Source organism: Equus przewalskii, chromosome 15 (assembly GCF_037783145.1).
Source record: "Equus przewalskii isolate Varuska chromosome 15, EquPr2, whole genome shotgun sequence".
In the NCBI taxonomy this organism is placed as follows: Eukaryota; Metazoa; Chordata; class Mammalia; order Perissodactyla; family Equidae; genus Equus; species Equus przewalskii.
This window is the reverse complement of record NC_091845.1, coordinates 82,913,398-83,057,576: the sequence shown is the minus strand read 5'-3', so window position 1 is coordinate 83,057,576 and position 144,179 is coordinate 82,913,398. Positions and strand designations below refer to the sequence as shown.

The window sequence follows — 144,179 nt, the reverse complement described above, 5'->3', positions numbered from 1 at the left end:
GGAAAAATTATCAAAAGATCTGGCAGAGAGGCTGGGAAATTTGAAATCAGTTGGGACAATATTGGCTGTATTTGCTTTCACAGCACAGAGACAACAAGCCAGTTATGTTCTCTGCTATTTCTGGTCCCCATCACTTTAGATAAAGCAGCAGTCAAATTTCAATAAGATTGTTGAGTGGCTTCAGGCAAGCAATTTTCATTAAAATATTCTATATCAGTGTGTTTGTGTGTGGGAGGTGGGTGAGTGGGCAGTGGTCGAGTCTGCTAAAACCCAAACCAAAAAGAATAAAGAAACATACCCTTCCAAAGCAATAAAACCCCTAAGTACTGACATTTCCCTGTGAGCAATGTGGAACATTTTCCCTGAACAAGAAAGGCAGACATTTTTACTTTACACCAGAGAATTGCATCTTCTCTAACATTCAGAATTACTGATCTGGGACCTTGAAGCAATTACTGAACATTTACAAATACATATGGTTAGCCCAGCCTTCTTTCCTTCACTCCTGAGGCACATTTCCGACTTTCCTGGGAGTCCTTACCCTGGATGTCCCACAAGCATTTCAACTCCGTCTGTCACAATGGAGCCACTTTTTTATGCCTCCAATCAGATTCTCCTATTTTATTTCCTCCTTCAATTATAGTTCTACCCGTAACCCAAGCCGGAGTGCTTAGCATCTTGGTTCATACTTTCATATCACTCTACATCCAGCTGATCCCACGTTCTGTAGAGGCTTACGTCTACTGTCTCTAAAACCTGTCCATTCCTCTGCACTGTCCTTATTTGTCTGTTCCCAGTGTCCTCTTGTTGACAGGTATTTTTTGTGTACCTTCTATGTGGCAGGCAGAGTGGAGGGCACTGGGATACAAAGTGAAGAAAAGTCTGGATTCACCCATCGGAGCAAAAAAAATTTTAATTTTTCTCCTTTTCAAGTAGTCCTCCTCATTGTTACCGTGGTGACCCTCTAAAATATGGATACATTACTGTCTGGCTTGAAATGGGCTCTTCGTCATCTATAAGATAAAATCCAATGTCTGCCCCAAACTCTGTAAGACCAGGGTCCTGCCCATGTTTCTAGCCTTGCCTCCCCTCATTGCCTTCTCCTCCTTTTGTACAATTATGTCCCAACCATACTGAAATGACTTCAGGCTTTTCACACACTCACGCCTTTTTTACAATGCTGCCCATGTCTGGAATATCCTCTTTATACCTTCATTTAAAACTCCAATCGTGCTGCCTTGGACCTACTGCACAAGGGGAATAAAAGGAGCGACAATGGAGTGTCTATTCCTTTTCCTAACTTTAAAGAGAATGCTCCCAATATTTTATCATCAAGCATAAATTTTGCTATAGATTTTTGGGTGGTTATCTTTGTAATCCTTGCTTGCTAATTATTAAACGCTATGTATAAGTGCCAAATTTTATTAAGTATTTTTTCTGAATCTATTGAAATTTTCATTTTTTCCTTTTAAAATCTATTACTGTAAGGATTCTATTAATCATTTTTTTAATGATAAAACCATCTTTCTATTCCCGGGATGAACCCAATTGGGTTATGGTGGATTACTTTTTATATCTATGGCTGGATTTAGTTTGCTACCATTGGATTTAGTATACTGGCATCCTTGTTAATTAGTAAGATTAGTCTATTTTCTTTTCATTCTATAGTTATCTAATTTGGTATCAAGAGTATAGCAACTTCATAAAGATTGAGGGAGATTTCTCTATATTTAAATTAACTGGAATTGATTGATAAAATTGAGATGATCTATTCCTTCAATATTTGGCAGAACTCACCTCTAAGTCTGTGTAAGCATAGCACTTTCTTTTGAGGGGAAGTGTTTAACTACTTATTTAGTTTCTAAATTGCTTCATCTGGAGTATAAATACCAATCACATTTTTCTAGAAAATTGTCCATTCATCTAAGGTTTTTTTTATTGAGATATAATTGACATATTAGTTTCAGGTGTACAATATAATGATTCATGTATATGTATGAATATATGTATATATTGCAAAATGATCACCACCATAAGTTACTTAACATCCGTCACCATACAGCTACACGTTTTTTTTCTTGCGATGAGAACTTTTATGATCTACTCTCTCAGCAACTTTCAAATACACCATACAATATTATTAATTATAGTCACCAGGCTACACATTGCATCCCAGGACTTTTTTATTTTATAGCTGGACGTTTGTACCTTTTGGCTCCCTTCACCCATTTCACCCTGAGGCAACGGTCAATCCGCGCTATCTACGAGCTTGGCTTTCATTCGTCTAAGTTTTGCAATATATTGACAAAAAGTTTTCAGATGATTCTTTTTTCCACTTTATCTGTAATTATACCCTCTTCCATTTTTCAAGTATTACTTATTTTTCCCTTATAACTATTTTTTCCTTTAAAGACCTTGCCTCACCTGAATTTTTTCTAATTAGAGTTTTCAGTGAACTAGCTTTGGGTTGTAATAATTTTCTTTACTGTCTCTTTTTCTTTCTTCCTTTCTTTTTTGAGATTTGATCTCTAATTTATCTATTTACTTTTACTCTGTTTTTTCTTTTCTTTTTTGCATTATGCATCACTGTTACTCTTTCATGCTTTTAAAAATTGTTTATATTAACTACTGAGTTCATATTACCACATACCTATAAGGTATGAAGTGTAATGTTATAAGAAACACTGATGTGACCACCCCCAGTTTGAGAAAGAACATTGTCATTACCTCTTAAACTTCCTGTTCTCCCTCACATACCTAGTATTCTCTTCCTACTCAGAGCTAAGTGGGGTCCTGAAGTTTTTCATCTGATTAACTTCCTTTACAGGGTCCATATGCCTTCTTCATTTTTATATAAATTAAACCGTACCATGTATCCTCTGGCAAGGAGGAGGTGCAACTTACTGCTGTTTACAATGATCAGGGTTGATAGAGAGAGCTGTATGCTATTGCACTGTAGATTATGCTGCAGTTAACTGTCAGCTGCTAATGGATGTGTTGATTCCTGACAACAGTGCTGCTACGAACTTGTGTTGTGTGTCTCCTTGCACAAATGGGCAAGTTTCTCTTGACCTATAGTCTGGAGTTCATACCATCTGTAAAATTGCTGAATCATAACAGATGCACATTTCACATTTGTTAGATAATGCTAAATTGTTTCCCAAATTTCTTTCCTCAATTTACATTCCTTCAAGTATATAATTTTTCAAGTTGCTCCTCATCTTACTAAGACTTGATGTTGTTAACCTTCAAATTATTACCAGTCTCCTTGTGGGAAAAGGGTTTTTATTTTTGTTTGAGTTTGCATTTCTTTGATGATTCCTGAAGTAGAGAGATTTTCAGATGTTTATGGAAATTATTTTTTTTTTGTTTTCCATGAAATGTCTGTTCAAGTCTTTTATCCACTTTTATCAATTTCTTTCTTGTCTGATTTGTTCTGATGTCATGCATATATTCTGGATACTAAAATTTCGTAAGTTATAAGTTTTGCAAACTGATTTTCCTATTTTGTAGCTTCTTTTTACCCTCTTTATAGTGTCTTTTGAATAGCGTAAATTCTTAATTTGAAGGCTATCAGATTTATCAATCATTTCCTCTATGGTTTGCACATTTTGCATCCCCATCCAGAGGTCATACTAATACCATTCTATGTTATTTCCTACACATATTATAATTTTAATTTTCAGATTTATGTTTCCTGCCTCATGCAAACATTTTCTAACTTGATGTTTTCTCTTAAAATTAGTAAGCATAGTAAATTTATAATTTTTATCTGGTGATTCCAAGAGCTTCAGTCTCTGTTGCCTACTATTTCTGCTTTTTTATCACTCACTGTGCTCTGCTTCCTTGTATCTTTGTCATCCTCGGCTCAGAACTACTCGTTTCTCTTGGACATTTTGTTGCGGGAGTTGTGGAAGATGTAGGCACAGCCCTTGTTCAGACTGGCTGGTTTGCGGTTGTAAACTCGAAGGATGTCTTCCTCCTTTATCTTGTTGTCTCAGTGCCAAAACTACTTTATTTGATGTCTCCTGTAGGTTGGGGTTTATTCTGGATAATTCTCACCCATATTGAGAATTTAGTTGTTTAGAGCCTCAAGTCTATGAGAGAGGCTGCCCATGTCTGAGACACAGCCCCATTGTCTGCTGACTGTGCCATGGTTTCCTCATCTGCAAGGTGGCAGTAATATTAATAGCACTGAACTCATTGGGTTTTGGTGAAGATTATAAAAGTTAACATATGTAAGTGCTCAGAGCTATGCCTCATACTTAGGAAGTGCTGTGTATTTAATATTATTTTTATTTATTATTACTAGGTGGGCCCTGGGTTTTGTGTTACATCTCCTGCCCCAACAAGCCACAATATGTGGCTTGATGATGCCTGAGTGACAAATGTCATCGGGGAAAAAGTGAGTTAGGCTGGCTTCCCTCTACAGGTTTTGGCCTGGTGATTCCTTGTTAGAATTTGATGATTTTAAGAAAGAAAATTCTCTATCTGTTTATCCAGCCCTCATTTATCTAACTATGATCTTCTATCTGTGTGTGTAGTCCCTTTTTAGTTATTTTCAACAAGTGTTAGGTTTGCCATATAACCAGAAACAATTCTGTTTTTATTTTTATTTTTCTATCCCCTTCCTCCTACTGTCTTTGACTCAATTATTTTTTCTGACTTTTGAAAATAGCACCTTTCAAGCTTTTCATCTTTTCTAATATCAAATATTAAATCTATAAATGCTTCACTACATACCACTGTAGTAGTATTTTAGAAACAATGTTTTCATTATTGTTACTCATAATTTTTCCTAATTTATTATGATTTATTCTTGACCCCTCTGTTATCTACCTTTATATCTAAAATGTATTATTATTTGTTATATTTTTGTGACATATTTCTGTCTTAATTGAATTTATCTGGAGAATGTAGTCTATATTCTTTGATACTTATTGATGCCTGATATATTTTCTTTTCCAATTCTTTATAACTTTTTAATGCCTTCATATCTTTATATTTAAACATTATTTATGTCTATTTTATAAGTTACGTATAGCTTAGTATATTTAATCTAACCAATAATCTCTTTTAATTAGTCAGTTTTGTCTATTAACAGTCATTGGGATTACTTATTTATGGATTTATTTCTGCTAACTTTTAGGAGTTTTCTATTTAACTTGGTTTTGCTATGCTTTTTTCTCTTCATTTCCTGCCTTTTATTGAATTTTTTCTTTATTTCTCTTTCCATTGTAATAGTTATACCTAGAATTTAACCTAAATATTTAAAATATAAAGTTAATATCACTATCTTCCTTCTAAAAAAAATTAAAGTTTTCAGAAATCCTGAACTCAGAGTCTCTCTCTTTTATCATACATGTTTTTCAACATTTTATCTCTACTTTGTTCCTAATCGCCAGTTAGAGCTTATTACTGTGGTTTGATCGGTCAATGCTTGCCCAGCTTTCTCTACAACTGTGTCAATTCCTTTATCTCAACCTGAATCGGACAGGCCTACGCTTGTGAACTCTTAGGAGAGCCTTTTTAAGACCCTGGAGCCCAGGCTGAGAGAACCCAATTCCTTCTCCTCTCCTGTGCTGGTAGACTTCGTATCTGTGTTTTTACTTATTTATTGTTACTTTTCATTGAGTCAGTAGCTGTTGGAGGATCCTAGTTTTAGGGACAGTTTTGCTCCAATTCCCTCCTTGCTCAGACTTGAGGCTTTGTCCCCCTCTAAGTCCTTGCTTCTGAGGTCAGCCCCTCTCCCAGGATGCCCAGAATCGTTTTGTTCTCATCTTTCTGCAGTTTACTTTCCCCCTTGATATCAGCTCCTGGGGTTCCCCTTACTTTCTTATAGATCAACTATTCCTTTAACAGGAATTGCTTGATACTCTTCCAGGATTTCTAAATGTTTCATTGTTTGAGGTTCTCAGGTTATTTAGTCTACCACATTGCCGTAAACAGAAGTTATAATCTTCTTTTCTTTCTTTTTTTTATAACCACAGCTTGGTCCTCTGAATAGGCTAGTGGTGATTTGAAGATGCAGAAGTACTTGGCAAGTATGTATAGACCTGGGCTTTTGATTTGCTGTTTAGTCAAAGGAATTTATAGAGGCAGTTGACTTTACTGTTATTATGAAATTGTCCTTGACTAACAGGCATGTGCCACCAGCTCCCTATATCCATTAAAGCTGTATGATCTAACGTGCAATGACAATGCATCTCAAATTAGTTTTGGCCTGTTTTTCCCATTGCTCCTTCCTCTTTATTTTTCCAGTGCCTAGCACAGTTTCTGGTAAGTAATTGGTGCTAACTTTGCTGAAGTAGTGCATGAATAAACAGACGACCAATATAAATACATAAACTCACATATACTGTACTGTGGAAATAAGGGGATGCAGTTTTTTTTTTCATTTTCTGTCTCAATATTGAAGTGGTAAATTGAAGTTGTAGCTGTAGTATAATAACGCGTAGAGCATTGCATTTAATATGAACCAAACCTCAAGTTTGTAATATCAAAGCATCTCAAACCTCAGAATTTTATTTCTTTTATTAACTCATCTTTAAACTTCAGACACACATACTAATTTTAACTAGCTTAGCTCTGATTAAAATGGTGAACTAGAAATAATTCATTGTGAGCTGAACCAATTTACTTTTTGTTAACTCACACCCTTTAACAGAATATTATATATTTCGAATCATTAAAAAATATATCATGGGCCAGTGATGGTTGCCTAGCAGTTAAATTCAGCATGCTCCACTTTGGAGGCCAGGGTTTGGCTCCTGGGCACGAACCTACACCACTCTGTTAGCTGCCATGCTGTGCTGGGGGCCCACATGCTAAAAAGTAGAGAAAGATTGCCACAGATGTTAGCTCAGGGCCAATCTTCCTCAGCAAAACCATATATATATATATATATATATATGTATGTATTATATATATATCAGAAACTGCCTTGGACAGGTGTGTAATCAATGAATATTTGTTGAGTTTGATCAGTCAAAGCCATAAATGTGAGAAAATAATTACTCTGGTTATAATCAAAGAGGGACATATGTTATAAAAACACATTTTAGAGAAACTAGGCTAAAATTAAAACTGACCATTCGCAAAGGGAGCATTTTAAGAACATTTAAATTTAATTCCTACTCCTCATGCTTGAAATTAAAAATGGAAATATCTCAGAAAATCAAATGTAATTTTTTCGACAGCAGTATTCATTTAAACAATTATTACTCATTATAAGAACTCTTTATAAAACAAAAGATTCTGAAACGTATTAATACTTAAAATGGAACAAGAAGCAAATGTAGTAACAAGATATGTGTATCAAATGTGATGAGAATAAATGTAATTTAAATCAAAATCCCAATGTGAAACATATTTCAAAAGCTCTAAACCTTGTCCCTCTTTAAAAATTCCTTCATGGTAACTAATGTGGACAGTCCTTGTCAATTGCTATAACCTCAGTTTTTTGTACATCGCTGTTTATTTACTAAGAGCCTTTGATAAGACATTAAACCAGATGTTTTCAAGACGAAAAAACCTAACCGCATTAAGTACTTCAACACACAACTTTGCCGTCTGCAAAGCTCTTTCCTACAGAGAAGACATTCTGCATCTGATTCCTCATTAAAATCACACAAGGAACTTAAAAATACCAATTTTTAAAATGTAATTTAAAAATATCCCACCCTGGTCCAATTAAATTGACTTTTATTCTTATAAGCTTTCTGTTGATAATGCACACTGAGCTGGCAAGATTTTTTATAACAATAAATATCTGAAAGAGTATGAAATTAAACATTTAACCTGAGTCAGACGTGTCTACTGTAACTGTGCTGGCTCTCAGCACGATGTCTGGTGCAGGTGGGGGCAACTCCAGTGCATAGAAAGCATAAAGGAGGGGATAATGAGGCCCTGGTTTACAATTTGAGTGGGAATTTGGGAACAGGTAGTGCATGGGTCAGTGTGTGTCTTGGTATTTTTAAAACAGCAATTCTTTATCAAAGTAGTTCGATTTACTTAATTTTTCTCATCCTCCTCTCCCTTTGATTAAAAGGAAAAGATTGATGTATAGGTTTTCCAAACTGAGGCAGCCAGTGGACCATAAGTGGATTTGTTGGAAGGTTTAGAGTTTGTTTGTTTGTTTTCCTTTTTATGGGGAGAGGAAAATTTTTTGATCAAAAATAGAAAAGCACAAGAAGATATTCTAAATAAGGTACTGTCAGGTCCGGGATAGATAAGAGAGACGAAGAGAAAATATTGCAATGCAGTGAACAATTTAGATGCAGGAAGACATTAATATTTAAGATGAAATATATAATGAAAGAATAAGATTTTATAAAAATAAAGTAGAGAGGGGAAATTGCTCAGCACTTCACGTTTTGTTCTTTCTCCATTTAAAAGTGTATTGCTCACATTATTGGGTTGCTCCTGGATACGACCATTCAAGTTCTGAGAAATAATAGGCATGTTAGAGTGTGTTTATTCAGTGTATTTGCTTTCTGGAATGTTTCCTAACTCTTTTTCCTGAGAAAATCCTCATACTATTATAATATTTATGAGGGACCTGGGACGTAAACTTATGAGAACTTCTATGTTTTTCCATTTTCCCCTGAGGTTAATGTGATGAAAACAACATAAAACATGGATTCCCTCTCCTTCAACTATGGACCAGTAAGGCAATTCCTCGGTAATAACTCAACACACACTTTACCAAAAGTGATTTTCCATCTGAGACCTTGCAGAAAGGTGCTCATTTATGTTCTTGGCTACCCTTTACCTCAATGAGAATGAAAAAATATGAACTGTGACCATATATGTAAGGTCAGTATGATGCTATTGTTATCGATTATTCAAAAATGGATTGTTATATTGTTAAGGAGTTTGATCTTTTTAAATGTAAATTTTAATTGAAACCTCATTTGGGAAATTACAGTTGGATTAGAAAAGTCCATTACCATCTTACTGTGCATTACTATCTAGTGGCTGCTTCTTCATATTACAGACATAGTCCCAAATCCAGATGGCTTGCTTCACTAACTCCACTGTGATGGCAAAAGTTAACAGTCTTCATGGTCTGGAGCAAGACCTGTTGGCAGTCATTTTCTCCTTCTTGGTAACAGGTAACTAGCTCCAAAGGTCAAAGTATGAGTTATCTATGTGTTTATTTTCATACTGGAATGGATTTTTGAGGGTGAGGAGTCAGGAAATTTTCCTTTCCAGCAAGCACTGTGCTAGATACCCAGACGCTAAGGCACAGTTCCCTTCCATAAGGAGCTTATGGTCTAGAAGTTAGTACTGATAAGTCAATGCACTACGATGTGAGCGGAGGGGAAGCAGCCTCTGCCTGGGACTGTGAGGAAGTGAGGAAGTTTAAATATCCCGAAGGAGGTGGTATTTAAACTCTGTCTTGAGGTCTGAGTTTTTCAGGTAGTTATGGGAGTCATCACCATTCTGTGCAAAAATGAGAGTCTGGGGTGCAGCTTGTATTGGGATCATAGAGCCAAGGGTGTGGTGTAGCCAAAAGTAGGGCACAACAGGAGTTTGGGTTATTTTTTTTTCATGGAAATAATGGGGAGGGTAATACCATCACATTTTGCCATTAAACAATTGGCTCTGCTTGATGGTAAAGTATGGATTGATGATGTGAAAGAATGGTTAGGCAGCCACTGCTGTAAACCTATGTAAAGTTTCTAAGGATGTAATCTAAAGCAGGTGCCATGAAACGCAGAGGTGACGGGACCCAGGAGCCCCTGGTGAGCCACGTTGTGTTGGCAGTAGCATAAGAGAAGGAAACTGGGTATGCTGTTTGGTTTGGGTAAACATGAGGGGTGGTTTCCTGGTTAAAATAGAGAATATGTGAGCAGAAGTGGATTCGGATCAGGCAGCGAGGTTTTTTTGGACTTGACGGAGGCAACTTCTTCTCATCTTCCCCAGTGAAAGAGAAGGTGCTCTAAGGTCAGGGCCTCTTCAAGCAAGAGCTTGTTTCCGAGCAAATTTCTTTACTTGATTAGCGTGAGACAAGAAATAAAAGTGACGTTTGAAAAGACACAAAAAAACATAAAGAAGAGAAGACATGTTGCTCAGTTTGGTTAAGTCCTACTCTAAGGGTTCAGTGGTTTGGTAGACAAGGGCAGCACAGATAATGTTGTCTCACCATGAACAAAGTTTTCATTGAAAGTCCACAAGTATGAGGAAGACTGTTGCAGACACTTGTTTGTTGAAAGAAGCCTTTTCAAGCATTCTTCTCTGGGATCCTGTATTACTTTACAAATCTCTACCGCAGGATTAATCACATTGTTATAGTTACTTACATTGAGAGCAGGGACTGGGTTTCATAAATCTTTGTCTTTCTAGGACCTAATTATATAGTTATACACCTACTATATAATCACAACATCGTAAGGACCCCAAAATATTTTGCGAACTGAAGTACCCATTAAGTAATTGATGGACTAATTACAAATTATTTTATCAGTTTCTTTAAAGGAGATCTTCATTTCCTTTAAAAATATTTAAATTTTAAATTAAATTTTAAAGATATTACATCGTCACTTTGTGGAATAAATATCAAATAAAATAAATTTTGAAATAAAACACTTGAAATAAAATAGCACATGTATTACGAACACTTTTAAACTGTTCAGATGCAATTTGCAAACAGGTAACTGCTCTGCATCACTGAGTTACTCTGTCAAATCACGCTATTTCGTTTATAATGCTTTTCGTAATCTGTAATTATTCTGATTATTTCTTTATTTTATATGTGTTTCCTCACTAAAATGTAAGCTCTACCAGAAAAGGGAGCCCACCTGTCTAATTTTCCTCCATATCCTTGGTGTGTAGGATAGTACCTGGCTCATAATTTAGTGCTTGGTATATTTACCTTGAGTGAAAGAGCTAATTGGACTTTACAAATCAAATCATGGAGGCCTGCTGGGAAGAAGTAGGTGAGGCCTTAGATGTCATAATAATAGGTACAGTGGACACTTGGTAGAATTCTATGGACAAGGCCTTATGTATTTATTGCCTATAACAAAAGTAGTTGTATTTGGAATATCACAGTTCCCAGGCACTATATTACATCTTTCAGTCCCATTTAATTCTTGCAATTATGCAAATCATTTCTCAAGATAGCATGATTTTACAGATGAAGAACATGAGGCTCAATGTTCACATACTTGCCAAATGTCACACAGTTTGAGTCAGGATCTGAATCCAAGTCTGTAAAATGCCAAACCTGTGGCCTTCCCGCTAAACCACAAAACGATATTCTTCATTGCAATTAAATTTAGTTTTTTCAAAGATCCAAAGCATGACAGAATTTAAAAGCAGTTTGCAAAATAAATACATGTAATCTTAGTGAAAACTAGAAAGTGAAGACATTCTTGCTTGCTCTCAAAACAGACGTGTCGAACGATAGGATTGTCTTTGTGTATCCTGGCTGAGCATCACTGCGCCTTACAGTGAGCTCTGCTGGACCACGGCAAGAAAGGATGGAAAATAATATACGTGTCAATGATGAAAATAAGGAAAAGTACAATATTTTCTTCAACTGTATCCCCATTATTGACCCCAAAACATTGTGAAAGATTGTTCTCTTGAGACAAAAGGAGAGTAATAAAACTAAATGTTTTTCTTTTTGTTTTCTATGGAAACTTAACCTTCTGTTTTTCACATGTACACAGAGGAATAAATGTCACGTTGCCAGAATTATTCCAGAGATTTATATTCTACTTTATACTTCAAATAAAGACATTTCCCTGTAGGCCAGTTTGTATGATTTTTTTCCAGTGAGCATAAGAAAAAGAAAACTCAAACTAAGGTCAAAATTACCTTTCTGAAAAATGTGTGTAATAAAAATGCTCTTTCTCTATAAATCTTATAGAAACATCAAGAAGGCTTTTTTCATAAATGAATAAAATGATCTTGAATTTCATATAGAATAATAAAGTCATCAATAGCCACGAAGCTTGTAAAAACAATGAAGAATAAGGGGAGGCTTTCTTTATAGATCCGGAGCATATTATTAAACCATTGTAATCAAATCAATGGTAGTCCTGAGAATAAGCAAATAGATCAGTGGAATGAAATAGAGAATCCAGAAATAGGTCTAGGCATAAATGAGAATTCAAATATCACAAAGGTAGGCTTTCCATTGAGTGCGATGGCAAAGGCACAAATGATGTGGCAAAGTGGCTTCCATATAAGAACAATATGTAAAATTGTTTCCATTTCATACCACTGTCAAAAGCACGTTCCAGATGGGTTCATATTTAAATATGAATATTAAACAATGAATATCTTAGAAGAAATCTAGGAGGTTATAGGTAAAATATTGAAGTTAGAGAGATCTTCTTAACCAACACTAGAAATTCAGAGCTATTTTAAAAGTAAAGACATGGTTGACAATATTACAAAACCCCCAAAACTTGAAATTTGAAACATTAGCAAAATCAATAGATAAATGGTAGATCTGGAAACAAAGTTTGCGAAGCAGATGGCAATCAAAGGATTAAAATTTATACAACATTGTTTTAAGAATTCTCTCTCCAAAAAAAAAAGATACTAGCCAATGGGAAAATTATCAAAGAAGATGAAGAAGCAATTCAGAGAAGAGCAAATCCAAATGGCCATCAAACACGAGAAGATGGTTGTCTTCACTACCAGTTAAGGAAATGCAAATTAAATTGGTAATGAGATATTCTTGAATGCTTATCAGACTGGAAAACATATTAGGCTGTAATACTCATTGCTCACAATAACACTGAAAAAAGGTCAAAATGTGAAAAATTCCTGGTTTTGGGGGGAAAAGCAATTTAGCAATGTATATAAAAATGAAAAATACACATAACTCTTTGACCAAGCAGCCTTAATCCTGAGAATCTATTCCTCAGAAATAGGAGATGCAAATGTAAGAACATATACATCCACAGATGGGTACTTCAGCATTGTTAATAGTGGCAAGATCTGGAAAAAGAAATCAATTCCTGGAAGAAAGCAAGAAGCAAAATTCTGTACAAAAATGGGGACAAATGCATGTGTATATCTATATCTGTGTGAAGGGATATGTGTATTCAAATATATGCAAATTTGTATATACATATGCATGCATGTTTATATGAACATGAAAAAAGTAAAAAAGAAACATGTACATGATATTGGCATGTATTATCTTGGATGAGACAGGTCATGTTTGAGGAAAGGGGAATTTGAAGAGGAGGAGAGAGGCAAAACCAAAACAATATATGTAAATTTTTCCGTTAAAATACCTTAGTCTGTTTGATGTGATCCAATTTAGGTAAAATAACATATGTAGAAAGAGTCATTTTTGTCCCTCAGAATGCGCAAAACAAAACAAAACAAAACTCTGTCCTAGTTCAGATATACAGAAGTTTGTTGGAGCTACTGTTTGTAACCGTGAAATGTAAACCATGTGGACTCACGCTACCTGCCCAAATCTCTCTTCTGGAATTACAGTGGTTATTCACTCTATTCTCATTGCAGAGAAATTTGGCCTTCTTGGTCAAACTGAAAAAATAGGTACATGGACTTCTGCAGGCAGCACTGAAAACGTGTTGGGCCATTTGTCTGGCAGTAACGTGTTGAATAGAGTATTAAGCTGTTATTACCAGCTTCGTATAAGCTTGAGATAATTTTAATGTGTGATGCTCTGTGTCTTTAGCTCCTGGCAAATCCTGGTGGTAACATGCCTTCTGACTGTCAAGCTGGGGATTTCCTTTCTGATCGTTCCATGTGGAGGAACATTTTATACACTTACAAAGTTCTTCCTGCGCACATGGTGGGCTATTCATTGTGTCTGATTAAATTAAACTTAAAATGTCTTTGTAGAGCACTGTTTCCGATTAATAGTATAATCAGAATGGACCAATTTTTACAAAAACACATGACCATCTGTGTCTAACACTTTAGCCATTCAGAACTTACTGTCTAGCACTTCATATTGCATTCATCTTCATGGAGATCCTAGGGTCCATGCCATACAATTTGTACGTGTCGTTCTCAATCTTCACCCCTTACTTCATGCATATTTGGCACATAATTTTGTCCCATTTCCTCATTTTTGTTTTAAACCCACAGAAAACTGTAAGGAGGGCAGCGGGTGGACAGGGGCTGCTATAGTTAGCAGTGTGACATAGGGTTCGAGAGCTCCTATTCCTCTGTGCTCCAGTTTCTTCACCTGTGAGATGGTGCCCAGGTCATGGGTTGGTTTTGAACATTATATAAAGTCATATCGTGAGGTGCTTAGGTAATGTTGGCAAACAGTAAGCACTCAATAATTGTTAGTTATTATTGTTAGAGGTAGACACGCTGCAACAGTTAACATTTGAAAAATATAATCTCGTAGAAAGGTGGGGGTCAGGAAATCTAGTGAAAAAGTAGACATAAAAATTTAAAAGGTATGAAAATCTTGGGTTTATTTTGTGTAGGAGCAGAAAGTGCCTACGAAACTTCTAGATCCTGAGAGTGTAACAAGATTATAGCTGAGTGTAATAATGGGAACGCATTATGACAACCCTAGGTCACCAAAACATTTTATTTACATTTGGTGTACTCTATGTAAGAACGTTGAAATATGTATGATACAATTCAAAATGCCTTATAAAACATTTACAATTAAAAAGAGTGTTGATGCTTAATTCTCAGTTATCAAAAAACCATGTTCTCTAAAAGGATTCATTATTTGAGGGTGGTAGAAAGCTCAGTGGGCTTAATTTTTGGCAAATGTTATATTATGTATAATCCTTTCATAGGATGTTTCTTCAAATATATGAACTGTAAAATATTTTGACTATGATATATTAAAATTAAAATCTAAATTGTAACTTTGCCAGTACTGAGTTTTTACCTTAGAAATTCCACGTAACATATTCACAGGTTTTAAAGATTAGAATGTGGACGTCTTTGAGGAAGAATATTTTTCTACCTACCATAACATCACTTCCTCAAAGTCAAACAGCAAATAGGTCAAAGATTTTTTTCTCAAAAATCTAGTAGTACGTATTTTGGGTAATGAAAATATACTAAAATTAGATTATTAGAGCCACATTAGATTATGTACAACTCTGAATATAGTAAAAATTACTCTAAACATGTAAATGTTATTGTGTATGAATTATATCTCAATAGAGTTGTTAAAAAATCTAGTAGTGTGATAATGTAATAACAATAAGTATTTTTTTAGCATCTTGCGTGTAAAAAGCATAGTGGTAATTATCAAATACTGCTGACCACATTGCTATATCTGTCCACTGCAGTAACTCTCTCCTGGAAAAATATTCCTTTACAATCATGTCATAAAGTTGATGGGAACAACTCCTCTCCCCTAAACACAGGTTGGACTCTGCAGCTGAGCCACCAAATCATCTGGTCCATAGGGCTCCATCTGCAGAGAATGTCATCCAATTGGGCAAGAAGTCTTCTGTCCTAGGACTTCTCTGATTGGAGCTTGAGGTAAGATCTCTTTTATCTCTGGTGAATTGCTAAATAAAACCTAAGTGGGTAACTATCCATGGCTATTTTTCATACCCACAGTTCCCTGCCCCTCCCAGCTATTTGGGGCAGAAAAGAGTTAAAGCCACTTTAAAGGAGACAACAGTTGGAAGGGGGGAACCTTGGTGTCTTCCAGATACCAGCTTCCAATGTCCATTGGGCCAAGTCCACCTGATCTTCCCTGTTGCTCTGGTGTTGCTTCAACTGATTGGAGTTGGGTCTGAGACTTGGAACAAAAGTTCTATCCCTGACTACCTTAGAGACTACTTGGGGAAAAAACATACAAAGGTTTGGAAGATTAAAGAGAAATATAAGCCTGAAAGCAAAACATGAAAACAAGAAAGCCTGGGCTGAAAGTAAACATGAAAATGAGAAATTGTTATTAGTTTCCAAATGAACGATGTGGACAACCAGTTTCTTGAATTCAGAGGACAGAGACAACACTATGACTTAGGTGATCTGAAAAGAGTTCTTGAAGGGAAAGGATCAAAACGAGGGTTACACCTTCAAAAGTAGATACTTGGAATTTTTCTCTTAGGGTCATCCATGCCCCGTTGTTTAAATAAATTTCCTTTGGACAGAGATAGAGAGAGCTAAGAAAGATCCTTCAGAAGCTGGTAAGACGTTTCTAGAACAGGAAAGGGAGGAGAGGCAACTCGTCTATGACTATAGCAAGATTCTGTTCAGATGCTGATATTGATGGGAATTTAGCAGAATTTTATTATAGGAATAATGTCCTATTTACCCTTTTTCCTTGGTTATGTAATAAAAATGATAAATTCTGATAAATGATAAATTTTAGCAAAATCAGTAAAACTTTTAAGCTGATGGGAGACTAATGAAATATTACCAGAATCAAGTGAGGTTGGGTTCTGGTCTGTTGCAGAAGCATCTTAGTTTTTTAAAATAATCAGCCCAAGTTCCACTAACCCTAAGAAGCCATGCAACTTTCAGTTACACTTACATGGCTTTGATGCCTCATTTTATTTTGAACCCTGATCTGGACTCATGAAACTCTGTTGCATAACATGGAAAGAATTGACAAAATGGCCCTCAAAGCTGCTTAGTTTTCCATAATTCATTTCTTCTGAATTCCTTTTTTAATGCATATCCCCGAGATAGTAATTTTTGTAAATTGTGAAATCCCCTGGGTCAGGCCATAATCTCGGTCACTTCAACAATGAACTTAAATAGTCCTTAAAAGCCTTTCATCAAGATATTATTTTCTCATAAAGAAAGAGGAAAAAATAAATTTAAGTTTCTAACACTGGGAATTATCTTCATCAGGCTTCCCCAAAGGAAATGCCACCAGTATTTTGAGAAATGTATTTCCTTTGGTTCCTTCTGACTGATGAACATATAACTGAGCAAAACAGGACAACTGTAGAAAGTCAGAACAGAAGGAAACGTCTCTGATGTTGTGTAACTCAATATACCTCTTTAGCAGTGCCTATCCTGAGGTCAAGAGAAACGGAGCTTTGCCAAGGCAGAGACTGAGCCACACCTAGAACAGACTCCTTAATTCCCAGGGAAAGGATTGTCAGGTGATACCAGGTTTCCTGCCATGAAAATATTGCTTAACTCAAAGTATTTCTGAGCACTTTGCTCCTGATCGTTTTGTCTCAGCTAGTGCAAATATCTATAATTTTTTGGAAGTTGGAAGCATCTTATGTTTTTGTTTTTGACTTTAGTATGTTCTACATACAAAATTTACTTCCACAATGTTCTTACTCAATGAGAATAATGTTAACGTTTTATCATGCGTGATTTGCAAAAATCTTAGATGACAATCTTTAAAAACTACAGCAAAATTCAGTTGTGGAGGGGAATTTCTTAAAAGACATGAAATCTAGAAGCCAAAACAAAAAACATAAAAATTTTAGACAATATAAAGAATAGATGGGTAAAGATTAAATCAATATTTAAATAACAAATTTGGAAACTTTTTATAATATCAATTATATCTGGTCCAGTTGGGACCATCTCCAGTAAGATGATGATCCTCTTAGGCTTCCTTTCAGCAGGGAGGGAGCTAGAATCCCCAGGTTGGTCCAGTGCAGTCACTGGCAGCCTCATAGTCTGTTTACCCCATGATGACACACAAACATAATTTTCTGAGTGTCATGAAGTGAAAAGCATTTGGAATCCCTAATCTATAATATACAAAGAGCTCTCATGAACTAGCATGAAAAAGGCAAATAGCCCAATAGAAAAATGGGTATGAAAGATAATTCACAGATTTGCATATCCAAATTGCAGTGTAAAAAGACTCCATATTTCTGTAGAAACCATGGAGACACAAACTGAAGCAAAAGCTAGGTATCTCTTTATACCCATAAGGTTGGCAAAAATGAAAAAGTACAGCGAAATATGTACTGGTGGTGTGGATGCAGAAAGAAGAATATTCTCATTCATTGCTAGTGGTTAGGTAAAAAATTTCAGTCCTTTTTGGAAAATGATCTGGCAATGTCTATTAAGCTTTAAAATATACATATCTTTGGGGCTGCCACTGTGGCATAGTGGTTAAGTTCATATGCTCTGCTTCAGCAGCCTGGGGTTCATGGATTTGGATCCCAGGCTGGGACCTAGATACCACTCATCAAGCCATGCTGTGGTGGCATCCCACAAACAAAATAGAGGAAGATTGGCAGATGTTACTCAGGGCCAACCTTCCTCACCAAGAAAAAAAAAGTATATATACATATCTTTGACACAACAATTCCACCCTTGGAAATACAATCCATAAATTAAAATCACCTGCATTGATTTGCACACACACACACATACACACTCTCAAGGATGCTTACTGCATTATTATGTTTTATGTAAATATATTATGTATATAATATTATGTATTTTCATAGTAGTAAAAATTAAAAACCAACATGAACAGATAAACAAATATTAATAGAGAAATGCTATATTTAGTATAACAATAACCTGAAATATGATAAACCTTTTTCTAAGAGATAAGCATCTAAGAAAAGACTCTTTTAGAATGAGAAATTTTATAAAATGCCAGCAATAAATCTACAATAACATTGTTTTCTGTGTCTAATATTGATTTTCATATATTTATAGGAATGGCTTTTAGATGTAATATTTAATTTTGAGTCATAACATTTCCACCTAGATAATTATATTTTGAAAGATGACATAACTCGTCTTCTTCTTCTTCTAAAGATAAGGATATTTTTATCTTTGTCCAGGTCACCTGGCTGAAGCTGGTACCATGATGGACCTGCCTGGTGGCAGCTGGAGCCAGGAAGGGGATGTAACTGCTATGGGACATGCCACTCGAGACAGAGAGGTGAAGGAGAAATTTCCTGGACTTTCCTTTCATCTGGGGAGCTCCAGGCTCCTTTTAATATCTTTAATATGCTCACGCCAGCCAGAAACGCAGTCTGTAGGAATCCCTCCCAGCCGTACGGGGCAGACCAAGGTAACTGCAAGCAATGGATCTGAGGACAAATTGGCCCAGGACTGGCACACCTTCCCTTTGGATAAAATGATAAATCTGATGGTTTTCTTTGTCTCCTTTCTCATCATCTCCAAGAGTTTTTTTTGGATGATCTCCAGAATTAGATTTGTTATTTTGTAAGTCTTTTTTCTTTATAGAATTGTTTTGGAAACTTTTGTTTTATAACTCTTCTAAGAGGAATTTTAAACCCAACGTAAAGTTTCATTAATTGTATTACTCACCACCAATGTTCATACCACTTCCTTGCTATTCTCAAGCACTTTTATTACAGTTCTGATCTTTTTCTTTTCTCACTTACAAATGATCCCTTAAGTAGGTGTCACATTCTTAAGACAGTGCTTTATTCTTTCCTAGCATTTTGTTTTTTTTGTAAGGAAGAGAAATCCAATGACAAACAGATTCTTTTCTTTTAAGGGCCACTTTTTCCGCTTGGAAGTGTGTAGATTTTTATCTTTATATTTGGTATTGAAATTCAAAACAAGCAAAAGGAAAACTTTAACCCGTCACTTGAAGAACTTTTTTGATATGAGGCTTCAATTCTGTCTTCAGTTTAGGGATTTTTTTTCTGTTTTGATTACTGCTTCTCCTTGATCTGCACTCCTTTTGTACCTATATTAGATATCCTGTTCATTCGCATATTCCCAATCACAGAGGAATTAACAATTACCTTCATCTGGACTTGCATGAAACATTTTTAACAGAAAGTTCCCAAAATTTCTGGTGTGTATATGGCTTCATTTGCTTGTTTCCAGGATTTATACAGACTTTTTCTAAATATTTCTGTGTTTGTCATTTCCGTGGGAACCTGGAAGAGGAGAGAATTAACCATTAGCACTCAAATCACCGTTAGAAACAAGAAGCGTGTCTTAATAAAATTTAGACATTACTAAACATACCATTCTCTCCAAATACTACAAGAGCACATGGCTATTTGAGCAAATGAGGCACTGTCCTCTCCCTAAGGAGTTTCTAAGTGGTAGAAGATGAGGAAGAGACCTTCCTTCAGAAATTGAGGAAACTGAGGATTGTAAGTCATCTCTAGGGCTCTTTGGTATCACAGGTTTTACAGGCTATAATATTGGCGTGAACCGTCATAATCAATCTACTCATCTGATTGCAATGTCCTGTTGGTGTGCCATGATGTCAAGGTGAGAGAGAACAAGGCACCATGGAGCAGCCTTGGAGACCTACCGCCGACTCCTGCCTCTTTGAGCAACTACTTCAATTCCTAGTTTCCTCAACTGTAAAATGAGCATAACCTTACTGATGTGCATTATTAACTTAATACACTTTTATTGAGTGGTTACAATGTCTGTAGACCATGAATTAAGATTCTGGGGGATCGAAGATGAATGCTATCCAGTCTCTGCCTTAAAGGATTATATAGCTATATAAAAAGGATTATATAAGGATCATTTGAGAGTAATGCATTCATGTATTTAATAAATATTTATAGAGAATATAATTGTTATTAGGAACTCTCCTAGGCACTGAGATATTGAGATGAACAAAACAGTCTTGTTAGCCTATGGTATTACATTTTAGTAGGGGACAAAGAGAGCTGATTAAAAATTATAATGTTGGGGCAGCCCCGTGGCCGAGTGGTTAAGTTCGCGCGCTTTGCTGCGGCTTCGGCTGCCCAGGGTTTCACCGGTTTGGATCCTGTGCGCTGACATGGCACCACTCATTAGGCCACGGGGAGGTGGCGTCCCACATGCCACAACTAGAAGGACCCACAACTTAAATATACAACTATGTACTGGGGGGCTTTGGGGAGAAGAAAGAAAAATAAAATCTTTGAAAAACAATTATAATGTCAAAAGTAACGTCAGGTATTGATACACTCTGTGAAGGCAAATAAGGCAAGATTGGGGAAAGAGAATCTATGAGTTTGAAGAGGAAGAAAGGGAGCTACTCCAGATAGGTTAGTCTGGCGTCCTTTCTGGGAAATGTCTGGGAGACGGGCATTGCTGAAGGAGGAACGTATTTGGAGTGTTTGAGAAACAGCAACAAGGCAAGAGGGGCCAGGCTTTGGGGATTTAGGGGGAGAGGGGCAGAGCTGAGAATGGAGAGGGATTTCCTCAGCCCTGTTGCCACAGTAGGGAGTTGAGATTTTATTCTAAGTGTAATAATGGGAAACCACTGGAGGAATTTACACAGAGGAGGACACGGTTTGATTTGTGCTTTGCAAAGACTAGTCTTGCTATTGAGTGGGGAGGCAGGGATGGGAGCAGGAGAAGAGGAGGTGGGGTGGGATTGGGGGGAGGCTAACATAGGGGTGCAGGAGACAAAGCTGTGACTTTGACTTGGGAGTGGTGAGAGAGTGGATGAGCTATCATCAATAATGTAGTACTTGGTAGGGGCAGGGTTTTAATAAATAATTCCGTTATTCTCATCGAGTCTGTATTAAGCAGCAAAAAGAAGCCATATGTTCAGTCATGAGGCAAAAAGGATAGAAACTAGAAACAATTTTCTCCTTAACCCTGTAAGACAAAATTAGCAAGTATTAAAAATAGTCACGTAAGGGTCTTCATGAGGAGACCATAGAAAAACTTCTATATATTGGCAAGAAAAAGAAAAAGCCAATGGAAAAATGGAGAAAAGGAACTAAGAGGAAGAATATACAGCTAATAAACACTTGAAAATACCCAACTCTATTGTGTAATCAGGGAAATTAAAATTAAAACTACCAGGAGATAGCATCACACTCCCCTGTTAGAAACTAAAAAGTTTAACACCAACAGGTGTTGGCAAAGACATGGAGAAATGAAAACGTTTATACACACTGCTGGTAGAAGTCTATATTGGTATAAACATGTTGGAAAACAACATGACATTATATGAAACATTTGAAATTGCTGTTTCCCTGTGACCCAGCAATTCTACTCCTAGCTACGTACTCTAGAGCAGTTGTTCTCAAAGTTGGTCCCTGGACCTGCAGCATCTGAGTCACCTTGGAACTTGTTAGGAATGCAATAAATAAATCATTATTTCTGAGGGTGTTCCCAAGAGATTAGCATTTGAATCAGTAGATTGAGTAAGAAGGTCAGCCCTCACAAATGTGCAGGGCATCATCCAATCCACTGAGGGCCCGAATAGAACAAAGAAACAGAGGAAGAGCAAATTCCTTCTCTCCTCTTGAGCTGGGACATCCATCTTCTCCTGCTGTTGGATATCAGATGTTGGAGCTCCCAGTTCTGGGGCCTTCGGACTCTGGGATTTACCCCAGTGTGTCCCTTCCTCGCCTTCTCAGGCCTCTGGCCTTGGATCGAATTACGCCACTAGCTCTAGCTTGAGACGGCAGGTCGCAGGCCTTCTCCGCCTCCATGACTGCATGGGCCCATTCCTATAATGAATCTCCTCTTCTAACTACTCATCTCTCTATGCGTATATTATTGATTCTGTTTCTCTGGAGAACCTTAATACAGGCCCCATCCCAGACTAAACACTGGTGTTTTAACAAGCCTTCTAGGAGACTGATATGGCTAAAACGTGAGAACCACTGCACCGGAGAAAGATCTGCTCACGAGTACCAAGGACGTGTACAAATAGGTTTACAGCGTCTTTTTATAACAGCAAAGTACTGAAAACAATCCATGTGCTTATGAATAACTGATGGCCTAAATGAATACCGTGCAACAGTGAAATGAATGAACTGTAGCCAAACACGACATGCACAAATCTAGGAAATAGGATTAGTCAGAAAACTGCACAATAGTTAAACATATTACTAAAAACTAAAGTGTGTTTTATTGAAGGAAATAAATATATGTGACAAAAGTGGTAAAGTGATATGGAAGAAATAAGGGAGTAATAAAATGAGCATTCAGGGAAGCGGTTATATGTGAGGGAGCAGGCAACTGGGTAGGAACAGGGAGGTGCCCTTAGGAGTCTTCCAAATAATGGCAAAATTCATTTCCTAAACTGGGGAAGATGTGGGTATTCATGGTTTTTGGTGTTTCATAGCCACACCTATTTTCTAAGTATTTGTTTGCATTTGCTCAATATTTGGTAATAATAATTATAAACATAAACTGTTAATAGAAATAAAGCAAATGAACAAAAAGAGGCCATGGAGGAAAGGTGGAGCACTTTCCCTGAGGTGGCCGCCCTGTAGGGAGGCATATACAAATGTTCAAGAATAAAGCAATATTTGTACTCACATCGCTGCTCCTTTTCTCCTGATCTTTTCAGTCATGAACATTAGTACTTATTTTAAGTGCAAAGCCAAACTGGCTTTTAAAAAATGGATAAGACAGAAAAATGCACAAATAACTAAGAAAAATAAGCATGGAAATACAGAAAATAAATCTTAAAAATTTTAAGTCCAAGTACTCTGATTCACTTAAAAATGATAAGCTCCAGTGAGTGACTGAAAATTACATCAGCATGTTCCCTGAGTTTTAATGAGGCAAGGAAGAGCTACGATTCCTGCAAGAAGGGTAAGTGACAGAGGATATTATGTGAACAACATGCTCTGTCCTTGGTAACACTACAGAAATATTGCCTCCTTGTCTTAGACTCTGAATCGCTGTTTATACAGGAAATAGGATTAAAATGCATGCTGGCCACACTGCACACATAAATTCATTTCAATTCCAGATGACTAATTATTACAATAAAATATTATTCTGTATACAGGCAGAGGAAATTTCCTTTCTTCCATAATTACATTTAGGCACTTAAGGATGGCAAGTTTCAATTATAAAAGGAAGAGTTAAACCATTTCTGTCTCATTTGGAAGTATGCTATCATTGGAGCAGTATTTTATTTTGGCAACTGAACAAGTGAAGACAGGTGTGTGTGTACCACATGGAGACTAGCGGAGTCTATGTGTAATATTTCAAAGAGTACGTTTGAGACATGAGTTGTTGTGCTAACTGCATAATGTGCTGTTTTGTCACAGAATAAAATAGTTATCTTCCCTACAGGATGACAGTTAGGGACAATAGAAACTTTAAATTGCTTTGAATTACGTGTTGAAATTTTTTTTTTAATGATAAGTAGGTATAGCCCAAACGAATAAAAAACTGCTGTAAATAAGCATATAAATAATGGTGTTTCAATTTCAACGCTGCTGGAGTACATGTTCCTGATATAATTCTGTTGGCTTTTGCAGTTGGAAACATAGATCATGAGTATTTTTCTTTAAACTGCTTAAATTTTTTGATGAGTTTATTTGAACAGCTGAAATGCAAAGGGAGTTTAAGGATCTGGACTCTTGGGGATGTCTAACTGAGGGCAGTCGGTGAACTTTTGAGTGAATTCTAGAAAGACCATTGAACCTATGTCTTATAGAAGTTTGTTATCAAAATGATTAGGCTTTTGTCAATGCTTTACTTGAATATGAAGTAGTTTCTCAAGCCAAGTAAAGAATAGCACTGATATCTAACTGTATTTCATTACCAAATTAGCAAATAGTAAATATAAACCTGAAGATTTTAAAGACAATTGTCTAACAAAGCCATCACCTGTTAGTGAAACACAAAAACAAAACACTGACACCTAACTATATTTCAGTGCCAAATTAGCATTTATTAAAATTAATTTAGGGGGGAGATGATCAAAAGTGGTACTCTCATTTGTTCCTGGTAATTGCATAGACTGACACAAACTTTATCAAAATCAATTTGGTAACAAAAAATAAAAGTCCTAGGAATATTTGTACCCTTTGATTTATTTATTGTACTTCTAAAAATCTACCCAAAGGAAAAAGTATAAATATTTAAAAAAAAAAACTTTAAATCATAAAAAGAGCAGTAGAAACAAATTAAGAATTTAAGCATAGGGAAATGCTTAAGCAAACTGTTGCATAGCTAATTTGTGATGAAATAGGAAGCCATATAAACGAAGTTTAGGAAAAACTTTACCAACATGAAAAAATCTACGATATAAACAGCATGAAAAACTGATATAAATAGCATAAAAAGATTTAAACAATGCAATCATAACCATGCAATAAACCCCCCAAAGTACTCAAAATAATAATAAACAGGAAGGACTATCAATAAAAATTAACATAATAAGAATTGTTTCTAGATGATGGAAGTATGTATGATTAGTTTTTCAAGCTTTCTGTATTTTCCAAATTGTCTATAATGGGAATGTGCTACTTTTATAATAGAACAAATCTATTAAACTTTATTTTAGAAAGAAAAAATCCAAATAAACACTATGCTAAAAGGGTATAGAGAGTTTCCCAAGTTTTTGATGTTGTATTGGGCATATTATGATTTTAAAGTGATGAACCACTGGGTATATTCAAGATACAATATTTATTTTCTATATTTAGACGATGACTTTTTTCCCTATTAGATGCTAAACCAGTTGTTCTCTGACACCAGTTAGTATGCATTTGCCAGAAATGCAGAAATGGTTACTAGTGGTCCTGTGTGTAAACCATCCCTAACCCAGAGTGTGCTAGAAACTCAAGAACCCCATGACGTGAGAACTTGTCTGTCAACTTACTAATGACTGGTCTTTTAAGCTGTGGTTATATTTTATAAAATGGATTTTTGCTATCATGTTCACAAAATGTTCTGGGGTAGGGTTTAGATATTAGATTTCCCTCACAGCTATGAATGGCAACTCAAATTCAAAGTTAAGAAGTTGTTCTCTTTCATGTTCCAAATGCCTCTAAACATCATTCTGAGTCAACATGGTGATCCACTTGTACCTATAGTTCTGAAAGCTATGCTCCTTTGTTCTTATTGTAATATTTCCTGTGTAAGCAGGCAAGTGCTACCAGATTGATGAACTGGCTTTAAACTTCTTGATGGAGAAAGAGGAAGAGCAAGAAATAGTTGTTTATGGAGGAGGGAGGAAGAAGAAAGTATCTTGGTAAGTGCATTGCAGTAAAAGATAAAATTAAAAGATCACATTCAAATTATATGTAATTTTGAGACATTTCTTCTTAACTTGCTGGAAGGGAGGGGAGGTAAACTAAATTTTAGATTAAATAATAGCTCAAGTGTCAATGCATTTGAAGAAGGACCAACGAGATTCATTTGGACCAGATTAGATTTGACTCTGCAATGGACTAAGAAAGTATATATTGTTTTCAATAAACAAATAGTTTCGTGAGTTAACTATGTGTATGGCGCCACAATTACAAATAGTAATATTTAACTAAGGTTAATATTGAGATGAACTTCAAATCAAATTATTTGACTCTATCAAATAACCAGTGGTGGAAAGAGGCAGGATAGGAATTACAGAGAATTATATTCTCTGTGGAATTATAGAGAAATAAACTGGAAGGCAACTGAGAATTGAAGGAGATTTCTCCCAAGCATTATCCTAGAAATAGTGCAGTTGACACCAGTAAAGAGCGCCCTAGGTTTCTACTTACCTTGTTTAAGTCTGAACCAAGAAAATATATTGGGATGTTATTTTTCCTACTCTTCTCTTTCTTCTATTATTCATTAACATCTTACTTTCTAAGCACTATGTCATCCAAGTGTATCCCTAAAATGCAAGTTTTGCATAACCTCCTGCTGAATGGGTTGGCCTAAGGTCCATTTGAAAGGCTTCTAAGCTCTCCTACATTGACCATCTGAAATTTTCCAGTTTGTAATGGCATTTTGCTTGAAAGTGTGAATGTAAAAAATCATTTTAGTTAGACAAATCTTTCTTAAAATGTTGATATAGTTGAATGTTATCATTCATTTGTATTTTAAAGTAAATTCATTAAGTCAAATGATTTCTAGTTTTCTAAACTTTTAAAATTGAAACAATAAATATACAGTAAAGTGCAGAGATCTTAAGTGTACAGTTTGATGATCTTTTTCAATGTGAATATATGTGTTGAAGGCTATATATTTCCCTCTAAGTGCTGCTTTGGCTGCTTTCCACACATTTTTGATTTATTGTGTTTTCATTATTCATTTCAAAGTATTTTCTAATTCCCACTGCAATTTATTTTTTGATCCAGATTATATGTGTGTTATTTAATTTTCAAACAATTTTTGGAACATTTTAGTTAACTTTTTCTTGTTGATTTCTAGCTTAATTCTACTGTAGCCAGAGAATATGCTCTGTATGGTTTCAATCCTTTGAAATTTCTTGAAAGTCTCAAAAAAATTGCTTTCTGGCCCAGAAAATTGTTTTGTTTAGTGAATGTTCCATGTGCATTGAAAAGAATGTATTTTTTCCAGTTTTGTTAATCTTGTTATTAAAAGGTATATTCCTACTGACTTCCCATTCCCTCCTTGTGACAATGATTTTGTAACATCATTTTCCATTGAAATAAAGGTAATTTAATATTTTATCGAACATGATTGATTTATAAAACTTCTTCATTCAGTGGTACAGAGATTTAAAATGCTTATGTTTGAAAAACAAAGCAAAACACGCCTGACCAGGGATAAACAGATCCATATGTAATTGCATCCATATCTGCATTTTTAAGCATGTTTTTTAGACTATTTTGAATGCATACCTCTGGTGTATGCAAAAATGTTTTCTTATTAAATACAAAACAAGTAGAATATGCTGTTGGAGCCCTGTCCTTACCCCCTTAGCATCTTACCACTGTAGTACATTATACTCTGGTGGCTTTCCTCAGCTTCTGGAGCCTCCTCTGCTCACTTGCAAATCAGGCTGGAAGTCCTGGGAATTAGTGACTCCCAGAAACACCCTTAACTGATGACTGATGAGACTTGTTGTGTAAACACCCTCATTTTCTTGCCCACTGGGTGGAGTAACTTAGAGCCCCCTATGGTTTCCTGGTGTGATTAAGCTCCGGTGGCTCCATTAGTGGTAACTGACTTAGTAACAGACATTTTATTTGTTGTCCTTCCTTCCCCGTCTTAGTTCCCCTGTCCCTACTAGTGTTTCCTGGGGTTAATTCCAAAATATACTACTTGCACTAGAATTCTTGCTACGGAATCTGCTTTTGGCAATATACAAACTAAGATATTTTGTTGCAGAAGGGGCCCAAGAAAGCAGATTCTTAGAATGGGAATTTGGAATTAAATACTTGCAAGTCACATGGCAAAAAGGAACCCATTGTTGGTGATAAAGGATGGTGCTAAATCTTGTGTTATTAAAACATCACAACTACTAAGTAATTGTGACAATTACGAAATCTCTCACCTGATAGTGAGTTAAAATAAGGTACAGAAGAAAGAAAAAACATTGGCTTTTACAGTATCTTTAGCATTTGAGTGACATGGGGCAATATGGTTAAGGACTGTGGAGTTGATGAATTGTTGCTAAGTGCCATCAATGTCTTGAAGGAAGAAAATGACAAGCTTTGATCGGTGAACTAATTCAGGGCATGGCATCTCCTACAACTGATGAGTAGACTGTGCTTAAGATTAGTGATTGTGACAGTGGTAGATTTACCATGAAAGGTGAATTCTCACTCCTGCCAGCTGCCTATGTAAAGTCGGAGAGCATACAAGTGGGACTGGGCCCCGTGACCTGAGATGGTGTCATTGCTAGATGAACTTGATGTGGATCCTGTAACTTGGCAAAGAAAGTTCTGGCAGCCAGAGAAACTCCTCTTGCTAGAGGACAACAGCTTTTCGTTGCCTCGAAACCATGAAAAAGCCATACCTGAGGTGGATACATTGGAAAGTGATGCTGTGAATAGCCAATGAGAACAGAGGGCTGTCAAGAACCACATGAGTGAGATTGGAAGTGGATCCTTTGCTCCCAGTTGGGCCCCCATATTTCTGAATATCTGGCCTATGTCTTACCTGCAACATCATGAGACACCCTGAGCCAGAGCTACCCATCTAAGCTGCTCCTGGATTCCTGACCCACAGTAACTGTGACACAATAAATGTTTGTGGTTTTAAGCCACCGGTTTGTGGATAATTTGTTACACAGCAATAGATAACTAATGTAGTGGGTGGCCAAAAAACTGCAATGGAAATATCATGCTCTATTGCCCCATTTCTAGACCTGAGCCAGTTCTCTAACCGGGAGGCCATCATTTGAAGGGAAGGTCAGTTCTCCATGTAAGGACACAGCAAGGATCCTCAATTCTTCTGTAAAGATATTTATGGACACTTGTCAGAGCAACTGTCTGCTGGGAAAAGGGAATTATCTAGGTTTTTAAAAAGCTGTTGAATACAGGATCTGAAGCTGACACCAGTGGATCCAAAATGCCATCGTGGCAGCCTTGTTAGAATGAGGAAGTAGGAAGGCCCAGAGATAAAGACCCAAGTCTGTTTCATAATGCACCCAATATGGGTTTATGGCCTCATGCTATGGTCATTTCCTCATTACTTGAGTTTCTAATGAAGATGGACATGCTTAGCAGCTGGAAAAATCTCTTGAATTGTTTGCCTGGCCAGTGGAGTAAGAATTATAATTATAGGAAAGGCCAATTGGAAGCCCCTGAAGTGTCCTCCTCCAAACCACGGTGGTGTATTGTAAGTAATCCTCAGTGCATGCTGAGTGGAACGGCAGAGATTAGTACCAGCCTCAGTGACTTCAAGGATGTGGAGATGGTGATCCTGTATAGTCCCTGAAAAACCCACATCCAGATAGTTTATGGAAGGTGATCATGGACTACTGCAAATTTCACCCAGTGGTAGCCCCAATGGTAGCTGCTGTGTAGGGTGCAGTTCTTTACTAGACAAATCAACATAGACTCTGCCATTGGGTATGAACCTATTTATTCTCTAAACACATGCTTTCCATCCCCATAAGAAACTCCTGTTTCAGAAGCAATTCACATTCATAGTCAATGGATAGCAGCATGCAGTCATGATCTTGCCTCAGGGCTGTGTTAATTCTCCTACTTTCTATCTCAATATAGTATGAAGGGATCTTGATCATCTGGACATTCCACAGAATATCTTACTGGTCCAATATATTGATGACATCGTATTAATCAGATCTGGTGACCAGGAATTGTAAGTAATCTGAATGTGAGTCAGGACATAGGAGGAAGCCCAGCAAAGATTCAAGGGTCTGCCCCTTTGAGTAAGATTTTAGGGATCAGATGATCTGGGTCATGCTGAGACATATTTTCCAAGGTAAGGGATAAGTTACACTTAGTGCCTCCTATCAATAAGAAAGAAAGAGTATTTGGTAGGTCACTTTGGATTTTAAAGAGAGCACATACCATTTCCCTTATACTGCTCCAACCTATTTATTGAGTGACTAAGAAGATTGCTAGTTGTTTTTTTTTAAAAGATTGGCACCTGAGCTAACAACTGTTGCCAATCTTTTCTTTTTTTTTTTTCTGTTTTTTCTCCCCAAATCCCCCCAGTACATAGTTGCATATTTTAGCTGTGGATCCTTCTAGTTGTGGCATGGGGGACGCCGCCTCAATGTGGCCTGACAAGTGGTGCCATGTCTGCACCCAGGATCTGAACCAGTGAAACCCTGGGCTGCCGAAGCGGAGCATGTGAACTTAACTACTCGGCCATGGGGCCGGCCCCAAGATTGCTAGTTTTGAGTGAGATCCAGAACAAGAGAGGGTTTTGCAGTAGGTTTAGGCTACCTTGTTGCATGATCATATGACCTGGCAGATACCATGGTGGATAGTAGTTAAGGATGTTACATGGAGTCTCTCTAAGCCCCAACACAAGACATAGCATCCTTCTTCCAGACTTTTGACAGCCATCCAAGCCATTCATCAGTGCCATGAGTCCATGGATTTCTTTAACTCAACTACTTTTCCCTTTGCACGATGACCAAGTATACTGCCAGTATCCGTAGTATATAATGATGCTATTGGAATCTCCTTCAGCTCCAATAGGAAAGTCATAGCACTCAGCTCTTGGGTTCTGGAGCAACACCTTGCCATCTGAAGCACAGAAATATTACCAGCTGAAAAATAGCTTCTAGAATGTCACTGTTCCCTGGCCATAGGACAGGAAACTCCTTAGAAAGAAGTATCAAGTAGCTATGCAACCAGAAGTACTCATCACAAAATGAATATATTCATATCCACCCAGTCATAAGATCAGGTAGCAGCAGCAATTCACTGTATGATGGAAGTGGTACATTCAGAATTTTGGCTCATGAAGTTCTGGAGGGCATAAATAGTGACACAAATGGGACCAGATTCCTATGTCACATGTCTCTGTTGAAACAACATTTTCCTTTCACCCACAGCTACGACCTTGTGAGAGGATACTTGAGACTAGATGATAGAAGAGGGAAAAAACAAATCCAATGCTAGTTCTCAGATGGGTTGACTGAGTATGTTGATGAAAGACAAACGGGGACTGCTGCCACCACACTCTAGCTCTACTCAAGAGTGGCCCTTAAAGGCAGTTCAGGGGAATACATTCCCCAAAAGGGCAGATATTGAAGCAGCACTTGGTAATTAACTTCATACAAAAGGAGAAGTAGTTAGGTTAAGGATATACATGGGACTCTTGGGCAGTGATGAATAGCTAGGCTGATGGCCAAAGATCTGAAAGAAACCATATAGGGAAGATGAGTAACAATCTAGAGAAAAAGCATGTGGATGAACCTGTAGGAGTGTATCTCTGATCGATACCTATTGGGTATCAACCACAGAATAACCACGTGAATAAAATGAATCAGCTGATGGGTGTCAGCCACCTCCAGTCCTTAGTTACCCAAGTGATAGCAAAATGGACCAATAAATGGAGTAGCAGATGTAGAGACTGTGCATGAGCTCAACAGCACGGGCTGCCTCTCACCAAAGCTGATTTAGCCTCTGTCACCACTGAGAAAGAGTCCAACCTGTCAGCAGCTGAGACCAGCTCTATGCACTCAATTTAGTCTCCTCTGAGGAGTCCAACCAGACTCTTGGCTTCAAGTTGATAGTATTAGACTCCTTCCATCCTAGAAGGGTCAGTAATTGTCCTCAGTGCAATTGATATTCTAAGTAGGCTTGCCTTCCATGCCATAGTGCCTTGTCCAGAACTACTATCTGAGGTCTCATAGTATATCTGATTTATTGTGACAGGATCATACATGTCATACATATCATCTTAGATCAAATGATCTGCTTTACAGCAAATGCAGTATAATAATGGCATATGTTCAAGAGATCCATTGGTCCTACCATTTACCACATCACCTAAAGGTTGCCAGCCTAATAGAACACTGCTTAGAACCAATAGGCATTGTATGATGCTCTTTCCATGAAAGGTGAAACGTACAAATCTGAGAACCAGAGGTGAAGTAGGAGTGCCTTCTTTGTCATCACCCGCCATGACCCACCTTGGTGAATTTGTGTTAGACTCGAGGTCCTATTTTCCAAGGCAGTGACGCTTCTAGGGCTCCTCTAAACCTGAAACTGTAACCACTGTGCAGTCATTTTAATGTTGTCATGCCAGTAGACAAGTAGCAAGAAAAAGTGACTATACTATTACAATCGTATAATAATTGGTGTATGCATACCATGAATATGATGAGGAGATCCTGAGGCTGTATGCTACACAATGTGGGCAGGGAGGAGTATGTCTAAAACCTAGAGAGGCACTTGGTCACATTTTAGTGAGTCAACCTTAGAAACAAAATAACTAGCTATTTTACCAGCAAAATGAGTTTATTCAGGAATAGCAGAGAAATTGCAATTTGAGACAAGCAAACCATGGCAAACCATAGGCAAGTCCAAAGAGACAAAGGGAAGGTCAGCGTTTACTAGGTTTTAGGAGAAAATTGGGGTGGGTTGTTTTAAATAAAAGTTCATCGGAAAAGAACAAAAGTTCGAAGACGTGGTGGTTGCTTACTGACTGTAAGCGGTGGTTAGTGTTTTGTTGGTGGGGTAGGCAGGGATCTTCCTTCCCTTTCTTAAAAGCAGGAGATGAAGTTCCCATGTAAAAAATGCCCTCCCTTGTGCCAGAAGAAAAGTAACGTTCCTGTTGTCATGGATAAGAAGTTGAGACCGAGAGAATTTTATAGAAAGAATTCTGTACAAACAGACCTTGTTAAAATAATTCTTATCTTGCTTCTTCCTGCTGGTTATGCAGGCTGTGAGCGGTCGGTGTGTGAGGGCTCCCCCTTCAGGGCTACCTGACTGTTTTAAGAGAGGTTTTCTTTTATTTTCACAGTTGCTTCCAAGCTCATTGATAACTGAGTGAACAGTTACAGCTGCCTCAACCTGACGCAGGATACCTGCAGCTCAGACTCTTCTGTCTGGATTATCCCAATGGACAAGCAACTTTGACTGGCAGAAGTGTTGGTTGAGAGTGATAGGAAACTAGAATGGGTAATAAAGTAGGAATAGGATGAGTATTAATTGTGGTCTCAAGACCAACTACAGCAGTTGATACTAGAGCTTGTCCCATTAAACTCCTCTATTTATTGTAAGACTTTTTTAAAAAAAATTAGATCTTGTTACCGTTTTGGAGGAGCTTTACCAGGATGGAGTGAACTTGACGTGGGTCATAGGTAGATCTGAACAAGAAGTTGACTGTAACGGGTGCTGTCTGTGCTCCTTGCATGACCCTCAAGGCCCTACTATTGCAGTGGAAGACAGCCTGGGACTTCCGACTGTGTGAGGACTTTCTCTTACACTGGAACCTGCTCTGCTCAGCAGGCTGGAATGCTGGAGAATTAAAGTCCTCTGAGGGATAGATCCCTCAGCTAAGGGTGATGGGAGCTGATGCATAAACACCTCAGCCCCATCTCCCTCAGGTGGGCTGCCTCTGCCAGAACCCTTGTTCTGCCCTCTTCCCCAGCGAGGCCGAGCTCCCACTGCTCAGGGTGGTGAACTGGCTTGATAACAACCCCTTTGTTGGCTGTTCTCGCTTCCCTGTCTCAGTCCCCCATAACCCTACTGGCATTTCTGTAGCTCATCTCCCCAGTAAGTAGATTTCTTCCAGTGGAATCCTCAACTCTGCCTCTGGGAAACACAAATTAAAATACCATAGATTGCCCCTCTTGACTTTGAGCTTTATTTCACCAGAGCAGACACAATCAGAAATCAGATCTAAAGGTTCTGGGACTAATTACCAATGTGAGTGTTTTTTTCCACACCACCAAGCAATTCTCAAACACCAGCTGGGTGTCCTACAGTTTAACTCAATTCTGACACTATCTCTGGGTAGATAGTGTCAGATTCCACAGGGTTAAAGGCTCTGTCCCACAAGACTGCCTCCCCCTCACACACACACTTCAGACACCAATGGTAAATCCAGGTTGTTACCTGTGCTTCTGACAGTTGCCTGAAAACAGAGCTTCCCACAACCTCCTGCTTGGGTTCCATTAATTTACTAGAGTAGCTCACAGAACTAAGAGGAACATTTTCCTTACTAGATTACTGGTTTATTATAAAAGAATGTTAACTCAGGAACAGCCAGATGGGAGAGGTGTATAGGGCAAGGCATGGGGAAACGGTGCGAAGTTTCCATGCCCTCTCCAGTCTTGCCACTCTCGCCAATCTTCATGTGATTACCAACCCAGAAGCTCTCCTAACCCCATCCTTTTGGGTTTTTATGGAGGCTTCATTTCATAGGCGTGATTGATTAAGTCATTGGCCATTGGCGATTGATTCAACCTTCATTCCCTCTCCCCTCCCCAGAGGTCAGAGGGGAGGGACTGAACGTTTCAACCCTCTAACCATACAACTGGCTTTCCTGACAACCAGACCCCACCTTTAGGTTGGGTCTAAAAGTCACCTATTAACATTACAAAAGACATATTTATTGCTCTTGACACAGGAAATTCCGAGGGTTTTAGGAGTTCTGTGCCAGAAATGGGGACAAAGACCAAATATGTATTGCTTATTATAAATTACAATATCACACAGTCTCTTCTCATTCTTTCTTTTGCAAGAGTTTTGCAAGTTTCAAAAGCCACAATAGCACGGAGTGATCACATGAAATGATGGAAAGATCGGCATTCCATTCCTGAGGATGGCAGATGCCCCTTGGATTACCGGGATGAACAGAGCCGTTTTCCTTTCTAATTCGAGTCTGAGTCTCAGGCATTTTCTAACTAATGCTTATTGAGTACTCAGTATGCTCCGGGCACCGTTCCAAGTGCTTTACATATGTTAGTCCATTTCATCTTCAGCAATCCTATGAGGTAATATGAGGTATCTATGGGGTGAAATGAGAACACCGAGGCCCAGAGAGATAAGTACATTGGCCAAAGTCCCAGAGTTCAGAAGGGGCAAATCTTTCTGAATTCTTCCTTTCAGTTTCTGTTTCCTTCCTCAACGGTAAGCTTATTGTTACCCCTTCTTGATGCTAAACCCATGCTCTACTCTCATCTTCTCTTTCTCTACTCTTTTATGTTTATCTCCTTTGATATACTGAGTCTGCTGGACCAGGTGACTAAGATTATTAGGACTTTGTATAACACAAGAGTAATTTTGTGATCAGCAAGTGGTTGTTCAACTTTGTAACATCTATTTAAGGTCTTCAGACACTGTCCCAGATGTGTTCTTACAGTGGAGGTTGCTGGATAAGTGACTCATGGAAAAACGAAGTTGAGTATGTTTTTAGAATGAAGTTTCATTTGAATCACAACCCCTATTGAATGAAGTTGTCTCTTCCTGTTGTCATATTTTTGGTCCACATTAAAGCTAGTTCAATTCTTTGAAATTTGTGAGAGTTATATTATCAATTTGAATCAAATGCTTTGAGAATAAGTAGAGAAATCCATATTCAAATTTATTTAAAATTTATTATTGCTTTGCACTTCAAAAATTAGGGTAATTGGAATGTATGTCTATTTAGTGAAAGAGCGGAATTTGAAACTGTAAACCGAATGGCTGTTAATAGTGATCTAGTTGTTTAAAACAGTGAATGTTTTAGAAGCATACATTTGAAGCTATTAAATAGACTTTTAAATGCTTTATTGTATTTTAAATAGAAAACATTACTTTGAAATGTGGTTTTGCAAAAAAAAAAAAGGAAAGAAAGAAGAAAAAACATAAATAATTGCACTCTTAGAACCAGATCTTTTCTCATTGAATAAAAAATGGCTTCTAGACGTACTTAATTGAATTCTATAGAATTATGGGAATATATTTCCTTCCTGTAGCCACAGCTTTTCCACTTTTTTCTTTATTAGTCAAAATGCCGACATATTTCACATAATATATTATCTCTTTGATGTATAGTGCTACGAAAATTAGTCAGCTGACTAAAATGTTTAGGTGTGATGGAATTAAGACGATTCATTAAGAAAGACACTATTTAGAAAGGATTATGGTGAACATTTAATGCATTTAGCTGGATAACCGCGTCATCAACTTCATATTCATGCGCATTCTTCTGTATTCCTCCTGAAGAGAGTCAGTAGCTTGGGAATTGGCCAACAGCTACTAACAAGCAAGTTTTCTGCAGGATAAGAGCTTTGGAAATTGCTACAAATAAAGCATCTTGTTTTCCATTAAGTTACATTCAAATATCCATGTACTGTACCCTGTAATTAAGTCAAATATCAATTTTAATCACTGCATCCTTAGCACATAATTTCTGTAATGCAATTGCAGCAGCATAATATTGAGCAGCTAAAATGCCCTAGTTAAATGGAATTTTAACTACTGGAAATTGAGACACAGAGAAAATCACCACACCTGCAGTTAAGGCGAGAAATTTATGTTTGAGAATGTAAGGGAAGAGAGACTGGTTTAATCCACATATTTAACAAATACGTTGTAAGGCCAATTTACAAAGTTCCTACTAGTCCATGCCTATGGTTTTGAAATAAGGCTACTGATTGTGACTTGATGTAGATAGTTGATGAAGAAACTCCTTAAAAACAGAATTCCCACTTATTAGATAAAAAACTGAGACTAAAATTAAGTTTGGATGCTATTATCCCAGAAGATAGCACAGGTTAATTTTGGAGAAAGAAGCATCTTCACTTTGCTACTTCTCAAGAAGGGAGTTTGTGCATGGAAAAACTGTATTATTGAAACTACAACTTGCAGCTATTCAATTAGAAGCAATTTCAAATGTCAGATTTAAAGTCGATACAACATCTCTCATAAATGTAGCAACCGCCTTGTACGTCACTTGGTAACAGCTTCACTCTGTTTAAGTCTAGAGGAAAATATTTTGAGTAGAAATGGAAACTGCAAAATAACCATTAGTGTCACCATGTTTTCTTTATGTTGACACATCAGCATATTAGATAAAATGTCTGGTCATATTTTGGGTGTTGCTAGGCTAGAAGACTCTTCCTCCTTTCTTCAGTGAGCTGGCTCAACACTCACCCCGGCATTGTTCCAAGAAATGGAAATCGTCTATGAGATGTCATGTAGCCAATGGTTCTAGAGTCTTGATGGAAAATTTACAATTAAAAAAAAAGACAAAGTTTGAAAATCCATGAATAATTCATCTGACAATTTAGCACAAAATGTTCAGCTGAAATATCCCAGCATGTGGTATAAAAGTGCATCCTAAAGCTACTCCTTTTTCTTTATGAGGGATGGGAAATAGTTTGCTGGGCACACCTTTCTTATTAATGGTACGAGTCCTTTCAAACTCTAACTTTGAAACTCCCGTTTGGATTAGGTTCATGTTCATAGTTGTTGAATTATTGATTACCCGAAGGCCAAGCCATCCCAATCTGTGTCATAGATGCATAATTTATCATGATATTTAAAAGCATGTGTATCTGAAAGGCTTCTGGAACTTTAATCCGATGCCTAATGACAACACGTTTTGAGCGTTTTTGTGTTTTCAAAGTCTTGGCAAAAAGACAGGGTTTCCTGGTGTGGTGGCCTCACGTGAGAGCTCAGTATCTTTAATGTTCCTTTTCTCTCTTTGAATTTTTATACTTTTCCTTTCTGATTTTGTTTTTCCAGAGTCCTTCACGACACTGATTCTTTCTTTGGTCGTCTTTGTATTTTTTTTAAGACTCTGTTTCACGGGCCCCTCCATGGTGCCGCTCATGTTCTCTTTGTATCTCTCTTCTTTATGTTCTTCTTTTGTGCATTCTGCCTTCTTGGATTTCTGCTGCTTGAGAAAACCCTTTCAGCCATTTATTTCCTATTTATTGTCTTATTTTTCTTTGTAGTGAGACCCTAGTTAATTTATTACTGGCCTGAATTTTGTCTCAGATGCTTTTAATATTTGCTGCACCACAGTGAAGAAAAGGGGTAGATAATGACAAACTTCCTTTAACTGCTGTTGTTGGAATGATCAAGTTGAGTGGGGCGATTTCAAAGCCCTCCTTGTCCCCAGAGGTCAAGTCAGCCAACACCACAATGAGACCGCCACCTTCCCACTTCCTTGCTCCTAAGCCTGACAAAGGCAACTGCACACTCAGTTGCAAGTTGACAGAAAATTCCAACTCAGCAGAGGGTCAGAAAAGAAAGAGAGGCTGAGGATTGCTTGGGAGACGGAAGGCAATATGTAAGCTCCTTCAAGGCCTGAAGGGCAGACTCATGCTTAAAGGAAAACTGTTGGGAAAAAAACACCCCACGTTTCCATTTTAAATAGCTTTTTAGTTTTTGCCTCAATTGTTCAGAACCTTCTTCTAAAGCAAGGCCTGAGTGATCTTTCTCCGAATGTGATCTTTCTTAGCTTCTTGGTCCTTTCATTATGTACACTTATCATGAAGAGTTATTGTTTTATGGGTGTGCTACAAATCCACATCCACACTTAACTTTCCCCACTGTTCTCCAGGAACATGACTGATGGCCAGAATAAGATTCTCATAAAAGGACAGTATTCACAGAGATACACGTGACGGCAAATTTAGGACTTTATGCATGATTTCTTTTAGATGGAATTAAATATATTTATTGAGAGGAAGCCTTAGGGGATACATTTAGAAATAAAATTGACAGTTAGAGTCAGCATTCCTGCGTGGTTTATGTAACCTGCCTGTGAGGGGACCCTAGGGTTGGTGACAATAACTTGATATACTAGCAGTGTTACGCCTTTTATTAAAATTTCTATATGTAGTTGTTTCATTTCAGAAGATGGAATTTGACCCTTGGTGTATAAAACTCCATCTAATGCAGGTCTTCACATCTCGTAACAGAGAAAGGTTATCTATGGGCTGGAGATTCCATTTCATTACCCTATCAAGGGCTTCCAGGCTTCCCGAGTTTGTCGCCCTTACGTCATCTGACATTGCCTTCTTATGTTGCTCTTCATGTGCTAAGCCAAGGCATAGAGCTTTTTCTCTATATTAATGTGAACGTTCTTTACGATCCATGCACCCAGGCCACGTTTCCCACCTTTGAACTAAGGTCCCTGGGATGCCCTCCAATCCCCAGCACAGAAAACCAGCTGAGCTCTCTACTCCTCTAGTGAGGGGCTCAAACATGAGCTTTTTCTATTAAGCCTTTCTCAGCAAACTCCTAACCAGGCAAAATGGGCCGCTGGTTTACTTGATTCTCTTTGTATCCTGCACATTTTTCAATCACAGCCCCTAGAACATGTTAGAACACCAGAGGCTGTGCTTGATACAAACGAGGCACTCAGTATTTGTTGACTGACTGACGGGCAGGTGGTCTGGATGGGTATCTCGTCACGGGCAGTTTCCTCATCAGGCCTGCAGTCTGGGTTAGCTTGTAACAAGCTCTGTGATTTCCTTCTGAATGGCAGTGCTCTGACTAGCTGCATACAGTTAGAAGACGAGGAAGAGGAAAGGAAGAAGAAAGACCAGCATTTATCAAGGGCCAGCTGAACCAGGCACTGTGCTCAGCACTTTACATGCCTTCTTTAGCTAACCTCACAGTTACCCTAGGAGCAAGTACTGTTATCATCCCCGTTTGACAATACACGAAACTAAGGCTCTGAGAGATGGATGCACTTTCCCATGGTCATACAACTAGTGTGGAAACTGATTCAGCCCTTTGACTGGAGATCTCAAGCTTATAACCTTCTACCATCCTGTCTTATCTAACTAGTGAATGCTAACTTTTGTTCAAAATCTGTATGGTGTTAAAAGATAAACTGAGGCACAGGAAAAATTTTGAGTGTATTTGAGCAAAAATTGATTTGAATCTGGCAGCACCAAACCAGAAGTGTTTAGGAGCGCTCCGCCCACAGGAACCAGGGGAAAGTTTTGTGTAGAGAAAGCACGGAAGCAAAGCAAAGGAATTATTGGGTTGGCTATAGCTGAAAGTCTAGCTGGCTGGCTGTGGTTGGTTGTCCCCCTTAGGCTTCAGTTTCGTAACCTTGAGGCAGTTACAGGCTTAGATTTTGGTTTGTTTATGTGGGTGCCATGGCATTAGAGCCACCTCAGTCTAGTGGCCTCCTTGTTTAATTAATTTAGCAATTGCTGACTATCCTCCGTGGAACCTGCTACTATAGGCAATTCAATTTGCTCCCTTTGTGTAGAGTGAGATGAAATGATCACATTGTATTTTATGTGACTGTTTAGACATGTGTTTCTCCTGTTCCTTGAAGGCCTAGATGACATCAGCTTATCTCTAGAGGCTAGACATCTCCCAAGTCAGAGCTGATAAATGAATGGATGTCCTGACTGTACAAATTTTTATCACACTTATCGTATGTTTTGCAGTTATTTATTTTATAGTCTCTTTCCTAGCTTGGTCTCTAAAGATGCTCAACGTCGTCAGTTGAACAAGTAGAAGAACAAGGAAGTGAAGCTGAGAACATGCACGGGTGACTGTGATGTGAAAGCTTTGCTCCCAGATCTCGCTTGTCAAGCTCTCCAAAATGTACTTGTCCTCGCCCTGCCTAATTCCAACGGGAATTTTAAGCCTCAGGATATTCATCTTCTCCTCAGGAAAACCCCCTTCCCCAAATATTTACATACAGGTGCCCTCCCCACAACCCCTCCCTAGTCTGGCAGAGGGATGAGCCTCATTGCTTAGCTCCGGTGGCCTGACCATGGCCCCATGGTGGCACTTGCCGCATCGTAAAGCCATTGTTTCTTCAGAGGTCTGGTTCTCCCCTAGACTAAGACCCGGACAACAGTATCTTATTTAATGTGTGTTCTTAACGTGTAGCCTATTTCTTAACATGCAGTCAAAGGTCAATGGCTAGTTTTTGAATGAATGGATTATTCTGTATATCAATAAATAAGAGGAGGAGGGGGCATCCAGAAAGTTAATTGAGAGAGGGAGAAGTTAAAGCTATTCTTTTACTTTTCCCTCAGTTTGCATGACTTGAGTGGGGAGATTGCAACTGTAAGTAAACTCCTCCACTTTGGAAATGGTTCTTTAGTGCTGTTTAAAAATATACAATAAAAGCCCCTTTAGGCCAATAGTTGTAAAAATGCAACCCAGGGCTTCCAAAGCTTTCAGCAATGATATTCATAAATTCCAGCAGATGGTGGGGTTGTTATGAAAAGCTGGAATCCTCAGTTAAGTAAAATAAAACTCTTCTTACTTATCATAAAAACTGTTTTGTTCTTCTCTCCTTGGACAAAAGAAGAGGAAAGAGGGTGTCCAATAACTCTTCTTTCTGGAAGATTTAGGTAAGAATTAAAACACTTTTTTTAAAAAAAATTGGTCAATGTTGGTCCATGGTAGAAGGGTTATAAGGGTTTTTACTTTTTCATAGTGGGTGATTAGATGGATAGGTAAATAGAAATAGAGAGATAGAGATGTAATTTTTTTCTCTGTTTGCTGTTCAGGATTGATGAAGGAGCAATGGTCCCCCTCCCCAGGTCCACAGCTATCAACATTCCAATATGTGGTTAACAAGGACTCTATTTTTAAACAAATTAACATGTGTTTCTGGGAGTGGGGTGTCCATGTTTGCCTGTATTACCTTGAGATCAAATTCTGACAGAGGCTATGGGAACATTTCCCCCTTTCACTTCGTCTGACCTCATATTTCCTACTTCTAAGTTAAAATGTGTTGTATCTCCTGACTCAGCAGTGGAATGGGTACAAGTCAAAGACTTTAGAGCATTTCAAGAAAGACTTCAGAATGTCGAGCACCATGCAAGCAAGCAAGTTTTCAGTTTAGATCATTTATTAATGCTTCCTAAAGTTATGCAGTTTCTTATAAAACTATTGAATAGTTTCTGGAAATGATACATATATTTCTGTTGTCGTAGGAAAGGAGGATAATTCATCTTCTCCTTAAATGTCTTCCTTCTTTTCATGCTTGTTTCCAGTAAGTATGCAAATACAGAGGGACACAAATTCATGCATAAGCAGGATTGTAGGGATAGAAGGAATTTAGTATGGGATAAGAAAAAAAGAAGAGTTCACTTAAATAATTCATGTGTTTTAGTACTAGTTTTTGTTAAGGAAAAAAGATCCAAAAAAGTTGACCACATTTTCCAAATTTAGTGTTTCCTGTTGTTAAAGAATACCCACTGTACACAGGTCACATGAATATTAGGCTTTCATATGTGTGACTTTTAACATATTCTGGGGGCATAATTCCATGTATGTAAACGTATGTGTTTAGAATCTACATTGCTCTAAAATTAGTTTTGAAACATGTGGGAAAACGGGATGTGTTGTATGTCCTATTTCTAAAGGCACTGTACAGCTATGTAAAATACATTTTATTGTGGGAAAGGATAGGATGTTATTATGCAGAATTATTTTCTAGCTGGTAACACGAGGGATAATTTTTTTCAAAGAATTCCTTTACTATTTCAGAGTGTCTCTTTAAACAATGATAATTTTAATAACAACAATTTTAATATAAAATTCATATCCAAAGACTTTCAAGAACACAGCAAGTATTAGAAAAATAGTTTCTTAAAACTGATTTACAATATATTGACCAGAATAAAATTTATTCTTATTAATTTAGGTCATAAGTGCTTTTTGAAACATGAAACATATGAATGACTTTATTCCAAGGGAAAAATCATTCAGGAGAGTCAAACTCGAGAGCTTTCCAAAGGAATTTCCTTTTAATGGCCTGCAGATGTTGTTGTGTTCAATGCCAGTGAAGAAATGAATTCAGCTTTAAAACATAAAACTTTACAAGAAATTAATCCCCTGAGTGGATTAAGTGTTTTCACTATCATGAAAAAACAAACATTTGGAAAAGAGTAAAAACAAATATTAAAAAAATTTATTGCTTAAAATGTTTGCTAAATATTTCAATGATATTCCTAAAGCTATCCCTTGACTTGAAAGGCGAAAAAATAATCGATTTGCTTTCAGAGAGAGTTTTTAGCATAAAGAGAGAAAATCCTAACATATCAAAATCCTGCATTTGTATTTTCAATTGGCATTTTAAAATTTCAAATAAAATATATGAAAAAACAATTAAAATTTCTAAAAAATAAACATTCCTTTTAAAGGCATAAACTGTCTGTGACCTGCTTCAAATGTGTAAGTCTGTGCGTTACAACTTGGTCCTCCAGCAAGAGCATCGCAATCACCTGGGGATGCTTGTTGAAATGAGCTGGGTGGAACGCCAGGTATATGGTCAGGGTATCTTGTCAGGGGAACTTTAGGGACCACAGTCGCTGAAAGATCAGCAAGGAACTCATTCCCACCTTCCTGGGGTCCACTCACCAAGGCCCAGGCAGCAGTGCGGTGATGGCAAAGGCAGCTAACCTGAGACGCCAGTGAGTGACGGGTTTTAAACCTTTAAGAATTTCATGGCATGAAGGGGGCCTTTTAAGAACAGATTCTCAATTCTTTTAAGTGTAAGAATTGACTTTAGAAAATATAGATGCCTAGATTCCGTCACAGCTCCGTGAGTAGAAACTGACTTGGTCCTCCCGATTCTGGAGCCTCCCCTCCCATAACTCCCCAAACTGTTTGGTGCTCTGAGTTCCAGGAAGGCTGAAGTTTCGGTTCTTCCCGGGTATCATTCGCCCTCCTGCTTCTAGAGCTCCACGCACAGTGTCCCTTCTGCCTGAAATACTCAGCTGCCACCTCCCGCAGCCCTGGGCCTCCTTCAAGTCATGTCATGCCCTTAGCTAACCGGGACTCTCTGCAGACAAGGTGCTGGGCTGTGAGCTCCCACGGAACTTTGCCTGTCCTCTCTCATAACAGTTGCAATCGGCTCCTTACTCGTCGACCTTCCCTGCTGGACTGTAATCTTCCGAAGGACAGGCAGCCTGACTGTTCAGCTCACCGCTCTATTTCAGTGCCCAGTGCAACGCTGCGCCCTATAGAAGTATTTCCTAAGTAAAAGGTCCATTCTTTTATTTTTCATTTCCTAAGGGTTCGAGAATTCTGATAAATCACTCAGAAGTAATAGTATCCCAACATTAGCATCTCTTTAGTCGTCTATCAGATCTTTTCTCCCCACTAAAATTAGGGCATATCAATGAAGTCCTGGGGTCTGAAAGAATTTTGTTTTCCTTTCAGAGGGGCTGGGCACACTCAAGCTACCAAGTTGCCCCTTGGCATTTCAAAAGTCCTATTAGCTTTAGAACGCAGACATGATCTAAAAGAAGTGCTAGAAACTGGTCTAAAACTCAAAGAAGAAGAAAAGGCAGGAGCCAAGGGTAAAATCAACAGTTTTCTCCTGCCCGGGAATCTTGTCTGTTCCAGGTGCCTTCTCCTCACCCCCTGCCCATCCCTGGGGTCGGTGCTGCTCTAGGATCTGGGACCACTTCTAACTTCAATGCAGGGCAGTTTAAACACGTGTAACTGAGTTCTCAGAGAGACTGACCGACATAGTCCATTTTCCTCTGGTTTTGCTCTGACCTTTTGTTTCATTTCTAGGAAATGCAGTGCCTGCCTTGTTATGAGCTCTGTTCCTCCACTTAGACTGCACTGGTGGAAACTGGCTGAGGGCAGTGTGTCAGCCCTTCCTCCCCACTGGCTGACTGGGCATGCTAGTTGGATGCTAACCAGCCATTCCTATTCATGTTCCAACAGTGAAAAACACACCCAGGTCTTGAGAAATGTGAGCACATGCTCCCCACCCTCCTTCTCAAAACTGCCGCAGAAATAAAGCAGACCCCTGGGTAAGCTCTTTCTCCTGAGTCGTCACTTTCGCCAGATGTTGATTGCGGAATTCCTCAGTTCTTTTATTATCAACATCAATTCCAGAAGACGCATGACCCTCTATCCAGAACATGAAGTACTCCCGTCTATCTTGCTCGTAACTCATTCTTCATTTGCACGTAGTCCAAGACGAAAACTACCAGCAGTAGAATAGTAAACAAAATTTTTTTCCCTAAAGTTAGAAATTGATTCAATTTACAGTGATTGCTGAGTATGCAGTCATTACTATGGAACACAATATTTTGAGTACATTACTTTGTGCCTTATGAGAGGAAGTATGCCGTAGTCATACAAATAGCAGCAGCTTAGATGATCAAGAGTTCAAAAACGTATGGTATTATCTTACAGTCGTGACTGTGTTTGAGACGCATAAACCAGGTACGGTCAGACTCGTGCCTGTGGGTGTCTGCATTCTGTGTCATAGTCACTCTTTGTATACCAGCTTCCCAAAATAGACAAACAAATGTGAAGTCAGAGTTCAGATCCTTTTCAGAAAAATATGTAACGTATATAGGAAAATTATTCATGCTAAGAAAAAGATTATACCAATTTATAGTAAAAACAGGGCTTTAAATAGTTCTTAAGGAAGTATTTTAAAAACCCTCTTGGGCTGTTGTGACCTTTGTAAAATACTCCTGATTATCAGAGCAGAAGTAAATTAGACGTGTGAACCAAATTTTCTCTTGCAAAGAACTGTTGGTGTGATTGTGTTAACATCAATTCCACAGGATTTGCGGGTAAATGATGCCTCACAGTGCCAGTGGATTACCTCTCTGATCAGCTTGCTAAAAGGCTGAAGTTTTTTGGTAATAGCGTTCTTCCTCACCATGGTACATGACTGCATTTTTAACTTTGCAAAAGTTTATTGGTTGGCTACTATGTCCTTGACACTGCAGCAGACACGAGGCACTCAGGGATTGACCCTGGCTGTGAAGGACTCACAGGTGTTTTATTTGCAGCCGATCGATATTCTCCTTAACTTTGGTCCTTGACCGAAACTGGTTGGAAAAATCTGGGTTAGGAGCCATAGAAAAGAAAAAAAAGTGATGAAAGCATTTTTCATGAAGAACCATTCTGCAAAGAGTACTTTATTTTTTTCTTTTCTCTTTTTGCCTCAAATCTAATATATTTATCTGTAGTAGGCATCTGTTCTTTGGCAAATGTTTATTCTTTGCCAAATATTACTATTTTGTTGGCAATCTCTATCATTTGTTTAACCCCTGTCTTGTTTACTCTTATCTTTACCTACTAAAAGTGATTGTCATAGTTGGTGGAAGGAACTAGGTCAAAGCCCTGAGACAAATATTTGTCACTTTATATCCAGATTGGAAAAATATTCTCTTATAAGAGATTATAATGACGTTTTCTCTACATGTCTATTAAAAATACTAATATTTTTATGTATGAAAAGAGATTTACTTCAGTTTTTGAATTGTGAAAACAACTTTTTTCACTTCGTATAAGGAATCTAGCCTCCACAGATGTTTTGCAAAATTACTTAAAAAAGAAAAAATACATATATGTTTCAACACATAGATGGATAGCTTTGTAAATAGAAGCATGCAGGGATAATTAATGAATCTCTTAATTTGTTAATTGTTCTTTCCTCCTGTGGACTTTGTGCAGTGGTTTTTAAATTTTAAGTAACAGTTAATCAAGTTGAATGAATTGGCTGTTTTCAGCCAGCGGATCTTTCTAGGCCTCCCACCGCATCTGCGGCACTGAGTCAGGGGCTGGGATCAATCACCTGGTCAGTGAAAATTCCAAACAACCTTTACTGTCTGGAGTCACATGAGACATTTCCTCATGATGACATCGTAAGAATGCGAGGGAAGAATCGCCTCCTGAATTATAAACTCAGAAGCGGGAAAGTGCAGCAATTACAAATGGATCCACTGACTAGAGAACCTACAGCTTTATCCTTTTGTAGAGCAACAGCCACGCTGTTACTCTGGGCGCCATTGATACAGCTCTTTTTTTAAAACAGAGAGATTTACGGACAGGATGGTGAACTTCTGCTTTTAGAAATTACCTGAGTGGGGACGTGGATGAATTACTATTTGACTATAAAACCATTCAAGCCAATAAATCAATTGATTGGGGATAAAGATTTCAACTCTCAACTCTCTGTGTGATGATTTCACATCTTTCATCATGTTATGAGATTACGCTGTAGCCGAGGCCAGAAGCCTATTGCTGTGAGCTGGAAGGATGAGGATTTAATGAGGTATAAAACATATACACAAATTGCAACGTCAGTGATGATGTCTTAATAGCTTAAGAGGCCTGCATAACTGCATTGTAAACAAGGACATAAAAAGACGCAGCATGTTGACACCAAGCTTGTAAATCAGCAACCCAAGGGCCTAAGAGCTACACGACCTGGAGCAGAGTCAGTTTGCTTAAGAAAAAAAATCAAAAGGTACAACACTCATAGAGAACTATATTCCTATTTTAAAAGTAAGGCCAGGCTTACTTCTTTGTTGGAATAAAACAACACAGGTCTTGGAGACAGAATGATGTTAATCTTTTAAAAATCATTTTCCCCTTTAAGTTGGATGACAGAACAAGAAGCTGCTTCTTCCTCATTATACCTAAAAGTGGAAGCAAAAGGATGGGAAGGAGGAAATGGGTGTGGAATAATGGGAAGGGGAGCCAGCTCCAGTAAGGAGATCCCCACCAAGCTAGTCCCTGTTGCCTCAGTTTAGGGATGGGATCCCTGAAAAATAACCCAGGCAGATTCGTTTATTTTATACCTTGAAGACGTCCCGAGAATATCTTCATAAACCTTTAGTTTTGAAAGTCAGTTCTATTGACTGACGTGGCAATCTTTGCTTACCTTCCTAGGTTTAAAACCAGCAGCTCCCATGGCAGCAGCAGCTGGACAAACGTCCTGGCCTCCCTCTGATGTGCCGGGGGCTCCACAGCCCGTCAGAACGCGGTCAGTTTTTCTAGATTTTTATCTCTGAATTGGAAAAAAAAAATGTCTATTGGATTATGAAGGATACCAACTTAATGATGATCGTATTTTATTAACATCTTTAGGAGTAAGATAAAAAGTGAGGTAGTAGTGTAGCATAGAGGGAAAGATACAAGTGTTTTTTGTTTTTTGTTTTTTTACCCAGACTTCATAGGTTCAGTTCCCAGATCTGCTAGTTAATGACAATAAATGTGTAATCTTGGATTATTTATCTTCATTATATTTTCCTCTCCTTGTCTGAAAAGTGGGAATTGTAATGGTGACAATAATAATAGCTACTTCAAGGTTGCTTTTTGACTTAGAATAAAATCTGGTGCACAGTGTCTAGAATCAAGGGGTGGACAGCTTTTTCCTCAAAGAGTTTCCCAGTTAATGTGGGACCCTGGCACACCTCTGTTGCTGTGTGTTTCACATGGATTCAGAACATCTTTATAATGAGTTTTGAATCTTGACACTTTCATACAGATTAAAGAAAATCTAGAGAAAAATTAGCTTTGAAGGCAAAATGTTAATATTTAAGTTAACAGTGTTCTTCTTAGAATGTGTTTTCTGATGAAAACTTTTCCTTTTGTTAAAAAGAAAGCACATTCACATTCTCAGGGTTTACAACTAAGGTCAAAACAAAAACATTTGACTGCCAAAAGTTTTATCACATGCCAAAGCTAGAATTTTTATGAGAATTTGATGGGAAAAATTTTAAGTGTATTTTTCATCACCTAAACTAATGCCCAGAAATTTTATATTTTAGTTAATTCTGGTAGTTTTCTCTACCTTTTAGTACTTGGGAAAAAACAGATGTTTTCTATATATGCAAATAGAACTAAATAAAGTTTAATTTAAAAATCCAAGAGCCAGCCCTTTCGGCCTAGTGGTTAAGGTTCATTGCTCTCACTGCCTCAGTGGCCTGGGTTCATTTTCTGGTCTTGAAACCACACCACCTGTCTGTCAGTAGCCATGCTGTGGTGGTGGCTCACGTAGAAGAAATAGAAGGACTTGCAACTAGGATATACAACCATGCACTGGCGTTTTAAGGGAAGGAAAAAAAAAGAGGAACATTGGCAACAGATGTTAGCTCAGGGCAAAACTTTCCCTGAAAAGAAAAATTCCAAATGTGCATTCCAGTATTTTTCAAACTTGTCTAATTTTAAGCATCACCTAGAGTCCCCTTTTGATAATTCAGATTCCCAGGACTTATTCCAGAGTTATCAAATCAGAAGCTCTAAGGAGTGTGCAATAATACTCTAGGTGATTCTTATGATCAGATAAATATGTACAGAACCAACTGAGATGTTTCTCTGAATTGAATATGTCTTTCAAGATATTTAATGAGTAAAAGACAACATGGGCTTTCTGAGAGGCTTGTATTAATAAAAATAATTCAACAGTTTGAATAGTAATAAAGTTTACATTTTATAAACAAAACTAAATTCAATTATCTTAATTTTTTAAATCATCTCACACTATTCAAATGAGTCGTATTTACATTTGTAATTTCCCCAGATTCATGAAGTGTTTTGACTCTCTGACGGTCAAAAATAAGAAGTGCAGGCCACAATGGAGGAGATTTTTAAGTACAGATCTACTGTTGCTGGTTTGACTTGTGAAGGGATTTTAAATATTGACTTTTTTCTTTAACAAATGGTGTAAACTATCTGCATGTCGGTGTCTGCCAAGCTATTGTGTGAATTTTACCAGCTGGGAATTACCCCCTCCTTCTCTGGTGTGATTAGCACTTCCAGCTGTAGAATAATTAAAATGTCAATCAGTTCTGAAACAGAGGAAAACAGTTTCGCATTTGATCCATCAGTTGGGAGGCTGAGCGAGGAGCTGTCGGGGTGTGTGGCTGTTGTCACAACAAGAGCTCACATCCCGGCTCCGCTTTCCTCCACCTCCCCTCTTCTCCATTCACAGACACAGACACACACTGGAGGCTGAATTCGGGGTCCACTCAAATGTGCTTCTCCAGTATGCCATCAACTTTTCAAAATGTGTTTTGTTGATTATCTTTAAGGAAAATTGGGGGTGAAATGAAGTCAGAAGTTCAAGGGATCTTGGACCATGTTAACATACACTCCATAAATTTTTTTCCTGCTTTATTGACATGTAATTGACATACAACACTGTGTAACTTAAGGTGTACAACGTGTCGATTTGATAGCATATTGTATTTTGCAAAATGATTACACCATAGTCTTAGCTAACACTTGCTCATGTCGCCACTTCTTTTTTGTGGTGAGAACATTTAAGATCTACTCCCTTAGCAACTTTCAGGTATATAATACAGTATTACTAACTATAATCACCATGCTGTACCTCAGATCTCCAGCACTTATTCATCTTATAATTGGAAATTTGTTTAGTTTTGAAGCTTCTTCTCTCTTGACCTGTCAGCACTGATGTGAGCTACGTCCATACACAACCACCATCGTCACCTTTTATAGTAAGCAAGCTTCTAGGGCTGGAAGAAAAGAAGTGATGGGAAATAGTCTTCGCAGCATGTTGTCGAATGATTAATGCTTGATAATCTTCTACAGTCTTTAGTATTGCACAACATAGTGGCTGGAAAACGCAGTGTGGAAGCAGAAATTTAGATCCACGCATCTCGGAATGTTCCAGCCCCACCTCTGCCTTTTAGGTAATTTTTTCTAGGACTCGATGCCTGGAGTCAGCAGCGGCTGTGCGGCTTTTATGTTTTCCTGTTAGAGTTCTTTTTAACTTAATTAAGGCTTTAATAGGAGTTTTATTTCCCTTAGAGGCTTATTGTGAAGTTTAAAGTGGCCTTAGAAATAAGTACCCCAAATACCTGTTCCATCAAACATCTTTTTGAACTTCCTATTTTACTCAGAGGAATATTGCTAATCAGATATGTGAGCTCTTTTGGATGAATCTGAACTTCACTCAAGGTAACAACCCCGAAGACTTCTATAGTGGTTATTTTGGTGGTTTCTTTGAAGTCTCTTAAGAAGAGATGGGAGCAAAATGTGAGTGAAAAGGGTGCTGAACTGGTGGCAGCTGCAAAGCTTGGCTTTCTGAGAAAGGTGCTCTCATTTGAAGGCACCCTCAGCATCTCTTCAGCTAGCGCCTGCCTTGCTGGCGGGCTGAACCCCAGGAAACACGGTGAGGCCCCTCTGATTCATGTGTTCACGATTATACTGCCAAGAGCGCATTTATAGACTTAACCCTTTCAAGCCTTTTTCTTATTGGTTCTTTCCTTCTACAGTTGTGCACCCAAATGGAGTTACTGAATATTGGGACTACTAAAAAATGTACTCTTTTCACAATTTTTTCTCTCTCTCTTCGACACTAAACCTCTATTCTAAAAGAGGGGTTAAGACAGCTGTAATCTGGATTTAGTTTCATGGCCAACAGAATTATCTTGCTCATTCCTGGAGTCATTATTCTCACACATTAAAGGTAATCTTTTCCTCTGCTGACTGTGCATCCATTGAGAGGCTGAGATTACATCAGCAAGCGCTAGTCCACTCATCCCTAAAATTCAGACTCAAAAAGGAAATTTGGGATCCAGGAAGGGAGGTGAGACTGTGCCTCAACTAAAGAAATTCTCTTTTACAAAAAGATAATGAAATTCCTTCAAGTACAAGGTGTGTGCTTTGAGCTGTTAAAAATCGTAGTTATTGTTGGAATTTTAGTCTTGGGAGCAGATATTTTAACGCCAATGAGTCCCAAATGCAATACTCTGGGCTATTTTTGAAGACTCCGGTACATCTGAAAGCAAAAGATATAAAGTTACCCAAAAATGTCAACACTGCATCTGAACAAGTTCAGAGCAAAATGAGTCCATGGCCTAAAGCCGGTGCTTTCTCTGGAACACAATGACTACAAATGGGGCCGGAGGGAAAAGGGAGAGGGCTGCTGTTGACTTCAAATAAAGGCGGAATCTGACAAAAGGCAAGCAAATGGTACCTGGGTAGGCCATTAACAAAAGCTTCGTCTGTCTACAGCTGCACTCTCTGAGCACCTTGGAAATTAAAGAATTGCCAGCTTTTCTGCTTTGGGACAAAAAACATTTGTGCTAAACAGCCGGTAAGTAAATGCTGTAAACATATTTTTACAGTGAATAGAATTGTTTTATATTTTGGGGACTGATTGTGAATTTCTACTGCTTCTTGATTAGCAAACATTTGGCAGTTCTCGAGCCATTAGACATTAAAATGCCAAAACAGATTTTTATTCTCAGACTGAGCTCCTATATTTTTTCATCCCTCTAACAATTATCCTCAAAACGTTTGAAAGCACTAAAATAAAACGTGTTCTGAAAACATTCGGAAACGTTTTACCTGTGTGACTTTAATAAGCACATAAATAAAAAAGTACTGACTTGCTGTGGGACTTCCTTAGGGCAGAGATGAAAACACAGTACATTGCAATGCAATGACTGTGTGAACTGTTGGTGAGCACTTCCTAAGGGCTTGCCTTGGGACAACCAGGGTTGTATTGCTGTAGGAGGAGCCCAGTAAAAGCAGATGTCTGTGCAAAGGCTTTTGGGTATCTCTTTCCGTGGTGACATTCCCACTCATTTTTTGAAATCAATAAATTTCTAAGCAATTTAAAAGTTTTCAGCAATGACTTGTATCCATTTTTACATTTGAGTTGTGTCCTTATGAAAATTTTTATGTTATTATGTTGAAATTATCTCCTTTGGAAGGCTTTTCTTTTAAATGTTAATTTTGAGTATCTTACACTTTTACCTTAGCAATTCTTTTAAGATGAGGAAATTGACTATATTTGTTCTGTATCCATACTTTCAGTATTATTTTTCATTATGGTTAGATTAACTAAATAGAAGCCAGTTTTTTAACCTATCAACTTTATACAAAACTTGAAAATCCAGGGAAAACCAGTAAGTAAAATCGTTTAATTTTGCACTAGCTTACATCTTGGTTGTAACGCAGGATTTTGCAAATCTTCTGTGATTGTACGTGTGTTGTGTATGTATTTGTGTGTGTGTGTGTGTGTGTGTTTGTGTACAGAAGGGGTCATGGTTTTATCGTTATAATTAAACTTTTTAATTAAAAGCTAGTAGTGGTGTTTTAGTTTCCTATTGCTCTGGATCAAAATACCACAAAATGGCGTAAGACCATACACATTTCTCATCTTTCGGTTCTGGCGGGGAGCAATCTCGAATGGGTTCACAGGTTAAAATCAAAGTGTGAGCAAGTTCACCTTTCTGTTGGAGGCTTCAAGGGAGCATCTTGTTTCTTGCCTTTTCTGTCTTCCAGAGGCTGTCTGCATTCCTTGGTCCGTGGCTCTCTCCTCCGTCTTTGAAGCCAGCAATTGCATCCTCCGGTCTGTTTCCATCAGCACTTCTGCTTTTCTGCCTCTGACTACTCCTGCCTCCCTCTTATAAGGACCTTTGTGATTACATTGGTCCCACCTAGATAATCCAGGATGATCTCCTCATTTCCGTCTCAAAATCCTTAATTTAACCACTTCAGCAGTCCCTCTTGCCATGTAAGGTAATATACTCATAGGTTCTGGGCATTAGGACGTGGGCATCTTTGGGGCAGGGGGTATCACTCTGCCTACTACAGGCCTTTCATGGCACAAAATTTTCTAATAATAAAATTCTTGACACTCACTTCTCCTGTCAGCAACACTGCCCATGATTTCTTACCTCTCCTGAACTCCAGCATTTTTATCATCCATGTAGTTCACCTGTTATCTTAGGTAATCGTCCTTGAGCATACACGAAATTAATGCTGCTGTAACTTCCCAACCTCTCACCACACACCTACTTTGTAAACTCTGGGCTTTTCCTTACCTTCTCCCCCATGTGAGATGGAAAAACTACTTCCAGCCCACACTTCTTCGTTTCCCTGAAACTGAAGCACAACTTTCTCGTGGAGGTGCCATTTCTTTCAGAAGATCTTACAATGGAGTAAATTCTTTTTCCATGTCTCACGGCACAAGGAGGGGCAGCCTGCTCCTTATTCCTTGATGCCATTTATTTATTTATTTATTTGGTGAGGAAGATTGACCCTGAGCTAACATATGTTGCCAATCTTCCTCTTTTTGCTTGAGGAAGATTGTCCTTGAACTAACACCTGTGCCAATCTTCCTCTACTCTGCATATGGGACGCTGCCACAGCATGGCTTGATGAGCGGTGTGTATGTCCACACCCAGGATCCACACCTGGCATCCAAACCCGAGAACCCTGGGCCCCCGGAGCAGAGTACGCAAACTTCACGGCTGCACCACTAGGCCGGCCCCCCTTGATTCATTTTAGCCCATTATTCCACCACCACATTTAACAGGCCCTCTTCAAGCTGATAACAGCTGTTGGTTACTTTTTCTCTCCATTCTTGACAAGATCCGTTTGCTTCAAGGACCACACCCTCACAGTCTTCATTTTCGTTACCACTTTATTTTTATGACTTGCAGGGATTATTTCTCTCACAGACTTTATTGTCCATGTTGCTGTCATCAGGCAAACTAGTTTCACCCTCAACGTCAATGGCCTCCAATATCGTAACCCATAGCCTCCCTTAAGTATGACAACACCTTGAACCTTGAAATTCCTTGAAACTGACTAGACGGAAGATGATGAACTCCAAACTCCCACATTGTGACTCTACCTCTCTTCCCTCCCGATGTTTCCCCCTCCCTTATTCCTCCCACACCTGTTCTCACTCTCATCTGACTCTCTGTCTCTCACTTTCTCTATGCTCTTTGTATTTTAGCCTCTTCTCTGAGTCGTTAGCAACACTCTAGAGCAGTGTTTCTCAAACTATCTATGAGGTGAAGGACCAGTTTTTATTTCCAAAGCCATGGTCAACTGATACTTTAGTAAATTACAATAAATACGAATTTTAGAGGAGTTAAAAGTAAAAAAAAAACACAATACTAAATACAAAGCAAAATTTTTATTGTAAGATTCAACATAAAATTATATTTCAACGAATATAGTCAAAAAATAGGATAAAAGAATTACAAAAATCAAACATAATACATTGAAAATATGCTTGTAAGTGATGAATATAGAGTATAGCTACTTTACTCATAGCTGTGTAGTATTCTGCAGTCATAACTAAACACAGGAACGAACAGTTTTAACTGAAAAAGCCATTCCTTATATTAACCCCGTGTATGTTCACTCTGAATAAGCACTATGAATATAAATTGTTTGCCTTTAATGTGGAAAATAAGCTTGCTTCTTGCCTGTTAATTTAAGTAATCTAGAGGGTATTGATAACCATGTACTTGTATGAGACAATGCATATCTAAATTGTTTCTATATTATCCTTTCATAACACTTAGAGTAGAGAAACTAGTCTCACAGAGGTATGTTGGCAGGAACGTGAGAAGAGATTTAAAGTAACTTCATCAAGCTTAGGATATTTGTTTTTAACTTTAATCCTAAATGAAGCGATGATCTGTTTTCAAAATTTGTGTTCAATTCTTCATCAGTAGCTGATTTTAATAATTTATCCTATAAAGTTATAGTTAAATTTAAGCTATATTTAGCTGAAAGAAATGGACTCCAGAGCTATAAATTTCCCATGTATGGAAATTTTTGTATATTCTTCTTTTGATGGAAGATGAAATTCACAATATTCTAGCAAATGAATGAGATATTTGGTGATAACTTTTCAAAGATGAGTAATATCAAGGCAATCACTGTTTTCAATGATAATTATTATTAAACCATGGAACATAGCATAACAACGTGTAGGAATTTTGTTTTTTCAAGCTTCTAAATGTTATTTTTTCCATGTGATTCATCTGCCATCAAAAAATATCTTCCAGGGGCCTGCCCTGTGGCCAAGGGGTTAAGTTCGCGCGCTCTGCTTTGGCAGCCCAGGGTTTTGCCGGTTCTGATCCTGGGCGCGGACATGGCACAGATGGTCAGGTCATGTTGAGGTGGGGTCCCATATAGCAGAACCAGAGGCACTCACAACTAGAATATACAGCTATATACCTGGGGGTTTTGGGGAGAAGAAAAAAAAAAGGAGATTGGCAACAGATGTTAGCGCAGGTGCCAATCTTTAAAATAAAAAAGTTCCATTCTGTCTTTTCATGGAAGTATAAGATAATTAAAAATACCAAAGATATCAGACAAGTAAGCAAACGCGGCTGTAAAATTACATCTTGAGAAAGTTGGGACCAAACTGGAAATGCATGCGGAGTTTCTTCTCTAGTTTAAACATTTTCAACAGAACTTTTCCCCTTAATAAATATCATGATTCCCACATGACCATTTTTTCAATAATCAGCTTCTATATTTATAAAATAATAGAGAATAATCTCAAAGTTAATACATTAGCTTTTACATAATTACAATTTTTGCTATGACACCAAGTTTCTGTCTAGTTCAGCTGAAAACTTTTTCGTAGGAAGACTTTCTTGATGAAGGGAGCTCTATCGTGATTTGGACTTCTGGCTCAAGCTCTGAAATCTGGGCAATAACCCCAGAATGTTTCCCTGTTCTCGCACCTGTGAGATGTGCCCTCAGAAAATCCTTCTACACAAAGCTTAAAATCCAAACCGCATTTTTTTGACTACTTTTATCCATTTCAGAGTTAGTTGTGTTTCTCGGCAATAAAGCTGAGAAAAAAGAAAACCTCTCTTCACGTCAGCATCCTGTTTGAATCACAGTTCCACTAAAAGAAATGCCATGTTAACCATATCTGTGCATTCAACAAATTGCAATTAAAAACGTGTCACTAGCTGTATTTCGTCTGTGTGTATCTCCTTCTTACCATTAGCCGGTTCCCAATTTTTGAGCTATGGTATTAATGGAAAGTGGTACTTGAGCTGCCTTTTTTTTTTTTTTTTTTTTGCCACAGATACACCCAATATTTTCAAACAAACATCTTTGATGTAGTCTTTTACTTATATCTTGGGACTTAATATAGATTTTTAATTCATAGCAAACTAAAGTGCTACCCTGTAAGAAGTCATCAAATGATAATGCTTAAGTGAGAATTATTGAATATCTACTTCTGTCAGCTTTTGAATTCAACACTCTTTCAAAGAATTCTTGTGATTTTAATTAACTTGTGTTCTTTATGTTAAGTTTCTTTATGGTTTTGATCCTTTGTTAGCCAGCACATCTCTGAAACAATACGCTTTGGTTTTAGCCCTTCGCCACCAATGCTGACTGAAAAACTAAATTCAATATGCAAGGAATTGAATATGCTTTGTGGTAAAACCATCATGAACTCTACCGATCTTCATTTTTTGGAGGAAACCACTGATATCATTTGGTTTGCTATTATGGCTGCGTAAGCAAACTATGTCTTTTCTTGCCTAAAAGTCTAGAGAAACTTATTTCGCCTTCTGTAAATTAGAGTTAAAAATAAATACAAATTTTATTTTCCTAATTTATTTCATGATGTTGAATTATAAATTTTATAACAAGCTTGATTAAAAATTAAAATTATTATAAAAATAAGATATAAAAATATAGACAATTACTTTTCTCATATTTTAATATGCTTTTGAGTTATGGTTGATGAATTAACCTTAAAATGTCACACATTGTAACACAATGCGGTGAGCAGTCAACACCCAATCTGCTCTGTACCCCGCCAATGACACAAGACCACTGATTGTGCACTTGGCCATCACGGCAAAGTTGAATTGCTATAAATGTTTCTAAACATTTATTTTCAATTTCTGTACTTATCTTTTTCCAGAGAAGTAATAGAAGCATTCTAGCAGCTCACAAACCACACTTTGGTCTCAAAATTACAAGGCATGAAAATCTCCTGTGGAGTTTATTAAAATGCGGATTCAGCGTCAGTAGTTCTGAAGTAAAGTCCAACAATCTGAATCCTTCAAAATCTCTTTGATATCTCTTCTGGGGCATATTTAGATTCCAACTTTGTGATGCCCTCTCCAAGAGGGCTCTACCCCTTCGTTTTATGTGGATCTTATTTACTAATCCTTGGAAGAATGTTTCTGAAATTGTTGACTAGGAATCACCCGCGTGCTTGTCAGCAAGGAAGATGGACGGGCCTCACTGCAGAATCTCCATGAGTGGGCCTGGGAATCTGCATCTTAAGACGTTCTCCCAGGCATCATCCTTATGTACCCCAAGTACCCCACTGGCCTCCATGCTATGTACCATCTGCTTTCTTCTATTTTCCCCTATATTTCTAGTCCTTTTTGTTCAAATACAGCATGATGCTTTTTCTACTTTTAGATTTCTAATTGCTTTCCTCTTTTCTGGCTTCTATCCCCCATCCCCCAAAGCTTTATTTTCTTTATTCTGTCTGAGGTAACCCAGTCTCATGACTTTGACATGTAATCTCTGTGGATAAATCAATGTTTCTGCTTTGGACTTCCATCTTTTGTTCCATCTTATATTTGCAATTCCTCCGGGCACTTCTTCTTATAGTTTGGCATCTCAGTAAAAGTACAAATAAAACTGAATTTATCTGCTCTCCCAAACTCTTTTATACATTGATTTGTGGGTCTCTTTTTACTGGTACCACCGTTTCCCCAGTCAAGTCCTTAGACCTGTGCTTCTTTCTTCCTGCAGTAGGCAGGAGTCTGAAATGGCTCCCGTGGTACCTACTCCCTGAAATACACACCTTTTTGTAATCCCCTCCTTTGGGGTTCAGGCAGAACTTGTGACTCACTTCTAGCCAGTACAACATGGCAGAAGCGAAGGGATTGCTGGAATGTACTAAGTCCCTAACCAGTTGCCTCAAAAGGGAAGTCAAAAGGGGTGTTAGTCAAGAGTTAGTCAAAAGGGAACTCATCTTGGGTGGGCCTGACTTAATCATGTGAGCCCTTTGAAAGAGGGTCTAGGACTTCTCTGAAAGAAGATGCTGGAAACAGCAGACATTTTCTCCCTCACTGGCTTGAAGAAAGAAGCTGCCATGAATCCTACAGTCTCAGGGAAAAGAATCTTGCCAACAACCTGAGGAAACTTGGGTGGATCCCTTCCTAGTCAAGCCTCCAGATGAGAACACAGCCAAACTGCCACTTTTATTTCAGCTCCGTGAAACCTTGAGCAGAGCGCCAGCAAAGCCGTGAGCAAACTTCTGACTTACTGAAACCAGAGATCATAACCAGGTGTCATTTTAAGCCACTCTATGGTGATTTGTTATGTAGTAATAGAAGAATAATACCCTTGTGTTCCTTCAGTGTCCACATTTGCTCTTCTGCCTACGTGATACTTCCTACTCCCATCTTTCACCTTCTCCTCACTACCTCTTTGGTTCAGAATCTCATTCATTCTCTTTTCTGTCACTGAAATGGCTTTTAAGTGGTCTCTGTCCTCTCCAGGTCAACCTGAGAGCTAGAATCACTGATGATGCCTGTAGCTGTCAAGGGAAGGTACTGTGGTTATGAAGCGGGTGCTTGATTGGTGGTTTTGACAGTAGAGTAGCGAGTTGACAATATGTCCAGGGCAGGAGACTAGACGGGTGGCTGAGATGGAGAGAGAAGGACCCTAGAGATAGGTTAAGAAGCTGAGAAATCACTGCGTTGCATAGGCTGTCCATAGGTGGACACTGAAAGTATAAAATGTGCTGGTTATTTTAATATTATAATGTCATGAACTGAATGTAAATGAAACGACCTATTTTATGTGGTTTCTATGCCTTTCTTCATAGAAACATGGTAATAGTGCCGCTTGACTTTTTGAGAAGAAATAAAAGAAGTATGCATTTTATGTAACCTAAGAAAAGTTATGTATTTCAAAGTGCAGACAAAAGAAGGTTGACGCCACAGGGGGAGGAAACCTCATGATTGTCTAATCTGCTAACAAAAGGTGACTCATGTAAGCTCTTTCATACAGAGGCTGCTTTCTACTAGGAAAAAACAAATGCCAGTGTTAATCAAACCAGCACGGAAGTTAATTAGAACCCCAAGAACAAGCGGATGGGCTTAGCACCTTCGACACGAGGGCATCCTGTTTCTAAAGATGACCTCAAAAGATTGCATAACAATCATGCCCAGCATAGGCCAAAAGTAACCAATTAACTTTCTATTTTTCCCTTAGTAATTTAGTCTTGCTGTTTGAAAATATTTCTAAACTGAGAAATCCCCATTAATTACTGCATATTGGTCGTTCAAAGGAGGGTAATGACCCTTTACTTGATTGTGTATACCCATCATTTAATTTATTTTTTATGTATGCCTTAAAAACAACTCTCAAACATGAGGTGACTTTAGTTAATAGCCTCATTAAATTTGAATGTAGATACAGAATTTTAGAGATTGGAAAACTTTCTAACACTGCAAGGAAAATATTTTCTTATCTACCTGGGCGTTACAGAAGTGATGGCCCTAACCTGTCCCACAGACCTTACCGGGTGACTGCGCCATCATCCCAGACCCCCCCGAGGCTTGTAGCGGCGGTGGTCGGGAAGAGAGTGCACCAAGGCAGGCTGTCTTCTCAGCAGTTCCTTTGGTGTTTTAGGTGGTGTTCTCCCTCTTTCAGGGGTAAGATCTGCCCACCCATGGGTTGCCCAGACCCTGCACGGATAAAAGAGAGGTCAGGGGTCCCCTCAGATGTTGCTGGACATGTGTCATTTTGTTTTATGTGTTATGTTCGTTTTCCGCAGTCACTCTACTGAGGTCCCCCAATTCTATTAACTGACTTGAACAAACTCAACTCTGGCTTTCCCCTTCACTTTTGCATAGAACACTGACAACTAGCCTACATTTTCTCTTACTGATGTCCCCCATGCTCCTAAGTCGCTTGTGACCTTTGGATTCCCCCCTTGGTTTTGTGGAGTATTCTCCCTTCCTAACTCTGCAATAAAATTCATGCCAAGACCGACACCTCAGGTGTGAACTGCTCCACAGACACGTCTCACTTGTGAATTGTGATTTCAACTATTTAACACTTATCTCGTTAACCCATTACTTCCCTCCATTGGCTCATAAACAACAAAACAATAATAACAAAAACAAGTGTTTCTTGAGTGCTAACAATGTGCCAACTGTTGGAGATACAAAAATAAATAGGGCTTCTGCACTTGAGTGTGGTAAGGAAACAAATATGGAAAGAAAAAAAAAGAAAAGAAGTAGGGTGCCTGCCCCAGTAGAGACAGATCACAAGGTGCAGAGGACGCTGTGGGCCCCATGAAGCAGAAAGAGATAGCACAGGTGTAGCAAGGAATTGCCTCAGATGCAGGTAAACCCTTATATGGGGCTGTGGCCCCTCCTCCAGCCTAATGGCAAAGGCAGCCTGCCCTGGCCCTGGGCTGCTCTGGCTGGATTGGCACTCTCCTCCACTCTGTGGTCCACCAGACTTGAGGCACCCTTCCTGAGGGTCTTGAGAGGTCCTGGGGAACGGTGCTCCCTTCCCTGTTTGCGCGGATCGTTTGCATTGCCTGCTTATGAGTTTTAGCAAAACAAACAATGCAAATACAGCCCAGTCCAAGCCATCTTGCTTGTCAGCGTTGCAATCCTGATCAGACTTCGTGATCTGTTTACCTAACTTCCTCCTCTAGCTCAACTCCAGAAATGATGCAGCAGTTAAGAAAACCAAAAAGTTGGAGTCTGAAGAACTGAAGTCAAGACTGAGAGAAAATTCCGTGCAGCGGGAGTAGACTCTGCTGTTGTGGATGGCAATAGCTGGCAGGGCCGGAGAGGTCACACGCACAAGCGTGTAGACTGGCTGAGGGACGAGCTTCGGAGTTGTATTCCTTTCTTGCAGGGCCACATTGCCTGCATAGATGGCCGCCTGCCCCTTCATTACTGCCAGAAAAGTAGCTGCACCTGCCCGGGACCACAGGGGTCAGTCAGCATGGTGATGCCAGGCAGGCTCTGCAGACATCAGACGTCACGCAGGCTAGTTGCCGGCTTCTAGGCAAGCACTGCTCCCCTCTCCTCCTCGACTCCTCAGCTCCCCTGAGCTCCAGATAACCAAACCAATGGAGAAAGGCTCCAGGGAGAGAGTAGTGTTGGAGCAGAGGCTCCCTGAGGGGCAGTGCCACCTGTTGGGGGACAGAAGAGGGAGGACCAAGCCCAGAATGTGTGTCCACAGCCTCTGCCCGGAGCTGCAGTCCTCCTACCTCAGCCAAGCCGGGAGCAGCACATGCCGCTCGGCCCCATCCACGTTACCAGCCGAGATGCCGGGTACCCCCAGGGGAGATGTACTCACTGCCAACAGGAGCTAGACATTTGAGGGACAGAGTCCTGATAAAGGACAGTAAATGAGCGAGCAAGACTAGAGGAACCAGACTTCATGAAGCAGGCAGATCAAGAATAAAAATAAACATAATATCCTCGAATACATGAGAGAATAATGCTGAAATGAAGAAACAGCAAGCCGTTATAAAGAAACACAAAGTGAAAAATCGAGTGTAAAAAGATAATAATTAAATAACAGAGGGAATAAAAAGCAGAATAATTACAACTGAAAATAAATGAACTAGATGATCAGGTCAAGACATTCTCATGGAAATAATTGGGAAGATAAAGTATAAAAGTTAAGACGGTAGACACATCAAAATTTAAATATTAAGAGACAAAGAAGAGGAAAAAATTGGATGGAGAGGAAATTATTGAGTAAATAACAATGCACAATTTCCCAGAACTAAGCAAGGTTAAATAAATCATATTGAAGATTCCTAGAATGCCAAATAGGAAAAATGAAGAAAAGCTCACAGGTAGACACATTACGGTGAAATTTAAGAACATCAACAGTAATGAGAAAATTCTTAAAGCTTGTAGACAGATCTGATCTTCACAAAGGGAACGAGATGAATCTCAGACTTTCCTGTAAAGACACTGGGAAGCAAGAATAAGGTCACAACTGAGAAGGAAAAGAATTTGAACATGGGATTGTCTTTATTTTTTATTATTATTAAATATTGGTGACGTAAAAAAAAACAATAATAAAATAAACATCGTATATCTAGTATCCAGGTTATGAAAGGATAAATCATTGCATTTCTCATGGAAGCACTTTGCTTGCCCACACCAAATCAAATTCCTTCCCAGCGTAGGAATTTGGTGAGCATTCTTCCATAAATGTCTTCATCATTGTAGTACTTGTGGATGCATTTCTAGACAATATATCATATTTTAGTGCATTTTTTTAAAAAATAAGGAAGTCAGCTGTTTTACTCTCATTATTAAACTGTCATTTATTCTGGTGCAGGGATGTTTCTTCATTTGTAAGAAGCGGTAGTAGCCAAAGAAGTATATGGAAATATTAAGATAATATTGCATATCTTCTGGTGCTGGCAGCTTAACAAAATTTATTTCCACTCCAGTTATTTCCAGAGGACGCTTCCTTAATATACTGTCAGGAGCTCCATGTTGCAATATTATTTAAGTTCCTTACAGAGAATAATGTCAGCCTTAAAATACGTGTCCTTAGAACTACTTTTCACCGCAGATGGTATTAGGACCTCCGAACATTTTAGCTAGACTCTAGTTTAAAAATCGACAGTGGATTGTGTAAAAGGTATAAATTGTGTTTGTCTACAATCATTGATAAGGGGATGGAACTTTAGCTCCAATATCATAGTTATAAAAGAAATATCTATTTTCTCATGGATATTACTAACGTTTTCTATTTTAAATCTTCTCTCTATCACTAATTTAAGACATATAATGCTGAGACTAAGTTGCTTCATAATGATATATTTCAGGGTTCCATTTTCACTCCTCAAGTAGCTTTGGTATATTTCCCTCATGCAGTCATGTTGATCAGCTAACTTTCTCACGATGTGATGGGCCGACAGTTCCAGTATCTTCAGCAAGAGCTTAACTTCTGCTATTTTTCCTGATAGAAAAGAGTTCCCTAGTAGCTTTCTCACTTTTCAAGCATGAACTCAATCGTATTTGTTCAATTTTGCCCCAACTTCTAGAAGTCTGGAGTAAATGGCATCTCACAAAGCTGTTTTAAGATTGTTGATTCCCAATGGTCTGCTACAGTTTTCCTGTGGTGTTTATTCATTTTAAACATATTATATTTTGAAATAATTATAGATTTACAAGAGGTTGTAAACAAATGTACAGGAATGCCCCATGCATCCTCCGCCCAGGGTCACCCAATGTTAATGTCCTATACAACTATACCACGATATCAAAACCAAGAAATTGACATTGATACAACTTCTAGAGCTTAAATTTCACAATATATACATGTACTCATATGTGTGTGTGTTTATAGAAATTTTGTCACGTGTACACTTTGCATAATCAACACCACAATCAAGATCTTACCTGTCCCATTACCACTGACTCCTCATGCTTCCTCTTTATAGCAATACCCATGCTCTCCCCCTGGCCCTAGCCGCTGGCTACTGCTGATCTGTTCTCCATCTCTATAACTGTGTTATTTTTTGAATATTACATACATGGACTCACGCAGTAGGTATCCTCTGGAAATAGTTTCACTCAGTATAATTTCCTTGAAGTTCGCGCAAGTTGTTGCCTATGGCAATAATTTGTTCCTTTTTATTGATGAGTAGTATTCCATCCTACGGCTATGTCACAGTCTGTGCTACCGTTCATCTGTTGAAGGACATCTGAGTTGTTTTTAGTTGTTTTCAACTACTACAGATAAAGCTGCTGTGAACATCTGTGTACAAGCTTTTGCGGAGAGCTCACTTCTCATCTCTCTCAGATAAGAGCCCAAGAGTGCAATTACTAGGTAGTATGGTCAGACCATTCTAGTTTTGAAAGGAACTGCCCAAGTATTTTTCAGAGTGGTTGTATCATTTTATGTTCCCACCAGCAGTTTTTCACTGAATTTACGAAGTTTTCAACCCTTACCTCTTTTGTATCCTCCTTCAGTCTTACTTTTCTTCTCCTCAGCTTCTGGGACTCCGATGATGCGGAGGTTAGAGCTGCTGTTGTTTCACTGAGGCTCTGCTCATTTTTCTTTTTTTTGGTCTATTTTTGCTCTGATTTTCATATTGCTAAATTCTATTGATCTGTTGATCTGTCTTTAAGCCCACTGTTTCTATCCTGCGTCAACTCCACCTTCCCACTGAGACCCTTCAGAGAGTTTTTCACTTTGTTTATAGTGTTTTTTAGTAATGTAATTTTCGTTTGATTTTTTATTGCTTCTACTTCTTTGTGAAGTTTTTTATTTGTTTGAAAAGAATTTGTAATTGTCGAGTCATTTTTATGACAGCTACTTGAAAATTCTCGTCAGAAATTCTAACACTTGGTTCATCGCAGAATTGGCTGAGTCGATTGTCTTTGCCCATTCCAGTTGCGATTTTTCCGGGTTTTGACGTGACAGGCGGTTTTCAGTTGCATCATGGACATCGTTCTGATGGTTTTGGAGACTTGTGATCTGAGTGAATTCTCCTATTTCAGCAGGTGGTTGCTCAATTTAGGTTCAGTGTCTAGGTCCTGGTCTACTTTTGTGGCTTTAGTTCCCACGACAACTTAGTTGCAGAACCCTCGCGATGCTACCCGAGTGTGCTTTGTTCTCAGGTGCCACGGGTCCTCCTCTTCCATCCCTGCTGGTGGCATCTGTAGGATGAGAGGTGCTCGTGTCACTGGGCTACCTTTTGCCATGGTGGGAGGGACCTGGGCCTCGATCTCCTTATGTCACTGGGAGACTTGGGGGCTGCTTACACTGACCCTGGGTAGCAGGGGATCCGTCCAGCCACTGACGTCCTGATGGTGAACCAGAGGCCTCGCTGCTGATGGATAAGGCTGCAGCTGGGGCCTGCATTGTAAAGCAGGGGGTGGGGCTCCCCCCGGTCTGTGCAGGCTTCCCCTTTATGGGTCCTCTGGTCATAGAGAGCGGAATTTTCTGGGTGATGTATTTGTGTGTGCATGTTGGGGCTTCCTGACGACAGACCCTTCTGTCGCCCTTTCTATCAGTATATGGTTGATTAAAAGAAACCCCGAATCTAACCATGTTGTTATTCCCCAAGTCCTGAGGTTCCCAGTGAGTCTTTCTTCTTCCATCCAGCTTTCAGTCATTTTATCATTGTCTGATGGGTAATTTTCAGGGCATTTGGCTGTTTTTAGAGGAGAGAAGAAAGGAAAAGTGAGTCTCTACTATCCCATTCCAGAACCAGAGCTATTCAGTCATTTTTGACTGTAAATATTTGAACCTGATGTCATGCGGGGACCATACAGGAGGTGGTGAAGTGCCTGTCCACAGACTGGAAGCTCTTGCTCAGCTGCTTTGCACGTTTTTAAACTTTGTATAAACAAAATAATACTTTATGCATTTGTTTGAAAATTGAGGTTTTTGTTCAACTCTGTATTTGTGAGATTCATCCCTGTTTATATGTATGCTCCAAATTCACTCATTTTCGCTACTATCTAGTATATCTCACAAATTAGTCACTCATTTCTGTTGGTGAATATTTAGGTTGTTTTTAATTCCATCTTTTATTTTTTTAAAACACCATATACTAACTTATTTTCTATATGTATCACTGTATTTTACTCTACATCTGATAGTAAATGAGTAATGAAACACACTTTCAAATAAAGAATTCTAGGGGCTGGTCTGATGGCGTGGCAGTTAAGTTCACATGCTCTGCTTCCATGGCCTGGGGTTCCTGGTTTGCATCCCAGGCACAGACCTACCACCGCTTATCAAGCCATGTTGTGGCAGGTGTCCCACATATAAAGTAGAGGAAGATGGGCACGGATATTAGCTCAGGGCCAGTCTTCCTCAGCAAAAAGAGGAGGATTGGCAGCGGATGTTAGCTTCCTCAAAAATAAAAAAAGAATTCTAAAGATATGTAGATATCATAAAATAAAAAAAGGGATAATAGACATAATAGCAAACCCTAGCTCTTCTTTGAAAATATTAATAGGCCAGAAAACCTTCTAGCTGGGATAATCAATGGAAAGGGAAGATGCAAATTAAGCAAAAATGCAGAAGGAAATAAAGGAATAAACTATTGACACAAGTGAGATAACATAATAAATTATTATCAACAACTGTCTACTCATTAACTTATAACTTAAAGAGGATTTATTTATCTATACAAACAAAAAAAATATAAAAGGCCAAAATTGGGGCAAGAAAAATAACAGAAAACTTAAATAAGTAATTAATCATTAAAAAAAATTGAAACAGCAAAGACCTTCCCTCTTCAGAAAGTCCTGGCACAGTAGTTTAATAGGTGCATTTTATCAAACTTTCAAGGAAGAGATATTCCAGCTCTTATAACGTGCCCCAGAAAATAAATGTGGGAGGGTTGCCCAACTAATTTTATGAAATACTCGAATCTTGATTCCAAAAGTAGATAAGAGGGTAAATAAGATAAAATTACGAGTCCATTTAACTTACGAACATAGCTGTAAAATACTAAAGATGTTAGCTAACCAAATTGAACCATGTTTTAAAAAAAGAATACGTGATAATCAAATAGAGTTTAATACGATGTCAAGGATGGTTCAAAATCAGAAAAACCCATGAATGTAATTTATCACATTAATGGACCAAATTGAAAAAAAAATCATTAAATAGATGCATTAAACAATGTTCAACAATTCTTTATTATAACAATAATCAGAAAACGGGGTTTGGAAGGTAGCTCATTAACTTGAAGATACATATGGAAAAAAATCTATTAAACACACAATCTTTAATAGAGAAATCTACTCATATTCCCATCAAGGCAAAGAATAAGATAGATGCCGATTTTTACTTCCCCTGATTCCTTATTACTAGAAGTTCTGGACAATGTTATAAGGTAAGGTAAAAAAGCATAAAAACTGTAAGGATTAAATAGAAGAAATAAAAGTATTACAGGTGATATCTTCTAAATAGAAAATCCATCGTGAAAAACTACCAGGCCTGATAAGAGTCTAAGAAAGTAGCAGATACAAGAATCAACTTAGGGACTTTGGTTCCCAGGTTGCATCTAAAGAGATGGGAAGTTACTGCTCCATCCTAACAACAAGCAAAAAGCTGAACAGACTGAAAAATCAACAACTCTTCTTGGATCCTTAGAGAGATGAGGCCATAGGGCAAACCACTGCCCCCAAGATCAGAGAGACAGAGCTGAACCCGAAGTCATGGCTTACTAGAGCAGAGATGCACAAGCAGAAACCTCCATGGGAACCAGCACCAGGTCAGGAAAACCTGAAATGTAATCGACAAATTGCTGGATGCTCAGTGTGGACAAGTCTGAGAGTCAAAAGCTCCGGGGGCAACCAGTCACAGGGGAGCCCCCAAATTTTGTGAGATTTACCTCTAGGAGCTCAACCAAGCTCCAGCAGTAAATATGGGAGAAAAATCCCCTAGAGCTACCGGCAGGAGGAGGGGAAAAGGAACCATTTTGAAATATACCAGAGCACTCTGTTCTTAACAAGGCCTGCCCTCAGGGGAAACTAGGTAACCAGAACCTAACCTGCTGGGGTTTTTATCAGAGCCCAACTGACCCAGGGGAAGGGAAATACCCAATTCCAGCCCACCCTAGACATCCTCTCCCACCTGACTTTCAAAACATCCACCAGACAGGCAATCTGCAATCATCTTTGCCAGGAAAGCAATTATTACAAGGATAGAGTCCAGATTTCAGTAGGATGAATTGGAATGCTGGAAGATGGGGCAATGGCAGTGCCCAGTTTAGACCATAGCCAAGATGTTTGAAAGAGAGTGCAGTAATAGGAAAGTATGAGACCAAGGAAGCTGTTTTCTCCCTTCCTCTTCATCACTGTGCCCCTCTTACTCAAATTCTGGTGCAGTCGTGAGTTCTGTAAAATCGAACTCCAGCCAACATTTCCGTCTTTATGCAACAAAACTTTAAAAAACATTTTTTTTTAGATGAGAAAGACTTGAGTATATGAATAGGCCTTGAGGAGAGATCAAGCAAAAAGGGAGAGACAGAAGACAGGAGAAAGAGGAAGATAATGGGTTTAGTGAGTCTCTCATCCCAGAGGGAGAGGATGGAAGGAAAATTAAGATCATGGACAAAACCTGACTAAGAGGCAGGATTACCTTCAACCTCAAGTGTGACGTGAAGGATGAATTGGGGAGGGACGGAATAGAGGTCTGTATGTGGCAGAGAGGGCAGCTGAAGAAATCCACACGGTGGAATTAGGAGGCAAAATTGTCTGCTGAAGGTAAGGTGTCAGGTTAGGAGCTTGGGAACAGAAATGAAAGGCTGAAATTGAAATCAAGACATTTTCCTCTTTATTGGAATGGATCCAGCTTCAGGATGCTCGGTAAATGGCTGACTCTCAGCTACCTGAATTGCCTTCCCTGGTGTGAGTCTTTCTCCACAAGCAGAAAGCCATGGCAAGCAACCTGTCACAGGATTCCAACCGAGTGCTAAATGCATGTTTCTCTTTAAAACCTCCTCAACGATCACTAAACAGATGGCCTTCCACAGTTAACTTCACCGGAACATCTTGTCAGGCCAAGGCTGTTAGCTTTGAAGATGGCATAAGTCATAGCAGTTTTCACTGGCCTGACTATTTCACTGTAGGGCTGTTCTCTTACTCATTATTTATACAAGCCTGATCACTTTTATAAAAGCTAAGTTCAGGAAAACAAGATGTGACTGCCATCTTCTTTTTTTCTCTAATTTATCCCTTTACTGAAAAGGTTCATTCTAAAATATGCCTAAGTACTTCGTTTTCTTGCCTAAAATGTGTCATGGGCTCCATATCCGGTAAAACTATCATTTTTTATTGGGGCAGTCAAGGCGACTGTGTGACCTGGACCCCTCAACTTCATCACTCGTCCACTCCACAGCCCCATCCTACGGTGGAGAATCTTATTCTCAGAATCTTCATACCTGGTTTTGTCTCTGAGCCTTCACACAGGCTGTTCTCTTTGCCTACATCACTCACCTACTCACCTCCTTTCACTTTGTGCCACTTTATACTCATGCTTCACGTCTCAGCTTAGATATCACTCCTTCTGAGATTCCACCTCAACCTTCCGTGGGTTGAATACTCCTACCATGGGTCCCCACAGAGCCCTGTGTTTCTGCTTTGTAACTGCCTCTTATCTGTCCATCTTCCTTTGTATTTTTAGCCACACAAGGTCAGAGACCATATCTGAAGGATCACTGTTCTTTCTGTAGAACCTTGCACATAGTTCCTGACACATAGTAGGAATTCAGAAGATATTTGTTGAACTAAGCCATAGTTCTCCTATTTTTTGAATTTGAGAAGAGATTATATAAAAACAGCATGAATGGAGTTTGAAGAAATGATCCAGTTCTGGTGCCACTTTTACTAACTATACGACCTTGTAAAATTATTTAAACTTCTTTGATCTTTATTTTTCTTTGTTGTAAAATGGAGTTAAGTCTACCTACCTCTCTCATTGTTGTAAGAAGTAAATAAAATAACGTATATGTGTCTAGCATAATGAATAGCACAAAAATAGGGTAACATAAATGATAGATTCTATCTCATGTTATTTTTCCACTTAAAACACAAATGCCAACATTTTCTAAGGGTTTCCCTCATTTTCTTCTTCTTTCTACTTATTCTTTTGAGATGGAAGCATGAAGTACATTTGAAAAGAGCTATTTATACAATTAGTCGAGATATCAACTGCAACTACAATAGCTAACATTTATTAAGCAATTACTCTGTGTCTGGCAATGAGCTAAGTAGTTTATATACAATATATTCCTAGGACTTATTTTTATTATTTTATTCATGATATTCAGTGTTATGGAAGATGAAGTCACTTGCTCTTCCTGCTGTGGTGACAGTGGAAGGCGAAAATCTGAGTTATCTTGATAATTCAGGTGGGCATACTGTATGCCTAAGATTTCTTTTGTATTCCCTCACCTTTTCACAGTGCTAGTGTGCAGCAGGAAGAGAGGAGAGCCATGAGGAGAAATTGACTCTGAGCTACTCCTCTCCCACAATTTTCACCCACAAAATATGCCGATCTAAAGCTGTGTAGATATGCCCTTCCTTCTCGAAGATGTCACTGATTTCTGGGCTTTCCTCTTCTTGGAACTCCCATAAACATCCTGGACATTTTGATGTCACCAAGACTTTACATTGTTGTGTGTTTATTTTTTTTGAATGTATATGCATATATATGTCATTGTCTGCTTATTGTCATACTCTCTGCTTCTCCAGGAGGTTTTTAGCTTCTTAAAGGCAGGAACTGTGTTTTATTTGCCTTAGTGCCCTCAGAACCTCATATTGTACATGTCATATGGTAGGCTTCCCAAAGCTATTGTTGAGCGAATACATTTTGGATAAATCATCCCCCTCCACTTGCACACATGTCCACACACACAAATATTTTCTAGGTAATTGGTATGGCTGTCACAATTTTGTGTATCTGGCAGGGATTTAGTTGGGTTAAGTAAAAGGCACTGTGTGAGCAGTGCTGGTTCCTGTGGAAAGTTGGGGGTCTGAGAGGAGCAGCCGGGAGAAAAAGGGATTCACAAAATGAACAGGTTGTGCTTCTCCATTGAAGATCAGAGAGATGAGGAAAAAACGTGAAATTAAGTGTGCTAACATGACCTTGGACATTATTCTGGACTCTGAGCTAAACTTATTCTGCCACCTCAGTCAAAATAATTTTCTCAATTAAGGCCTGTGTTCTCATCTGTCAAATAAATATGCTGAAAATGACCTTGACAGGATAGTCCTCGGGAAAAGCTAATAAATGACTGGAAAAATCTAAGAGAAGAAAAAATCACCAGGTAAATCGTGAATGATGAATCAGGACCTTTCTGTACTAAGTTAAAACAGGAGGCATTTAATTTGAAATCTTCAACTGTCTGGCTGTCTGCTGAAGGGAAAAGGATCACAATAAATGTGTATATAAAAGAAAAGCTGACAGTTGAGAAACTAAAACGAAAAGTAATGACATAAATAGTGTCGGGAGATGCCTTCAAGGAGACGAGTTCTCAGAAAGTTGTGATCTCAATTTAGAACATTTCTTTCTCTCTAATTGTTGCTGTGCGTGCTGCTGCAAGATGATGAAATGGCCATAAACTTAGCGCGATAGGCTTGCAGAATAATTTAATTATAATTTAACATTTACTTTTATGCTATGCAATTACTTACATTGCTTTTTTGCTGAAGACAATACATTTAAGCAGCTGCACACAAGGAAAAAATAGCTGACAGGGTCAATTCTAAAGTGATGCTAAGGTTTAGTTACATTCCCTTTTCCAGCCAGTGGACTTAACAAATTAGGTAACATGAGTCTGGTGGAAAGAAAAGCAAAGTCATCAGGAACCCTTGATTTTCCTCTAAACCTTTTCACAATCTAGCTCTCTGAATTTTGTAGATCCCTTAATCTTTTGTCGTTAAATCACTATTTTCTTATATATAAACATTGTCACTGGCTGGTCAGTCTTCTTTCCTTCACTAACATTCCATGAGAATGATACTAATGTAGATTACAGAATCAAAGAAAGGCTTGTCCTTTATGAGATTAAATTCATCCCCAAAGCCGAAGTCATCTACGCATGTTGGGTGTCTGTTCTATGCTATTGTGCAAGACTGGTTTATGCTGTTAGGCTTTTATTCTGTACCCTAGATTCCTTTATATTTTTCCTCTTCCTGAAAGTTTGCATCACAAGTAATTTTCACATGAGCAGTTTTACTGCAAAATATTTGTTGCCTCCTTACAATGCAAAAATGACTATAGGAAAATGTTGCTTAAGATATTTATGTTAAATTTTTAAGTTCTTTGTGACTTTAGTATTAAACATTCTATGTTAATTTTTAAATTAACAATGATATCTTTTACTACCAACACATCCGTTTTGACTTGTGTAGTTTAGAATTTGGGGTGATTCTGACAGTAAACAGGCTCTGTTAGAAGTTCCAACTAAGGGGCATAACTTAGAGGCCTATAGTTTTATTTATTTATTTATTTTTTAAAGATTGGCACCTGAGCTGACAACAGTTGCCAATCTTCTTTTTTTTTTTCCTTCCTGCTTTTTTCTCCCCAGATCCCCCCAGTACATAGTTGTATACATTTTAGTTGTGGGTCCTTCTAGTTGTGGCATGTGGGATGCCGCCTCAACATGGCCTAATGAGAGGTGCCATGTCCGCGTCCAGGATGCGAACCCTGCGCCACCGAAGCAGAACACGAGGATTTAACCACTCGGCCAGGGGGCTGGCCCCAAGGCCTACAGTTTTAAAGCTTGCAGGAGACATAGAAATTATACAGTATGTTTATATGTTTTACAGCAGAGAAACCATGTTTTTAAACTGTTTCATTGAGATATAATTAACATAAAAATTCACCCATTTAAAATATGCAACTTAATGTTTTAAAACATATTCACATGGCTGTGCAGCCATCACTACTATCTGATTTTAGAACTTTTTCACTCCTCTTAAAAGAAGCCCCCTACCATCCGTGCTAAGCAATCAACCCCATCTCCCTTCCTCTCTCCTCCACTCCTAAGCTACAATTAATCTACTTTCTGTCTCTATGGATTTGCTCATGCTGGATATTTCAAAGAAATCAAATCATATAAAATGTGTCTTTTGTGATTTGATTCTTTCACTTAGCAAAATGCTTTGAAAGCTCAGCAACATGGTAGCATGCATCAGTATTTCATTTCTTTTTATTTCCAGATAATATACTTTGTGTGGGTAACCACATTTTATTTATCTATTCATCAGTTGATTAACATTTGGGCTGTTACCGATTTTTGACTATTAGAAGATGCTGCTATGAACGTTTGTTTATAACTTTTTGTAAGGACATACGTTTTCAGTTCTGTCAGATATATACCTGGGAGTAAAATTGCAGGATCATATGGTGATTCTATGTGTAACATTTTGAGGAACAGTCAACTGTTTTTCAAAAATGCTGCACAATTTTACATTTCCATTAACAATGCTTCCTCACCAACACTTGTTATCATAGTTTTAGTATAGCCATCGAATGGGTATGAAGTGATATCTCTTTGCAGCTTTGATTTACTTTCCCCTGATGACTAATGCTCTTGAGCATCTTTTTACGCACTTGTCTATTTGTATATCTTCTTTGGAGAAATGTCTCTTCAAGTTATTTGCCCATTTTTTAAATTGGGGTGTCTTTCTCTTAAAGTTCTTTATATATTACATTTGCTATTTCCCAGGTGTTTTTATCATAACCATCCTACTAGATGTAATGTGATTTTAAGCACCTTTTCATGTATTTATTTGGCCATTAGTATATCTTTGGAGAAGTGTCTATTCAAGTCCTTTGTCAATTTTTGGATTGGGTTGTTTACTTTTTTGTGGTTGAGTTTTAGAAGTTCTTTATATATTCCAGATATTAAACAATTATCAAATATATGATTTGCAAAAATTTTCTCTCTTCTTGTAGGTTGCCTTTTCACTTACTTAATAATGCCCTTTGAGGAACAAAAGTTTTTAATTTACCTATTTTTTCTTTTGTTGCTTGTGCTTTTAGTGTGATAACTAAGAATTCTTTGTCAAATCCAAGTTTGTATTTATCCTGATGTTTTCTTCTAAGAGTTTTTTGGTTTTATATTTATGTCATTACTCCATTTTGAGTTAATTTTTGCATATGGTGTGGGCTAGAGGGTCCAACTTCATTCTTTTGCAGAAATCCAGTTGTTTCAGTACCATCTGTTGAAGACACAGTTCTTTGCTTACTGAATGAACTTGGTGCCCTTGTCAAAAATCAATTAGCCATAAATGAATGGGTTTGCTTTTGGACTGTTAATTCTAATCCATTGGTCTATATGTCTATCCATATGCCAGTACCACACTCTTTTGATTACTGTATCTTTGTCGTCTGGACCAGTTGCATTTCATATGAATTTGAGGATCAGTTTTTCTCTTTCTGCAAAAAAGACTGTTGGAATTTTGATAGGGATTACATTGAATCTGTAGATTGTTTGGGTGGTATTGAAATCTTAACACTATTAAATTTTCCTATCTATGAACATGGGATGCATTTCCACTTATTTAACATCTTTTAGCAATGTCTTGTAGTTTTCAATGCACAATGTTTTCACCTCCTTGGTTAAATTTATTTCTAGGTGTTTTATTCTTTCAGATGTTCTTGTAAATGGAGTTACTTTCTTAGTTTACTTTTCAGATTATTCAGTGATTGTGTGTAGAAACACAACAGACTTTTGTGTGTTGATCTTGTACCCTGAGACTTTGAAGAATTCGTTAATAGTTCTAATAATTTTCTTGTGGCTTCTTTGGGATTTTCCATATGTAGGATCATTTCATCAGTGAATAGAAAGAATTTTACTTCTTCCTTTCCAGTTTGGATGCCTTTTATTTCTCTTTATTGTCTAATTGCTCTGGCTAGAACTTCCAGTACAATGTTGAATAACAGTGATAAAAGCAAGTATCTTGTCTTGTTCTGACAGAGGAAGCTTCCAGTCTTTCACCATTGAGTATGATGCCAGCTGTGGGTTTTTCATAAATGCTTTTTATCATATTAAGGAACTTCCCTTCTATTCCTAGTGATGTTATAATATTTGCTTTCAACCATCAATATTTTAAAGAACGTTAGGGAAGAAAAATAGTCTATTACATTTACACAGATATTTACCATTTCTATTGTTCTTCCTTTCCTAAAGTTACCATTTTCCCTCTACACTAATTTCCCTTCTGTCTGAAGAACTTCCTTTAGCATTTCTTTTAGAGCAGATATGCCAACAATAAATTCTCTCAGGTCCCTTCACCTGAGAATGTGCTTGTCTTGCTTTCATTCCTGAATGATCTTGCTTGACAATTCTTCCCTCTCAGCACCTTAAAAATGTCGTTCCAGTACCTATGGTTTCTGATAGAAATCCACTGTCATTCAGACAATGGCCTCCTATTTCTCTCTACCTACTTTTAAGATTTCTTTTTGGCTTTAATTTTCAGAAATTGAATTTCTTTGTATTTATTTTATTTGTGGTTAGCTGAGATTCCTGAATCTTCAAGTTTATGTATTTCACCAATTTTTTAAGTTTCCAGCCATTTTGTCTTCAAATTTTTTTCTGCACATTGTTTTCTCCTTTCCTCTGGAATGCTGACCACACAAATATTAGACCTGTTGATGTCTTTTCTTCTTCTTGTTCTGATTGGGTAATTTCTGCTGAATTATCTTCAATTCACTTACTCTTTCCTCTGTCTTCTCTTTGTGGTTGAATAGCTCCAGGGAATTTTTTGTTTTAGTTATTGTACATTTTAGTTTTAAAATTTTTATTTGGTTCTTTTTTATATCATTTATGTCCTTGCAGGTACGTTCTCTATTTCCATCCTTTTCAAAAATGTTCACCTTTAATTCTTGAAGCTTGGTTATAACAACTGCTTTCAAGTCTTTGTCAGATAATTTCAACATCTGCATCATCTCAGGATTGACATCTGCTGCTTTTCTATTCTTTTTAAGTTATTGAGGTTCTTCTGGTTTTTCATATGCTGACTAATTTTGGATTGTATCCTAGACATTTGGTATATTGTGTTATGACATTCTGAGTCCTGTTTAATTCCTGTAGAGATTTGCAATTATGTGTGTGGGGGGGGGGGCGGGGAGTGTTATCAATTAATGCTCTTGGCTCGGTTAAGGCTGAAAGTTCCAAACTACCTTCTGTGGGCTATGGTTCTAAGTTGGCTTGTTTTCTAAGGAGTTTTCAGTGCTATTTGGCTCTGTCCCATGTGTATGCCATCCAGAGGCCAGTCTGAGACCTTCAGAGTGGCTTTACCAATAGTTCAGTTCTCAGACCTTTGGGATGCTGTTAAGGTCACATTCTTGCGTATGTAGCTATGCAGCTTTATGATTATGTACAACTTTATGGGGTCATTTTCTCTAATTCCCTCCTCTTTGCAGTCTCTCTGACACTTTCTGACTCTCAGAGGCACCCTTTCTTCTTTTCTGTCTAGAAAGCTGGAGCTTTAGTTTCCTCACTTGGCTGTGTACTTCCCACAGTTGTGTCTGTCTCTGGGTTCAAGCAGCAGGACTATAGAGAGAGAAAAAGAATTGGGATAATCCCCCACATTCTCAGGACCACAGTTTCTCTTGGTAGAAGGAAGAGTTCCTTTCCCTCAGAGTTCTGGTGCCTGACCAGTCCCACCCCCCGCCGTGGTGGCTGGGACTAGGAGAGAGAGTGGAAAAAACAAAAACAACTACAGGGAATTTTCCCGCTCTCTGACCCTGAGGGCTCCCTTCCCTGATGTTCAGACTGCAAATCAAGGTCTTCTCTTGGGACTCTTTCCGACTCTCACCCAGAGCACAATTCTGCTCTTGCACTGCTCTCAGTCCACTGAGGGTCTGTGCTACTGTCTCACTTCTCAGAGCCTTCAGATGGCTGCTTGACACATCTGTCTCAGTTCTTAGTTGTATTCAGTAGGAGAGACATGATGAAGTATGGTTATTCTCATCTGAACTAGCACCAGAACGTTCAAGGCAAATTGAAGAGATTATATTAGATTATTTCTTCTGTTTATCTCATTTCCTTGCTTCCCTCCATATATTTTTAGGTTTACATTTTCTAACCCGTTCTAGGCAAGTGGCACAAATTCTTTTTGAAAAAAGCCCCTGTAGAACAGCATTCCAGACCCTTCATTGGTGTCTAGCTTCATATTTTCATTATCTTATCACCAAGAATCACCTCTTTGTATTATGCCACTAAGTTTTAAGCTCATTTTTTTTTAGTTTTACCTATGGCATATCATATCATTCTATATGTAAGAAATTCTTAGATAAATATTTAGAGGAATTTGGAATTCTAATGCAATGTACCTATTTAAATAAAAATTCTTGTAGGTATATATATACATATAAGAACAATGACACAATAAAAGGGAAATTTCACGTCTCCCTCCGATTACAGGAGCAGAGCAAATCTCTCCCTGTTGTATACACATACACAATCCATAGAGTTTGCTGAATATATGCTTCAAAATAATATACATATGCAGAATGCTAATTTTCAGGTAAACTCTTACTTCCAATTATTTGACATATACCCTAGATTTTTTTTCGCTGGTCTGTGGTCATCACAACTCATGACGTATTTTTCACTGAATAATTATAGGTATACCAAATATTTTGTGGTGTTTAATAATAAGAAGACTCTATGGAAGTCCAGGCTTAAAGCGTCGAGTAAGTGCAGGACCACCGGGGAGAGAGTAGAAGCTCAGGACATAACCTCAGCATTAAAAAGAATTGTATATGCCTGATTTTGTGTGAATTTAGGAAACAAAATTGATTTATAGCTAAGCCAGTAAGGGTAGAGGTAAAGATTTTTCAGAATATGAAATGAAGAAAACAAAAAGGGTTATGTTTCCCTAAGGTGGATCTTTTATAACAAAGCAATAAAGGAATTGGCAATACTCGCATACCCAGTGGACTATTTAAATATTACTGTGACTGAGAACAAAAGACTTCCAAATTTCCCTAGCTCTCTTCTTTCAATCTATATGGGAATACAGATTTAGAGCTAATGGAGCACAGCCACACAGGGAGCCTCTGGAGGCTGCAAGACTATGAATGTTGACGGGATTCACTTGTGTTGTGCTCTGAACAAATGACAACAGAGGAGTAAACAACTATTTCCGTGGAGATGCAAATAGATTCCATAGGCTGTGAACTGAGACTTTCCCACTCAGATCTTATTCATAGCAGTGTCTTTAGAAGGGTATACATACCAGAACAATTAGACTGTGCATGCACAGTAGAAACAAAGACACAGAATTAGTTCCAACTCATTATAACTTTAAACAAGACTTTTTTTCTCTCTCGTCAAGTAGGCTAGAGATGGCATTACTTTTGTTTCACACTTTTAGAAACAAACGAATTCATTCTAGGAAAGTTGCCTTTGAGTATTTAGCAAGATTTGGCTGGATCTGAATCCTATGAGTGCCGCTCTTCAGAAAGAGACAGCATTTTCTGAAAGATTGTTGCTAATACCATTTTTACTCATGTTGAAAAGCTCTATTTTCCAGTAGGAAAATTTCTTTCTGGAGTCTGCAGAGTTTCACAAGTGAACTTTCAGATGACAAAATGTCATGAGGAGCTAAGGGGAAGGTAAAAAATTATAAGAAAAGAATATTTGATGAAAAGTCTGAAAATGATATTCTGAAGAGAAAAATAGAACCCTTTCCTTTGGAGTAGAAAAGCAGCTGTTGGATGGAACTTTGGAGGAAAAAAATATACTCAACCTGAAGGCAGACAAGCAAATTGTGAGAAAAAATGGGGTTGAGTAGTAAAACTATCCTCATAGAATTTAGCATGGTGTCTGCAAATAATTACTGTAAAGCATTACTTTAAAGAACAGGCAAATTTCGATTATTTACAAAACAGGAGAAGCAAATTTGTGTGTTCCTTTATTTCTACAGAGATAAAGAGTCTCAAAGTCTACTTTGGAAAACCTGTAAATTTTCTGAGGAAAAGGGCCACATATTATTCTTCCTGTTTCTAGAGTCCAAGTTGAGCTCTAAATACAGAGAAACCGGGGGTCTGTCTACACAGCAAGAGCGGAGGTGCCAGTTTCTAGGGGTGCCCGGATATCTCTGGAAATGCAGTAGGATGGGCAAAATTGTACTTCCCTAGCTTCCTCTTAGGAGACCGATGCGCTCTCTCAGAAGGGATGCTTTCATATGTTCCCAGGTGGGCAGCTGCACCTTAATGAGTATGCTCAGGCGATAACAGATGACTAGCAAATCATCTTCTAAGGAACATGGGTTTTTTTTTAACTGTAGGGTTTTAGTGTTCCCCAGTGCAGGGTACAAGTTTGCCAAACAGCAGAGTGGCAGAAGGGCTCAGAGCAAGGTAGAAGAGGAGTTTGAGCTCTGCCACCAGTAGCCCTCATTTGCGCTGTCTGACGTGAGACTCTCAGTCTCCTCTCTAAATAAATATTTAAAATATTTGCACAATGTCTATTAAAAGAAGTAGCAAACTGTTGGCCTCCTTGGGGCACCCACATGATCCAGTCTACATGTGCTCATACACCGCCATCGCAGGTGCTGTATACACGTTGAATGTTGCCTGTTTCCCTTCTTGTTAGAGGATATTTCTGTTAATAGGAAGTAGGAGAAGCCAGTCTTTTCTCTACTCATGCATTTGAGATCAGAGACGATTTTGCAGATTTTGTTGAAGACTATCAATTTCAACTTTTCGTGAAACGTTAGACCCTTGTGCCATAAACTGGGCGGTCTCAGCTGCCCCGTCCTCCTTCCTGAGCTTCCAGTATCTCTACCATGCAGAGCTGCTGTCAAATGTGCACGAGCTCTCACAGCTCACATTCTCGGTGCTTTCCAAGATGCAGCTGAGTCCTGAGGAGCTGAGGGTATAGGTCAATTCTTTTTATCTTGACACACTTGCAGCAAGTTGACCCAACCGTGGCCTTATTTTCTCCAACCGTCACTAAAGATGTAAGTTCCTTAGATCATCTATTTTCTCTTTAGTTTTCTCAGCCCTCTCTGTTCTCCCTGATCAGTTCCCAAACTTTCAAATGTGTGCCCTGGGAACCTTCTGTTCTTTGATTATTAGACTCCCCTTCATCCTCAGTCACCTCACTGATCCTTCCTGGCAATGCTTGCCCTGAAGTGAGCACAGGCTCATCCTTGAGGAAACCATCTTCCTTGCAGCTTTTACCAGCAGAAGGAAGGCTGTCATTCTCCCAAACCCTATTTATATTCCGGTCTGTGGTTTGGGTCCACGGCCAGAGGCTGCTGGCTGTCTCTGGTTATTCATTCTCCTTTCTTCCGTGATAACAGGCCACCCAACTTTTAGCTGAGTCATAGTGGTCCTCAGTAAGGATACTTCCCAGAATCCCTTACAATTGGGTGGCATGTGGCTAAGTTGTGGTTAATGGGATATCAGCAGACATAGTGTATGTAACTTCCTCAAATGTCTGTCAAGGGAGGGGATAAGCCCTCCTTCCTATTAGCTGGAAGGTGAGTGTGACAGTGGAGCTGGAACAGCTGTGACTGGAGAGGCCACAAATTAGTATATCACACTAATACTTACTGCCATGCACATAGCATAAACAATAAATATTTATAGATTGATCAATTGGAATATAAAACCATTTTTTATTTAAAAAATTATACAATTTTTGTTTTGAACAAATATAGAGCATCTCATTCAACTTTTATCCAATTCTGAAATGATTTCTGCAGCATCCTGACAAATGTTTGCTAATCTTTCTTTACAAACTCCTTAGCGAGGAGCTTACTACTTCACAACATAATGAATTAATATTTATTTTTACATAGATATGGTTATTTCAATGGCACTTTAGAAGGATGGAGGTAAACACATGGGCTCAAATCCCATCTTGAACCTGGAAGTCCTACAAATTTTGAATCTTTCTTAATGTTAACACTTCTTTGTAACAAATTGGGACCTGTCTCCTGATAACTTCTCTCCTTTGGTTCTCAGCTGAGTTTGAGGATGAAGACGACCAGGCTAGTGAAGGGAGCTTCTTTGAAGAGCACATACCCTCTCTACAGGAGGTAACCTTTACTCAGCTCCAACCACTGGATGATCCAGGAAATTGCTCTTTTATCTGCCCATAGGTTCATTCACCCTCGGTTGTGCAAATAGATTTCAATTAAAAACAAAACAAAACAAATTAACACTAATAGGCCAACTACAACATATCTGCATGCTGTGTCTGGCACAAGGGTCCCCAGAACGTGAACACTATGTTAGACTGACATGGCTTGAGAATAACCCCTCCCCTCTGGATCTTTTCTGTATCAGCAGCTTAGTTACACCTTGTTGTTGAAAAACTGATAGGAAACAAAGTTTTGAGAACAGGAAAGCCAGGAATTAGGGAGAACCCTCAATGTCTCCTAGGTGTCTCGATTTATGAATTTCATGGCACCATGGTTAGAGACAGTGAGATTATATGTATGACGTGGAAAATTCCATCACAACAGGGCTAGGCCTGAAAGGAAAACTGGTTGACATCTCTCATGTACATGGTTTCTATCTTTATGTGGCTCTAATCTTCCATAAAGCTTCTTTAAAGGCAGAGAATCAGAAGCAGCACCCATATTGTGCAAGCATGTGCGAACACCCTCCTGATAAGACCAATAATAAACCCTGTCTGTTTATTGTCATTTGAGCACCCAAGAATCCATATTACTTCTGTTGTCCTGCCTAGGTTTTTCTTGCGTTTATAAAGCTATCTTGAGACGTTATCACTTTTCTTTTTAGTAACATTTGATTATATAATATTTCTTCTGCTTTCTTCAAGTGTTTGGCTTTCTTTTGAGAATGCAATTTCCTGAAGTGCTCACAGCCTTGTATTCAACACTTCAGTCTAGAATTATGCTGTGAATCAGCCTCTAAATTGCTAGTCAGTAGTTTTTCGAATCTATCATTTTCTCATGTTAAAAATTGGAATACTTCCTTATTCTATATTTCTTGAATTTGTCATAGTTGTCAAAATTCTTCAATAATTACTAACAGTTGGTTCCATGATCATATCTATAGATTTTGTTTCCCGGGGTGTAATTAGTCAGAATCCAGGATCTTGAAGTGATTTAAAACAGCTCAATGCTCTCGTATTACTTTGGGTTTTTTTGTTGTTTATTTGTTCACCAAATGTTTATTTAAACTCTAAGTGTTTGGGATGAAGCTCTAATAACTAGATAGAGATTTTGCTTTCTCAGACTTCAAGTCTTATAATAATCATAGTTAAAGGAACTGAGTGTTGCCTGAGTACCAGAACTACATATCAGACGTTTGCCTCCTAGATGCTCATTGTATCCTCTCAGTATCAAGAGGTTAATGCCACTCATTTTATAGAAGAGGAAGCTGCTGAACAGAGAGTTCCAATGAGTTCTTGAAAGCTCACAACTCATGAATAGAAGTATCAGTATTTCAATCTAAAGTTTGCACTATCGTTTACAACTCTGATTCATCAGCCTTACTTAATTTGAAATTCTGTCCCTCATTAACCAGTTGACTGTGCCAGTTTTGGTTTTAAGGTCATTCTTCTTAATAGAGAAGCCAAAAGCAAAATAGGGTTCAGAAGTAATGCTTATTTTCTATTGCCCACAGCTGGATCCTAATTCCGTCAGTGGATGCATATGACTGTGCAATCCTCACGGAAGCGTAATACACTGCCTTCCCCCAATGCTGGAGAACGTTCTTTTCTTCTTCATTTCTTTTAGCTTTAAACATATGAATAAATTCCCTTTATGCTGTTGTTCATCCTAAGACTCATTCACAACTATCCTTTCTGTACATTTCATACATTTATCATAAACTTACGGATTCTCTGCCGCCCTTTTTCTTTGCTGGGCAAGATTTGCCCTGAGCTGACACCTGTTGCCAATCTTCTTCTTTTTCTTTTCTTCCCCCCAAAGTCCCAGTACATAGCTGTATATTCTAGTTGTAAGTCCTTCTGGTTCTTCCATGTGAGTCACCACACAGCACAGCTACTGACAGATGAGTGGTGTGTTTCCACACCTGGGAACCGAACTTGGGCTGCCGAAGTGGAGCGCACCAAACTTTAACCACTGGGCCATCAGGGCCAGCTTCTCGTTGCCCTTTTTAGGTGTTTCTTCTTCCACTTATCCATATATCCCTTTCCTAAAATCATCAAAGATCCCTGGGGACCCACATTTTAAATGAAATTATGATAAGTGAAGTAAACCAGACACGGAGAGGAAAAAACTGCATAATCCCATTAGTATGTGGAATCAAAAAAGTAAAAAACATAGAGACAGAGAGTAGAACGGTGGTGACCAGGGGTGGGGAGGAGGGGTAAATGGAGAAATGTTAATCAAAGGGTACAAAGATGCACTTATGTAGGATGAGTAAGTCTAGAGAGCTAATACACAGCATGATGACTATAGTTAATAATATTGTATGGAATACTGAAAATGGTACCATGTGAGGAGATGATGTGTCAATTAGCTTGACTGTAGTAATCATTTCACTGGGTATATGTATATACATCCTTATTAGGATCATACACAGCCATTACATTTTCTCTTTAATTGAAATATCTTGCCTCTGAGTATATTTGATAATAGCAAGAATCCTTCCCATCTCCTGGAAATCAATTTTTCTTAAGTCTTCTTCTCTGATAGCACATCCAAAGGTAAAGTGCATCTTCTTCTATAACCTTCAGTTCAAGATCTCCAAGTACAGTTATACACGTCGTGCTCTGCACAAAGGTGCCTTGCTAAGGAATCATGGTTCAGAGCTGAAATCAGCCTGAGTTTAGCTCTCCAAGTCATGCAGGCTGTGATTCCACGGGGCTGTGGCATGAAGCCTGCACTGCCCCACATCCCACCCTGCAAGATGGGATGATGGGAGACCAGTGCTAGCGTTCCCTTCCTTCTCTAAAGTGATGAGATATTATTTTTTTAAGCTTTCTGCCACTTTCATTTCATTAACAAATTCTTCTTTGTAATAATTAACTCTCGAGAAGCAGTAACCTTTGTTATTTCCACTGCCTCATTGGACATGAAAAGTCAGCAAGATAACTTAATAACAATTGCTTTGCTTTGATCTATGTAAGATTTCCAGCTAAATCTAAACAGGTGAAATTGCCCAACCCTTGGTAGGCATCTTCCCTAATAAAAAAGAACCTGTATTAAGAAAACATATTTCATTTACTCAGTCTGCTCAATGGTCAGTAGCAGCCAAAAATATTCTTGATGAAATAGGTTTTATTCTTAATTTAGAGTCAGAAGACCAGTGTTCAAGTCTTGATATCACTTTCCTGTTACTAGCATCATTACCTTTTGGAAGTAATCAGTCTTCTCTGCATCTATTAAATAGGATCAAATAGAATAACGTGAAAGAAGGTATTTTTAAGTATTATGAGGTTAGTATGACAACAGTAACAGAATCTCTTCTATTTTTCAGCATCTTTGGAATCCTCATCTAAATGAATATCTACCAAGCTAAAATCAGATGGACTTTATGTGGTTATTTGTTTTGTTTTGACCTTGTGTTAAAAACAAACTTTAATGAATATTCCAGAACTTTGTTATTTTACCAAAAATCAGAGTCAAAATATGTTGGTGTGCACTTTCGTGTGTTACAATTTAGCAAGACACAGTATTTTACTAATTGAAAGATTACTTAAATGTCTTACTGGTATTATTAGTGTAATTGTCATGACAAATCTGTTCCCTTAGGACTTAATTGTATATAGAGCTCTGTCATCTATAAAATTCTTTAAACTATTTATACAAAAGAATATGGTTAATAATCTCATATGCCTTGGCATCAAACTAACCTGTGTTTGGATTTTGGCTCTGAAAAATACTGGCTGTGTGATCTTAGGCAAGAAGTAATTTTAATTCTCTGAGACTCAGTTAATTCACCTAAAAAATAGTGATAAAAATCTTTTCTTGCTAACTGTGAAGAATAAATGAGATATTGTCCATGAAAAGTACATTATCCCCTTTTAATTTCTATATTTATTCTTAAAAAATATGCCATGTACACCACTATAGAATTAGGAGTCCATCTAAGGTTATATAACAGTGTTGCACAACTCCAAGGGGTGCCATTTCCAGAGCATTGCAAGTAAATGGCATGGCCTGCAGTTGTGCAAATCTTAGCTTTGAACTTAAGTGCCTTGCTCCGTGATCTCCAGATTCCACTAATTCCACAAACACATATTCAGTATCTGCTAGGAACCTGACATGTGCTCAAGGATGGGAAAACAAGGACAAATAGGACATCATCCCTTTTCTAATAGAGCATCAAATTTAATAAAAACTTTAGACAGAGAATTATGCTAGTGATAAAAGAGGCAAGGTCCTTTGCTTTCACCCACAGCTCCTTAGTGCACGTTAGGAAAAGGCTCCTTCTCTGGGTGGAGAGGTTAGAAAAAGCCGTTCCTTGCAGAATGGGATGCAGGAACATGCCACAGCCCCAGGACTTGGAGCAACAAACTCAGGCTGATTTCAGCTCCCAGTCATGTTTCTTAGCAAGGCATCTCTGTGCAGAGCACAACCTGTACCACTGTATTTCAAGGTTCTAGAAGAGGATGCACTTTACTTTTGGATATGCTATCACAGAAGATCCAGTGACACCAGCTAGTGACACCTCACAGTTTTGCACTGGTTATATAAAGCCAAGTTACCATGTCCTGGCTCACTGTTGCAGTCAATGAAATATGAATCTGGCATTTACAATAATTGAATGGCAATTTAAGTTTTTACTGTAGTGTTTAGAGAAAAATGCTGAAAGTGATTGCATTCACACAACAGAACTTCTTAATTTGTTTCCCTTTGCGTCTTTTTCTTTCACTATCTCATACCCATTGGTGGGTGGGGGTGGAAAAAAAGCATTTTTTCCCATATCACTGGTTTAAGTTACCAGATTTTTATAGGATTTGGCTTTATTTACAGGTAGAATGAAGATGTGAAATGTTGTAATACAGTGAGATATTTAAGGAACAAAATTCTCATTTACAGACATCATTGAATGAAGATGTGAAATGTTGTAATACAGTGAGATATTTAAGGAACAAAATTCTCATTTACAGACATCATTGAAGTCCATAGAGTTGGCGAGTTAAGTTGGCATATTTCTTTTTTATGCAATACTAGCTAAGGTCAGTAGTGTTGTATTCAGAATTACTTGTGTCTCAAAAGTCTTGTAAAATATCCACAAACTAAAGTTTAAATAAAACAAACTGCTGTACTTCTTTTTGACTCCTAACCCTAAAAGCTCAGGAAAAATATATACACTTTGGGGTAGGGAACAGCTAATTACTGGTTGCCTATAATTCTGAAGCTGAGCATGTTCAATCTGGGTAATTACACCAAATCAGGCAGAAACACTATTATCAGCTGCTAAATGCTATTGTACCACTAGGCTTTTTACCTTTGTTTTTCCACTTGAGATGAGACATGACACCTAAATTGGATATATCCTCAAGCTGATGACAAATTTTAAAATATACAAAAGTACTTTCCCCCTACTGAGTAGTCAAGAACAGTTCTAAAAGTGGCTGAGCGCAGCCTCACACGTCTGCAGATAACTATGTGTTTTACCTGATCGTTCTGAAGTCTCTTCTGGAGGGGCACCAAATGCCTCTGTATTTATAATTCATGTTTTAAGCTTTAACGATATGCTTTCCCAATCTATTTTTACTTCTTTTATTCTTATTCATTCACTGCTCTATCTGAGCAAGACCAGTCTGAGAACAAGATTGAGAAGGACGTCATCCTAGAACTGGTAAGTATGTGAGGAATTGTTTTGCCCAATGCCCCACTCTGAAGATGAGGACAATGAAACTCAAAGAATTTAGTACTTTTTAAAAAAAGTCATCAGGGTCTGCCCCATGGCCAAGTGATTAAGTTCGCACCCTCTGCTTCAGCAGCCCAGGGTTTCACTGGTTCGCATCCTGGGCGCGGACATAGCACTGCTCATCAGGCCATGCTGAGGTGGCGTCCCACATAGCACAACCAGCAGGGCCACAACTACATACAAGTAGGTACTGGGGGTCTTTGGGGAGAAGAAGAAGAAAAGGAAAAAGAAAGAGATTGGCAACAGATGTTAGCTCAGGTGCCAATGTTTTTTTTAAAAAAAGCTCATCAAGCTTACTTGTGGCCTGTCAATACCTGATTCCCATCAAATAGTGTGTTTTCAGCTCTAAAATGCCCCCAGGAGTCTCAGGGTTCAGAGCTCAATCTGATGCCAGCACTTCAACAAAAACTGAGACAGTGAGCACTATTCAAACTATATTTTATAAAAGTCAGTTCATGTCCATCACTTAAGCTTCAATGTTATTCAACAGTCATGGTATCCCTTGAAAACACACAAAGCAATAGTTAGGGTAATCCAACCAAAGAAAGAGAGAGAGGGAAAAAAGTATATATATAGTCAATATCTTCCAAAAGTATCTTTTGACTAATAGCACATGTATTCTTCCCCCTTACATGTGACTGTCAGTGCAGATCTACAAGAGGCAGAGAACTCAGGAGAGGCCGTACAAACTGCTCTTCCAACTGTTCTCTTTCGTCATTTAATATTTTTTAAAATTTTATCTTTTCCGGATTTGGGGCTGAAATTAGATCAGTTCTCTCTTCAAACTTCTTCATTCAAAAGATTTGGAAATAATTATTTAGGTCAAGAATAGAACACAGCATAAAAAGTAATGCATTTGCTGTTTCGCCCATCCACATATATTCTAAAAAGAAGAAATGAAAGGACTATGTTGTGGAAGGAAGAGGAAGAAGTAAAAGATAAATTGCAGAGCTATACAGGGCATTCCAGACACAACACTGGCTTAGGGATCATGTATTGTTTCAGATTTTATACCTTCTTAAGTTGCCACAATGCTGGGACATCTCAATGAAATGTACTACTAGGCAGGCAGAGATCTCATTCATAATCTCATACATTCTAGTTAGTCGTTTAGATTGTGCAAGTTTCCCAAGGGACGGTCAAGCAAATGAAGGACAAAGGGTCGAGAACTAGACCTTGGAGGATTCTCGTGTTTAAAAATGAGATTAAGAAACTGAGAAATCAGAAAAGAGAAATCAAAACAAGAAACAGAGGAGTTGAAAGGAAAGATGAAAATCAAAGCAATTTAGTACCGAAAGCCAATGTGGAAAAGCAGACTTGGAGAAGCTACCCTCAAATGATCCTCAGCTATTGACACTGGGGTAGGTTGCATTGGAGCCAGTGCGCCCAATGTACCTGAGAGTCACTTGGCCCTCCACAGTGTCTCTCTTTCTCTCCCGCTTCCATGTGAGACTTGATCATTGTGACCTGCTGTCTGGTCTGAGTCCCATCTTCAAAGTTCTAGAGTTATTCAGGGTTAAAATAAAGGATCACAAATATATCCTTAAAAGTGGTTTGCCCTGAATGGCTGCAGGCAGTTATATCAGGATAAATATGGGGCACTAAAAGAATTGCAGAATGTATAAATATTTCATTTTTGAGGCTTAATTCTTCTCTTGACTCATAATTTTCCTAATAGGTATGCTGAATTTTCCAGCCTGACTTCTTCTTTCATGGTCTTCCACTGCAGTGCTGTGAAGATCAGGTGCAGATTTTCACCCTAGAACTTTTAGAACTCAGAGGCAGCTAGGGCATGATCCCATTTAGCATCATTTCATGGGAAAGAAGCAGATAACAAAGCAGGCTTAGTGCTTTGCCAAAAAACACAGCTAACTGGCTTCAGAGACTGGTCTAAAGTTTCCAGATTGACATTTGGAGTTAACTGCGATTTCTCTCAATTTAAGTGCATACTTATACTATATCAAGGACAAAGCTGTTTTAATAGAAGATGATAATGGCTAGACCTCAGCTTTACTGTTACTGCGTGGCCTTAGATAAGTTACTTCACCTTTCAGCACTTCATTTTTCTCATGTATAAAATAAGCATAATAATGGCACCTTTTTCATAGAGTTATTGTGAAGACCAAATAGGTAAATACATATAAACCCTTAGAACAGTGTCTGTAAGTTGTAAGCAGTCAATACATGTTAGCTATGTTCTTGTTGTTGTTATCGTTACTATTATAATTCTTTGGTATGTACAAAACAAACTTTAGACCTCTTCTCAAGGAATTCATACTGTTTACAATTAATTTAATAAAATTAAACATAGACTATATTCCTGAGAAATTTATGGACTCAGAAGATGGTAGTTTGATTCTAACTCTGCTGTTATCTGGGTACACTTGGGAAAGTCACTTAAACCATCTGAGCCTCAGTTTCTTCTTTTGTAAAAGTGGGCTGAAAATGATTTCCTTCTCCTGGAGTTACTGTGAAGATCAAACAAAATAACACATATGAAAGAATTGTTTAAATTATAATGTGCTGTATACATGCAAGACACTACTTAATTGGTTTTACCCTTCAATGACACTGAATCCGATGGAACCCTGTCCTACAGAACTATCACAAAAAGAAAATGGAGGCAGGTTTGATGACAACATTCATTTTCTCTTGTTCACACATACCTGACTCCCTTGTTTTCTTCTCTCTCCCTTCCCCTCCCTTCCCCTCTCCTCCTTCTTTCTTACTTTCCTTCCATCAATTATTTTTGAATCCTCCTATGTGTCAAGTCCTATACTATAGATTGCCAATGATAAAATCAACTTTTCCCTCAAAGGATCTCATTGTCTAGTATGGGAAACAAACACACAAAAATGTACTAAATTATATGGTGTGATAAGTGCAACGATAAATATACGAACTAGATAGGGAGGTAGTTATGCAATGATTGTATTGGGTCTTTGGGAATGTGTCTTCATCTATTTGTATTCTCTTTGTATTACAAAATCTTTAAACACAGAAAATGAAAGTTTAGTTTTAAACATGGAGTCAAAAGACCCTGGCAGAGCATTTATCACATATGCAGGGTGCTCAAGAATTATTTAACTAATTAATTTCCAAATATATAAATACAAATTTTTAAATATTTAGGTGAGAAACTTTTGATTGAGTCTAATAATAATTTTATAAAATGACTGAAATTTTCTGAAATTTCAAGCTGGTATTCTATATATAACTATTATTATTATTATTAAAATACAACTGTCTATTATGAACAATGAAAGGCAGTCTCTAAAATATGCAAATATTTTTATCAATATCCAAATTCCAGATAATTTCTCTTTATCTGTGAATCCGACCTAAATAACCCACAATGATGAAAAAAATTCTTACCAATGTTTGAAGTATTGTCTCTTAATGGCGAGAAACAGCATTTTAAGACTCCCATCAGCATGGAGAAATACTGAAGTAAAAGATACAATTTTAGCCCTTTATAAACTGTAATCCAATGAGAAAGAAACAAAAATTATATTCATGTATATTATTTGTACAGAGAGACACGAACACAAGTGAAGAATTGTCAGATCAATTGAGTTAATTATAGTTGGGTGACTTAGTCTGAGGAGGACTGCAAAAGGAATTCCAGAAAAGATCCCAATGAGCCTTTAATCTCTCCTTTTGCATTTTATTCTCTCAGTTATTATTTCTTTGGCTATTTGTGGTAATTGGGTCATATCATAACCTTTTCCCCTCCTTAGCTGCGTCATCATTGAACATCTTTCTGTGTGCCCCAGTCTTTTCATCCACCCATCTGTCTAACTGCTCCATTCGCCTCCTGCCGGGTCTCATTCCAGTCGGCTCCTGGCTCAGCTTTGCTCCCACCCACCTCTTCCTTTTATGCTCCAATGCACAGTGAGCTCAAAATGGCATCAAACTGATCTCCTTTTACTTGAAGGATTGCAACACCGTTGCTGCAAAATATAGGAAGTTTCCAAGTTGACTCAGCTTCCTTGTCTTTCTGTCTGCTGGGTAAATGTCATTTTAAAGGGAATTCAAACTGCTTAATTCAGATTATGTCAAATCCAGTGACTTTGTCTTTGTGGTACTTGAAAATTTATTTCCAGTTCTTCTCAGACTGAATGTTTTATTATATTACACTATATTCTATTAATTATATTCAAATAAACTTATTAAAGAGGTTTATTTAAAACTTATTTTCACATGTAATCTGATGAATTTGCAAAATAAATATTACGATAAATAGTGAAAATATTTGTAGTAAATAAGTGGTCAGAATTACATTTAAAACCTTTAAAAGTATATCTTTCCCTGTAAAAGTCTTAACCCAACTAAACAATTATTAATTCATTGGTTATTATATCTGACCATATTGACTAAAATCGAGGGAGAGTGAGGAAAACAATACCAGAGAGTTAGATAATGACACAATGGAGCCCAATGTGCCTTGCAGTGTCTTAAGTGCATTTCAAGGACCTACACTCTGAGGTATGTACCATCGTTATCCACATCTTACAAGTGAGGAAACTGAGGCCAGGGTTTATAAGTGACATGTCCAAAATGACCTAGCCAGAATGAGGCCGACCCAGGGTTTGAGGTCACACACTCAAGTTTCCAGAGCCCACTCATGTAACCTATTGTCTACTCAGTAATAATATCAAGCCTTCAACATTTACCTTAAATATATTTTATGTAGAAACTAGTAAATGAGCTCAGCCAGAGGCAATCAATATATCCCATGTCTGAAATATATATTTTTATACTAATACTCACAAACACCAGACTAAAGTCCAACAGACATGGCTGATGAGCTCGGATGACATTGCCCTTTCTGGGGAGGCTCTGTAACCTCTTTGAGCCTCCGTTTTTCCCGGGTGTATAAGGAGGGAAATAACAGGCCTATCTCACTGGGTTATTGTGTGGATTACAGGAAGTGCTGACGCAGTGGGCACACAGGAAGTGCCCAGTAAATAGTAAATAGCTGCTATTTTTAGTCTTGTTACCTTATGGCAAGTGGATCCACTTTAAATGGCAGTCTTTTGAATTTCTCTCTTCCATTTTGAAGTTCCAATATCATTTAGTTGCTTGCAGTGAAGATAGCGAGTGAAAGAAGGCCGTGGGCTTTCAAGAGCAATTCTTCCTAAGAACATCTCTTCCCAAATTTGCAAATGTGGAAATGTTTATAGAGGGTCCCAGCTTTTTCAGCTCCCGAAGCTGAGTCATGTGCTTCCTGTGCATTTGCTCAGACAACAATTTAATTACTTTTTCATTTTTTTAACTGACACTTCTTTCTTTACGGACACTTTTCTCAAAGGACAAAATATTTTACTCCGTTAAGTGTTACCATCACAAGCTGAGTAGAAAAACCACGAAGATACATTGAGATGTAGATACTAGAGATTTGTTTCCTGACTTGTGTGCCTTAGCAAAAGTGATATTATAGTATGACACTGACCTTTCAGATGAGTGGAATCAAGTAGAAACTTAGAGTGTTAAATCTTCGAATGCCACAAGCCTCGAGAATTCTCTATAAATTTAGTGCTATACGAATACTGGGCAATCCTAGTGTATGAATGTAGTGTTTTAGCACACCACAATTGTTTAAGGTAAATCACATTCCATTTTCAAGTAGAGATGACACGTGTTCTATTTCTAAAACTTCGTTTCCGAGTGTTATGTGTAGCAAAATTTGAAAGGCATTTTGCCAATATTTTCCCTTATTAAAAAAATTGTCCTTTTAGAGGAAATAAAGTCCATATGTTTATAATTAAGTAATGCATGGCTCCTGAAAAAGTTATTTGTGGCACTAACTACCTGATGCCTATGAAGCCCTTTGGCTTTTTAGAGATTTTCCTCTTAAACAGGAAGTCATAGTTTTCTAAGGATAAACAAGTACAATTCCCCAAAGATTTAAAGCCAGTTCAGAAAGGTCAGACTGGTTCCAATCTTGGCAAAATCACATTTTCCAGATGCAGTTGAACAAATTTAGGGGTTGCCTTTTTCTTTCTTTCTTTTTGGTAAATAGAAATGCCTTAGACCATCAACATCCAGATAAGTAATATTTTAGTAAACAATTTAAATATCTAGTTTTAATCCAGTGACCCCATTATACAAATCCTAAGCATGGAACCACCTCAGATATCTGTTTGGAAAGCTTAGGTTTTAAAAAGGAGAAATCCAGGTTTGTCTTGAATTCTCAAAACTGCTTGTATGACCTTTCCTCAATTCTCTGGTTATATGTTAGATCTTTATTTCTATTGGTGACTGGTTTTTTCTCCTTCAGTCTAAGACATGAAATGAATTGGGAATAAATATAGTGTGTAAGAAATTTCCATTATGAGGTGTTGTTCCATATTATTCCTCAAACTTAGCATTATATATAATGTATTATATGTATAACCTTAAAATGTAAACTCAAATTTGTGTGATTGACCCATGTTTTATATAATTTTTATGCATATACCATGAAAGTCTACAACACACCGTAAATCTTTCGCTGAGCTTTTATCAGGAAAGTAATAATTTTGGCTTGTGCGTCCATGAGATTATGTCTAATTTTATTTGGGGGCAAGGAGAAAATTATTATCAGCATTGCACCGACGTCGTATTGAATAATTTGTTGAGCAGTTAACTTTTCCTTTACTTCCTTAGCCCCTGGTTAGTCCTTAGGCTCTTGAGATGTAGCCATTTCCCCTCTTTTCTCCTGGAGCTGCTCTTGCTGTGGTCACTTGTAATGCTCTATTTGCCACATCCGTAGTCTTCATCTTTCCCTACTTCCGGTGGTTGATTGCCAATCCATTGCCATTTGGATTCTGTTCACCACAACCTTCTGGCTGTCGCGTCCCAGTTTGATCCATTGGATTATCTTCCTCTGCGGCTCACTGAATGCTCATTTTACACAGGATTCATCTTCAGCCCTATTTTTTGGGGGGGATTTCTTTTCCACCTTAGACAAGCTCAAGTTTTTCTAGGGTATCAATGACTACATACATTCCTATGACTTCCAATTTTTATCTCCATATTACATTTCTTTCTTTAACCCTAAATCTATATATCCAACTGTTAATTAGAATTCGTTAACTGAAATGTGCTTCAAGTTCAACAAATCTAAAATAAATTTAGCAATGTCCTTCCAAATCTAACATTCCTCCCATACTTTCAATCTCAGTTAATCACCCCAGCCAGTTGCTTAAATGAGAAACTGGGACTCATACTAGACTCATTCTTCCCCGCTTACTATATCTAATCACTCACAGGTCCTGTTGATCCTACTGATACTTTCTTGCAGATAACTGCTCCTCTGCTGGCCCTCTGTCACCATCTTAGTTGCATCATCAGTTGTCTAGACTGTTGCAGTACCTTGTTTCTGGTCTTCCTCACTCTCATCTCTCCTCCCTTCCATTCACTTCCTTTAAAGATCTCTTTCATCAGGTCTTCACCTTTGTTTGACATCAGCTTGTTCCTATTCTCACTTTGAACTCTCAAAATATTAAATTTCATATACCTTTCCAAAGGGGTCGTGCCTTCTCACTCACCTTTGTAATGGGACAAGCTCTTTGTGCTACCTTCCTTCTCTATTTCCAATGCCTACTTTCTATCATCTATCTATCTCCAGAAATGGAGCCACTTCACTTTTTTTTTCACTGAAGTTGCACTTGTCTTAGATCTATCTAATGATCTATTAATCTCTTTATCTAATCTGTCTGCTTATTCTGTATTCTAATTATGAGTTATAGATTCATTAGAATTTTAATTAATAAATGTTTATTTGGTACTTACTGTGTGGCAACAATCTGCTAGATATTCTTAGTGGAAACAAAGGAATAAGTAGGATTCCTGACTTCAAAGTCTCAGTTTTGCAGGTAGATCTTATTGTGCATTACTCATCTCTTCTTAGAAGACTTTTCAGACCTCTGCCTTCCCATCAGGGCAGACTTAGGCAATTGTCACCAGGCTCTCAACATAGCATGCATTCAGCATCCTTGTAGAAATTATATTACTCTGTTATAGTTGCATAATATCTCTGCATCAGACTGTAGATCATTTAGGTTCAGGGACACTGTCCTTCATCTCTTCATTCCTGCTTTATAGGAGCAACCCAACAGGTAATTTTTCTTAGTGAACAAATTAATGCAAAACTCTGGATATGTCTACAGAAATTTCTAAGCTATTTAAATTGAATGCTATCAAGATTTTAATTTCTGATTATGTATACCTTTGTGTTTTTCTATTTGACATTTTTCTTTTAAAGATGCCAGTTTAAAATTGTACCTAAACAAATTAGAATGTATTTTATTTGAAATTATTCAGTTATTTATTTTTTCTTTTTTTAATTGAGATTCATAATAGTTTACATCATTGAGATATTTCAGTTGTACATTATTTCTTGTCTGTTACCACGTAAGTGCTCCCCTTCACCCTTGGTGCCCACCCTCTACCCCCCTTCCCCTGGTAACCACTGAACTATTTTCTTTGTCCATGTGTTTATATTCCACATATGCGTGAAATCATCTCGTGTTTGTCTTTCTCAGTCTGGCTTATTTCACTTGGCATAATACCCTCCAGGTCCATCCATGTTGTTGCAAATGGGATGATTTTGTCTTTTTTTATGGCTGAGGAGTATTCCATTGTATATATACCACATCTTCTTTATCTAATCATCAGTCAATGGGCACGTGGATTGTTTCCATGTCTTGGCTATTGTGAGAAGTGCTGCAATGAACATAGGGGTACATATGTTACTTTGGATCATTGATTTTAAGTTGTTTAGGTAAATACCCAGTAGTGGGATAGCTGGGTCATATGGTATTTCTATTTTTAGTTTTTTGAGGAATCTCCATACTGTTTTCTATAGTGCCTGCACCCGTTTGCATTCCCACCAGCAGTGTATGAGGGTTCCCTTTTCTCCACATCCTCTCCAACATTTGTTGTTTTTGTTCTTGGTAATTACAGCCATTCTGACTGGTGTAAGGTGATATCTCATTGCAGTTTTGATTTGCATTTCCCTAATGATTAGTGATGTTGAGCATCTTTTTATGTGCCTGTTGGCCATCTGTATATCTTCTTTTGAAAAATGTCTCTTCTTATCTTCTGCCTATTTTTTGATTGGGTTGTTTTTTGTTGTTGTTGTTGAGTTGTATGACTTCTTTATATACTTTGGATATCAATCCCTTGTCTGATAAATGATTTGCAAATATTTTCTCCCAGTTTGTGGGTTGTCTTTCCATTTTGTTGACAGTTTCCATTGCTGTGTATAAGCTTTTTAGTCTGATGTAGTCCTATTTGTTAACTTTTTCTTTTGTTTGCCTACCCGAGAAGGCCTGGTATTTGAAAAGATGTGACGAAGACCAATGTCAAAGAGTGTACTGCCTATATTTTCTTCTAGGAGTTTTACGGTTTCAGTTCTTACATTCAAATCTTTAATCCATTTGGGGTTAATTTTTGTGTATGGTGCAAGATAATGATTTAATTTCATTCTTTTTCGTGTAGCTGTCCAGTTTTCCCAACACCATTTATTGAAGAGATTTTCCTTTCTCCATTGTATGTTCTTGGCTCCTTTGTCAAAGATTAACTGTCCATAGATGTGTGGTTTTATTTCTGGGCTTTTGATTCTGATCCATTGATCTGTTTGTCTGTTTTTGTGCCAGTACTGTGCTGTTTTGATTGCTATAGCTTTGTAGTATGTTTTGAAGTTGGAGATTGTGATGCCTCCAGCTTTGTTCTTTTTTCTCAGGATTGCTTTGACTGTTCAGGGTCTTTGTTGTTTCATATAAATTTTTGGATTCTTTGTTCTATTTCTGTGAAGAATGTCATTGGGATTATTATTGGGATTGCAATGAATCTGTAGATTGCTTGAGGTAGTATGGACATTTTGACTATGTTTATTCTTCCAGCCCATTAACATGCAATATCTTCCCATTTCTTTATGTCTTCCTTAATTTCTTTCAGTAATGGCTTATAGTTTTCAGTGTACAGGTCTTTCTCCTCTTTGGTTAAGTTTATTCCTAGGTATTTTATTCTTCTTGTTGCAGTTGTAAATGGGATTGTATTCTTGATTTCTTTTTCTGCTAGTTCATTTTTAGTGTATAGGAATGCAACTGATTTTTTTAAAATTGATTTTGTATCCTGCAACTTTGCTGTAGTTATTGATGACTTCTATTAGTTTTCTGGTGGCTTCTTTAGGGTTTTCTATATATAAAATCATATCATTTGCAAATAGTGAAAGTTTCATTTCTTCCTTTCCAATTTGGATTCCTTTTATTTCTTTTTCTTGCCTAATTGCTCTGGCCAGTACCTCCAGGACTATGTTGAATAAGAGTAGCAAGAGTGGTCACCCCTGTCTTGTTCCTGTTCTCAGAGGGATGGCTTTCAGTTTTTCATCATTAAGTATTAAGTTGGCTATGGGTTTGTCATATGTGGCCCTTATTATGTTGAGGTACTTTCCTTCTATACCCATTTTATTGAGAGTTTTTATCATAAATGGATGTTGGATCTTGTCAAATGCTTTCCCTGAATCTATTGAGATGATCATGTCATTTTTATTCCTCATTTTGTTAAAGTGATGTATCACATTGATTGATTTGCAGAAGCTGAATCATCCCTGAGTCCCTGGAATAAATCCCACTTGATTGTGGTGTACAATTCTTTTAATATATTCCTGTATTCAGTTTGCCAATATTTTGTTGAGGATTTTTGCATCTAAGTTCATCAGGGATATTGGCCTGTAGTTTTCCTTCTTCATGTTGTCCTTGTCTGGTTTTGGTATCAGGATAATGTTGGCCTCATAGAATGTGTAAGGAAGTGTTCCATCTTCTTCAATTTTTCGGAATAGTTTGAGAAGAATAGGTACTAAATCTTCTTTGAGTGTTTGGTAGAATTCTCCAGAGAAGCCATCTGGTCCTGGACTTTCATTTTTTGGGAGATTTTTGATTACTGTTTCAATCTCTGTACTTATGAGTTGTCTGTTCAGATTCTCTGTTTCTTCTTGATTCAGTTTGGGAAGGTTGTATGAGTCTAGGAATTCATCCATTTCTTCTAGCTTTAAAATTTGTGGCATATAGTTTTTCATAATATTCTCTGATAATCCTTTGTATTTCTGCAGTATCTGTTGCCATTTCTCCTCTTTCATTTCTAATTTTATTTCTTTGAGCCTTCTCTCTTTTTTTCTTGGTGAGTCTGGCTAAGGGCTTGTCAATTTTGTTTATCTTCTCAAAGAACTGCCTCAGTTTCATTGATCCTTTTTACTGTTTTTTTTTTTTTCAGTCTCTATTTCATTTATTTCTTCTCTGATTTTTATTATTTCCCTCCTTCTGCTGACTTTGGGCTTTGTCTGTTCTTCTTTTTCTAGCTCTGTTAGGTGCATTTTAAGATTACTTCTTTGAGATTTTTCTTGCTTGTTGAGGTTGGCCTGTATTGCTGTGAATTTCCCTCTTATGACTGCTTTTGCTGTATCCCATAAGAGTTGGTATGTTGTATTTTCATTTTTGTCTCCAGGTATTTTTTTAAATTTCCTCTTTGATTTCTTCAATGATCCAATGTTGTTCAATAGCATGTTGTTTAGTTTCCACATATTTCTGACTTTCCCAGTTTTGTTCTTGTTGTTGATTTCTAGCTTCATAGCATTGTGGTCAGAAAAGTTGGTTGGGATGATTTCAATCTTCTTGAATTTATTGAGGCTTGCCCTGGTACCCAGGATATGGTCTATCTTTGAGAATCTTCCATGGGAACTTGAGAATAATGTATATTCTGCTGTTTTTAGGTGGAATGCTCTATATATGTCTATTAAGTCCATCTGGTCAAGCATTTCATTTAAATCTACTATTTCCTTGTTGACTTTTTGTCTAGCTGATCTGTCCACTGAAGTAAGTGGGGTGTTGAAGTCCGCTACTATTATGGTGTTGCTGTTAATTTCTCCCTTTAGGTCTGATGATAATTGCTTTATGTACTTTGGAGCCCCTGTGTTAGGTGCATAAATACTAATGAGTGTCATGTCCTCTTGGTAGAATGTCCCTTTTATCATTAAATACTGCCCCTATTTGTCTCTCGTTGTCTTTTTTAACTTGAAGTCTGCTTTGTCTGAAAAAAGTATGGCAACACCTGCTTTCTTTTCTTGGCATTAGCTTGGAGTATTGTCTTCCATCCCTTCACTCTAAGACTATATTTGTCTTTGTAGCTGAGGTGCATTTCCTGGAGGCAGCATATTGTTGGGTCTTGTTTTTTAACCCATGCAGCTACTCTGTGTCTTTTGATTGGAGAGCTCAGTCCATTTACATTTAGAAAGATTATTGTTATATGAGGGCTTAATGCTGCCATTTTATCTCTTGTTTTCTGGTTGTTTGTTTCCACTGTTTCTCTTCCTTTGTATTTCTAAATGCCATTTCATTTTGTGGGTTTTATGAGAGGGATATTTCTCAGTTCTCTCTCTTTTTGTGAATTGTGGCTCTGCTCTGATTTTTTGTTTAGTGATTACTGTGAGGATTGTATGAAAGATACTGGAGGTGAGATCGTCCATTTTCTTTTAGCCTATTATCTCCGTCAACCTAAGCAGGTTCCTTCCCCTCCCTCTCCTCTTCTGAGTAATTGCTGTTACATACTGTTCTGTTTTTAATTTTGTGAGTTTGTGGCTAAGTTGAAGTGTTTAACATTACTTTTGATGCTTTCTTTCTCTTTCTCTTTTAGGCTGTGATTGAGTCTTTGCCTCCTTGTTCTAGTAGAGAGCTTCAGGTTTCTGATCATGTCTGTCTATTTATCTCCTTGCTCAGAGCTTTGTAGACCTTTGCCTTTTTGTTGCCTGTGTGAGGGCATCTTTAATTGTTTCTTTAGGGCAAGGCTAGTGGGGATGAACTCCCTCAGCTTTTGTTTGTCTGGGAAAGCTTTTATTTATCCATTGTATCTGAAGGAAAGTTTCACTGGATAGAGTATTCTTGACTGAAAGTTTTTGTCTTTCAGTATTTTGAATATATCAGTCTACTGTCTCCTAGCCTGTAGGATTTCTGGTAAGAAATTCACTGAAAGCCTGATAGGGTTTCCTTTGTAGGTTATTTTCTTCTGCCTTGCTGCTCCTAATATTCTTTCTTTATCCCAAACTTTTCAATTTTTACTATTATATGCCTTGGAGAGGGTCTTTTTGCATTGATAAAATTGGGTGTTTGATTAACTTCATTTATCTGTAAATCTGAAACCATCCCCATGTTTGGGAAATTCTCAGCAGTTATTTCTTTGAATAAGCTCTCTGCTCTTTTCTCCCACTCTTCTCCCTCTGGGATACCTATAATCCTTATGTTGCTTTTTCTAATTGAGTCAGATATTTCTTGAAGAACTTCATTTTTTAAAAAACTTAGTTCTGTCTCCTTCTCCACTTGTACAATTTCTACATTTTTCTCCTCAAGAAGACTAATTCTTTCCTCCATAAGATCAATTCTATTTATTGTTTGTTTGTTTGTTTTTTGAGGAAGATTAGCCCTGAGCTAACATCTGTTGCCAATCCTCCTCTTTTTGCTGAGGAAGACTCACCCTGAGCTAACATCCATGCCCATCTTCCTCTACTTTATATGTGGGATGCTTGCCAGAGCATGGCTTGACAAGCAGTGCATGGGTCTGCACCAGGGATCTGAGCCAGTGAACCCCGGGCTACTGAAGTGGAATATGTGAATTTAACTGCTGTGCCACTGGCCCGGCCCCTCAATTCTATTTCTTAATGATTCTATTTCATATTTATTTATTTCATTAACTGTGTTTTTCATATCCAGAATTTCTGCTTGATTTTTTTTTATAGTTTCAATCTCTTTGGTGAAGAGATTCATTTTATTGCTGATCTCCTTGAATTGTCTTTCCGTGTTTTCTTGTAAGTCATTGAGTTTCCTTATGATGGCTATTTTGAATTCTCTGTCATTTAGGTTGTATATTTCTGTGTCTCCAGTGTTGGTTTCTGAAGAATTGTCATTTCCTTCTGGTATGAATTGTTGCTGCAGTTTCTCGTGGTGTTTGATGAACTAATCTTTTGTCACAGCATTTGTGGAATTCTTAGGATGCAGATTCCGCCTGTTAGTGCTAGAGGGGAGCCAGAGCAGTGTTTCTGGCCCCACCCCATCTGCTGGAAGCTGTGGGGGTATTATGGGTGCTTGCCCCAGCCTGGGACATGTTCAGGCACTTGTGTGGACTGTCCTTGTCAGGCAGGGCTTTCTGGCTAGGCTAGCTCCCCCTCGCCACCAGAAGGTGATCACCAGTTGGCTCAAAGCTACTGCACCTATTCCCGCAGCCACCTGGGACATTTTCCCTCTCTGGGAGCACAGCTGCACTTGTGCATGCCTCGGAAGTGTTTGCCCCAGCACAGAAATATGCTGAGGTCCCTGTTTACGATCCACAGTCAGCAAGTCTGCTGAGCCTGGCGGGTGAGGCTTCCCTGCTTGGACCTGGTCTATGGCTGCTCCTTTACAAGACAGGGGCATGGTGGGCTCCCTCTCTTCTCTGGGAAAGAGACCACAAGCACGGGAAGAGGGTTACTGCCTCCTCCTCTTATGGTCCCCCTGCTGTGGGTTCCCACTTTCCAGGTGCTTGCACCAAGTTGGAAAACATTTGTGTGTGTGCAAAGGGATACTGGGGGAGAGTAGGATGTGCTCCCTCATCTCTACCACTTCCTGGGGGGCCAGTCCATCCACCCTCAGATGTATAGCTCAGTGTGTCTCTCAGGCGTCCTATTGTGCTATGTGGTCAGTGAGTGTGCATGTAGTTGTAGTCAAAAGAGGGAGAGATGAAGGGAATAGCTTACTCTGCCATGTTGCTGATGTCACTCCAAAATTATTCAGTTATTTATTGGAAATGAGCACTGTAATATAGGCAATAAGAAGTAGAAAATGTGGCCATTGTTCTTAAGAAACTCATATTCTAATAAGGAAAACAGGACAGATCTTCATATTTATATTATGAATCCATTAAAATTTCATTTAACAACCTTTGAGGAGTGCCTACTATATGTTAGACACTGTGCTAGAAATTATGGATTTTTAAAGAGTAAGATGGAGTTCCAGACCTTAAGAACTCTGTTTTACAAATAAAGAACTAACGCTGCTTCATCCACAATAAAGAAGAAATCCAATTAACAGATTCATTAATTGTGCTTTGTGAACACCTCTATTGTAATACATTTATTGTAATTAAGGACTTCTACCTAGATCAAAGGTGTTAACATGGCTTCCTGGTGTGAAATGTGAGATTTGTGAAATTCTAACCACTTCCCTTTACCCAAGTCCTGTAATTAGAAGAAGACTTATTACTTAAACAAATAATTAACTTTGATAATAGAAGTATAAAAACAAATGCTATGGACACTAGTAATGGTATAATTTTTAATTACAGGCATAGTCAAAACAAAAGTTAAAGCAAATCATAAGCTATAATTATAGAGGGATATATATGTATTTATGCATGTATGTATATTAAGTAAAATGGCAGAAAGGCAGAGTAATGGCCGAGTACAAAGGATAACTAGAATAATTAGTGATTAGAGTTAAGGAATTCTAGACTTGTAAGACTTCAACTAACTGATGGAATGATCACAAAACATCAATTAAGAAAAGAGAAAGGTGTTTACCAAGTAGGAGAGAAATATAAATATGTGTATATTTATATATGAAATATATATATATATTTAAAAGTGTGGAAATATAGGAAGTGTGATTGATGGGAGAAATAAATTACATTAGTATATATTCTTGAGTCTTGTTATTAAATAAGATATGTGACTATGAATGAAGAATTTCTATTAAATATATTGGTTCCATTTGCTTTATTTTGGAAAACAAAGCAACAAGCCTTGCGTTAAGAGAAAATTTATTATATGGCATGTATGGCTAACAAACCCATCGAAATTTGGTGCCAAAATATTTTTTATTCATAATTGTAGATACATTAGGAAAAATGCAAGGTATGTCTTACAAATTTTATCTATCATTCTAAAAATGTACAGCCATTCATGTAGAGAAATAATTGTGCGTGTGTTCATATGATGAAGAGAATGTAGAAATTAAAAAAAAGTAAAGGGCTAATATTTAAAACAACACTGTGCAATATTGTTGTAAATTTGCTATTCCTTGAAAAACCAGTTCTTTAAAAGATGAGGTTTTGTTTAAATAGATGAAAATTCCTTTTTAGAAATGAACTTAGGTGAAAACCCAGGTAGCTCATCGTATGAGGAAATATTACAAAAGCCAAATTCTCCATTTTTATTTCTATTGAAAACACAACAAAAAGTGTGGCAGTGGTTATTGTCCTGTTTCTACTGTTGTAAATTCGGCGTAATCTGGAGTACTTCTGGCTAAATGATGAAGATAAAGTGATATTCAATATTTCCTGTGGATTCATGTTAATTTGTAGTTTTAATTTGTTACCATTCACAGCAGAACAATTTCCTCACCAGGTTTCCTCATTGAAAACAATCCTCAATTTGCCGGAGCTCCTACCACACAGTCTTTAGAAGTAGAGAGACAGAATTGATTTTCAATAAAAGAGACCGATTACATCCTTGCACAATGTCCATTATCTGTAAAAAATCTTTGGCTTATGATAATATGAGTTCTAATTACCTCCTTCTCTTAGTTGCAGTTATTTACCATGAAATACCTGGATACTTTTCTTTTTCCCAAGAGAAGAGAGAGCTCATCTGATTATTTGCTTTCCTGGTCACAGTTTAGCTCCCAGAAACTGACTGTGTTAAAAAGCCAAAGTAGTGAACAAAACAGATCTGAAAAATTGAATGGAACTTTTTGAAAAGATGGAGCCAAAGATATTGCCTTAGAATTCCCTTCACTCACTCCTAGGATCTGTCCAAATGATTTAAAAAGAAGGAATTGGTGGAATAAGATGTCATCAACAATGAATAAGGAATAGTAGCAACTATTCTTATTAAAATTCAAAGCATCCCCCCCCAGATATTCATAACAAATTTAAAGATGACTTTGGGAACTGATACTCAACTTCTTTTCTCAGGATGTCAGCACATGGTTGTGAGAAATAAGTGGAGAAAATTCCAACAAATCCCAATAAACGCCCTGATTTGGAGACTTCATAGGCAAGATGGAAGCTCTTTCTTCCACTGAAGATCGGTAGCATCTCATGTCGGGCAGAACTGGAAGAGAAGGGATCTGACTGTGTCTCATTATTTCCTGGAAGTTATTGTTTTTTGATCCACTGCCCTTTGGGGAGGCAAACAAACAAATCAATAACACTTTTTGCCAGATACTGCCTTTGTATAGATTGTTGTACATCATGTTTCTTAAATGTATTGTGGATCTTGGATGTAGAGGCAAAAAGAAAAGCGGCAAACTGGAGTAAAGTCGAAGATGTGTGTCTATGCCTTTCACACTATCTCCACAGCCCTCAGAGTTACCCAGCTCTGTAGAAAATGGTCCACAACAATCACTGGCCATTTGGGTGGGTCACTGTCTTCCCTTCAGAGCTGCTGTTGGAGTGGCTGAATCACTTCAGAAACGTGGAAAGAGTGAACAGAGACCAGGAAGTGGATCACCCTACTGCCTGTTAGGCTTCTAGCTCTAATCTTTTGATAGTTGTCTTTTTGTGCGTGTAGTCAGTTGTATTTTATATAACAGAAAAGGTTGAATTTGGGTCATTCTTTACAGAGGGACTAAGTGTCTAAACAGGTTTTACTTATTAGAGGGAACATGTATGCCCACTTTCCACACACACACGCGGGCACACATACAATCTATGTTTATATACATATTTGTTTGTTTTTTCCATAAACCATATACTTCCTACCCCCCAAAAGGGAGTGGCAAACTAAAGCTCTTTTGGTGATTCTTCTAGCAATTGACATATTCCAGTGAATAGTTTGAATACGTTAACCTCTATATGTATATTGTAAAATGCATGTTCAGCAAGATATTCTTTGGAAATCAGCAGTTATCAGTCTTGCTTTGTCACCTTTGCTAAAATTATTTATACTCTGGCTCGGTTTTTCAAGATACCATTTGAATAAAATTTCCATATTTTGTCTGAAACCTTGCGAAAGAGGCTGGTCACTCGATACATGCTATGATGTTCATGTTGGTGTAGGTTTTCAAGGAGACATTCCAAGATCTCATGAAATTGGCTCTGACTGGGGAGGAATGTAGAAGAGATGAAAACAGTCTGTTTGAAGCTGCTTTTTACAGCAGTGGACCAATAACACAAAAGTGAGGAATCATAAACGGAAAGCCTTAAACTGCAAATCTTCTGTTCAATGTACTGTCAATGAATCATCAACGTACTGTCCACTGGCAATGCAGGAGAGTAACCAAAGATTGGAGTGTACTTTCCAAAGGTCGTACAACCCTCCTTCCTCCCCATTTAGGCTGGGTGGGCTCCTGTTGTAGAAGTTTTAACGAATATAAAGAAACGACCAACAGAGACAAGAATGCCGCAACTCCCACAGCTAGGAAAGACCTCCTACAAATTCCTTAAGTAATGTTATTAATAATATGAATCTACATCATGCTTAAAATTCAGAATACCTCCGCTGACCCAAAGCATCAAGTTTAATGTTAACCATAAAAGAAAAACAAGCAAGCAAACAAACAAAAATCCTTGGTCATGACCGATTAGGTTAGGTAGGACAAGATAGAGATTTTTCTCACTAACTACAACTTTAAAATTATAAAGAGCTTTCCAATCACATAGAAAAACAAGACCAGAGTTGAAAGAATATGAAATTATAAATATTTATGTATGATATGATTATATACCAAGGAAACCAAACTACTAGAATTAAAATGTGAGTTCAGTAAACTAATACAAAGTAAATATACAAAAAAACCCCAATAACTCCCTTGAAAGGTAACAATAATCAGTTTTAAAATACAATTAAATAAAGATCAAATTGGAAATACATATACTTACCAAGAAATGTGTAGAACATACATAAGAAGAAAATTCTACTGAGAAATATACAAAGAAGGCAAGTAAATAGAGTAACATTACATGGTCTTGGGTAGAAATATTTGTCAATTTTCTCCAAATTAAGCTGTGTATTTTATACAATAGAAATCAAAATTGCAAAGTTTTTTTTATTTGAAAAATTTGTAAAATATATCTAGAAAAATAAGTGGCTAAAAATATGCAGTAAAATTCTGAGAAAGACATGTAATGTAAGCACTAAACTTAGCAAATATAAAGTATAATTTAGCTACAATGATTCAAAGTGTAGTGAGACTCCAAGAATAGACTAATCAATGAAACAGAACAGTCTCCATAAATCGACAGCAGATTAATATCCGACAAAAATAGCTTTTTGAATCATTGAGCAAGAGTTTGGTTATTAAAAAACAAAAAGAAGGGGCTGGCCCCAGTGGCATAGTGGTTAAGTTCATGCACTCCCCTTTGGCAGCCCAGGGTTTATAGGTTTGAATCCCGGGCATGGACTTACATACCACTCATCAAGCCATGCTGTGGCAGTGTCCCACATACAAAGTAGAGGAAGATTGGCACACATGTTAGCTAAGCAACAATCTTCCTCAAGCAAAAGGAGGAAGACTGGCAACAGATGTTAGCTCAGGGCCAATCTTCCTCACCAAAAAAAAAAAAAAAAAAAGTGTGAGGCAATTATCTATTGGAGAACTAAAATAAATAAAATAAATAGAGCTCTAAGTCATACCTCATATCAACATGAATTCCAAAAGTATTAAAGATGTAATACAAGTCCTAAAAGAGATGTTAGATCAACATTTTGATGATTTGGTATTACAAAGCCTTCTAAACACACATCAATGATAGACTACATAGAGTAAATATTGTTATATTTGATTAAGTAAAAATTGCATATGCGAAATACAGTATGAAAATTAGAAAAACATTGCTAGAGATATATATTTGTAAAGTATCTAAAGCAGTAATGTCTTAGTTACAAATAACAGAAAATGATCGGTTAATATAAGCAGGAGTGTAGTTTTGAGAGCTGCTGGAAGAGCCAACAGGAAGGCTTGAGAAGCAGGTTTGAATCAGAAGCAAGGAAAACAGGTGCAGCCAAGGTTCTGTACTGGAATAGCATCTTCTTGCCAAGTGGTCATTGTGAAGCTTCTAGACCTTTCCTCCACCACAGCTGCCTCAAATTTTCTGACAAACTCTCTGTCTTGACATCACGCCCCCTAGATTCAACATCCCCAGCAAAAGCATCTGATTGGCCATCCTTAGATCATGTGACTCTCAGATACTTGCCGGGGGATGAAGAGAGAAAATATTATTTCCATTTGGCTTCCAGAGTGGGAAGCATGGTGGAATTCTCTCAAATTAGAAAGGGAATTTGTTTGCTGGGCAGCCCAAACAACTATTTTCTGCTAAGACGTTAATCCTTTTACATTTAAATAGCTTTTGGAAATCAAATAAGGAAAGGACAGACAGTCCAACAGAAAAAAAATGAGCAAGCTGCATGTAAATACACTGTATAAATACAACACCCACTGTCTAACTTCTCTAGTAATCAAATAATGGAAATTATTGAAACAATTAAAATACGCACAAATAAACTGATTAGCTGAAATAGTAAACGTTTGGAAATACCCAGTGCTGGTGAGGATGTGAGGCAATGGACGCTGATGTGGCATTAGTGGGAATGCAAATTGATGCAACTGTCTATAGAACCATCTCAACTGTGTTTCTACCGGAACTTCATCTCCGTGACGTCTGCCATTCTCTTCTCTTTTACTTATTTCTGTATTCACAAGTCCCACAGTAGTGCCTGGCACATTGTAAGTTCTTAATAAATACTTGTTCAAGAAACTAATGTAAACTTTTGACTTCTATATAGTCTTTTGCTATACAGTTCCACTCCTAAAAATGTACCCTACGGATGTAAACAATTATGCAAAATGTAAATATATTTACAGATCATTATCCACAAGAGTGAAGGATGAGGAAAAAGACGTGGATGCTCCCCAATCAGTTATTGGCTAAATATACTATAGTCTTTACATACAGTGGGGTATCATATAGTTTTTAAAATATGTGTTAACATGAAATCACTGAGTGCGTGAAACACAGTTTGCAAAATCTTATCTCATTTGCTCCAATTTTTATTGCTATTTTTTCAAATGGAAGACACATCTGTAGAGGTGGATACCTGCATGGACAAAAGCTTGATGATGATATACCTCAAAATGGTAACAGTGGCTCCTGGTTTATCCTTTCCGTTCTCTTCCCTTTCTGAATAGCGTGGTCCAAAAGCCTAGGCAGGGTCTCTGGGAGGGTCAGGAAGCTGCAGTGGGCGTTCTCATTTTCAGTACTTGCTATCCCTCCATAATCCCAGTTTCTAACAAATCTGTCTCCAGGTACTTCTTATTTTTCCAGGTCCACTCGCCCTAGTTCCCTGGTCCCCAAAATTCTTTTTGGTGCATGATACAATTATTGCTCTCCTGTTTACTGCCTGACATCTCAAATATTCTCACTTCCTTCTTCATCAGCTGAAATTCCACGGTCAATTATTTAGTTACTCCCTTGCCTCCATCCGCCCTCAGCTTCTTTTCTCATCCTCTCTTGGAAACCATCCTCTTCTGGGAGGAGACTAGCAAAAAAGGAGTCAATAAGTAAACTCTATTATGTTAAGTAATGTTAACAGCTATGGAGAAAAACAAAGCACGGGAGAGGAATAGAGTGTGGGTCTAATTTTATTTAGGCCTCTTATAGATGGGTGGCATGTTAGAGAAAGCCGGAAGAAATTGAGGGCCAAGCTCTGCAGATATCTGGGTGAAGAGCATTCCAGGCAGAAGAGACGGCAAGTGTGAGGTTGGGAAGGTTTGAGTGTTCGGGGGTCATGTTCCTGGTGTGTTCCGGGGATGGGAAGGGCAGCAGCATGGCTGTAGCAGAGTGAAGGGAGGGAGGGGCAGTAGTAAAGGGTGACCTCAGAGAGGTACCGGTGGCCAGCTTTGCAGGGCCTAAGTTTACCACCTAAAATCCTGACCACTCTTGGCATTTTGGCATAGTTTCTTCTAGTTTTGTTCCTTAGGTAAATTTTTTTTTAAGTTTAGTTTAGTTTTTTAAGTTTTATATAATTATAGTTGAGATAACACCACGTATCTTAATTTTTGCATTAAGCCTTTTATAATATTGCCTCTTTAGCATGAACATTTTCCAATGGCATGACAGCAGTTCCAAAATATTTTAAATGATTGCATAACGTATTATCATATGTACATATACAATGTCATTTCCCACATGCTGGCCAGAACATTCTGACCGTTCATCTAGAAGGCGGAGCAGGAACCACAGGCCAATGATTCTGCAACTCAGAATCAGCCTCTTTATGCCTGGCTTTCCCGACTCTGTGCAAGAGTTCTTACCTCACTTCCACGACCCTACCTCTTCTCTCTTTCCTTCTTTCTTTCTTTTGTTAGCTAGCCCATGTCAGAACCCATCTCTTGATAAGATTCCTGTTTCCTGGGCCTGAAACCTCTGGAGTTCTCAGCTAAGGGATCTTAACAAAAAAATCATCCAGACATTTTTATAGGTAAAATAAGGCAGCTATATATTAAAATTGTTATACATTAATACTCCATAAGTCTATGATAAAAAGTACATCAGCATGTAGCCAACCTTTAGTTTTCCAATTATGGAATGTGAATATAAGACAAATGTGAGGAAGTAAAGCAGAAAATTGTATGCTTTACATTAGTGTGTTTGATACATAATTTACAAATAATTTAACTCACCTAAACAATGGGAGACTTATGCCATATCAAAGACCTTATTAGTTCCTTATGACTCAAGACTCTTAAAAAAAATGAGTGGCATCCTGTGGCCCACACAACAAGTAAATGGCTGGAAACTCTCTGAATAGTGGAGAACCCAGAAAAAAGAAGCATAGAATAAAGATTGATAGGAAATACACTAAGCAGATGTTTTATCTCCTTTGGGGGAGAATTCTACAGATTATCCCAATTTGGGAGATTGAGGGAGAGCAGGCAATTGGGATGATCCTGGAGTGGCTGGGAAACCATGTGTTTCGCACAAAGCTCTGTCAAGAACAACAAATATCAGTTTCTATCATAAATATCCTTCTAGGCCAGCATTTTCCACACACTGCTTTGCTGAATCAGGATTTAGGCATTGACTTGGATCTTCATCCCAAAAGTGATCAAAAGATCTGCATAATCAGAAGTATTAGCTTTATGAAGTACTAGCGGCGTATCCGACGTGATGCCGTGTAAAACTCTCTAGTTCCTAAGAACCTGAGTGCTTTAGTGAAGTCACACAGATACTACCACTGGATTTTCAAATGGCCATGGATATTAATGCTATATGTGCCATTATTTAAATAGCAGAACAAAGACGGCTGCACTTTCCCAAACCGTCACCTGCCTCCTGCTATTATCGTGGTTGTCTACGTGGTGGTGGGGGGGTGGGGGGCTCTTGCTTGAAAACCACAATGCTATGCATATAGTCTTTGTTCACTACAAATTTCTGTTCAGAAAATGAAACCCCAAGGAGAAGAAATATTTTTATACTGAAACCCACATAAATTACCATTTTGTCTTTCAAGCTCATGGAAGTGTCTCCCTCAATCTTCCCCAGCGCGTCCAGATTATGGCTTCCGGTGGAGCCGCCTGATCACACAGTGGGAAGGACGCGTTAATGGGCGCCAGAAGTAGGGTATTGAATAGACTAATGGAAGCTTTTTAAGAATTCCAAGTGCTCTTCATATTAGAACCTTTGTCATAAAGGTGACAATATTAGCAATAATAATCCTCTGTAACAAAAGACTAATATCAGGGCTGCCTTGGTAAGAGCCACTGGTTCCACTCTGCTCTGTGCAAGGACGCCTTGATTTCCATTTCTAGACCTGAGTACATATTGTTCAATTCAATAACCTAAATTTTCACTGGTAAAACAGAACGTCAAAATGAATTCAGTAATTAGCTTCCCCGTTAGGGGGCTCATTTAATTTCGAAGCTAATGCTATCCACATTTCCGTTTCTAATTAATCCAAATATAGAAATGCGATAGTAACCAGACAGTATGTTCTTTGAAGAGCTGAACCCATGGCATTGTCATGGCATCAGCAAACTTTCATTAGAGATGTGATTATAGAACATAATTCCAAACAAGTGGAACGTTTTCTCATCTTTTTTCTTGAATTTATTTGTTTTGCAATTTTAAAATATTTGAGAAATATGCAACTTCTCCCAGTCTGATTTCTTGAGAAAAATTTTAACCATTTGTAAACAAGATAAACGTTTTCATAAGATTCAGAATAGAAGAATATGGGTTGAGATTATTTTGGGATCAAATCCCAGAAATTTAAAGCAATTATGGAAAGCTTCCTTGAGAAATATTAAAAATAAATACATGCCTACCTGGTGGGATAGGCTAGCAGATTCCATTTCGCGAGCAGGCTTGGCACATGTGAAATTATGTAATGTTATAATCATTTCTTTAGTTCTCGCAGGGGATATATATCTGTATTCTAAACTTCCTAATGGTCCAGTGACTATGGAAGCAGGTAAAAGAAAAACGAAAACACTGGAATTTGAAGTTATATTGAATTATTCTCTAGGAGAAAAAATATATTTTGTTGATGGAATATGGCATTGGCCTGCTGCCTCTCCAGCCACAAGGAATAAATGTGATTAACTCCGCATAAGTCACATTTTCAAATTATGCTGTCAGGGTTTTCCTAGAGGAAAGGTGGAGGTAGCGATTTTCATTGGGTAAATATAGAAATATACAATCATATGGCTATTATATATCTGTTCATACTTATGTAAGAAGCAGAATGAAACAAAGAATGATTAATTGTTTGCTTGCTTGCCTGCTTGCTTGCTTGCTTGCTTGAAGGGGAGTCCAAATCGTTCTAGCCATTTGGAGGTCAACCTGGAAGACTTCATCTGGAAAACGTCTGATCAATTCACAGACACAATGGGCTTGAAACAAACCAAAGAAAAGTGTTAAGAACTATCTGATCAAAAGGAATCACAAACAGAAAATGAAAGGAAGCAATCAGAGAGATCCCTCGCCTACTGCCATCAGAATGAGTACTGTTGAGTACAATGAGATAAATTGGATTCTCCCGAAGTTGTTGGATTATTATTACGATGGCTTTCTAAGAAGGATTTTTAAATGGTTACAATGAGGTTTTTAAATAAGAATCATACATTAACAGTTTTTAGAACCTTCCAAAAAATTGGTCAAGCAATAAGGATGTTTGACCTCTGCTGCCTAGAACCAAATCAAAGACAGGCTGTTTTATAAGAACAGAGCACCACCTTGTGTTGGTAAGTTATTACACCTTCCCGGGACACCTAAGGGAGGCCCGTGGCGTTGTAGTAAATGAGAGCCTGTCTGTAACACTACTAAGGAAAACAGGCAAGTGCAGTAACTTCTCAGTCAGTTTACACTCTTAGCCGTATTATGTATTAGCTGTATTTATGTTCTAGGAAAGACAGAGAAAAAACAAAATAAAGAGATGATTAATCAGACCACACAAAAAATTTTTGTACCTTTTAATATAAATAATTTTATCTCGGGAAAGAATTCTGTAAGCTATGCTCATAGCTCCGATCCTAAGTTGATTTTGCATTTAACACATTCTACTCATTTTTTTTTATCTTGGGCCAGGTTAACTATCAAATCTCAATGAAGCAATCTTGAGTTTGAAATAACTTAAAAGTACATTATTTCCTGAGTATTCAACAAACAAGAGTTGTTTAGAAACCATCTAATATCAACTATTTTAAATTGAAAATAAATTCACCTAAATGTTTCTAGAAAATCATGAGTATTTATGAAGTAGAGGAAACATTAGTCAAATAGCATTACAAACTTTCACTTTAGTGGAATCACTGCCCTGAGGATTTTATTTTTTACCTAACGTGGGAAATTTAAAGTCCTGCAACTGATGCAAATGTAATCTTGTTCATTCTTCAAAATTCAACTCAAATCTTAATATCACTTCTTCTGTGGTCACCTCATCCTCAGGATGCCTTGGGTACATGGCTTTGTAAAATTAAAATTATTTTGTATTAAAGTGATTTTGCTCTTGTCTCCTCCAGCGCGTCTTCACTTCTTTGGCTACAGGGTCCTGGTCTCAACCCCTTTTCACATCTAAACTGTCGAGAAGAGTGCTTATGCTGTCGGACTTTCTGCAGTGGTAGAAATGTTCTCTGCATGGTCCAGTATGGCAGCCGCTCGCCATGTGTGGCTATTGAGCAATTGAGATGTGGCTAGTGTGACTGTGAAACTAAATTTTAAATTGTATTTAACGTAAAAAATTTAAATAGTCGCATGTGGCTAGTGGCTACTGTATGGACAGGGTGGGTCTACAAAATGCCTTAGAAAAATATCTGTTGAATGAAAAAGTTACAAGTTATTTGAACACGATGTGTTCTACTTTTTTAGTGTAGGCAATAATTAAAATTTTAATCTTCACATTTTATGTCTTTTCTCAAGTAAAACTTAACTCAATAACTTATCCATGTGACAATTTTTTATAATCCAAATTGTTGAGATGGTTTTGTTTCCTTCCTATACTCACCTGCTGTCTTTCATTCTCATATAGTTTAAAAATCATTTTGTTTTCTTTGTCCTGGATGAATTCTGAAAGCAATATATTTAATTGTTTGTTTCATTAGAATAACATAGGAGAGTTTTTACACCTATTTGTGAGTAGATTTGGAATTTACATGAGTAGACTCGAAATTCAGTACAATCTTGTCCAAATGTCTGAAGTAAAGTTGTAGTAGACCTCTTGTCTCTTTAATTCTCTCTCTCTCTCCATCCTGACCAAGTCCTTAGGATAACATGGCATCCTGAAAAGCTTTTTTTGGATGGAACCCTGCAGGTGTATGGGCATACCTTAATATTCCGCATTCAGCTCCCAATTTATTCAACAAATTTTTATTAAATCTATATTATCTGTCAGCACTCTGCCAGGTACTGGGAGAGGTTGAACTCTATTCACATCCGTAAGGTTTGCAGTTTTCAGGTCAGGAAGTAGGTCATTTTAATAGTTAAAAATATATATTGAGTATTTAATTCTTCCAACAGCTCTGTAAGGTGCTATTATTAATTTTGTTTTATAAGTGGTAAGTATAAGGTTTGAAGACGTTAAGTAACTTCTTCAAAGGAATATGATTGGCAAAAGGAAAAGCCAGGATTTGAATTCATGTCCTATTACTTGCAAGCCAGAAAATGATAACAACACTTCTATATTGAATTTTCTATAAATAATTATTTTAAATAAAAGACTGTGAGTGCCTTAAGAATTTGTTGGGGAATATTATGAGAGCTCGAATGAGGAAGTCGCTGAAAGTAGGACCTTTGTTATGAGTTCAAGTATGTTGAGTATGTATGTCTTTGATACCTAGAGAAACAGATTCAAGAATAAATGAGCTAGAATTTTGTCTTGTAATCAGATAAACGAGTACTTGTCAAGCAATACCTTATTTGAGCTGGAGACAAAACAGATCCTCTGATCACACAGACTAGCCTTTGATGCTATGCAGGAATCTTGACTATATCTTTTTAACGCCTTTACAGGCCTCTCTGAATCACTATTGGAATGAAATATCTGCAGGCCTCCTCAGACGGTGTTTTGTGTTTATTGCCAAAGATGAAATGGGAAATACACTTGGTTTATCTCAGCAGAATGGAGAGTGGGTCGTCTCACAGCTGACCTTTACTTGGGAAGATGGATATTTTCATATTTGATTTAACATGAAACATATTCTTTACCTTGCAGAAACTGGAAAATTCTGTATTTTTAAAAATGTGTATTTTCTTCTTGTTCAGCTTTTTTCTAAATGTGTAAACAGAAAGCCTTGATATCTAGTTTTTGAGTTGTGATTGTAGAGATGATGACCACCCTTTGCAGGAAAGCCATGTTATTTCCCAAGCAACTGTAATCTGTGTACCCTTGGTTTAAGGTCAAAATTCAACATTGGATTAGGATAGTTTCAGGTCAAAATAGCTAATGTTTGTTAAGTTAACGTTTATTGAACCTATTAGTTAACATCCATCACCACATGTAGTTACAATTATTTTTCTTGAAATGAGAACCGTTAAGATCTACTCTCTTAGTACCATTCAAATACACAATACAGTAGTATTAACTATAGTCACCATGCTGTACATGCACCCCCAGAGCTTATTTATCTTATAACTGGAAGTTTGTACCTTTTGACCACCTTCACCTGTTTTGCCCACCCTGCCCCCCAGCCCCCACCTCTGGTACTGCCAATCGGTTCTCAGTATCTATGAGTTCGGTGCTTTTTATTTTAATTTCTGGTAAAACATTCTATTTCTTTTAAATTATTTTCTTTCTCTTATTTTTATGTTTTGTCATAGCTGGATTTCATGGCTAGCCAGCTGTGCTTATGATGAAGCAGTTTTGCAACATATCCAAAACATTCATTTGTTCTTCAACATTTCCTTTTCTATTTATTTGCAGACATCTATGCGATGAACCAATTTACAAGTACGTACTTCTTGAGCACTTACAGGGTGTCCAGGACTGCAGTAGGGAACACAAAAAGGGTGAGAAACGTGGCTTATATCTTCACAGAATTTGCAAGTGTGCTTGGGTGCCAGAATTAACAAATATCATCAATATTATTGGTCAGTGTTATAGGTCAATAAATGCAAAAGAAATTAAAGCAAAAGAAAGATTAGTGTGGACTCAGTATCCCTGCGAGTTAGGAATTATTTCATCCCATTTTACAGATGACAAAGGTGATTATCAGAGAGGCCAAGTGGCTTTTGAGAATTTGACTCCAGAGCTCATGTTCTTTCCGTTGTGCCACCGTGTTAGGGAAAGCCAGAGGTGGTACTCAAGCTGAGTTTCCAAAAGTGTGTTGGCTTGAAATCAACAGAGGGCAGGGGTCAGCAACAGAAGCTCAGGGGGGAATGAACAGGCACATGAGAAGCCTTGCCTGATGGGTCAGAGACGTGTGTTGTCTATCAAGTTGAGTAGGACTTTGGGCCAGAAACAGAAGGTCTTGGAAGCCATGCAAACTAGGAGCTGACTCTCTTTGTGACAGATTCCAGAGCAGAGCAATTGTATATTTAAATGACATTTTAGGAAGATTTCTTTAGCAGGTAAAGATGGATAAATGTAGGGAAAAAATAGTTGCAATCAGAAAGGCAACTTGTCTGGAAGAAGTTGTAGAGAAAACATTGCGTTAGAACAAGAAACCTCTTTCTGTTCTTCTAAACTCTGAGCTTCTGGAATGAAGAGTATATATTCATTGCCTGTATTTATGCATCCCCTGTTTTCTTCTCAGCCAACTCAATGAGGCTTCCGTAACTGTTTCCAATTATGTTGCTCAGCAATAGAGTAATTTGCAAGGGACCACTTAGTTATCTGTTTATTATAGGTCTTCTCCACCAGAATATAAGTGCCAGGAAGAAAGAAAATTTATCTTGTTCATCTCAGTAACCCTAGAACCTTGACTTTATCCTGGCACAGGGTAGGTGATGTGGAAGTGTGTTTTTGAATTTTTACATTATTAGCTTTTGTTTAAATCATTATAATATCTTTCAGGCTTAATATGTGGACATATCTGCATGGCAGGATTGGAAATAGATATTATGCAATGCTTAGCAAAGATGCTCATGGGAGAATCGCATACTGGAATGTAACTAAGTTTAAAATGATGGTGGCCTAATTCCAATTACTCAGAAGCTGATTAGTTTGCGAAGCGTCCGCAGGCCCCCTGCTTCTCTTCCTTCTAACTGCTGCCAACTTTTGGCTAATTTCATGCTCATTAGCACTTTCTCTAGAGCTTGGGCAAGGCAAGGGTGTGACCTTTGAGTCTGTCCATTTTGCTGCTTATTAACAATTTGGGGAGGATTTGGTGAGATAGAGATTAGAAATATTGGCAAAGATGAATATTTTATATTGTATGTATAGATTTTATTTATTCATGTTAATATTTCTCCTTTATGCATGACCTTTTTGAAAGATAAGTGTGTAATGTGAATATAATATACATGATGGTCTCTCTGATCATAGACATTTGTTGACACGTCCATACATATGGATTACAATGGGAATAGATCTTTGAATCCAAAGGTTAAACTCAGCACAGTTGTCATGCCAAAGTTATTCAATGTGATAGTGTGTATTTTTTATGTCTCTTAATGTTCAAGGAATTAGACAACCTATGTGACTTCATACAAAAGCATTTATTTTAATTAAGAAGAGTCACACATATTTTAAGAAGAGCCACACAGCATACGCTAATGACTTAATTTGACCACAAACCCATATACAGGTAACAAAATGCCAAGTTCTGTGAGAAATTATAATGAACTGCGAAATAATGGTAAATAGAAAGATCAATAAAAGGATGAGATATTATAGTATTCGACATGAAGAAACAACATAAAAATACATTGTAATTATAAACAAATTCATTAAGATAAGGTTGAGACCTCAGGGAAAGAGAGCAATATTAATAATGTAAATAATTTACTGCAGGACTTATGGACTCAAAATATACCTAACAGCTGCATTTTCTAAAGAAATACAGTAAAAGTGCTCAACTATATAGACCTACCCAATCGTTTGATGAAATCTCTTCCTCATATGGTGCAAATTACTATTCTGTGATTCTGGAGTTAGCTGTAATTTGCTACATTAAAAAAATCTATTATTTTAATTAGCACAAGTTTTTGTGTGATGAATAAAGAGGTCAAGGATTATATAGGTATAGAGATCAAACTGTAATCTTTCACTTTAATCTTTGAGGAAAATAGGTGGAAGCAAGAACATAGTCGATATTATTTACCATTTTGAAAAATTAACCTCAAAATGGGTTTACGCTTAAAGTGTTGGTAGATGTACAGCAAAATCATTTATAAACAAAAATAAAAGGTATGGCTTGACTGAATGGAGAAAATTATAGAATATTTGTAAAGATGTTTTATTGACTTTGTTGAGCTTCATTTGAATGAGTTTCAAATGGGCACTAATAAGTAAAATCAGATCATTTATCAATGGAGTACTAAATAGAGTATATTTCTCAGTATAACACAAATACACTTGGCTCAAGTTATGCCACATTTTACTCACTACGCTTTCAAGAATTATTAAGCGCAGTCAGCGAAGTTATCAAATTTTATAGCCTATCTAAAGTTTACATAAAACAAGGTGAGAGAAAAATAAATACATATACAAATAAACAGATTAGTAATATTCAAATTCCATATTTTAAGTGCATCGATACTGCTATATTTCTCCCAGTTGCTGCCAATGTATTCTCATCATAAATTCTATTGTGTTGGAAATTCTGAAGGCAGAGGCAAGTAATTTAGCACAATACGTTATTTATTTTAGCAATGTCTTTTGACCATTTAACAACCTGCCAGAGAAGCATTTATATACCACTGATTGATGCCATCAATCACTCATTGATGCACATTTTTATTTTTTACCTTTGTACTTATTATCCACAAATACTTGTCAATAGGACTGGTATTAGAATGCTACCCAGCATTACTAGTTGTTTACGGATGGTAACTGTTCTGAAGGGTCCATGCCAAGCCATACTAGCTGTTAAATATTTTGAATATCATCCTACTTGCAAATATAATTTTACTGGCTTGTGTGCATGAAAACGGGAATTCTGCCAGTTGATTATTAGCCTTAGAAAACAAATCACTTTTTAAAAAATTAATGACTATTTGTCCAGCTTACTTTGAAAATAAACCACGTTGTTTATATTTTCTTCAAAGTTCATGTCATAAATGCATTCTTGTCACAACGAGTATTGTGATTGACAGACGGCCACCGACAGATGCCTTCCAAAGACGTACAATTTCTTTAATAATACAAGGTGAAGGTACCTTTGCAGAGATTAGGCAGAGAAGGCATTAACACAGCACACTCCCCGAGAGAGGAGCTGCTTCTCAGACCCTCAGAGACCCCACGAGGACTCAGCTCTTCAGGAACCCACCTGTGTGGGGTGAGGAAGGCGCCAGGTGATAGGAGCAATCCCTGTTTCACGTTTTCAGAGATTTTTATATCCTCCCAAGAACTCCTCCCAACTGCACAGGGACTCTGGCAACACTCCTGCCTGCCACCGGCTACAAGAGCAAAACAACCTTAGCTCATTCCTCAGTTCTCTCCGGCCACGCGTGAAACAAGGGCGGTTCTCCAGCAGCAGCCCTCAGCTGGCCCAGGATTCAGGCCTGTGTCAATCCTCCTGGACTAGTATAATAATTTCTACTTGTTGGGCTGGATTACGTATTTTGATGATGTAAACAGTGGAATAAATAATTCACCTATTGCTTAATTATCTACTTTTCTGAGCTTTGGACAATCGGAAGGGACTGATTTCTCCTCGGTTCCCCACTCTGCACCCCAGACAGTGACTGCTATCTACTCTTCCTCTGTCTGTAGTCTCTCTCCCTGCATCTAGAAGCACAACTTCATCCGCGTACATCAGACACTTTTGGTGCAGTTTCTTATAGATATCCATTGAGGATTAGCGAACTATTTTTTATTTGTGGTGTGAAATGCGGTGAAGACAGATTCTCATTGTCCCAAGAGCTCTACAGATCACACATGGTCTGTTCTGGAGTCTTACCGGATGGGAGATGAAATAAATTGAGAGACTTTGTCATGTTAACCAACCTGGAAAAAACACAGAAGAAGATACACACACACAAACACTCACATGTCTTTATGTATTTATAGCAGACTCCATAGAAATCACCTTCTAGTCCTGAGGCCTTCTCCTTTCTTGATTATTTATTTTCTTTAGAACATAACACCTATACATGACAATTAACTTCTGTCTGCCTTCTGTTTCTCTTGAACTTAGGAAGAGACACAAAAGCATCAGTAACGTTTCTCAGAGGACTACCTCAACACCCAGGGAAAACAGGCCCAGGCTATATAACAGGCCTGTTACACCTGGGGCACTTGGTGACCCGGTTTAAGAACATATATTCACCCTAGAGGCCAAACTGTCTGCTTCTCCTTCACTCTTAAGAGTACAAATATCCTTTGCTCATACAATTAGAAGGCACAAGTGGTTATTTTCAGCTGCATTCATCTTTACTGAGCATGTGGAGGAAAAGTGTTATAACCACAAAATGGAAATCCTTTGATTTTTTCTTTCCAAATTTTAACCTGAGGTGAGAGAAATCTGCGCAAAAGCTAAAATAAGCACAATGTGCTAAGTAAACTTGCTTTAAAAACTGAATTCAAGGCACTCTATCCTTTTTTGAGTTTTTTTGTTTGTTTTTAATTACAGTGCAATGCATGCTTAGGGAAATAAGTAAGAGAGAAAGAAAAAATTGCTCATCATCTCGCTGTCCTGTCAGCCTCCGGATCCCGCCCCTCAAATGTAATGAACTGTGATGCCGTCCTGCCGCATCGTTGGTTAAGCTTGTACAAACTTTATTCGTATACATATTTTCCTTTCTCCTCTTCTTTTATTAAACAGATATGGGATCCTACTAGAGAAATTACTGTGCAACTGCCTTTTTAGTTAAAATCGCATGGACACTCTCACAAGTCAATACACACAGCTCTGACTTTCTTTTAAATAATGACATAATATTCCATGGTGCGGATATTCTGGGAGCTATGCAGTCATTCTCCTAGAAGTGGGCATAATGGCTTTCGTTGCTGTTGTTACTTGCAGCATTTGTGACCCTCAAGCCATGCTGCAATGAAGCCCTGTCTCCTGAGACCCAGAGCACTGGTGGCTCTGTCGCTTCTCCATCGTAGAAAGTGCGGGGTCAGTGAATGCGCGTGTGGGTCTCATTTTTACTCATCACGCTCTGTTATTTCATAAGGAGCTTTACGATCTCACACTCCTACCCGTAAAACTCACTCATGCTGGATATTATAGTTCTTTTAATTTTTATTAGTTTAATAGTTAAAAAAAAATGGCACTTTGCGTTGTTTAAATGTGTGTTTTCCTGATTACTAGTGAGGTTGAGAATCTTATTTTTCGCTTGTTGCCCATGTGCATTTCTTCTTGTGTAACTCCTTTCCTCATCAGTTTGCAGGCACTTTTGTAACTTTATAGCTATTAATCTTTTGTCATATGTGTTTCAGATATTGTTATTTATGTTTTTGTGATACGTAGTTTTCAGTTCTTGCATAGTCATATACATTCTTTCCTATAATTGTTTTTGTTTCATTATTATTTTAAGATTTTCTTTACTCTGAGAGGAAAAAAATATTTCCCTATATTTTTCTAACTTTTTAAATGAAGTTTAGCAGTTTATTCTATTTGGAGCATTTTAAATATTTGGAATTTTTTTAGTGGTTTTTTAAAATGTTTTGAGGTCGGCATTCTAAATTCTTTTTTTTTAAGGTGAGGAAGATTGGCCCTGAGCTAACATCTGTTGCCAATCTTCCTTTATTTTATATGTGGGACTCCACCACGCCATGGCTTGATGAGTCATGTGTAGGTCCACGTCAGGGATGTGAACCTGTGAATCCCCAGTCACTGGAGTGGAGCACGTGAACTTAAGCACTATGCCACTGGGCCAGCCCCTAACTTTTTTATTCTGCATGGATAGACAGTTATAACACTTTTGAAATAAAATGTCATCTATGTTATTTGCTGTTTTCCTAAATATTATTATGTGTTAGGGGATTCTTTATTTGGTTCCAGTGGCTTATTTTGCTATTTAGATGCTCACAACTATTATTTTATTACAATAGCTTTATGGTATGTTTTTGTATCTGGTAAGGTGCTTCCAATCCTCCTCCTCCCAGATTCTTCTTTTTCAAAAACTGCCTTTTATTTGTCTATATTTTTGTTTGTTTTGTGTGAATTTTAGTATAATTTTGTCAACTTCAATGTAATTATATTTGGAATTGTAACATACCAGTTGTAATATATATAATCTTTTTATACAGAAAATCTTTTTCTCATTAAGAAACATGGTTACGTTCTTTAATAAAATATTACAGCTTTTTTCTCATAGGTCCTATACTTCGTTTTTATGAAATTCTCTGAAGTTTTTGATATTTTTGTTTGCTTGTATAAATAGATTTTCCTTCCCCTTTCTAAGGCTTAATGTTTTATTGTAAGTTGGAGGCATTTATCTCATTAACATGCCATTGTAGAATTATCAATATTTTGTGTGAGTATGTCATTTTCTTCTGTCTTGAAAAGTGTCGAATGGTTCAACCTTAAATCTAACGAAACATAAACATAAGGAAACACTGCAGATCAGCTGTACGTATACCCTTGCCTAAAGAATAGTGTTCTTTATCCGGGTGGAACAGCCCGTCAACCAGCTGCCCACTGTTGAAGATAACGCACAAAAAGTGTGGAAAAAAATGAGAAGTAACTCCTAGCCAGTCAATTCATTGCAATAAATCCTGGAAGCCAATAAGGAGACAAATAGCACCTTCAGAAAATTCTCAATCCATTCAGGATGCCTAGCACCCTACTATATACAATATTAGTTGGTGAAAATAACTCCAATATGTATTTCCAAATTCCCTGTGTAAGAACTGGTAGAACTTCAATTACTGTGCTTGTCCTAAATGGCGTTTGATAAGGATATCAATTAATAAAATCATATTGGATTTATTTCTTGACTGATGATACTCAGACTAAGGTATTTTTAAATATAAAGGCAATATAATTCATTATTATATATTCTTTTATTTGGATGGACTTTTACAGTAATTTAGATATGGATATATCTTACAATGTGGAGTCAATACACATTATCATTCTCTCTCGAACTAGTGTCTTCTCAATGACATCAAATTTTGAAAATATATTTAAAGGTTTTAATCTCTAGCTGTAGCTACATAAAACAAAATTCTTATCTTTACTATTTTAGCAACTTTTATGATGGACCCAGTTTATTTGACCATTCACAATAATAGAATATAACAATCACTGACACTTTTTGGCTCCTTTTAAAAATCAGAGGTCACAAAATGAATATCATCCATTTGAGACTTGTCTGTGCTCTGTTAGATAAATGAATTCAAATCATGGCCATTGAGCTTTCCTGCTTTTTCTGTAGAAGAGAATTTATGTAAATTAATTAACAGTTTTCACTAGTTATGGTTGCCTATTAATCCCTGAATTGCATTTCCAGTCTTAGCTCAGCAGTTTTCAGTAACTTTTCTTAAGGACGCATAGTGGAACTTGCCATGCTCCCTGTCAGCTTCCCAGTCTTGCTACTCACCAGATTAAAAAATAAAAAGCTGCTTGGGTGAATTCTAATTACAAACTTCCAAAGAAAGCAACTGTGCTGATCTTAAGCTAGATACCTGGAGAAATAGAACATACATTGGCCTGGAAGCAGAACATGGAAAACATTTTATGATAGGCAGATGACCTAGTTTTAAAACATAATCCTCAAAACTTTGGCATTCCTCCCACTGAAACGTGGGAGTGTACGTTCCGTCCCGTCCCCTTGAATCTGGGCCCTGAGAATGCCTGACCGTGGAGCACAGTGAAATGCATACAGGACTAGCTTCCAAGCCCTGGCCATAAGAAACTGGTACTTCTAGTCCCTGTCTCTTTGGGCACTCAGCTTTGGAGCCCTGAGGCACCATGTGAGAAATGGGAGGCTGCCGGCCATGGAGAAGTGACCACAGAGAGGAGTAGGTGTTCTGGCTGAGCCCAGCTGCGTCCTGGCTGACAGCCAGCGTCAGTCGTCAGACGTGTGAGTGAAGCAGCCTTCGAGATGATTTCAGCTCCCTGCCTTCAAGTCCTTCCAACTGGGCCCCAAACATAGTGGAGTATCTATTATCAACACCACTACGATGTGCTCTTTCCAGATTCCTGAAGCATAACTTTCGTGAGTCTAATGAACGGTTGTTGTAAGCTTTTAAGTTATGGGGCACTATGTTATACACAGGGACGGTAACTGGAACAAGTATGCCTAAAACATACCCTCTTCAGAAGTGACGTCCCTTAACGACTTAATGACAGTTGTTACGTTTCAGAGGGGGCTGGGCTAGGGGCGGGTGCAGTTTTAAAACAACTTCAGGAAATTCAGATATGCCCCTTGGCGCAGAGAAGTGTCTTTCTCTAGGCCCCAATATTGCAAAAATATTAATAATATAGATGTTCTTCTAAGTCAAAATGCTCAGCTTTTTGTGAAACCTGTTTGGACATTGTGTTGTGAGGGCTACTTCCATCAGGCCTGGTATTGGCCTCAGCTGTTTTATAAGACATAGCCCTTCGTGGCATAGATCTCCAGCCAATGCATGAAATAGGCCTGACTAATAGTATTGGTTTATAACCATGGTTCCGAGACAAGTTTCAGGGCAGTTTGTACCAGCTTGTCAGTATTCTTTATTGATAACAGCAATATTGGTGGTTTGTACCTGGTTTTGGTGCAATGCCTGGGGGCTCTGATATTGGGGCTGGTCACACAGCAATGATGTGCCTACCTGACTAGCGGAGTAGAAGAATACTCAACTGAGGTGCCATTCTGGGCGCCTGTTTCTGAGGTACTTCATACACATATCAGAGATTCCTGACCCACGACGGAAAGTACCCCCAGGATGACTCTGCAAAGGGTGGCCAGTGGAGTCTCACTGGATCTCTCTGGACCCCGTGCTGTGAGCAGCTTTCGGTTCTGATGCACACCCTTACTCTAATACTGGTGCCGTAGCCAGTATCCTTTTCCCACAATAAAGTGTAGATTTGTAAACCTTGTGGCTGAGTCCTGTGAGTCTTCTTAGTGTCTTTTTTAATTTTCTTTGGTGTCTGATTGCCACTGTTAGTGTGGATGCCCTAGGCACATTTTTATGCTGATTTGAGAATATACTCACACACGCACGTGCACATCGTTAGCCTCTTTATTGGCTAAGTTACTCCTTTTCTTACTCCATATATGGTGACTTCTGCTCTTTCATACTCTTGAAATACACTATGGTTTGGACTAGGACCAACGGTTAAAAAGGCTGCTGCCAAGATAAAACTTCAAAGTACATTTCTAAAGTTGAAAAGATAAATTTGCATTAAATATACTGCAACACTATATACTAAAAGGGTAAAACCATTAGTCCATTGGTGGAAATGGCTATTTTAATGATAAGGCCAAAGAACATATTTCTGGAGACTCAAAGAAATGTACTGATGTTCTACGAGTGTCCCTCCACCACTAGGCAGTTCCTCGTTGAGGTCCTCCATGGACAAAGTCTTCTTGCTATGGTCATTAAAACCAGGCCAAAGTACTAAAACATATGAGGTTGTTTACTAATAGTTCAGTTATTCTCTTTCTGGGAAACATTTTTATCATTTGGAACTCAGACACAGTCATGTGATTTGTTTTCTCCAATGAAACAGCATCTTAAATGATATAAGTCACTTCTGCATAAAAGTAAGAGGCGAAGGACAATTTTGCAAATTGCCTCTGAAGGTTATAGCAGCACGTGACAAGATGGACTCTCTTTAGACCTGGGTTCCTGAGGGACTGTAGTGAGCAATAGCCCCTGAGGGACTGTGCTGGACATGAAATGTGAGCAAGACACAAATTTGTGCACGTTAAGCCACTGACAGGTGTTTGTTACTGCAGCGCATCCTAGCCTGTCCTAGCTGATACGGAGTATTCCTATCTTACATCTGCCTTCCGGTACATAGCGAACTTCTGGGGTATTAGGCCTTCTGTAAATTCTAGGAGAGATGACTTATTGAATGATTCCTCCATAAAAAACTCCTCTTCCAAATTTTTTTTAAGATCTCTTTTTTTTATTCATGCATTTGGAACAACCATCTTTGCAAGTTATGTTTCAAGTTTTTTTATATTGTGTAACCAGAAAAGATTCTTCCCTAAAACCTGTGTGTTGAATTCTAAGGTTAAAATGGAATATATATTCCTTCAAGGAACCATTTATTGCTTGATTTTCCTGCAATGATCTGGTAACTATGCTTTCAATCAATGCCTTACTTCAATGGTTACTGGTTACACCCATTTTTGCACGATTACAAGAGGAACACAAGCAACAATAATTTTGAAATTCATTACAATGCCAGGGTTTATATGCTCTCATTAAGCATTAATTGGTAGTTGATGGCTATTGCTATTTTTAACACCATTAGTTCATAGCAATATAATTAGTAACGCTAAGTACAGGAACCACATTAATAGCATTACTAATTGTAAATCTGGAGATAGAAACACAACATGACTGGTTAATTTCCAGGCAATATCTCATGATAATTAGCTGTAGGACATTTGTGCTGAACTAGAAAGGTAAATAATTTAAATTTTTTCTACATTTTTTTGTGATTTGCAATACTGATACCACCTTTCAGTGCATAGATCTCACTCCACCTTCTGATGTTAACATGTTTTCCTTTTGAGCTCCCTTTTGATATATGCTAAATAATGATTCATTTGTCTTTCACAAGAAAAATGTATAGCCATTTGTTGAACAAATTTTATTGTTCTGTACCCAAGTTGCAAAAGGGAAATACATTAAATGACTTTCTACTTCTGTTATATTGTAATTGGTTTCCAATGTTTAGTGCAAAATCTCTTAATCGTCTTTGCTATGTACCTTCTCTTTCCTCGTTTCTCTAGCAGCAAACTAGCCAACTTCATAAGTCTACTATTAGACTTACTATTAAGTTTCGTGATAGTAGCATTAAGAGGGAAATATTCTCAAGCTACAATAAGAAAATGTAAATAAAACAACTAAGGGCTGGCCCAGTGGCACAGCAGTTAAGTTCCAACGTTAGTTTGCACGTTCCACTTCGGCGGCCGAGGGTTGGCCAGTTCAGATCCTGGGTGCAGACCTGCACAACACTGCTTGTCAAGCCATGCTGTGGCAGGTGTCTCACATATAAAGTAGAGGAAAATGGGCATGGATGTTAGCTCAGTGCCAGTCTTCCTCAGCAAAAAGAGGAGGATTGGCAGGAGATGTTAGCTCAGGGCCAATCTTCTTCAAAACAAAACAAAAAACCAAAACAACAACTAGATATTCTGTACCTACATTCATGCTATTTAGCATGTGCTGGTTCCTTCTGCAGTCACATTGTATGGGCTTCAACAGTCTATAGTACCTACAACGCTAGAGAACATATTCTTTAATTGTCCTTTTATGCTTGCTAAAGAACAAAGTTTAGAAAGAAATTCTCTATTTTTTTTTTCTTTCTCTTTTCAGAAGAATTTTGGTGGAATATGTGTGAGGAGATGGAAAACAATAATACACTCTGCTATAGTCAAACATATTTGAGTCATTGTGTAAGAAATCACAAAATAGACAAGTTAATTTTGCATTAATCTTTCCAAAATTATTTTTCAATTGAGTTGTGAGGCTCTTCAGAGACAATATCAGTCATGCGCCTGATATTTCAGTGTCTTTGAGTTTCGCTGATGGCGTTGGAACGAGCTAGATTGCATTTGAAAACACTGATCTTCCTCTCTTGACTTGGGTCCTGATTCTTTTTGCATCTGAGAGTCACGGTGTGTTTCTTGCTGCCTCCCTGGTGATGGGGAAGCAGCTAAAATGACGATTTTAGCATGTCGAGACTGTGACTGTCAGTAGATTCTGTGATTTATGATTGGATAAAACTGGTAAAAATGAGTTGTTGCTTAGTGAGTTAGTTTAGAACGTTAATACAAATTCAGATGCTCTTTTATACAATGAGAGCAAGAGGGAAAAAGGAAGACATATGGTTGGTGAAAACCCTTGGAGAGTTCATTTCCCATATTGGCATATGAGGATTTTGTGAGAGAAGTAGCTTTGTTATTCTCTTTCTTGAGCTTTCAACTCTTCACAGAATGTGCGTTAACCTGTCAAAATGTGCAATGCTATTATTTAGTTGTAATTAGTTAATGATTGTGTCATTTCTTTTGGCAGGGAATGCCTTAACTGATGAAACAATCTTCTACTCACTTTAAAAATATACATATATAAACAATAGAGAAAAAAAGCCCTTGGAAGGCATGTGATGTCTCCTTATTTTTCATCACGTTAGCACATTAATGTGCGGTGAGTTTAAAGAAGTGACATGAATAAGCTGCCACACTGTCCTGTTGGTAATATTGGCTTTCATGGGCAATTTAATTTTAAGTCTGCAATGTATGATTTAACACAGTTCTGCTTTTCCAAAGATGGAGTATGGAGTTGATCCTTGTTCAATGAAACACCCAAAGAAAATAAATTATTTCATCCTTCTGGTGATGGTTAGAGTTAGTAGAAATAATACTACTGGTTGCTTTGCTTTCACCAAGTAATCATTTTTCAAATGAAAGGTGATAATTAATTCGCTGCAGCTAATTATTACTGGAAAAGCTTGCGTAGCTGAGTGCAAGAGGACCATTTCAACTGAACGATAAAATTATTAAGGTGCTTTTCCCCCTCTTGTGAAACTTAAGATATTTATAACATCATCAAATTTATTTTACTTTCGTTTCTGCAGTTTAGGAACTGAAAGAGAGTGGCCTTATTTTTCCCCCTGCATGTCCCAGATGATGATGCTGACCTGGAAATCCAAGGCCAGGAACAGCACAGGTGATGGCTTATTGTGGAGAGTTCGTTCTCCAAGTGCCACAATTTTCACGCCGTCTGCCCCAGAGCACGTAAGCTTCCAGAAAGCCCAAAGCTTCCAGGATAATATATGGTCAGTCTGAAAAGAAAATTAAATACATTTATGAATCTGTTGTGGAAACAAGGCACATGTGTAGTGAAGGCAAGTTTTATGTGACCTGAGAAGGACTGGACCATGAAAGGAGAGAATATTTAGAATTTTAACGGCCACGCGCTATCTAAAACAGATGACTACGAGGAAGGCTGCCGCCTCAAAAGGACGCCCTGGCAGACTCCGACGAGTATTTTATTGTTCCAGACCTTTATTTACCTACCAGCAGATGTCCCTATAAGGCAGTAATATCTTACAGCTAGAACAGCTGATTATGAAAATCAGAAACTGAACCACTCATCATATTTCCAAAGATTAATCGGATTAAATCCACCGTGTACTTCAGAATGTTTGCAGAGATAGAGAAAATGCAGTGCAGTGCAGAAGGAAATTGCGTTGACTTTGGAAAACCACATGGGACAAAATTCCCTATTTTTTTTTCTATTCTAGGAGTCCCCAACCTTTATCAGCACTGAAACTACTTTCTAAAATAAAATAAAATTCTTGATTGTGTCTGTGTTGTCAGTTATCCTTTAAACATCCATTAAAGGAGGAAAGTACTCAAGGCCTAAAAATTCCTCTCAATTCAGTAAAATGTTTAGTTAAATTTGTATTTATAACTGGGTATATCTCTTTGAACATTTGCTAAATAACATAAAACCAGACTATTTAATGTTTCCATGAGACGCATTAGTCAACTTGCAAACAATTTGAGATGCACGTAGAGATTTAAGGAGTCTGGCAGTACTTCAGGCTGCCCAGAGCATCGATAGCTACAAATTGTGAAGCAAGTTCCTTCCATTCTACTTTGCATTCTTTAGTGATATGCTACTTCTTGATGGATGAAAACGGTGCAGAGAGAAATTTTTGCAAAGAAGTAAAAAGTGGCTTACAAAGTGATTCCTTCATTGATGAAACATGCTAAAATACAAAATCAATATCAACTCTAATTAGCATTTCTATTTTTAGAAGTAATAGGGCCTTACGAGAGGCAAATGCTATCGAGGCCAAAGAGCTGACCTAGATGTAATAAATTAGGGATTTTGAAACCAAACAAACCCAAACGTCGAACTATCTTTGCCACTTTCTAGCAGTGTGAGTCAGGGCAAGCTATTCAACCTCCGGCTTATGCTTCTTTCTTTGAGAATAACAGTAGAAATCTCATGGAATTGGTACAAGCATTAAATAAGATCATTTATGAACATGCTGGTATGTTACAGGAATTCAGCAAATGTTAGTGCGCTTACTTCCTATTCCTCAATCAGCTCTTTTACGTTTTACCATCTCAGTTAATTTTAATTCACTTACTTATCAGGAGAAGGTGCAATTACTTCTTTTCATGGGAATTAGAAAATGGATTGTGGTCATGGAAGAAGCAACATTGGTGCTGGACTTAGAAGGATTTTCTCACGTGAACATAGAGTTAAAGAAAATTTTCAAAAATTGTTTTCAAATAGAAGTATTTAGAGACTTAAAAACAAGAGTTATAATAGGCAGTGACTCTTCTATTGCTGAGCTCTTCTTTCTCCATGGAACTCAAGAACCTTAGAGTTCCTCTCTAGTGTTGTGCTAGGTTCCTCTCTAGTGATGTGCAGGGTTCCTCTTTAGTGATGTTCTGTGTTCCTCTCTAGTGATGTGCTAGGTTCTTCTCTAGTGATGTGCTGGGTTCCTCTCTAGTGATGCACTGGGTCAGTATCACAAGGCCTGGACCTACTGGATGCATGCTCATGAACAGTCCATTTCTTTCAATGACAAGTAATTTAAAGTACTCCCTTTATATAAAATGTAATAGAAAGCCAGCTTCGTATGGATTTTTAAGAGAAAATACGGGTCTTATAATAAAAATCCTGCAGTCACACCATTGCTCTCTCTTTCTGCCATCATGGGCACGTTGGTGGAGACGTTTTTGGAAACACACCTCACTAAGTCACACAAGAAGGAAGGGAAGCCTTTGGATGATCATTTTCACTGGACTATTAGAAAAGCAGATTTTTTTTCAGTTAAATTTAGAAATGAAAATTTCTCTCTATTTATAGTGCAGCTGTTACTAGGCATTTATTCACGGATCTCTATATATATACGCACAGACCACCACATTCACTACTCACGTTAGCATGTATGTTTCTATACATCAGACAATGTGATAAAAAAATGCAAAATAGTGGGAAAGAGCAGAAAATAGTGAGAGAAATATTTTTAAATATACACAAGTGGTGAGAAACGTAAAGAGAGATACAATGACAGAAGAAAACAATGATGGCATCAATCCCATGCCTCCTTAAAAACAGATTTGAAAGGCTTTACAAGATTATATATAGTACACAAAAATACAAAACATGCGACTGAGAAAATGATGGAAAGGGCATAAAAAGGTAGAAAAAAATAAGATGAAGCCATAAGTGAGGTGAATATGGAAAATGCACACCAAACAAAGTTCTGCACACATTGTATCAATCAACTGAAAATTTCATCCTGAGCTTTCCTGGAGTTAGTGCAAAGAGTGATACATTCATCTCACTGTCTGCTTACTCTTCAACAAATATGCGAGCATCTCCTATGTGCCAAGCACTAGTCTAGGGGCTGGGGATAGATCAGTGAACAACACAGAGCACCCTCCCATTCAGTGGGAGGAGAGAGACAATAAACAAACTCAGTGGACTCAGGGACTCTGGATTTGGAGAGCGCCACAAGGGAAAGCAAAGCAAGGAAGAGAAGCTGGGAGTTGTGCTGGGGGTGGGAGTCCTTGCAGTTTTAAAATGAGGTGGCCTCACTGAGAAAGTGGTCATTGAGGAAAGACCTCAAGGAAGTGAGAGTGTCAACACTGAGATCTCTGAAGGAACCCAAAGGCAGTCAGCAGGATTAGCCAGTGGGAGAGTCTCTTGCCCAGATTTCTGGGTGATAAGCAAAGAGGGATTTCTGCCACTGAAGGAGATGTGAGCCAGCCGACATCCTCCTCAACAGTATCTCTTCTTCGCCCACAATCCTGAGTCTGTCCCGTGGTGTTCTTAAGGCGTTCCCACTGTACCTCACAGGCTTCACATGAGGGAGCAATAAACGATGCTCTCCAGGGACAAGGACGTCTAACTGGCTCTCTTAATCCAAGATGTAATTTAGCACACCTGGAAAAGAAGCGCTAACCTGTGCCGGGGGATCTACGTACTCAGATCTGCATATTATGCAATTGTGCGCACTTTTCTGAGGAAACGTTCCTAGTTTTCAGCAAATTCTCAAAGGACTCCATCACTGCAAAAGAATTAATAATCACTGGTCTAGACTGAAAGAACCGTATATCCTTCGGGCGATCTCTTTTTCAATGGTTTATTCCTTTTTAATCCCTACTGAATTTTTTAGGAGAAGTGGAGGGCAGGCTCCATTCTGCGGCTGAGAAGGACAGTCACACATTAATAATGTCCCCAGAAAGGGTCAGGGAGAAGTAGGAAAGGGTAATAGCAAGTGAAAATGAAAATGAGAGGCAGGAGAAAAATAACAAAACGTGAAGTTCCGTGTGTTGGAGAGTGGGCGTGGAGGAGGTTGTAGGTGAAGATAGCCGTCTGGTGGTGGCTGGACCAGCTGGAGGTGCTGAGCAGAGTGCAAGTGGGAGAACAGTGCTGAAAGGGAAGCAGTGGTCGGCTGGTAGAGTTGGGAGAAAGTGGGCGGCCAGTGGCTGCAGGATGCTTACAAGATACAACATCATAAGGTCAACCTTCTCAGGAAGTCTTTCTCATTTGTTCTTAATCTAGGCAATTTGCATGAAAAGTTCTGTAATATCAGGCACTTCTAGGAAAAGCTCCCAGACACCTACTATTTAGTTTCTAAGTTCACAAAAAGTACGTTATTGGAGGCTTTGGAACTGATACTATGCTGTTATTAAGACAAACAGAAAAGTAACACTGTAAATGAGAAATAAAATGATAAATGAGGAAAAGAGAAGAAGAAGCAAAAATGGTTTGTGTAAAACAGAAAGAATGGGAAGAAAGAAATCAAAGTCTATGTGCCTGATCCGTGCATCTTGTATTTTGCACTATATCTTTTGGAAATTAAAGTGGTCTGTACAAGCGGTTTATCATTAATAGGACAAAAGGAGCGATTATAAACGCTGAGCTATTTAAGTGACAGGAGAGAAGTGAATTCTGGAGCTCAGTCAGCAGATGCTGGAGCAGCCTGCCGGAAGCCTGTGGGTCTCTGAGCAAGATGGCCCTTTAAAATTGGGCAGAGCCCCACTACCCTGGGACAGTGTATAGCCTTCCATCTCTCCCTTGCCCTCACCAGGGTCGCGGGATGGAAAAGAACAAGGCACCTTGGCAGCCTCCTTCCACCCTGGGATTTTGAGATTGCTCCCATTCTTCCCATCCACCCTGCAAAGGCAGATATTTAGTCAACACTCTTCTTTTTTCCAGGGACTCTGCTGCCTTCCAGGCGTTACCAAACATATAATTAAAGAATGCTTTAAAGCTTGAGCAGGCTCAGTTTTTAACACACACCCCTTCTATTTGAAATGCAAAATGGAAATGCTAATGAGAGATTCCCTGTCTATCACCATTTTCCCCGAGCTGAGAAATGCTAGATGGCAAATATCTTTGGACCATCTCTTCACATAGGTAATGAAAACTCCTGGATGTCCCATCTATAAGGTAATTGTACTCATTAATTACAGGCCCCAAATTTTCATGATGAAGGTGGACTCATTATTTTTACAGTGAGGTGGTGATTACTGAGCAAATGCCAAGCCTCATTTATAGGAGAGATGGGATGATCCAAATCAATCCTTTGAGTATTTTTCCTGACCGCTAGCACTATCCCTAACACAGAACTGGAGCCTTGCCTGGAGGAGCGAACAGTGTTCTTGAAAGTGTGACTGGAGAGCAGGAAAGAGCAGCCCTGTGCCATGGAATGGGTCCTAGAAGGTAGCAAATTTCCCAAGGAGGTGAATTGTTTTGTGGTTCCCTTTCTAACTGCTTGTTCCATGTGTTCTCTGCCATGCCCCCAGGAACCTCAAGTCTGTATGTCCCAAACAAAAGTGTCCACCTTCTCTGTTTTCTATCATATTACCCTTGTCTAAGTTCTCAGGCTCAAACCTCAACATGTCTTGGGGTTTCCTTTCTCACTTCCCCTCCATTTCCAATCAGTAGCCATGGTTTCTTTCACTTCCATAATATTTTTAGATGTGTGCTTTTTTTCACCACTGCCTCATCTCTTCAGGCTTTGAATTTTTTGACTGATCTCTCAACCAGCAGTCTCTTCCCCTCTTGTGTATCTTATCAATTCAATTTTCTTTCTTTCTTTCTTTCTTTTTTGGTGAAGAGGATTGGCCCTGAGCTAACATCTGTTGCCAATGTTCCTCTTTTTCTTGAGGAAAAAGAGCTTTGTTGCTGAGCTAATATCTGTGGCAATCTTCCTCTATTTTGTACGTGGGATGCCACCACAGTGTGGCTTGATGAGTGGTGCTAGGGCCACACCCGGGATCTGAACCCACGAACCCTGTGCTGCCAAAGCAGAGCACATGAACTTAACCACTACACCACTGGGCCAGACCTCAATTCAATTTTCTTCAAGTAATGCTTTGATTCAAAACCTTCACTGATACGCTTCCACCCAGGAGGTGGAGTTTAACCCACCCCCTGCCCTCTCCCCAGCAAACACCCAACCCTTCACTGGATTCAGTGACTCACTTCTTAGAACGGAGAATGGAAATGGAAAACAGTAACTTTACAGTGGAGTGATCTGCCTTAACCAAGTGATGAGGATTAACATCACTAGTGATAAGGATATGGATATCATGAACCCCTGATATGATGTGATGAGAGGGGCACTTCACTTCCAGGATATTCATCTTCAAGACCCAGAACCCCAGTCTAAACATGAGGAAGACATCACAGCAGCCTGTAATGAGGACATTCTGCAAAATACATGACCAGCACTCTTCAAAATTCTCGAAGTTATGAAAACAAAGACAAACTGAGAAACTGCCATGGACCAGAGAAGATGAAGGAGATGTGATGACAGAAGGCATCACGGTATCCTCTATGGGATTCTAGAACAACAAAGAAGACATTAGTGGGAAAATGGGGAAATCGGAACAAAGTGTGCAGATTAGCTGATAGCAATTTACCAATGTTAATTTCTTGGTTTTGACAAATATGCTGTGATTATCATATAAGATGTTAACATTAGTGGAAACAGTGAAAAGCATCTGGAAACTCTACTCTTTTTGCAACGTTTTTGTCAATCTAAAGTTATTCTTAAGTTGACAAGTTTATTAAAAAATAACTTTATTGTTTCTTGATTCCCAAATACGGTTGTACACAAGAACTACTGTGAGAATTTTTTCAAAATGCATATTTCAGGGTCACATCCTTGAAGATACTGATTCTGTAGTTCTGGGTGGAGTTCAAGACACTACTTCTAAGAAACTCTGGACCAGACTCTGACACGCTGCAGCTTTGGGCATGATGAGCCTGTGGAGTCACACTGTAGACTGCATACAATTCCCAGAACTGGCGGGCAACCCGAACCGCTAAATGTTCCCTTTCTTCTCTCACGACCAGAAAATAATCACGTCTTTGCTTAGCTCACAGGGCTTTCTAGAAGTCTCAGGTTTGCTGATGACACATCATCTCCTCTTTCTCTCAACACAGTTTAAAATGTCAAGACCCCCATGTGGTGTAGTACCAGCCTATGTCAAACTCTCTCTTCCCTAGTGAGAAACCAGCATTTCTAATGACAGCCTAGGTTAGACAGACCAGTTCTTTAAAAATAAAATTTTTATTGCGTCCCAGTTTATGGATTAAATACCACAGCGCTGATAAGTATTGTCCCTCTGACCTGCTTTAATGAATAGATAAGAACCAAAGTCGGCTGCTCTTTAATTGATTTTAAGCAAATAGAAGGTGCTTGCAATTTAAGACAGTTCATAGTCCCTCGGTAGGTTAAATGGTGCTCCAGTTTTTAAAAAATATTAAAATAGCAAAAGCTCTCCACATATCTTTTCTGATTTAATCTTCAGAATAACCTCGTGAAGTAGATAGTTATCAGCTCCATTTCACAGATGAGATAATTTAGGCACAGAGCAGTTAAGTAATTTGCCCAAGGCCACCCAGCTAGTCATTGGTGGAGCCAGGTGCACAAGCTGGGACATTTGCCACTCAGTATGATGTACTGCTGCCCTATAGAAATATGTTTGACAGAACTTTAAAGTAGTCGAATGGAATCTGTAACTGCAGCTGGATCCGGACTACACATAGTGCTCAAATGGTAAAATTGGTGTGCGTGGCTGTATACCATCTGCACATTCAGCTTAGATGCATAATACATTCTTCCATAGCTTATAATCTTTCATTAATTTGGGCCCGTGTTGTGTGTGTGTGTGTGTGATTTTTCTGTCAAGTCTCTCTAGTATGCTACATTTTGATTCTTACTCACTAGGCAACTTTCCTGGATCTGAAAAATTGCCCAAGGATAGAAAAATCTAGGGTCCAAAGCACTGTGCTTTGAATGTGAGGACAGCCGTGTGGTGGTAGGAGAGCAGCACAAGAAAAACCAGAGACTTCCTTTTAAAGCATTCAGGAGGCTAGGTGGGAAACAGCCCAGTCTGACATCAGCTAACCCCAAGCTTCTACAAAATGACTGGATAGTTTTGCTTGTAATACGTTCTCAGGAAATTTCACCAAACAAATAAATGAAACAAGCCTCTATGGTCATTCTTGAAAATCTCTAGTCTATTCAATGAGGAGAGCACCTGTTTAAGAATAGTCTAGGTGATCAATCACAGATGGTGGCATTAATCAAGGCAGCCTAGAGCTGATAAGTGCAATTATAGGTTTGTCACCCTAGGGAGATATCTTGATCAAGGCTCCTCGAACTCAGTATAAACCCTCAAATTCTTACCCAAAGACTGCTGGACCTAATCTGGGGACTTAGCGCATCTTATCCTTAGGGTATCGAAGGCCTTCTGGCAGGGCATCATCCAATATCCACAGTAATGAACCCTTGTTCTGGTGAGATCTATTATGGTGTCGTGATGGAGTACCTCCATGGCCAATTGGCGGCAGTCTTCACACACCACAAGCGAAAAAAACAGAAACGAAAACCAAGGCTGAGTCCTGTCCTCTCCTGTTCCCACGTATTACAGAATTTTACATAAATGAGAGTAGAAAGTTGTTGTATCTCACTCTTCAGAGATGCCATTACTTACTTAGGTTGATATTTTTTAAAGGTTATAAAATGGGATTTTAAGGCAATATCATAATTCAAAAAAGTATGAACAAATACCTTTAAGATTAAATTGTAAACAATGAAGCCATCACTGTTGAATATTAGTCTTAAATTATGCATTCCAAATGGAAAATTGATATCAGTTATCAGCTATGATGTTATCATCATAAAAATATTTTCTTATTTTTCCTACATGAACAGAACGACAGGAACATATTTGGGTGCTAAAAAATCCAAAGCTCTTAAATTCTGCTATTAATCATCTAATTTCATTTCAAGAGCTATGTCAGTCCCCCTTCCTCCAAAGTGTACTGCACATCCCGCTTGGCACTGTGTTCACTCCTGATATGAAACCGTAGATCACTAACTGCCTCTCCCAAGTTTGTATCTTGCCATCACAGATTACACCTGGTACTGCTGATTAACATTTCATGTGTGTATAATATATCATCTTGTTATGGCCAAATAGCTGATAAAGCCCTGTGGGACAGGAGTTACCACGCTCCCTTGTATTTTAATAGCTTATTCCATGTTACACTCAACTCATGCTTGGCAAGTGACAAAGTCTGGAGGAAAATTGGTGCCACTTGTGCTTTTGGGATAATATGGGATCCTAAATTACAACATTCCAGAAAGAGATGCCAGCATGTTTATGAATTTTATGTACAACGAAAGTTAAAATTTCAATTCAGCAGGAAAGAATGGTTTATGTAATAAACAATGCCAGCAACTTGCTATCAATCTAGAAAAAAATAAAATTTGTTTCCTATCCTATACTATTTTTTAAAATTTCAGATTAAGTTAAAGATCTAAATGTAAAAAATAAGGCAAGAATAATCTTAAAATACTACCTAGGCGATAGTATTGATAACATACGAGTAGGGAAAAGTTTTTTAACCAAGGCAGAAGACATAGAAATTTTAAAAAGGAAAGATAGACTTATTTGACTAAATTAAATTTAAAATTTCTGCCAGATCCCTCAAAAACAGTAGATAAATGATAATCTTTTCTAAAAAACAAAGCAAAAAGAAAGCATGTCTTTATTGAGCAAAGGGTTACTGTCTAGAATATACAAAATAAAATGCTTATAGAATAAGAAAATAAACAATTCTATAGAAAATGAGCAAAGACTAAATCCAAGTGGCCAAAAATCTTGTGAAAAGATGTCCAAATGCAATAGTAGCAAGGGACATGCAAATTAAGGTAACAGGGATATATCACTTTACTCCCGTCAACCTGGCAAAACTTTATAAGAACTCTTGCTGCCAGAATGCAGAGGGAAAGTTACTTTCCTACATTGCAGCTGGTGATGTGAATGGTACAGCTTTCTGGGAAAACAATCTGACAGTGCCTATTAAAATTAACACTACAGAGACTGTATCTTAGCAATTCAATTCCTGGAAGCTCCTTCACAGAAACAAAAACACCAGCAAATAAAAATACACATACATAGATGTTTACTACTGCATTGGTAAATATCATGAAACTAACAAAATAAATGAATTAGAGAGTACATGAGTCAACTTGGAGAAGTTGGCCCTAGGTATTGCTGAGTGAGAAAGAGTAGAGAAAAGGCGGGTATGATAGCATCCAATATTTGTAAAAGAAGGACATGCCTTCCTACATTTGTAGGTATTATATGTAATGGTAGGTATGAATATTCATGTATTTCACATAATTATATGAATGTGGAAAGTTATAGAAGGATATTTACTAGGTTGTTAACATGGGACATTGTTGGCTGGGAAGATGAGAAGGCAAAGAGGAAGAGAGGACTACCAAAATGTTGTACTTCAAAGGCCAACAACATATTGCCAAGTGTTGGAGAGGGAATGTGGAGGCGTCTGCTGGTGAGGGTAGGGGTCTGGTGGTGGCTGGATGAGAGGGAGGATACTATGTATATAATTGTGTAAAATTATGTATATAGGCATATTTGTAGAATTTTTTTTAAAATGTGATGAAATACAGCGAATTTGGTTATTCTGTAAAATATCTCAGCAGTGTCTTCATTGAATGACCAGTGGTTTCATTAAGTGGTCATACCAGGCTCATTTGTCCATCCATCTCCTGAATAAAAATAAAGGAAAGCTAAGAATTCAACCTAACCATTTTGATTTTTTTTTTAATGTGTAACAGGAGAGGTACTTTGAACAGATACTCCCTGGAGACAGCGTGCTACCGTGGAAATACGCAAGGCTTTGAAGTCAGAGTCACTGAGGCTCCAAACTCCCCCAGTTGCATGACCTTGGACAAGTTGCTTAATGTTTCTTGCCTTCGGTTTATTTAACTCTAAAATGGGGAGAAGGAAACCCACATGGGAGGTCTGTGCTAGAGACTGAATTACATAACGTATAACGTACCCATAATGGAACAGACAACGTACATGCGAGCATGCCTAGCCAAGTGCTTGGCACTTGCAGGACTCAGAAGGTTGCAGGAGAAATAAATCAACATAAACTAGAGACTTGGATAACTGGGAACCAGAAAAATCATGTAGTGCTGAATTTAATGGGTATTTTTGATGTGGAAGCCATTGAAAAACGATTGTGCACAATTAGTCGCCTTTATTCCCTGCGACACTAAGGCGCAATAAATAATCCTGGAATTGTCTGCATGGGATTCAGGTTGGCACAGGGGGACCTCTCCTCGCCCTGGCTGGCTTGCCTGGTCTGTTCTGATTTCTTTTTATGTATTGTACAGATAGACCATGCTTTCAGACACACCAAGTTGTCCTCTATGAAGGAAGAATTTATAAAGTCCCGTGGTTTTCATTTCATGAAAAGTGGATGCAACTTTTTAGATCACTCAGCTAAGATTATAGGTGCTTTTCCCTAATAGAATTTCCTTCTTACGTATTGGCCACGTTTTTAAGAAAATAGATTTACTTCTATACTAAATCCATGCAAACTGAAGGCCTGGCTAGGTAGGAGCCAGATACATAAGATAGCACCAAATTTATTAGGTAGTTTTGATATAGAAATCTTTATGGAACGTGATTGTGCACAATTCATTTTTGGAAGAAAACTTTCACATTGAATTAAGCAGGGAACTATGAAAACTGACATTTGGGGATATTTTAAACATTATTACGAAGTTTAAATTTCTGAACACTGAAAGAAATTTAGTGCAGTCTTTATATATGAGGCTCATTCTATTTTAATTTATTCTAATAGATTTAAAGAGTTTTGCTATAATTCATAATCCAGACATCTGTGTGCCGTTCAGGTTTTCCACTTACAAAACGGGATCCACCCATGGACCCTTTAGAGGAATTGTAAGAGGGGCCATCCAGCGTCTTTTAAATTGGTCCACGTAAAGCCTCAGTTAACCCGGTACATTTCGTTTTTCCACTGGCGATCATAATTTTCCTCCTCCATTAGAATTTCCCATCTGGAAAGCTCCTTCTTCATATTTTTCTAATCACATTACATTCTTTTAAAGATCTTTAAGCCGCTCCTACAGAGCAACAGTAACTGAACTAAAGTACTTCAGGAGGAAAATCGGAAACAAACCTTCTATCCAAACTGACCCTGAATTCATGAAATCATTCTCTAATTATTTTCCTCTGGTCATTGCACCACTTTTGGTAAAACTTTGGTCCACTCTGAACCGCCTTTGGTCTTACAGCTCTGGGACAGGCTGGTGAGCTTGGCTGCTACTCAGATCAGGGCTGCATCGCTTGCTCTAGACCAAACTGCTCGTATTTATCCGGGCACCATCTGTGCTTGTTTTGCACGTCAAGCTCCTGAGAGGGGTTCCGGTTCTTCTAAACGGCTCCCAGCTTTGCTTTGAAAAAGTGGTTCTCAAGTTCAGACTTCAAGAATAGGATTCAAGTGTTACATCTTTTTTTGCCTTTCTGTGAATTTGTGTTCAACTTAAAAAATGAACACTTGCTTATTGAAACTGATGAAACAACATATAACAAAGATGTGATAAAAATGCCAATTGTCACACATTCCTGTCACTCCCATTCTCGAAAGATTACTAATTTTGCTTTTCTACTTGCTCCCGCAAATGAATACAAGCACATAAATGCAAAGAAAAAAAAGAATGTAGTTTGGTACGTTGGTTATTTTATTATCAGAATAGTAGCATAAAATACACATTTCCTTTCAACTTACTTCTGCCTTGGTTCCCTTGGTACATCATAGATAACCTATGTATCAGCAGATATTCATCTATGGGTTTTTCTGCTTTGATACACACAAATTTTTCCAAAATGGAAATAAATAATACAAATTGGTTTGATATTTTTTAGAATTGCGTTTTTTCTTTTTTGTTTAAATGCGTGTCCCTTACTTTGACCGTTAATCTAGCACGCCCTTCTCCCTTGACCTCGAAACAAATTCTCCCTCTGTTTTTAAGTCCCCACTTCTTGAGAATGATGAGCACGTGCCTGATGTTTGAGCAGTAAAGACAAAGATTCCTCATTACTTCTGCCAATGTTTCATCGCCAAATCCTCAATTAATATTAAATGCCAGATAGTAATTAAGCCACCCAAGAAATGGAACCAACTCCATCAAATTTTAATATGCCCAGTCTGTTAGTCCTGAGATCATATAGGTGCTTGACGAAAATCTCAGCGGTGAGACCTGAGGGAGCCATTAACATAACAAGAAGGCTTGATAGCTTGAATCCATCTACTTCTCAAGCTGCTTGACATGGAGGCCATGCTCTATGATTTTGCCCCGAGGGATGTCATGCTTGTGAATTATACATAGGATCTCCTCAGATCAGTGAAAGTTTAACCTATGGGAATACCAATCCCAAGAAAATGGTTTATCTCACAAAATATTTATATTTTCTTTAGGTATTCTAAACATTTTTTTCCTCCAGTCTTGTCTCCCATCTTCACCTGTGCTAAATCTAGGCATCCGTAATGGCGCAGATGCTGTGATATGCTGCTCAGATGTCCCTTCAGGGGAGAAGGGCTTGTCACCCCAGCTGGCGAGAGTACCACCAGCAGTCGGCCCTCTTCGGGGATTGTCTCAGTCAAGAGAGCCACACTGCCTGGGGTCACACCTCTTACAGATTTGGAGGCCCACCCTCTTGCCCTGGCCCCAGCCAGCTCTGAAGGGACCTCCCTTTTTCATAAGTTCCTGTGGGTCACCTGAAGCTTCCAGTGAGACTACTGTGCACCTTGAATTCTCCAGCTGCCCAGTCTCGCTTCTTCCCTGTCCTTCCACCTGAAAGTTCTCATGTATAAAACTGAACTCATCTTTCCCCCAAACCACTACCTCTTCTCTCTCTCTCTTTTTTTTTTTTTTTGGCTTGAGGAAGATTTGCCCTGAGCTAACATCTGTGCCAATCTTTCTCTATTTTGTATGTGGGTCACTGCCACAGCATGGCTGATGGTGGTGTAGGTTTGTGCCTGGGATCTGAATGCTCAAACCCGGGCTGCTGAAGCAGAGCACGCTGAACTTCACCACTACACCATGGGGCCGGCCCTATCTTCTCTCTTAAGGGAAACATCATTTATATAAGCTTGAGATCTCTTGATCCTATCAAGATTTTCCTTTCCTTCACATCTGATGCCCGTCAGTCAGGTTTTCTCATTTCTTCTCTCACAATGTCTCTCACGGTGAACTTCCTTCCTTTTCTGCAGTTCAGATTTTCGGTGCTACACCTAGATGATTGTAATGCTGGCTTCCTCCTCTCCAGCTCTTTCCTGCCATCTATTTTGCACTCCATAGTCAAGTATTCTTCCTAAACATTTCAAATTATATAATACAACACACCTTATCAAAGCCACCAGACTGGTCATTGTTGTTCTTCACCAATATGCCCACTTCTCCTGCCTCTGGCTTATGGTGCAATTGCCCTTCCCTCTTTCGTGAAATTAGACATGACTGTGGGACTTGCTTTGGTCAATGAGATGTAGGTGAGTAAACGTCACTTATGGGTGGAAGCCATAGCGCTCATGTGTGCATGCATAGCTTTTCCTGTCCCCTTCCATAATGATGTTTTAGATGGTGGAGACATTTTAAGTAGTTCAGACTGCATCCTGGATGAGGACCACATGAAGAAAACTCCTCACCGACTTGAGGTAAACATGTGGCAGGAACCACAGATAAACCTTTTCTTTTGTTTTAAGCTACTAAAATTTTTGTTTTAAACCTCAGCATGACTTAGTCTACCCTGTGTCATTCAGGTTCTTAACTGGAACCAGGATGAAATTAAATTTCTTGAGTCTTTCCTTCAAAATCCCCCTCCACGTGGGCCTAACTCCACTTCCCAAGCCTGTGTCCAACTCTTTTCTTGGATGAGCCCATCTCCTGCTCATCTGCTCTCCTTCCTCTGTAACTTACTCCAGAATCACTGTTGATCACTTTGTTCTACTTCTTGGAATTCCCAACCCATTTTCCTTTCTCCTTCAAAGTTTTTGCTTCCTTCAAGCCAAGCTCAGTCCTGCCTTGTCCACAAAGTTTCTCCTGACCACCCCAAGGTCAGGTGGCCTTTTGAAGTCAAGTGATATCATGTGAACTATCCATGTTACTGAATGCCTGCCTCTAAGTGGTGGATAAAACATTACGATTCTCCTTTCTCCTTGCCCTCAAAAAGCTGTATTACTATATTCTGAAGTATGGTTTCTGAATTATCTGAATCTTTATATTCTTTACTCACTGAGAAACCATGTGCCTATTCTGCTTCTCAAGCATCTCACTAGAGATGGTAAAAGACCACCACACAAATGCATCACATCAATAATGCCAGCTAAATGATGTGTAATTACTGTGATATATGTGGTACATTTTTAGTATTTACACAGAAAGCTCATGTGCTGTATATTTCATATTATTGTGGCTCTTTATATTGTAGGCAAAGCATCTACATCTTTATTAATAATTTGCTTTAGGTAGGCAATTACATTTCTTTAGAATAACAAGTTTGCTTCCTACTTACCTTTCATTTCCATTAAAAGTTTTTTCTAATTTTAGCTGTCTAACAACTTTATACTCCATCTGTGTAGGCAGTAATATTGACTTTTATTCCTATCTATAGGTAAAATCTTAGGTAGTCTTACAGTAATTGAAGCTAAAAAGCTTACATATCTAATTTCAATCAATAATTGAAGCAGGGGAAGCATCATGCACATGTTTTAATGATAACATACAAGATTTGTAAAATTTTCTTTGATTGATAAACTTGGAATAAATTCTTATGATCATTAATCTTAATTGAAAATAACGAATTTAAAGTTTTTATTCTCAGATATTGACACTATTTTGTTTCTGACTTTTCTTAAATTGTTAAAAGCGATTTGCTTTAGACCATTCTCATATTCATTCAACAAACATTTATTGAGCACCAGTTAAGTGCCAGCCACTGTGAAGTCACTAGGGATGTAATGATGAATAAAATAGTCTTTGGTTTCAAACTACTCACAAACCAATGAGGTCATTAGCGACTGTAGTAATTGCACACTTAGCTCCAGTCATTATGTGATTTAGGAGTGATTTCCAAGCTTAGAAAATTTTCTATAAACTCTATATATGAATAAGCAGGACCCTACTTTTGCCCACTGTGGACAATTGTGGCACAGTGGAAATAGTACTGAATTTGGAA

General features: G+C 38.0%; 1 long non-coding RNA gene across 1 annotated transcript; it reads left to right on the top strand.

Moving 5' to 3' along the window:
* The first annotated feature begins 47,492 nt into the window (after positions 1–47,492).
* LOC139076060 (uncharacterized) lies at positions 47,493–104,790 on the top strand. Its single transcript, XR_011527291.1, has 3 exons — positions 47,493–47,703; positions 51,705–51,786; positions 103,809–104,790. It is a non-coding gene; the product is annotated as an uncharacterized lncRNA (long non-coding RNA).
* The last annotated feature ends 39,389 nt before the right edge of the window (positions 104,791–144,179 follow it).